The following is a 144,179-nucleotide window of genomic DNA, read 5'->3' on the forward strand; positions in this document are numbered from 1 at the left end:
TATTAAAAATTTCCAGTAAAATTTTTAAGAATCTAATTTCATCATAAATTTAGGCCAAAATGTATTCTGCTACATGTCTTTGCTAATCAAAGGGTTAACTGTGTGCCGTTTTACTATGGGGGCTGTGTGTGTGTGTACTTTACTGTAAGTACACTGCTTTGTATGGCTCTGCTATGCAGAGCCATACAAAGCAGTGTGCAGGAGCTGACAGGGGAGAGATCTGTGTTGTTTATATACCGGTCTCTCCCCATCGGTAATCCTTGGCGACAACTGGGTGCTGGCGAGTAATCACTGGCCAGGACGTGGTGATTGACAGCCGGGGCCACGAATGGCGCCGCGGATAGGCCCCCTACCTGGAAATGCAAAATCACTTATATATACAGTATCTCACAGAAGTGAGTACACCCCTCACATTTTTTGTAAATATTTTATTCTATCTTTTCATGTGACAACACTGAAGAAATGACACTTTGCTACAACGTAAAGTAGTGAGTGTACAGCTTGTATAACAGTGTAAGTTTGCTGTCCCCTCAAAATAACTCCACACAGCCATTAATGTCTACACCGCTGGCAACAAAAGTGAGTACACCCCTAAGTGAAAATGACCAAATTGGGCCCAAAGTGTCAATATTTTGTGTGGCCACCATTATTTTCCAGCACTGCCTTAACCCTCTTGGGCATGGAGTTCACCAGAGCTTCACAGGTTGCCACTGGAGTCCTCTTCCACTCCTCCATGATGACATCACGGAGCTGGTTAATGTTACAGACATTGCGCTCCTCCACCTTCCATTTGAGGATGCCCCACAGATGCTCAATAGGATTTAGGTCTGGAAACATGCTTGGCTAGTCCATCACCTTTACCCTCTGCTTCTTTAGTAAGGCAGTGGTCGTCTTGGAGGTGTGTTTGGGGTTGTTATGTTGGAATACTGCCCTGTGGCCCAGTCTCTGAAGGGAGGTATATCATGCCCTGCTTCAGTATGACACAGTATATGTTGGCATTCGTGGTTCTATCAATGAACTGTAACTCCCCAGTGCCGGCAGCACTCATGCAGCTCCAGACCATGACACTCCCACCACCATGCTTAACTGTAGGCAAGACTCACTTGTCTTTGTACTCCTCACCTGGTTGCCGCCACACACGCTTGACACCATCTGAACCAAATAAGTTTATAGTGGTCTCATCAGACCACAGGACATGGTTCCAGTAATCCATGTCCTTAGTCTGCTTGTCTTCAGCAAATTGTTTGCGGGCTTTCTTGTGCATCATTTTCAGAAGAGGCTTCCTTCTGAGATGACAGCCATACAGACCAATTTGATGCAGTGTGCAGCGTATGGACTGAGCACTGAGAGGCTGGCCCCACCCCTTAAACCTCTGCAGCAATGCTGGCAGCACTCATACGTCTATTTCCTAAAGACAGCCTCTGGATATGACGCTGAGCACGTGCACTCAACTTCTTTGGTCGGCCATGGCAAGACCTGTTCTGAGTGGAACCTGTCCTGTTAGACCGCTGTATGGTCTTGGCCACCATGCTGCAGCTCACTTTCATGGTCTTGGCAAACTTCTTATAGCCTAGGCAACAATTCTTTTTTCAGATCCTCAGAGAGTTCTTTGCCATGAGGTGCCATTTTGAACTTCCAGTGACCACTATGAGAAAGTGAGAGCGATAACACCAAATTTAACACACCTGCTCCCCATTCACACCTGAGACCTTGTAACACTAACGAGTCACATGACACCAGGGAGGGGAAATGGCTGATTGGGCCCAATTGAGTTGTTTTGAGGGGACAGCAAATTTACACTGTTATATAAGCTGCACACTCACTACTTTACATTGTAGCAAAGTGTCATTTCTTCAGTGTTGTCTCATGAAAAGATATAATAAAATAATTACAAAAATGTGAGGGGTGTACACAATTCTGTGAGATACTGTGTGTGTGTGTATATATATATATATATATATATATATATATACACATACATCCATATATACATACATACATACATACATATATATATATATACACACACACACAGTATTTTTTTATAAGGCGGATGGGAAGCAGTTAAAGTGTTTCTACGGGTAATTTTTTTTTTTTAAATCGCAAACATGTCATACTTATCTGCTCTATGCAGCTCTCCAAAAACCCACCCTTTGGCAACTTAAGTGCTCTCATTCGATGGGGGTAAAGGCTGGGAATTTAGCACCAAAGTCCAAGAAAGCCCTTAGTAGCAAAGTGAATGCAAGCTGCACACAGAAGAGGCGTTTATAGCTAATAGAGGTAAAAGTAGGTGCTTGGCAGCTTGCTCCTAAGATATAACTTCCACTTTTAAAAGTCTTTATGAGCTTACAAGATCATATCCCTTATTTTCTAGTGAATTGTTTTCCAGAAACTTGCAACTGTATGCCTATCCCTACTTTGTCAGAGTGAGAGAACAACAGATGGTGAGGCATCTTCCTGTGCTTAAATGTGCAACTGCAGCGAGGAGGAACAAAGGATGTAACCAGAGATCAAGCACAGGTGGTGATTGAAATAACGAAGGCAATTTAGAAACCAGAAAACAGCACTAGAAGCGGCAACCAGGTTTTGGCAGAAACTCTTTGCAATAATGGATACACACTGGGGAAATGACAAAGATGCTCAATGTGCACCTGTTCCCAGACTGTGGATATTGAAAATGAAAACTCTCCTTTAAAAATATTCAATAGCCACAAAAGGTATAAATCCATTTTGTGTGCACCAAACACCTATGCAAACCCAGATACCACCTTATAAAAGCAGTGAAGACATCATCCCTGCACTGTACATAACCTGTGCAGACAGCAGAGCTGGGAGAGGGACCCAACACACCCACCTACTACAGGCTGTTTGTAGAAAACTACAGGGAGGCGGATACAAGATCAGTCATCCTGCACAAGGAAAAAGAGATTGGCCTTTATCACAGGAAACTCAACAGAGGAAAAGTTTCATGCTGGATTACTGCACAGATCTGAAGGTAATACACAAAGGACACCAAGAATAAACATGTCTCTTGTATTAAACATTTGCTATTCCTGGAATTCAGCTTTAAAGTATTTATATATTTCTAAAAAGCTGTAAAAGAGCTCTAAATCAAGCCCTCAACACACTTAGGCCCCGTACACACAATGAAAATATTGGATGAATGATCATCCTTTTTTTTTTTGCATGCTGGTCTCATATCAAAAGTGAAAAAGTTACTAAAATTACGAAAATTCTTGTACGAAAAAGAAAATTCGGAAGAGATGTAATGTATTTGTATTGTATTTTTGGATGAAAATTCTACTGATTAAATGAAAATCGTATGATCTGGTATCGTACGAGAAAAATTTTCGTGCTTGTCCCTTCAAATAATTTCAGACAAAAGCTGTGTACTAATGATCAGATTGTCATATGATCACTTGGAAAGCTGTATTTTTCATAAAATTTTCTGATCATGTGTACTAGGCATTAGGCTAGCCATACATTATGTAATTTTCTTTTCCTTCGACCAAGGGTTGAAGGAAATATAATTGCTTGATTCCCCCATCAACACAGTCAGTGTTGATGGGGGAAAGCTTCCCACTACGCTATTGTATTCTGACAGTGGGAGGTCATCCCACGGTCAAAATACAATGATTACGGCTACCCATGATAGCCAGTAGCAGTGATGAAAAAATTTGAAAGAATAAAAAAAAACAAGACAGGCTGGTTGTATTACAGTCTATGGAAAGATCAACTTCAATTCAACCACCCTGCCCATAGATTGATTGAAATTCAGTCGGTTTCTGCTGAACCAGCCAAATTTAGATCTGTCTCTGGCCAGCTTTAGGCTCCATGCACACTAGTGTTTTTTAAGTTACAAAAATGCTGGATAAAAAAATGTTGGTAGTAGTGTTTTTACAGTACATGTAGAAAAAAAGCTGTTAGGAGCGTTTTGCGTTTTATTTTTGCTGGAAAAACGCTCTAAAATCTCTACAAAAACAATTTTGTTTTCTGCTTCTAGATGCTGAAGCTCATAAAACATAGGATAAGCCTTTTTATCTTCAAGGAGCAGAGAAAAAGCTAACACCAGCTTCTAGGAGCTTAAAAAAACACTAGTGTGCATTGGGCCTTAACCACCTTCGTTCACGAACCCTCCTCAGGGTTCAGCGAGAGCCTGTTTACTAGGAACATGTAAATACTTTGATGTCTGGTCACAGGTGAACAGGGGAGATCCAGTGCTAAATTAGATTTACTGTCAAGAGTCAGAAATACATAAAAAAAAACCCAACATGGTGGTGGCACTTGCAGTACTGCAAGCAACTCCTCATGCAATAAATAGAAAAAAAAAATATAAATATAAGGAGGTGTAAAAAAAAGAGAAAAAAAAACTATTTCAAACTGTACTACAGTGCTCCTCCCTTTGTAAAGTGCATAAATTAATAACATGCAATGTTTCAACAATAACTATCACTGTACAATAAAGGGCATGAAATCTGTAAATACTCTACTATAAATCCTGTGCTGAAATCTTCAGCAATCGATAATGTGCAATATGTTCGCAATAGCAATCACTGTGTAATAAAGTGAATGAAATTTGTAAAAAATATAAATCCTTTACAAAAAGTCGCAGTGTTAATGTGCATATATAATATATCCAGTAAACAATATTAAAATGTCAGTGTTCATAAAGTGCTCTTTAAAAGGTGTCTTGTGCCAAGAATACTCCAACAAAAAGACAGAAAATCCAGAGTCTTCACTTGCTGTGACCCCCACGTGCTCACCTCAGAGACCACACTCACCGGAAATCCTTGACCCCCTATAAATTATACAGTCATGGCCAAAAATATTGGCACCCCGGCATCTGTCAGATAAATCACCACTTCACCCAGAAAATTTTTGCCATTACAAATGTTCAGGTATTCTCATGTTTATTTCATTTGTCTGTATTGGTTTGACTCAAAAAAAAAGTGGAGAAACAAAAAGCCAAATCTTACACATTCCACGCATTACAAAAATGGACAAAATTATTGGTACCCTCAATGTAATATTTGTTAGTACACCCCTTGAAAAAAAATAACTGAAATCATTCACTTCCTGTAACCATCCATGAGTTTCTTACACCTCTCTATTGGAATTTTGGAACACTCTCCTTTTGCCGACTGCTCCAGGTCTCTCAGATTAAAAGGGATCTTTTTTCCAACTACTGTTTTGAGATCTCTCCACAGGTACGTTATGGGATTGAGATCTGGACTCATTGCTGGCCAGTGCAGTACTCTCCAGTGCTTTGTCCATTTCTGGGGGCTTTTTGATGTGTGCTTTGGGTCATTGTCCTTTCTCACACTGAGTCCTACACTGCACCCCAGAATTCTTTGCTAGTCTTCAGATTTCATAATGCCATGCACATGGTCAAGACATCCAGTGCCTGAAGCAGCAAAGCAGCCCCAAAAAATGAATGAATCTCCACCATGTTTGACTGTGGGGACTGTATTCTTTTCTTTAAAGGCCTCATTGCTTTTTCTGAAAACAGTAGAATGATGGACTTTACCAAAAAGCTGTAATTTTGTTTGTCTGACCACAGCACATTCTTCCAAAAGGATTTTGGCAGGTAAGTTTTGGCAAACTCCAATCTGGCTTTTGTATGTTTCTGTGTCAGCAATGGGGTCCTCCTGGGTCTCCTAACCATAGCATCCCTTTTTGTTTCAGATGGCGATGTATAGTGCAAGCTGACACAGTTGTACCCTGTGCCTGAAGGTCAGCTTGAATTTGTCTAGCAGTTGATTGATGTTCTTTATCCACCATTCGAACAATCCTTCGTTGCAATCTTTGATCAAGTGTTCTCTTTAGTCCACAATAAGCTACAGTGCCATGGGCTGTAAACATCTTGACAATGTTGCTCGCAGTGGACACAGGAACATTAAAATCTCTGGAGATGGCATTGTAACCTTGAGATTGTCCATGCTTTTCCACAATTTTTGTTCTCAAATCCTCAGACAATTCTTTGCTGCTCTTTCTTTTCTCCATGCGGCACACAGACACACACAACAGAAAGGCGAGTCAATTTTTAACTGGTTGCCGGTGTGATTTCTATATTGTCAGAACTTGTTAATTGATACAGGTGAGTTTAATTACAAATTACAGGAGCATCACAAACTTGGAATGCAATTATTTCTTACAATTTTGAGAAGGTGCCAATAATTTTGTTTAGTCCATTTTTGGAGTTTTACGTGGAATGTGTCAGATTTGGCTGTTTCTCCACTTTGTGTCATACCAATAAAAACAAAAGAAATAAACATAAGAATGATTAAACATTTGTAATTGCAATCATTTTCTGGGTGAAGTGGTGCATTCTCTGACAGAAATGCAGGGGTGCCAATATTTTTGGCCATGACTGTAAGTGGGTCTCTAGTGCTTTAAGGACATGTTTTTTCCCCATCAATTTAATCTGCATTCACTCTACAAGACCACTTCCTCCCAAACTCTCCACCAGTTTACATATGTAGAGGGAAAAAGACCAGGAGGCAGTCTCAAACAGTATAACTCAGCATTTGTTGACAGTTTAAAACAATAAAAATACACTTACTCAATAGCAATGCTTGTACATACACAAGCTACAGCGCATGTAAACCACTTCTTGGAGCCTCCTCTTCTCCAAGGACGTTATGTATGAAGGCGGAAGTGACTTAAGCTCTGCCCTATGCGTTTGATCACATATTATGTCAGATCTTGGGCATCCACTACTCATAGGATATAGGCATGGTAGTGGCAGCTGCACTTGGAGATAGATCTATAGCAGATTGGATTGACAAAGGTCAGAAATGCCACGGGAACATATTACATTTGCCTCAAATCATGTCTTAAAAAAAAAAAAAAAAAAAAAGTAGTTTCTGACAAGTAAAAATTTCCATGATGTACATCCATCGTCAATCACAATGCCCAACGACTGCTAGATCCAACTACCGAGCACGATGGCACCACTCACTGAACGACAACCTCCCAAGCACTCATCGGCAATATAAGGGAAGCGGCAGGGATAGTAGTGACAGGATTGCCCATTTTTTGCCAATAACATAGCCATATTTAGGAAATGATGTCACCTCCTATCCCTGCCCCTTTGTTTTTGTGGCTGGCAATTCCCACCCATGTGTGTGACTGGAACGGATGGTGTCATTTGTTGGTAAAGACAAAGTGGCTGCAAGACCTGCTTTCATAGCAACCACTGACAGAAGGAAACAGTCATGTTTGAACACCGTGTTCAGCTCATCTCTGGTTAGAGTGAAAATCAAGGGATTAGATGGTATTTTACATTTATTGATAGGTTGAGGATCTCCAGCCTTGGCCTGTCCATGCAGGTCAATAGGGACTCAGTGCAGGTGCATGAATTGAATTACCAAAGATGTAAAGACTGAGTCATGGCTGTAAGAAAGAGGTAATTAAGTGACTGGTGTGAGGAATGAATCCATTATATTTTAGGAGGGGTGGGGAGTATGGCTTGACATTAGTTTAGGTAAACCTGTATTTGTCTTTTAAGTGTTAAAAAGACCCTGTCGCCAATTTAAAATTGGTTTACATAAATCCTTTACATAAACACATTTTTAATTAATTATTTACAATATCTCTCTATACCTACCAGTAAATTTAACTTCTTCAGGAAGAGTCAATTCCCTAGCACAGTGCCTCCCTTCTTACACATCGTAGCCCTCTGCTCTTATGGAGGGTGCCCAATTACTCACTCTACTGGCCTAGCTCCATTGCCCTTCCCTTCCCTATATTATTATTATTATTATACAGTATTTATAAAGCGCCAATAGTTCGCTCAGCGCTGTACATTACAAAGGGGGACAGAACATGTGACAGAACAATACCAATACAATGTGATACACGAGGGGTTCGAGGGCCCTGCTCTTTCGAGCTTACAATCTAGGAGATAATCGTTTATGTAGCTTACTGGAAGAGAAGTAGAGATAATACTGTATAGTGTCACTTGAATGACAGCTCTGAGTCTGCTGACATTACATCCAAGATGCCGGCTCCCAGCAGCAGTTTCAGGGAGGATTTTTCAGGCACATACCATGCATGAAATACACTATATTGCCAAAAGTATTGGGACACCCCAGTCATCATTGGATTCAGGTGTTCCAATCACCTTCATGGCCAAAAGTGTATAAAATCAAACACCTAGGCATGCAGACTACTTCTACAAACATTTTTGAAAGAATGGATCGCTCTCAGGAGCTCACTGAATTCAAGCGTGGTACCGTGATAAATTGCCACCTGTGCAATAAGTCCATCCATGAAATTTCCTTGCTACTAAATATTCCACGGTCAACTGTTAGTGGTATTATAACAAAAAGTGGAAGCAACTGGGAACAACAGCAACTCAGCCACAAAATGGTAAGACACATAAAATGACAGAGTGGGGTCAGCGCATGCTGAAGCACACAGTGGGCAGAAGTCTCCAACTGTCTGCAGAGTCAATAGCTAGAGACCTCCAAACTTCCTGTGGCCTTTAGATTAGCACAAGAGTGCACAGAAAGCTTCATGGAATGGGTTTCCATGGCTGAGCAGCTGCATCCAAGCCTTACATCACCAAGTGCAATGCAAAGCATCAGATGCAGTGGTGTAAAGCACGTCGCCACTAAACTCTAGAGCAGTAGAGACGTGTTCTCTGGAGTGATGAATTACTGGAGTGTCGGGGATTGGTGGTTGCCAGGAGGATAGTACTTTTTTGACTGCATTGTGTAAAGTTAGGTGGAGGGGTGGAAGGGGGAATTATGGTGTGGGGTTTTTTCAGGGGTTGGGCTTGGCCCCTTAGCTCCAGTGAAGGGAACTCTTAAGGCATCAGCAAACCAAAACATTTTGGACAATTCCCTGCTCCCAACTTTGTGGGAACAGTTTGGGGATGGCCCCTTCCTGTTCCAATATGACTTCCCACCAGTGCACAAAACAAGGTCCATATAGACATGGATGAGCAAGTTTGGGGTGGAGGAACTTGACCAGCCTGCACAAAGACCTGACCTCAACCCGAAAGAACACCTTTGGGATGAATTAGAGCAGAGACTGCAAGCCAGGCCTTCTCGTCTGACATCAGTGCCTGACCTCACAAATGCGCTTCTGGAAGAATGGTCAAACATTCCCATAGACACACTCCTAAACCATGTGGCAGCCTTCCCAGAAGAGTTGAAGCTGTTATAGCTGCAAAGGGTGGGCCAACTCAGTATTAAACCCTACAGACTAAGACCCGGGATAATGTTAATGTGCGTGTAAAGGCAGGTGTCTCAATACGTTTAGCAACATAGTGTATATTAAATGCACAACCATGCATGAAATATATTAAGTACACAGAAAGTCTTATGGAAACATTGTTGAATTGATGGTGGGCCACATTGTCTCTTAATGGGTTACTCCATTTTTGTGGGGAAAAAATATAGCAAAAAAATATATAAAATATACAATTGTGATACTGTCATATTGTAATTGAATGTTATTAAAGATTACCTTTCTATTTCAATCTGCAGCACTGTACCTTTCTGTAAAATGCAACGCAATATGGCAACCTGGAGGTGTTGTCTACATAGATGGTGTAAATAATGGCTCCCAAACATGTAATTTCCTGCTTGTGATTGGCTCACTGAATTTCCCAGAAGACACCACTAAGATACACGTCAGACTTTGGGCATCCCCTACAACATAAATGTATTTTTTGGCGAGATACACCCAAAGGGAAACCATGTCTACAGAGATGCAGATCCTGCCACTCTTTTCATTAGAGCCCTGCAAATGCAGCAGCTAATTGATAATTATAAAGTCACTCCCATTCACATTCATTTTGCACATGGAAACAAATAAAAGTTTTTTGTTGTTGTTTTTTTAGACTAACAAAGGGTAGGAATCTGCAACAAAGTTTGTTAAAAACCCTGCAATGTACATAGATCAGCCAGAGGGGAATGTTTTTTTTTTCAGCTGGAGTGGAGTTACTCTTTAAGATAGGTGTCCTAGCTGCTTTTTTGATAATTTTGCAATGTTACTGCTTTTCATAACTCACTATATGCTTTTGCTATAGGGATAACAATTACAATACAGCAGACTGTAGAGTACATTCCTTCTATATTTTTTCAGGGGCTTGTGTGGAAAGTGTCAATTTCACCTCCTAAGCAATTCCATTTGCTTTAGTCCTCCAGGCAGGTTTTTCTTATGAAGCGGTCTGCCTAATTTCTTGTTATCAAGTTTGTACTATAAACATAATTAGCTTAGGTATTGCTTGTAAACACATGAATGTTTCCATGTAGTTTAATTGATTCCTGAGGCTGGTATGTGCTGGTCGAAGGTCTGCAGAAAAGGAATTACTAGGTAAGTGAAATTTACAGTCCTATGGGTTTGCAGGCACATTTGGCAAATGATTACTACATGTACAATAAACAGAGACGTGTAGCTGTACACCCTGAAGAAAACAAGTAACATTAAACTAATATTGGATATTGCTTTAATAATGTGATTTACACTGTGCACTACGCTTTTCCATAATCAGCTGCAAAAATATTTAATTTGAAATATTAGAAAGAGTGGTTGATCCATGCCACTATATCAAAATTGCTTTGAATCATTTGGTTCTAGTATGTTTTATAGGCATCCAAGTCTAATAGAAATGCAAACCTTTTATACCCTGCCAAGCACCTACACATAAGAAACAGCCTATGCTAAGTCCTGAGCAAGACAGTTAATGAATAACTTACTGATTTCTGTGAAAATGACCAAACAAGCAATCTAGAGAATAACCAGAGGCACAAGGGAAGGATAACACAACCCACCCAGTTTTATTACCCTGCTATGTTACTTCTAAATGCTTTATTTTTTTCTCCAAACAGAAATAAATTGCATTTTTTTAGGATACAGAAAAGCAGCTATGTTATGTTTGTAAATGTGACTGCATCACAATAAAACAAGGAAACGGCCAATGCTTACCTATTTTTAAAAGTGCAAACTCTGCGGCTGTCAACTATGTAATGCTGCCAGAATCAGGACAATTGGCGTAGGCTGCACCAATAGATTTCTCTCTTTGCAGGGTCCACTTAACGTTTTTCAGGGTTAGGATAAGGATTCATTTAGGGGTTAGTTTGGATTTTGAGTTTTAGGTGAGGGGTATGTTAGCTGTGGCCAAAAAGGTGGGAAAAGGACTGGACACCAGTAATGCCAATGGCCTCCCTTCTGTCTCCAGTACTGAGTTATTATGCTTTGTTTTGCAGTCTCTGTATATGGAGGCAACCATCTTGGTTGAGGCAGAACTTCACTCCATGGACCTTCTGATCAGGCCCGCCTGAAAAACTGACAGGCAGACCAAATCGGAATGCCCATGTGAAAGGGCCCAGCATAGAAAATGTCCACTTTCAACTTTAAAGTGGAACTTCACCCAAAAGGAGATGTTATGCTTGTTCTCCTCTTTCACCACTTTTGGACATTTTCATATTTTTTGGGAGGAGCGGGCTCCTAGTTTTGACAGGTACCCAATCCCACTTTCGTCTGGATCACCTAGGCGATCTTAGTGGAAATGTGGCCCCCTCTCGTGTCCCAGAAGGCTGTGGGCAAAATCACAGGTCCCAGAAGGCCTATTCACAGCACAGCGTGGCTCATGAATGCGCAGTGAGAAGCTGGCTGTGCAGTCACAACCTGAAGAACTGGCCCGTGTGAGGACAACACTGGATCCCTGGACAGGTAAATGTCCATTTATTAAAAATCAGCAGCTACTGTTTTTGTACTGTAACAATGGGTATAAGTGAGCGCTAAAAAACGAAGCCGCTGAACACAAAAGGCACCAAAAAAACCTCCAAAGATTCACATATAAAGAAAGTGCAGCGCTTGTACATTAAAACATGCAAAAATATCAAAGTGCAAGAATATGTCACTGCAAAACGCAGGTCGGGTATAGTTATACTGCCCCTTATGAGTCTCAATATGTCACACAAATATAGTTCACAATCTCCCAGTGAGTTAGGTGAGGTGAAGGATCAGATGGATCCCTGTTGACACGTAGTGAAAATCAAAAGGTGATATGTGGTGATATCCAAAACTGATAAAAGATTGTGCACTCACCAGATGCACAACCAATATGCGCATGTAAGAGATAACCCCTCTTAAGGTATGGTTCCAGGATTCATCAAGGACAAGATCTGGTCAAACTCTGCGTAGTAGACCCTCCGCTGTCATGCATGGCTCTGTCCCCTATTCCACTTTATTCTGCCGGTAATTGGAAGCTCACCAGAGAGCCCCAAAAAGAAACAAGGAGGCCAGAATAGCGTGATACCGCTTAAACATGCGTGCGTTTATTTCAGCAAAGAAGGGTATGGTAAAAACAATACTGACCAGACAAGAAAGTTGACCGCCGGGACCCCAATGGTGCTGCCGGTGGTAAACGTCACTGTGCCGCAGTTCCTCTCTGACACGTTTCGTGCAACCGCACTTACTCATAGGGGGTATGCTCTGGGCACAGGACGTTTGATAATGCGTATATATAAAGAAAAAAATGCGCTCGTTCAATAAACGCGCGCCATTTTGCAATAGACTTGTGTCTCCAAACATGCGCCATTTTGTTGAAGTCCGCATATGCGCGATCACAAAATATACGGGAACGCGTGAGCGTTGAATCCACCGCTTCGATCGCGCATGTGCGGGCGCCATTTTCCTAAAGTCCAGATATAATAGTGTCACCGCCAAACAAGGGAACCTGACAACAAAGAAAAACAAAAGATATTGAGTGAGATATCCTCACTACTAATAACCAGGGTAACATATATAGGCACCCAGATATGTTATCCCAGACTGGTCATATAAATGTTATAACAATTTACATGTAGGTGATAACAATGCCATGTGTCAAATCATGGCAATCGTATAATAATATATTCTATTAAAATAGAACAACCTCAGTACGTCTATAATATTGGGATTATCAGTAAGGATGCTAAATTCAAAGCCATCCCTACATATATGATATTTATAAAAAAATCTTGCCGCAACCCACCTTCAACATATAAACATACAAAAAGAGGTAGTCCTTGGTTGGAAAGGTGACACATAAATCAGAAAACATATACATTATATAATCATCATTATTAAAATTACGCTAAAACAAAATACAATGATAATAAAAATACCCATAAAAATAGATTATAAAATATAAAAATCTGAGGATCCAAAAATAATGAAGAATATTATGAAAAAATCGTGAGATAATATGCAATTAAAATTAGAATTCGCAATGGCCTAAAAGCAACCTAAAAAACCAATAAACAACAAGTTAGGGCGTTTATAAATCTATTTAGCCAAAAAATGGAGATATAGAAAAAATAATAATAAAAATAGATTTTTAGCTGAAAAGGATAAAATATTTAACTATTATCTATAAAACACTTTATATCCATTTCCACATTGAGTCCTTTGGGATGCATAGAACCAATTTCAAAGATCCATCTTAATTCCATCTGTGATACGGCCCGTTTTTTATTTGTCCCTCTCCAATTGGATTGTACAACTTCAACTCCCGTAAATGTTAAAGATGATGGTGACACCTACGGTAATGATTGGAGAGGGAATGTTCCTTATATCCGCGTTTGATGTTATAGACGTGTTCACGTAAACGATCCCTTAGGCGTCGTGTTGTACCGGCCTATATACTGCTTCTTGCATGGGCATTGGAGCAAATAAACCACGTACCTGCTGTTGCAGGTTATAAAGTTATCGATTTTATAATTTTTACCCGTGGTTGAGGACATGAAACTGTCCACTCTCCTTTTTCTATGCCCATTGCACGTGCAGATCACACACTTGTTACAAGGATAAAAACCAATTAAATTATTAAAAATTGAAATACTTCGGGGAGGATTAATCACATTAGGGGCAATTTTATTACGTAAGGAGGGTGCCCTCCTAAACGTGATTTCAGGTTTATCGGGCAGGATCTGTGCTAATACAGGCTCAGCCTTAAGAATCTTCCAATTATTCCTTATGATCCTGTTTACTGTTTTATGTTGGTTCGAATAGGTGGTTACAAACGGGCATATTTTGGACGGGCGTGATTTGGCCACTCCATTCAATAATAATCTCCTGTCAAGTTTAGCGACTTCTTCTAAAGTGCAATTTAGTGCGGACTCATCGTAACCTTTCTCCTTGAATCTGTATTTCAGAATACTGGCTTGTTGGTAATACGTATCCAGATTGGTACAATTCCTCCTTATTCTCTGGAATTGACCTTTCGGGATATTCGAAAGCCAGTTTGGATGGTGACAACTAAATGTGGGAATGTAACTATTCCTGTCCGTTTCTTTAAAGAAAGATTGTGTTGCCACCCCGCCGTTCTGGTTCATGAGCGTTAAATCCAGAAAATTAATACTGCTCTTACTATATTCATATGTTAATTTGATATTCAAATTATTATTATTCAAGGTTTTAAAAAAATTTATTAGTGCCTGCTCCTCACCCTTCCATATAAGCAAGATGTCATCAATATATCTCCTGTAAAAATATAGCTCTGGCCAATCTCTTGCATAAATTATGTCTTCCTCCCATCGTGCCATAAAGAGATTGGCCAGGCTAGGAGCAAACTTCGCTCCCATGGCCACGCCCTTGGTTTGTAGGTAAAACTTGCCGTCAAACCAAAAATAATTGTTGGTCATTGCGAATTCTAACAAACTTAAAATAAATTCTTTCTGTAAAATCGGCATTCCAATAAAATCGTTCAAATAAAATTCCACTGCATACATTCCATCCTGGTGTGCTATATTAGTGTAAAGGGACGAGACGTCAGCCGTGACCAGATATGTATCAGGTTCTATACTTAGATCTTTAATGTCTAAAAGGACCTGTTTTGTATCCCTAAGATATGATGGGGTCTTAGTCACCAAGGGCTGCAAAAAGTTATCTATGTATTCTCCTGCTCGTGAGCTCAAGGACCCTATCCCACTAATTATAGGTCTGCCTGGGGGATTTGTAGGGTCCTTATGTATTTTTGGAAGTATGTACATAATAGGTAGCCTAGGAGCTGCCGGACAAAGAAATGCTTTTTCTTTTTTATTTAAAACCTTATTTTGGTATCCTGTTTCAATAATGGTCTTTAATGATTTTTTGTATTTATGAAGGGGGTCTTTTGGTAATGAATGATACGTTTCAGTATCTCCCAAGATGTTATAGACTTCCTTAATATACTTAGTTTTATCCATCGCGACAACACCCCCACCCTTATCCGCAGGGCGAATGACTAAATCTTTCTTATTTAAAAGAGAATCAATGGCTTTATTCAAATGTTCATGGCTACGATCTTTCTTGACATTAACATTGTCAAGTTCTTTTAGGACGGTGTCTCTAAACACATTAATGTAACTATGTGACTGAGTGGGAGGGTTAAATAGGGAAGCGTTTTTTAAGTTCGAATGTATGGCATTGTCAGTGGCATTACGCACTATAGAATTATTATGAAAATATTTCTTAAGAGAAACCTGACGTACAAACTTGTGAATGTCTATGTACGTCTGGAATTTGTTCAACTTATTGTTTGGTGCAAATTTCAGCCCATTATCTAATAGGGCTAATTCATGGGATGACAACTCTATGCTACTCAAATTGAATATGCCTTTGCCTGCCACATTTTTCTCTTTTTTGGGTTTGTTAACTCTCTTGCCTCCCCTTTTTCCTCTACTCGGGCGCTTCTTTTGCGCGCCCACCCCTCCTCTAAAAAATGAATTGGAGCCTGGTTATTCAAATTAGGTCTCTCTCTGTATTGAGAATTTGGGTCAAATGGTGGCGGTGGGGCTTGATTATTGTTCCCCCTATACTGGTTAATTGGCCCCTGTCCTTGTCTTCTCCAATTATCATGCCTATAGGGCGTACCATTGTTATAATACATAGGCATGCGTTGTTGTGTGTGGGGCCTTGAATTTCCTTGATAGTTATTATAGGAGTTATTATAGGAATTGTAATGCCAATTATTATTTTGTCCATTGTATTGGTTCTTCCTGTATCCCTGTTGGGGATACCAATTGTAATTTCTTGAACCAATATTCTCATCATTATTAGTGTACTGTAGGGGTTCATAGCGATTATTCATCGGGGTTCTCCATTCTCCTCTATTTTTTGGTTTAGTGGATGTCTTATATTGATTAGATTTTCTGTTTTTTTTAGAACGTTTATGTGGTGGGTTATATGGTGGATTGTTCCTGTAGCTGTTGACTTAACTTTTTGGTGGGGACGTAAGCTCCTTTTTAAGGCCCAGCTCCAGTTTTCAAAGTAAAACAATTTTTAATTTCCCTAACCCCCTATAAAAAAAATAAAAAAAATAAATCCAGTTTTGTTTGGCTGTTATACACACCTCCACTGCGTTGTGCCCCACAAAACACTATCTCCAAGCTGCACTCCTCCTGGTCAGAGTTCATGTATGTGTTTAGGAAAAAACTTTTAAGTTAAGTAGACAGGATATTTGTAAAAACAAAAAAACACAGCCTTGTTCAGGGAATGGCAGAGAAAGAAGTTAGCTGTTTTTTTTAAATTAAATATATATAAAAAAGGAGGAAAGTCCTAAGGGTTAATATTAGTTATCAGGGGTTGTGAGGCTGGATTCACTATTTTTAAACTTTATTTTAAGCACTGAAACGCCAGTACTGAGTACAAGGTGGAGATTGGTTATTTATGCTGAAAACTGGTGTAAGACAAATGTCAATATTAAAGGTCATCAGAGGGGGCAGGTAGAATTCCTACTCCTTTCCTTTAGCTGCTGTATTGTACCGCATGTCTCTAAACCCCTGACCATATGAATTTTAGGGGAAGCTATAGTTTTTTTTTGTAAAGCTATACATACTGTAAGTTTTTTTTTAAAGGTAAGAAATATCAAAGAAGCACATAGCCAGCAGTATACAACCTATTTTTTAAAACTAGATAATCAGCAGGCTGGTTCTCACGGTGTATTGCCCCTGAGACTTTCCCACACTTCCTGCCCAGGTGAATCTCAGAAAGCAATAATACCATTTAGGGTAATGCAAAATCTATGTGGTGTTCGTTTTCATAATATGGCTGTCATCTATGAAAGAAAAAAAAAATATTGAAGACACACCACGCTCATAAAAAAAAGTACAGTATAGTCACTGCCTATCTATAAATGTGTTCATTTCTGTGCAGCTAGTCCTTGGTTCCAGTAGTTGCAGGCTGTCTACTTTATTTGCTGGAGACTCACATGTTTGGGGGCTAAGATAACGATGACTTCTCTGAACACCAATTAGATGTTAACTACACATATCCTCCACTCAACACCAGATGCAGTATAGTGTACTATAGCTGGAGATAGAAGAGACTGAAAATGTAAAAGCATACTAAGAGAGGCAGGAGTTAACTTATTTAAGCTCTGACAATAACAGGGTGTTCCTAGTGTGTTCTGGGCAATCAGGAGTTTGCAGGTTGGGGAAAAAAAAAACGAATGGGACTGTTGATCGCTGTGATGGTTTTTAGAGTGAAATGCATAACAGATGTTCTAAGAAGTACTTACCTTTTCTCCTGTGAAGCTAATCTCCAACAGCTAATGTGTATAAGACCTCCTCTCCCAGTATGAATCCCATGTGGCTGGTGTGATGCCTGGTGAGCATTACAAAGGGTTCAAAGTGTGCCTCTGGATATTTAGTGAAATTGGATGTTGCATGCAAACTGTAGAACAAATGCTACTAATATGATCAGTAAGTGCATACATTTTAGTTGACTGTGCTCCTGAATGAAAACAGTTGTTGAATCTAAAGAAAGATTCAGCTGACATTTCATGCAGATCCTGTCATTCTCACACCACAACCTGTGGGAGAGTGAATGGGAGACCTCTTTTCGTAAGGTGCCATTACCAACCATTGTCAGCCTGCGGCAAGAAGAAAAATTAGGCTTTTGTACTTTATATCCCAAACAATCCCGCGTTCGCCAATCAAAATATGTGAACATTGTGTTAAAAATCAAAATTACAAATAAATGTTGCTGCTGGTGACTGTCATGTATTTCCACATCAGTAATATATGATACCATAAAGTGCTGCGCTAACAAATGAATCTATAAATATGCAATAATACCACACATAAAGCATAAACATGCAAAAGGTAAATATACTTAACATAAAATATATTCAATGTTATGGAGAAAACTCAATGCATGTTAAAACCTAAACAACCCCCAGGGAGGCAGCTGGGAGAGGCCCAACACCAAACAATAAGACCAGATCCTATAGGGTGCCACAAAATATAAACCATAAAATAAAGAATTAAAACTGTTAAAAAAAAAAAAAAAAATATATCAGTTTTAGGTCTTTATATTACTGTTTATATCTTGTAGCGCCCTATGAGATCTATGCGTATGTTTTGGTGCTGGGCTACTCCCTCCTGCCTCCCTGGGGGGGATTCTTTTGTGGAATGCACTGCCTTCCTTGGTTTTAACATGCATCTACAGAACATAGTCTCCTTACTGAAAAATTTGATGTAACTTACCGTACAGGTTTAATACAAAATGGTGTAAATACTTCACTTATAGATCCTGTTATAGGATATCAAATGGCATTTGGTTGATGTAATTTATCTTCTCCTTTACCTTGAACAGTAAAGTCCATCTGGTTTGCCCTGAAGAGGACCAAGCCTCAAAACACGTTGGGTATTTGGGCAGAAGTCTGTTTTACACATTTATGTTACATCATCAATCCCGATTTGAGAGATTGTAGATCAGAAAATGTACCATGGTTAAGATTTATATTTTTTGTTAACTTTGTGTTTTGTGGGATACACTTCCAAAGCTATGGCTGATATTGTGGATTTTTAGCTGTATAGTTGTAAACAATAAAGTTTGTAAGGATTTTTACCCCCCCCCCCCCTTTTCTGTTTATTTGTGCTCCCCAAAATATCCCCACCACCTGCACTTTCCAGTTTGTATATCAGGGTTCAGGCCACAGTTTTATTCACTCAATATATCTGAAGAGATTAGGGCACACTAAGGGTCGTGTCAGAGCTCTAGGCCGAGAGGGCACCCTGCCGTTGCCTAACACAGCACACAGAGGTCTGGAGAGCACTATGATGCAGAGCTTCATGAAAAAAGTCACACACCAGAGTAGCCTGCAAAATACTAGTGCAGTGATGTGCAGGTAGGAATTTGAAAGCTAAACCGAGGAAATTCCCAAGTTTATCTTTGTTACAACCATAGGCTGACTGTCAGAGTGATTCTGCAGAAATTGGGTTACATCAGAAGCTGTGTTAAAGCTCTGGACCAGGAGATCCCTCTGCGGCTAACACAATACAGTAAGGTTTACAAAGAACCAAAGGCAAGTGCCCAAGTCACATTCCAGGCTAGCCCCACATTTTTAAGTTTTGTGGAATCCAGCCTCCAAAGCTATTGCTGAGGATATGCCAATCCAGATGCTATAAAGAAACCAGCTAAAACAGCATATTGGAGGTCTTGATTGAAGATACTGAAGAAAAATATCCACAGGGTAACAAATACCTTGACTGATGAGAAAAAACGGAGACATAAGCAGATTACTTTTATGCGATTACAGTGAAAGAAAAAAAATCTGAGGATTGTGCTGTGCTGGATACTTGCTTTGCATACTGTTTTTTATTTTGCCAGTATCCAAACATCAAGGAGGCAGCAGTATAACCCACATCATAGACAATTTTACAATATTGTGTCCCTCCATGGAGGATAAGGAAAATGTCCTGCTAGAGAAAACCTGAGGTAAGCAAGTCAAGGAGTGGTTAACTTGAAGACACAATGCTGAGAAACACTTACTTCACCCACCTTTCTCCAAGTTAGCAGTGGAAGGAGCAGCAATTGGTATTCAATAAACCTTCTCAGGTTCCTCAAGGAAATGTATTTGGTCTCTTTGAGAAAATACATAAATATACAAGGTACATCTAGCTTTTAAACACTTCATAACCAATGGATTTATTTATTTTGGTATGATCACTAGCCCATTAAGCAGAATTTGTGTTACATCCAGTTCTTTAGTTAGCAACGGTAGCATGTTCAAAGGGTAGTGCAAATAAGTCTTTGTTTCACAGAAAATATTCTTCATTAAAACTGAACACCTGGCAAACAGCACGCACGCACGCACGCACACACTATATATATGTGAGATTTAAATAGCACTGCCTTGCAGGGCAGAAAACCTCTTTTTTTTCTATGCTTCAGTTCAGGTCTTGTCCCTTCCCCATTCTCTGTGAATGGATACACAGCAGGGTAATGACTCTGTCTCTATGCACCTATCAGCTTGTTTCATGTTGGCAGATGAGCACTACTAAATGGCCCCCTGTGATGCTTCTACCTCACCCTATCTGTGCTTTGCTGTACAGGGTCTGCAGGAGGCCAATAGCAAGAAACGTAAAGTGGAACAATACTCATCTCAGCTCCAGCGATGCTGTGTCATTGAGCTCCCTGCTCAGCCACTGACATCTTTGGGAGGCTGGCTTCCAGGTCTTGATCACTGTCCGCTGTCGTTGGCCAGGTGGGGATGATATCACTGCAGCACTTGCGCGGGAGTTGATCAGATTCAGCATTGCTGAACTTGTACAGTGAGCTGCGCATGCACAAGGGCAGACAGGCAGGTAAGTAGCTTTAATGCAGAAGAGAAAGCATGTCTCTTCTGCATTAAAATCTGTCTGTCAATCTTAATTCCTTAGCCTAAAGTTCCACTTTAAACTGCTTGAATTTAAAAAGACATACATTTAATGATGTACAGTGGATATATAAAGTCTACACACCCGTTAAAATGTCAGGTTTCTGTGATGTAAAAAAAAATGAGGCAAAGCTAAATCATTTCAGAACTTTTTCCACCTTTAATGTGGCCTATAAACTGTACAACTCAATTAAAAAAACAAACTGAAATTTTTTAGGGGGGAGAGTAAACAAAGTAAAACAATGTCACTGCTTAAGCGTGCACACCCTCTTATAACTGGGGATGTAGCTGTGTTCAGAATTAAGCAATCACATTCAAAATCATGTTAAATAGGAGTCAGTACACACCTGCCATCATTTAAAGTGCCTCTGATTAACCCCAAATAAAGGTCAGCTGTTCTAGTAGGTCTTATCTGGCATCCGACAGCAAAAGCCATGGTCCGCAGAGAGCTTCCAAAGCATCAGAGGTTAAAAAGGTAACATTGTTAAAAGGTATCAGTCAGGAGAAGGGTACAAAAAAATTTCCAAGGTGTTAGATACACCATGGAACACAATGAAGACATTCATCATCAAGTGGATAAAATATGGCGCAACAGTGACATTACCAAGAACTGGAGGTCCCTCCAAAATTGATGAAAAGATGAGAAAAAAACTGGTCTGGGAGGCTGCCAAAAGGCCTACAGCAACATTATAGGAGCTTCAGGAATATCTGGCAAGCACTGGCTGTGTGATACATGTAACAACAATCTCCCGTATTCTTCATATGTCTGGGCTATGGGATAGAATGGCAAAACAGAAGCCTTTTCTTACGAAGAAAAACATCCAAGCCCGGCTAAGTCTGAAGTCTCCCAAAAGCACGTGGGAAAATGTGTTATGGTCTGATGAAACCAAGGTTGAACATTTTGGCCATAATTCCAAAAGATAGATTTGGTGCAAAAACAACACTGCACATCACCAAAAGAACACCATACCCACAGTGAAGCATTTTGGTGGCAACATCATGCTTTGGGGCTGTTTTTCTTCAGCTGGAACTGGGGCCTTAGTCAATGTAGAGGGAATTATGTTCCAAATACCAGTCAATATTGGCACAAAACCTTCAGGCTTCTGCTAGAAAGCTGAACATGAAGAGGGACTTTATCTTTCAGCATGACAACGACAGATTTGGAGTGTTTTTGCAAGTAAGAGTGGGTAAACATTGCCATGTCAAGATGTGCCATGCTGATAGTCTCATACCCTAAAAGACTGAGTGCTGGAATAAAATCAAAAGGTGCTTCAACACAGTATTAGTTAAGGGTATGCACACTTATGCAACCATATTATTTTAGTTTTTTAGTTTTACTTCCCTCCACCTAAAAGATTTCAATCTGTTGTTCAACTGAGTTGTGCAGTTTATAGGTTACATTAAAAGGTGAAAAAAGTTCTGAAATTATTTATCTTTGTCTCATATTTTTACATCACAGAAACATGACATTTTAACAGGGGCATATAGACTTTTTATATCCACTGTATTATTAAATATAGAACTGCATCAATGTGTGTATTTTATATCTTCCTGGAGTTCAGCTTTAATTTAGTAGTCAGGTTTGTTCACATTAAATAAATACAACATGCACAAGATTAGAGATTTTTTAAAGTGTGCGTTAGATGCAACAAGAACTATGCATGCTTCACAAAAGAGAAAGAAATTATGTGATAGTAGCTTTTGATTTAAACACTAAAAATCACTAGTAAAACTACATAATAATAAGGTAGCATAACTGCATAAACTACCTAGAGCAAGTAAAAATATCTTCTTTGTTGAGACAATGGCCCCAGTTTTCCAGAATACTGCACAATTCCAAAAGTCCATTCAAGTGGAAGTTCAGTGTTAAAATGTCATTAGTACATCACGCTCCTGCATACTTGTGTGAAAAGGTTTCCCAAAAATAAACGAGTGAAGTCCTGGTTTGATCTTTTCAGCTAAAGCCATAATTATGTTGAGATCGCCCTCTGCTGTCAGATCCAGATCAGTTTTCAAACTGCGCAGAGATTTGAACACTTTCTTCCCCTTTTGTCTAGAAAAAAAACAAAACAAAAAAATACACATCAGAACACGACTAACAAAATAGGAGCTAGGGCCTTGAGACATTTATGTTTTTAGCACTGCACCAAAGGTGTTCCATTAACAAAGACCTACACAATGTCAACATATATGACATTTTCTGTTAGGGTTGTCCCAATGTTATTTACAGCAATTATATATGCACATGACATTTTTAAAAATATAAGTAAAAAATATCATATTTCATAAGGGGTTTTAAGCATTAACATTTTTTTTTTACAATACATATTTATTAAAGAAATCGATATTGCACTGGATGCATATCAGTCTGCTGGTCAGTAAAGTACCACCTTGCCATGTCTACATATTATTTATCAGTTACAAAGAGGCAAGCAATCTTTTAAGATGCTCACCAGCCATATACACTTTGGCAGGACACCTTTTTTAATTTTGCACATTCTCTACTATCACTTTTAGTATCTACTGTGTTCCTCCTCTGCAGTGCACATCCTGGCTTCAGAGAGAGTGAATATCCAATCAAGCTGTCTCTCTCCAACGAAACACTATGGTAGCATACACATTGCAAGTACATGAGAAATTCCTGTGGCATCTCTGGGATTCCCTATGAGCTCAGATGGTCACCTTGTAGCATAGAAAAGCTGATCCAGATCTGCCTTGCCCACTCCTACACCAAAAATACCACTGCAATAATAATGTATTGTTTACTGATATCAGGGAACTATAGATCATTACTACAAATTACAGTAAATTTTGCTAAAGAGAAGCATGAAAAAAATAACAAAAACCACAAATATAAATAAAAAACAATTGCACCCATTTAACCCTTCCGATGTCCATGCAAAAATTAGCAGAATCTATGTGCTTTAGGTTGCTTAACTTTGTTTGATCAATTAGACTACCTAAAAAAAATTAGTTTTTTTTACAGGTACACAATGTTTATTTGGTACAGTTTTTTTTTAACTCTTTACTTATAGATTCATCTCCGGGATACACAGTTTGACAAGAATCAGCATGGTATATGATAAATTAACAAGAAATATCCTACTAGACATGCAACTGGAAGCTAAAGTTAGATATTCCAGAAATCGGAAAGTGCAGGTTGTTTTGATGAGGCCTCCCAGATTAGATATTGTAACATATTGTACATTAAAGTTGTTGTATACACCTACATCAGCGGTTCTCAACCTGGGGGTCGAACGACCATTTCACAGGGGTCGCCTAAGACCATCGGAAAACACATATTTCCGATGGTCTTAGGAACCGAGACACCGCTCCTGTCTCAGGCGATCTGCGGGCGGGATGATATGCTGCCCCTGTAACCTGGCCACACCTCCGGGATCACTCAACAGCTCCGCCTCCTCGCCGCTGATTGGCCACCGGAACTGTAGCTCAGGAGAGGCACACAGGTGGCCAATTACCGACGAGGAGGTGGAGCTTGGAGAGGAGGAGCCGAGCAGCAGCGCGCGGAGATCGGAGAAGATCGAGGGAGCTGCAGGAGCGAGTGAAGAGAGAGGCCAGAGAAGGAAGACAGCTGACAGGTAAGTGCAAATTTTGCTGCTGCAGCCAGGTATGCTGCCTGTAGATGGGAGAGGGAGAGAGCGAGCCCAGGCTGGAGCAGGAGTCAGCAAGGTAAGTATCATTGGTGTCAGTGGAAGGGATAGTGCCCCATCATTTGTGTCACTAATACCAACGATGGGGCACTATTCCTCCCCCCACTGACACCAACGATGGGGCACTATTCCTCCCCCCACTGACACCAACGATGGGGCACTATTCCTCCCACTGACACCAACGATGGGGCACTATTCCTCCCCCCACTGACACCAACGATGGGGCACTATTCCTCCCACTGACACCAACGATGGGGCACTATTCCTCCCCCCACTGACACCAACGATGGGGCACTATTCCTCCCACTGACACCAACGATGGGGCACTATTCCTCCCACTGACACCAACGATGGGGCACTATTCCTCCCACTGACACCAATGATGGGGCACTATTCCTCCCACTGACACCAATGATGGGGCACTATTCCTCCCAATGACACCCACGATGGGGCACTATTCCTCCCAATGACACCCACAATGGGGCACTATTCCTCCCACTGACACCCACGATGGGGCACTATTCCTCCCACTGACACCCACGATGGGGCACTATTCCTCCCACTGACACCCACGATGGGGCACTATTCCTCCCACTGACACCCACGATGGGGCGCTATTCCTCCCACTGACACCCACGATGGGGCGCTATTCCTCCCACTGACACCCACGATGGGGCACTATTCCTCCCACTGACACCCACGATGGGGCACTATTCCTCCCACTGACACCCACGATGGGGCACTATTCCTCCCACTGACACCAATGATGGGGCACTATTCCTCCCACTGACACCAATGATGGGGCACTATTCCTCCCACTGACGCCAATGATGGGGCACTATTCCCCCCACTGACGCCAATGATGGGGCACTATTCCTCCCACTGACGCCAATGATGGGGCACTATTCCTCCCACTGACACCAATGATGGGGCACTATTCCTCCCACTGACACCAATGATGGGGCACTATTCCTCCCACTGATACCAATGATGGGGCACTATTCCTCCCACTGATACCAACGATGGGGCACTATTCCTCCCACTGACACCAATGATGGGGCACTATTCCTCCCACTGATACCAACGATGGGGCACTATTCCTCCCACTGACACCAATGATGGAGCACTATTCATCCCACTGATACCAACGATGGGGCACTATTCATCCCACTGATACCAACGATGGGACACTATTCATCCCACTGACATCAGTGATGGGGCGCTAGTCCTCCCACTGCAAAATTACAGTTATGAAGTAGCAACAAAAATAATTTTATGGTTGGGGGTCACCACAACATGAGGAACTGTATTAAGGGGTCGCGGCATTAGAAAGGTTGAGAACCACTGACCTACATATACCCAGTGAAGTGACTGGCCTCAGGTGATACACAGAGATGAAACAAATCATCCCACATAAATTGTGCCCGTTTATCTGCAGTCTTCTCTTATCTACATCCAAAGAGCAGAATTTACATAGGATCACTCAGCCTTGAAAAGCAGGGGCAGGGAAAGTTACATTCAGCGAGGAGAGCTCTGAGAGCTGATTGGAAGGAAGGAAAACAACCCCCTTCACATAGCAAACAGGAACAGATCTGAGGCTGTCAATGAGCTGGAGCTCCATCCAAGATCACCATTTTTCCCTTGGTGTCAGGGAAACTCGTCATAAGAGAGTTATGCTGATAGCAGATGAAAGAGCCAACAGACAGAAATGACACTTAGTGCTCTGGATTGAGATAAGTACACGCTGCAGAGGAATATGTTTTGTTTTAATTTCATGTCTAACGTTTACAACCACTTTTATTAGAGTACCAGTGACAACTGCACTTAACATAAGGCTTAGTATGAGTCAGGGGCATGACTGAAGAGAAAGACTAAACTAGTTCAAACAGTTTCTTGCAGGAGGGATTTTCCATCAATCACGTAAATTCGTCAGAGAAAACCAGCTTATATATACTACAGTATTATAGAGGAGTATGGAGAAAAAGCTACCAAGGAAAAAGGGGGTAGGGAAAAGTGGTGTTAAGGAGCAGCTAAAAAAAAAATGGAGGGAAGGGAAGAAGGGGAATGGGAGGAGTGGTAGGGTACTAGGTGTGGCACATAGTTTTAAAAAATACCCTGTTAAGATGTTTTATAATAAAATTGACAAAAAAATACTTCTTAATTTTACTAGGAGCTAATAAAATCTATTTAATACTTGTCAAATTAATGTATTTTGTATTTTCTTTAATAACCTGAGCAGCCAACTGCTTCTGACAAAGTGCTTCCATCTCTCTGTGGGGACAATTCACAAAGCGCTATCTTACCGCATCCAAGTACTGTATGTGGCAAGGTACTGCACAAAAGTTTGTGGTCATTCACTAAAAAACGCTACTAAAATAGCGCATGAGTTATTTTATGAAGTCATGCAGTATTTTGGTAGTGAAAACATGCGGTAATGTAACTAGTCATCAGTTGTCAGCGAGTTCCCCGCTGACAGCTGAATGTAAAAAGAAAAAAAAATTGCCAGCAATTAAAAATTAAGAAAAAAAAATGGCGTGGGGTTCCCCAGGCTCCACCAATCCGTACCACGCCCATGTTGATGGGGACAAGGGCAAGGGCTTTACCAAAGGGGGCCCCCAGATCTCACCCCCCCCCCCATGTGAATGAGTATGGGGTACATGGTTTTCTCAGTTGTATATATTTTTTTCCTAATTACAATTTATAAATTAAAAACAAACATTCAATGACCTCACCAAACTCTGAAAAAGGCTGTGGAAGTCTTCCTAAATTTTGCCTTTGATGATGTTTGATAGAGATAAAACTTCTGTCAACTGTTAATTGCTATCTGAGTAACCCATTTGAAACATTTTTGCTTAGTTCTATATGACAAGCATCAGAGAGGCTAGAACGTAAGGGAGAGACTTCTACCTTCCTGTGTAGTTTTAGAATTGGAAAGGTAGGGAAATCCTGCATTGGGGACACAAGCAGAAATTAAATGCAGATTCCAGCCAACTATGGAAGGTTTAGAAATTCTGTCAGTATTTTTCCCCCCCCGTCTCCTTTTTAAGATTTCTCTTCACTTGTCCAGAACCATAAAAGAAATCAGATAACGACAGCATTTAAAATGACACTTACATTCTTTAGCCCTCTTCTCCAGACGCCTGCAATTGTGCCTGCATTTTAACAGCCTTCCACCCAGTGGAAATTTGGGGCATTGATAAGATCACAACCAGTCCCTACGGTCTTTGACTATGGCCCAGCCCCTACTACATCTCATACCTCACTATTGGTTGGTGAGGCTGCCCGTCAAAGTGATGAACCATACACTATACAATTACTGGCATCATTATTATAGTAACAATAACACACATGGAAAAAACTTACGTGTCATCTTCAATGTATTTTATTAGAGTAAGAGCTTTTCTATGAAGTATTAGCAAAAACTGTGCCAGAAATGTGCTTCTTAGAGATAGGTTTGGTTTCAAATGGAATACCTAGAAAATAAAGAGTGATTCTCCAGGTGAAATGCCTCTTTAACCATTTCAACTAATCAGGCAAAGATATCGAATATGTCTTTCTACACTAAAATCATACTAATAAATTAATTTTGTCATGAATCCAGACTATCACAATTGCAGAACTAAAGCTAATTAATAGGAAAAAAATAACTGCGAGCAGGCAGTTCTTTATTGCAAAAGAGACATGCAATATCTCGTTTGCAATACCAAACATGCAGTCTTCTATTGTATGTGCATCTCAGCAAGCATTCTCGATGAATGATGGCTCCCAATTACATGCGTAGGAAGACGTCATTCCGTCACTGGCCAATCAAGCGAAAACCTGGTACACGGAAATAGCCTGGGAGAAAATAATAAAGGCTGGCAAGAGTGAGGAGTGAGTAATTCTCTCAATGTAGTTCTGCTTTAAATGAATGGTGGAATTCAGACAGAAAAGTGGACTAAATATAATGTAGGCATGGATGAAAGTTAAAACAACCATGTCACAAACATGAAATGAAATGATGGAAAACCAGTTCTCTGTAAAAGGAAATATTCACCTTTCCTGCAGTACGTCCTGCTGAATACCACTCTGTTGAAGAGGAGGAACCATCCACTGAGAAACCAACGCTAGTGGGAATGTCAATCACAGTGATGAGGAGGTCAATGGGAAGAACCACTGTGCTCTCTGGGGGACCATGAGATCAACCGCACCACTGAGCGCAGTGGGCGACCAGGAAATCAATGCTCCTGGAAAAGTCAGTTCTCAGCAGACTTCTATGGACAATTTCTTTTTAATAATAGTATAGTTTGATGTCACAGGCAGTGGGGATAGGTGAATATTTACCATTTTCTTTTATGAGGAAAAGATTTTTGCAATTTCATTTTCGGGACAGGGATGATTAAACTCATAAAATGCATTGGAAATAACATTGGTAAAGAAAAGCCCATGACAACATTCAGTTTGAGAAGATAAATTAAATGAATTTTAATAACAGAAAGAGCTTTGGAGATAAAAGGAAGCTCTCTAGAATATACTAGTGAACTGCACAGAATAAAAGCATACCCAGTGATGCATTTTATTTATGAGGCACTGGAAACCAGCAAAAGAATAGGCTGCATTCTCATGTTAAAACAGCACAGATTAGACATATTAAGGAATTATTAAACTAGAGCACCAAAACCTCAAATAATCTTTAACATGTTAATGTGATTTTCTGCAGTTTTAATTAAGCTACCTTACGATTCTGCCATGAAGGTCCTTGTTTAGACACTTCTTAATATAGGATAACAATGCTCCATTCCTATCTCCTGTTTGAGCTCCTGTTTTCACCCTGTCACATGTGCTTCTGATGGAAACTACAAGTGGCCATTTTCAGCAAATGCTACGCAAACATGGTCCACTGTTGTCATCATCAGGAATACAGCCGTGAGAAAAGTCATTGCTGGACAGTATATACAAGAATTGGCTGCAAAAAGAGTTACAACACATTTTTATAGGCAATAGATATGATACACAATATTTTAGCAAACTAAATATTCAGTTAGGTTTTTAACTTGGCAAACAGAATATGCCATTTATTTTCAAGCTTTTCCTAGAAGTGGGTAACATCACCCCAGGTTCACATCTATAGTTTGTACTACAGCAAAAACACACATTAATTTGCACTGCACCAAGAGAGAGGACTGTGTTATACTGTATAAATAATTGGCATTACGAAACTCCCCCTCTTTCCAAACAGAGGTTTCTTATAAATATTACCTGCTCTAAGAAGTTTCTGACAAATGTGTCTCTGTGTAGGATGTCTTGGAAAATATTCCTGGATAAAGAAAAAAGTATTTAAAATGATTTCTAGAATGCATACATTCAGATCAAAGCCCATTTATGGTCTCTAAAATTAAGCCGATTCAGGTAAATTGGTATTAATGCAGAGCAGCTTCAAGATAGGATGTGCTGGCAGATTGTTTTGAGTTGGATTAATGTTGCTTTTACTTCAGTGGTGCTACCTGAGTGCAGCCTGTCATTTCTTGGATATTCACTGGCCATTTATGGAGAGATTTCAAAATAAAATGAGACCAGGCTTAACAATCCCTGATGGGCAGCTCATCATGGCAACTGAAGAAAAAAAAAACTCTCTGGAACAGGGGGCATTGCTTGGTGCCTCTGGTTCCAAAGCTACTGCTCATGTTTCTCTACTGCCTAGGGATGGAGCAGGAGTGAGTACTTGGTAGGAAGGAATGCTCCAAGAGAACTCCACAGGGAGGGTCAGCCTGTGTGTGTGGCTGAGAGGTTCCAGTTCCCGCACAACTATGGAGCTGCGGGCACTGTGTGTGAGCCTCTTCCCCGGGCGCTGCCCTTTATGGATTATTGTGATATGGACAGGGACCTCTTGCAGGAATTGGTAAGGCTGGAACCTAGGTGGTACAGTACATGTGCCAGAATTACGTCCAAATGAGGCATTTGGAGGCTTGTAAAAAAACTGCAGGACCAGAGAAGAAATCAGAGAATATGCTGTGGAGCCGGAAGAAACAGAGAAAATGCAGAGACCTTAAATTAAGGGGTCACAAAATGCAGAGAGACCTTAAATTAAGGGTTCACAAAGATTTGAGGAGTGTGAAGTGGCACTGTGAGATTTACAAGCACTGGTGGTTTTCCTAGGGCCCCTTTCACATGGATGATACGTTCGGGTCCAGCTGCCCATTTTTAAGGTGGACCTGATTGGAACCTTTATTCTACCCTATGGAGTGGCGGGTGTAAGTGGACATGTGTCCGTTTACACCCACCGACATCCAATCTGACTCACCAAAAAGACAGATGGGGATCCATTCCCCTTCCATCCATTGGGTTGGGTGGCAGTCAGATTGCAATGGACAGGCAGTCCGTTTCTATACGACCGCCCTTAGAAGACCGTGGGCTGCATAAGTAGAGCGGACATGGACCTGTCATCCACTTGCTCAGCAGACAGATCTCCCGCTGAGCAAGCGGATCCGCTGATGGGTCCACTCCATGTGACAGGGCCCTTACACATCAAATGTGTATATGGAACAAGATACACGTGAATCAAAGTTTGTGCTGAAAAGTGGAACAATTTGCATATGAATAATGTTGGACTATAGGGATTGGTTTGGATCACAATAATAATAGCACTGGGAGTTCTGTGAAGGACCTTTATGATTAAGTCACTTGCTAATATGTTATGCACAAAACAATGAACTATTGTTCTATATTTGTAATGGAATATCGTGGTAAAAGATGAGTGAAAGCTAAAGGGATTAAAGCACTGCACATCTTTTCTTTGTTTATTCAATAACCACTTCAAATCCGGACACTATTACCCCCTTCCTGTCCAGGCCAATTTTCAGCTTTCAGTGCTATCGCATTTTGAATGACAATTGCGCGGTCATGCAACACTGTACCCATATGAATTTTTTAGCATTTTTTTTGAGACAGATAAAGCTTTATTTTAGTAGTATTTATTCACCACTGGGATTTTTATTTTTTTTGCTATGTAAATGAAAAGGTCCAAAAATTTTTTAAAAAAGTGTTTTCTTATAAAATTTTTTTTACACATACTGTCACCCTAGCAGTACAGTGTCACCATGGTGACACTGTACTACTTGTGGGGGGTGATGAAGATTTTTTTTTTTACACGGACTGCTTTTACACCCATAAAGGCTGTAAAAGCAATCATTTCTCCTTCTCTCTGGCTGCATTCTTGCAGCCATTGAGAACTACTGTGTGAGCTGTGATTGGTCACAGCTTGTCACATGGTACAAGGCTGTTGTACCATGTGACCTCTGTGATCATTCATAGATTTCACACGTAGTAAGCAATGATGTCAGAAGTGACATCTTGCTTACTACTCTGCATGTGATCACTGATTGGCCAATCAGTGATCACATGATCGGGACCTCGCACAGAGGTCCCGTACGACGATCGGTGTTCCACTGTGCCTGTAGGTGCACAAGCAGGGGGCGGGGAGGCCGTTTATAAACGGCCACCCAACCCTGCACTGCCACCGTCCAGCCGTTTATATACAGCAGCTGCACGGGAGGTGGTTAAGAAGCAACTTGTTCACAAGCGGCAGCTGGCCAGTCACATGGTGAGGCGAGTGTGCCAGTAGATTATAGGGAAAGGAGGGAGGTGTGCAACATGTTTTTCCTCTAAATATCAGTCTTCCTTCTTCAAAACTCTTCGAGTTCCCATCCAACTTCTCCCTGCATTCTACGAGCAGCCAGTCCGTAGTCAATGCCTTCCTAAAGCAGGCCATGCATGATGCGATATTCTTTCCTGCAAACATGGGTTGCAGGAAAGAAAAATCGCTTTATTTCCCCATCAGCACAGTCCACTGAGCTATTGTGTTTTCCCAGCAGGGCGAGCCTCCCCCACTGGGAGAACACAGTGATTACTGATAGCTGCTCTAATAGCTGCTAGCAATAGTTGCATGTAAAATATGACATGCTGGTTGTACCCAAGACATACAGCAATGGACAAAGCCTGCTCATAGATGGTTTGAATCTTGGCCGGTTCCTGCTGAACTGGCTGAGACTCGAACCATCTATGTCTGGCTTAAGGAACCACTGAGAGTTACCTGAACCTCTATTCAAATTTATGGAAATTCCTCCTAAGTACAAACCCTGCTGTCAGACATTTTGTGAAAGAACTTGACCTCCTCAAACTTTTTTACATCCTGTCTTCACACTGCACCTGATTAAAAAGGGCTCTTGCTTCATGCTAAAGCCTTGTACACACAGACTTTAAAAGGGGTGCTCCACATGAATGCATCTTGGACACTGAGCTGGTAAAAGAGTACTGAGGCAAAATCCCACAAAAGTGGCTCAGTGATCTCTGCACTCACATTTTAAACACATACTTTGGTGAGGTATGCACAGCTGCATTTTTCTCCTCTGAGTGCTCAAGAGTGCCCCTAAATTTTTTCAAACCTTGGGTTGTCAGCTAGATTAATTATATTATAATTTGATAGAGGTGAACTACCCCAGGAAAAAAAATTATCCACACTTATGCTGCACAAGAATGTAGCAGCAAATATGACTGTATTGACTATTGGAGTAGTGCTGACTCGTAGTTTGTTTTTTTTTTTTTTAAGTTTAGCTATGGGTGAGATTCATCCAGGCCAGAAAAATAACATTTGCCCTACTTCTTAGGGCTGCTTGGCAAGATAATGCCAACCGATTTGCGTATTGTTTAGGGTGCTATGAACAATGCAAGTATTTGTTTGGAAAATGGATAGTGGCTGTAAATGTTTTCCAGTACACTGTAAAACGTTTTGACTGACCTTAAGTTTCTGATCAGTCACATTTTGCAATGTAATTGTCATAACTAATGCTTGAACCAGTCCTTGTTTTTAATTTGACCACGTGTGAAGAAGCCTAAAGAGCAAACATTATATGAGAGCCAAACGTTGCTACTTTTATAGCATTTGCTGGGCTCAATCCTTTATAGTTTTTCTATATTTAAACTGCTGCAAGCAATAAATGTGCAGCGCTTAAATCACCAAACCCCTTCTCAGCAGCTAGCCAAGCTAAGGTGGAGAGGTGACAACTTTCGCTCAGAGGAATTGGATGTTCTTTGCAGATAATCAAATTAGCATTTCACAAGACAATTTCTTACTGCCAGCAACCCTGCTGCACTCATCCATTCATCTGCTCAACTGAGCAGTTAACTGTAGTTTTCATACCTCTATTAATACTATTTTCCAGCCCTCTCTCACAAGATGTCCAAATTAGCTTTCATACACTTAAGTTGTCACTCAGCTAATGTATTCTAGACAACAAGAGAGATGTAGCTTTTTGACAATATGAGTTTTCACAGCAGGAACTCTTGTCTATTAAAAGGAAATTCTGGAGGAAGATTATTATTAATAGGAAAATTGACTTGAAACATCAGCTCTACTTACAAGTTAGGAGTGAAACTTTCATCTGTGTGAATGATTGAATCTGCCACCATTTCTTCATCTGACGTGGCCTTCCACAGAGCTGCCAACTCTGCCCTCATGTAGCGTCTCTGGTTGTAGGCATGTTCGTGACACGGAGGCATCTGTTTGACTGTGTTTACATCTACGTCAATGTGAGTTGCAGGGTAAGGAGCATACATCACCTGCCGGAATGGAAGCACAAAGCTTCCAGTTGCGTCCTAAAAAATTTGCAAAAATTGTATTATACATTCACAGCTACTTAAAGAGAACCCTACAAAAAAAACCCTCAATAATGGTGTGAAATGAGCTTAGGGAAATGTGATAATATGCCAACTGCCCAGATTAAAATGGCTGTATTTAAGACTTTTGAATGAGCTAGCTAAAGAGTCAAATTACCCATAAACTGGAGTCTCACACTGTTTTTTTTAGGGACAGAGGGAGAAAAAAGTTGACACTTTGAAAAGTTGATTTTTTAAAAAACATTTGGTTAGAGCTGGAAGGGATTAGCTGGTATATATAATAACTGTTGATCTTGCTAGAAATACAGTGCCCTTGTCACTTTCTTTGGACATGAACAAAGGCAGATATTTTGAAGTTCAGCCTGTGCAACAAACATGGCTGCCTTCATACTGTGCTTTGAAAAAGTATTTATACCCCTTGAAATTTTCCACGTTTTGTCATGTTACAACCAAAAACGTAAATGTATTTTATTGGGATTTTAGGTGATAGACCAACACAAAGTGGCACATACATTGTGAAGTGGAAGGAAAATGATAAATGGTTTTCAAAATTTAAAAAGGTTTAAAATTTTAAAAACTACAAATAAATATCTGAAAAGTGTAGCGTGCATTTGTATTCAGCCCCCAAGTCAATACTTTGTAGAACCACCTTTCGCTATAATTACAGCTGCAAGTCTTTTTGGGTATGTCTCTACCAGCTTTGCACATCTAGAGAGAGTGACACTTTTGCCCATTCTTCTTTGAAAAATAGTTCGAGCTCTGTCAGATTGGATGGAGAGCGTCTGTGAACAGCAATTTTCAAGTCTTGCCACAGATTCTCAATTGGATTAAAGTCTGGACTTTGACTAGGCTATTCTACCACATGAATATGCTTTGATTTAAACCATTCTATTGTAGCTCTGGTTGTATGTTTAGGGTAGTTGTCCAGCTGGAAGGTGAACCTCCACCCCAGTCTCAAGTCTTTTGCAGACTCTTAACAGGTTTTCTTCTAAGATTGCCCTGTATTTGGCTCCTTCCATCTTCCCATCAACTCTGACCAGCTCAACTGTCCCTGCTGAATAAAAGAATCCCTACAAGATGATGCTGCCACCACCATGTTTCACGGTGGAGATGGTGTGTTCAGGGTGATGTGCAGTGTTTTCCACCACACACTTTTAGGCCTTCTTCATCAGAGCTGCGTTTGGCAGATAGGAACTTCAGCATGGCAGATTTCCCATGGCAAGGAGATATTCAGCCACTGAGTGTCAGTATTACAGCAGTTCAGCCTGTTTAGTCACTATACTGCCATACTGAAGTTTCTATCTGCCAAACCCAGCTCTGATGAAGAAGGGAGTACCCTTCGAAACGCGTTAACCTTCACCCCCCTTTTTGATTTACCTGTAACCCTGTTTGGATTATGGTTACTTATGCCTGTTATACAATCATTTTGTGAGTATATTTCCTTATTAATAAAATTAGTCACTATTTATTGAGGTAATGCGCAAGGTTTGTGCGCTCTTTCTTTCATCTTCCTCTCTACTAGATTTTAGTTAGGGGTATCAGAGTAAAGGGGGCTGAATACAAATGCACACCACACTTTTCAGATATTTAATTGAAAACATTTTCCTTCCACTTCACAATTATATGCCATTTTGTGTTGGTCTATCACATAAAATTCCAATAAAATACATTTACGTTTTTGGCTGTAAAATTTCAAGGGGTATAAATACTTTGTCAAGGCACTGAAGGTGCAGTGGAAACGTTAGTGTAACCACCTTGGAAAAATAATTGCCTTTTCCTGCTTCTAGCTCTCCACCGCATGTTCAACTGGAATGGCAGTTCTGGGGGATAAGTAAAGGACCCAAAGACCTGGTGAAAGATCCATCACAGAAAGCACATGGCCATAATATTGCAGCTTCACCACATAGCAAGGCTGAGCTAGGATCTTCACAGCTATTCCCTGAAGCTACCGACACGTCTTCCTTGGACATCTTGCAGCACTTTCCAGGCGACCCAACTAGTACTGCCAGAGATATAGCCCTGCTGGTTAAATCCTGTACCATGCTTCAAACCAAGTCTAATATAGCCATTGATAAGCGGACAACCATTCTCACCTACAAAATCTGAAAGAACGGTACACGCATCAACAATGTCAAACACATAACAGGTTCACAAAAAAGAAAAAAAGCTGGACATGGTGATAAAGACATCTCCATTCCTAAATTAGAAATCACATGGATGATTTACTCTGTTCCCAATAAAATATATCGCAGTCACTGGTTGAATGCCGGCTTCTATTTTACAGTTGTTCATTCACGGGTTGTAGAAGTAACAGCTGAAGCACCAATCTTCCTCAAGGACCACCTGAGTTGAGTAGGGTGAGTTAGTTTTTTCCATTGCTAAATTAGAGGACTTTAAAAACTGAGCCAGGAACCAAAACCTGCATGTCAGAGTGCATCCTGGTTGTCGACCTTAAAAAGTAATACTAATGCTTCATTTTTTCACTAAAATAGAAAAAGAGGTTTATACTTACCTGCTCTGTGCAATAATGATGTGAACCTCCTGCGCTGCTAAAAAATATATATAGTCACATGATATTGTGACGCAACGCGTCGGCCTGACGTGGTGACGCACTTCCGGCGTGGTGGCCATCTTGGTGCACCTTTTTTGATTCCTGTACACCCATGCAGATTACACCCAAAAGCATAGGGTTGTAAAGCTGTCATCTTTGAGGACGGATGTGAGTCGTCTCCATATGTCTATGGTTTGTTTTTTCCATTAAATTTACCTGCTACACTATGGGAGATTGTGTTTATTTTTTTATGGCACATACCCATATCCCATAAGAGGAGCCACTGTTTGATTATCGACCCCTAAGAGAAGGATATCTATGGATGGGGAAAGTGGATCAGTGGATATCAGTTGATGCTGAGAGGATTTGAGGGTTTGATCCCACTATACGCTTTGACCTTCACGGGTCGAAGCCTGGAGGTGAGAGGCTAATCTAGCCGTGTGTTGGAGTTTCTGCACCTGGAGTCACTTTATGATCACGTGTGCTTGCAATTGCAGTAGTGGTGTCACCCACCCATTGGACATTTGCCTACACATTTTTTATTTTTCATTAGGGTTTTTAGTGTGATATTTTTTGCACCTTATTTGCATGATTGATCACAGTCTAATTATTATTATTGTCTATTGCTTTCATGTGTTAGAAATTGTCACAATTATTGTTACTACACAGTATTTATACATTATATTTTTTCTGATATTAGTTTATTATGTATTTTTGATCACTATGACCACTTGATTATTATTATATATATATTTTACTTCACAAGGTGTATTATATTTGTTATATATATTTTTTATATATATTTTAAAATAATTTTTTGATTTTTATGAGTAGCGCCACATTTTTTGATTTTTATTTCTGCTCTGTGCAATACCATTGCACAAAGCGGTCCCCTTCTGTCACTCTCCACTTCTACTCTTCTCTTGACAGAAAATGACCAACAAAAGCATAAAGTTTACTTAAAATAGTCATAAAATATGACTCTTTCACAAAGAATACAATAAGTTTTCATGTATACAATTATCCTGCTTAAGGCACAAAGGATCAACACATTTTGCAATTCACCCACTTCCTCAGGATCCAAGCCTAGTGTATACAAGTAAGATGATCAATCTCATTCATAACGTAGACAAAATTATGTGACCAGGTAGTACCAACTGTATGTAATCTTGAAAATCACTACTAAATGGGGGATAGAGAAAGGTCCTCCAAAGCCATATGGTTTTTACAGCCAGCCAAATCATCTATCTCTTAAGGGACTCCCATCCGCTTACCACCTACTCTGGTGCAAAATGGAAGCCTCAAATACGATAAAGCCCCAAAAATATTCTTGTAATAACCAGCTTCTGAATTAATCGAGGTCACTCATATGATTCCTCCAGGAAAAGAACATGCAGTCTGTTAGTATCAAGAGAGCACCACAACCTTTTATTAATGCGTTTGCAAATGACTCGCTTCCTCAGGATCCACGCCGCGCATATACATGTAAGATGATCAATTTATACAAGGTAGATATCTTATATGTAGATATACCAGCACATTTTTACCATGTTTTGCGATTGGCTAGCTTCCAAATACTAACTTACAAAGATATTTTAGGGGCTTTATCGCATTTGAGGCCATTTGTGCCAGAGCAGATGGAAAGTAGATGGGAGTACCTTTAAGACAAATACTTTGGCTGGCTGTTGACACCATACGGCCTAGGAAGACTTCTGTCTCTATCCCCCATTCATTGGTACCGCCTTGTCATATAATTTTGTCCACATTATGAACAAGACTGATCATCTTACATGTATGTGCTAAATATGGATCCTGTGGAAGAGCGTAGATCCTTTATGCATGAAAAAATATGACCAATCCTGTATGACAGAACACAATATTTTATGATGATTTTAAGTAAACGTTATACTTTTATTGGTAATTTTCCGTAATAAAGATATTACTTTTTATTTAAAAAAATGTATTGTATTTTCGTTGAAAGTCCCGTATATATTTCTTTCATCTGACAGATGTTGGATCGAAAGATGACGTGATGTTCAGTGAATATACACAACATCAACAAACATGGATACAAGAAAATTTTTGTGTCTTCGTGGTGCTGATCGTACAATTATTTATTGTTTTATTGTCAACTATTACCTTACGTACAATTTGCCTGTTATATATTACTTGTTACGCAATCACAAGTAAATGTATACTGTAACAGATTTTTTTTTTCTGCAATGGTTTCAATTGGAGAAAACCAATAAAATATTGAGAAAAAAAAAATTAAACAGGAAGAGCGGAACCCCTTTGTTATGGCCTCCACATCGGGCAGGCTCTGAAAACTCAGATGCAGACCAGTGGTGCAATCCCTCAGAAATAGAAACAAGTGAATGATTACATTTGCTGTCATCCAACTGAACCAGAAATCTGAGTTTGGGAAGGACAGCCCCTTTCATATCTTACTGAACATAATCATACTTCTGGTAAGAATCCTATAAACCATAATCTAGTGACCTCTTACAAAAAATAACATGGAGAGCAACTCTGCAAAACAGGAACATAATATAATTTGTGTCTCTGAACTTGAACTTTTGAGCTATCAGCAGATAAAAAGCCAGCAGATGTGAGAGATCAATGAATGACAACAGCACAAATCATGCCCCTTTGAAACAGTTATCCCTTCATATACTGACCTTCAGCAGGCCTTGCACAAAGAAGCCAGATTCATACTTGAAGGATGATTCAGACCTGCACAACCTGGAGCATTTACGCTCTGCAGGAGAAAGAAAAAGGCACAGCGTCCGCACCATCTGTAAGACAGAATAAAAATGAAAGGTAATGCGTAATGCATGAAAATATGCATATCTGTAATGTTTAAAAACAAAAAAAAACTTTATGTAATATTCATGAAATAGAACATGACAGCTCTTCATTAAGGAAAAAAAGGAAAGAAAATAATACGGCAGCAGGTGGGCTATATTGCAGATGGGAACCGCACTGTAACCAAAGTCAGGTTTTGACATGAATATTAATTAGGAACCCAATGCCATTTTACTGAAAGCCTAAACAAAATGATAAAAAACAAGCAAGAATCCTTAAAGGATATTTCCTGTTTAAACAAGCATGTTTGACCCTTGCCTTACTGACACATGAAAAGGTGAACTCTCCCACACATCAGCAAGCACACCCCTTCCCTACACACTTATTACTCAACTCTGACTGCTTTGAAGTAGAACTATACTGTAGGCAAAGCTTTTTTTTTCCATTTTGGATAGAGTAGAGGAGGGTTATAACCCGTCAGATCTTTTATTGCCTTCTGTGTCCCCTTGTGGAGATTTCCCTTTCACTGTCCCATAGCCAAAACAGGAAGTGAGAGGGAATCCCTGCAAATTAAGGACATTTCTTGGGGACCCCCAGGTCACCAGAACTGGTGAAATGGTGAAACCCCCAGGTCACCAGAACCCAAAATGTGAGATTTTTTTTTCCAACTTTAACTTTCAATAATAATAGTAAACAGGACAAAAAGAGGGTGAATCTCCCTAATGGGAGCACAGACAGCAAAAAAAGCTGACACATTCTAAGCCTGCTTTATCTAAAACAAAAAAAAAAAAAGGTTTTGCCTTTAGGGCTGCTATAAAACAAGTATAAGCCTTCTAGCTGTTTACTTATTTAAATGAGAAAATTAGGTCAAATTGAATGAACATAAATAATATTGTGAAATTTAATTTTAAAGTATTTCCCTTACAATGACCAATTGTGGAATACTTGCAAAAAAAAAAAACCAAAGCAACAAACAAAAAAAAAAACTCCATGTTTTAATGAACTTTAGAATGTTCATTTGCACCAAGCTGGGGACTTCATTTCCAGCTCTGGGAATAAACCTGAGTCAGGCTAAACACTGCTCAGCCATTTACAAGACACTTTATTTATTTCAGGTACTTATATAGCGCCGTCAATTTACGCAGCACTTTACATATATATTGTACATTCACATCAGTCCCTAACCCTCAAGGGGTGTACAATCTAAGGTCCCTAACTTACATTCATACATACACATACTAGGGCCAATTTAGACAGGACCCAATTAACCTACCAGCATGTCTTTGGAGTGTGGGAGGAAACCGGAGTTCCCGGAAGAAACCCACGCAGGCACAGGGAGAACATGCAAACTCCAGGCAGGTGGTGCCGTGGCTGGGATTCGAACCAACGACCCCAGTACTGCCAGGCGCAAGTGCTAACCATTTAGCCACTTTGAGGTGAATTTACTAAAACTGGAGTTTCAGTAAATCAGCCCCTTTGCATTTTATGAATGAGTACAAGGTTTTTATCTGAATGCTGAGGTGAAGATTGTGACATCATCCTCCCATCTCAGTCAAAGGAACATTTCATTTATACACTGATGCAGCCCTGTGTGCGCAGTGATTTATTTCAGGTACTTATATAGCGCCGTCAATTTACTCAGCACTATACATATATATAGTACATTCACATCAGTCCCTAACCCTCAAGGGGCGTACAATCTAAGGTCCCTAACTCACATTCATACATACACATACTAGGGCCAATTTAGACAGGAGCCAATTAACCTACCAGCATGTCTTTGGACTGTAGGAGGAAACTGGAGTACCTAGAGGAAACCCACGCAGGCACAGGGAGAACATGCAGACTCCAGGCAGGTGGTGCCTTGGTTGGGATTTGAACCAATGACCCTTGTACTGCCAGGCGGAAGTGGTAACTATTTAGCCACTGTGCTGCCCTGTGTGCGCAGTGATATACTATAGTAGCAACAGCTACATACAGTAAGCAGTGCTGTGTTCCAAAAGCAAAAGGAGCGACTTCTCATCTACTGCCAGAACCAAAGTCAGGCAAGCCTGACAAATAGCACAAGAAAACAACCGTAAGAACAGGCTGTGAAAGAACGGTTCTAGATAAACCCAGGCAGAGTAGTTCAATGCACAAAAAATCCTTTATTACAAATCTTACAAAAAGGTGAAACCTTGCAAAGTGAAGAAACACACACTACACAAACAAAAATTAGCAATCTGGATTGCAATATCAACAGGCTGTCAATAATTATGTGATGTAAATTGCCAATAACCACGGGTATGCTCTAATCAATATAAAAGAATACATAACCCTGTAAGGGAGTCAAAAGGTAATACAGCAGGTAGTTATATACGAAAGGCAAAAATTGACTGCTGACATAAAAATGACTATATTGAAGAAAACATTTTAGTAGGAGTCTGAGTGACAGAGGTTCCAGTCATCCTATGAGTAGGAAATACTAAGGATCATATCAATCAACCCAGTGTCCATATGGGTAAATCATTAAAGTCTGAAATGATGTTAAAGGACAGTCATTATCTAGCCAGCATTTGCTAAAGATCAGGGACTGCAGGAAAATAGATGACTGTTCCAGCAAAGCAGAAGTTGTCAACAGAATTAGGCTTCAGATGATATAAGGGTGTGAGCAGAACAGCATATTGGAAATATAGAAAAAGCTCCAGTTGAAATGGTACGTTGTGAGACCGTAATTTGCATCACTCACCAACAGTGTATCCAGCCCTTCATAACTTGGTGGTGGGTGTTTGATCTTGAATGTGTCTTCGTACATTTCTCACTGCTATACTGTTCCCCATACAGGCCTTACAGTCGCCCCTGGAATTACTTCTGTGCAGGGAAAGGTGTATTGTAGAGCTGTGTAGGGCATCACATATGTGTCTTCAAGTCCGATCTAAGATGCTCACATGTCTGTGAGGATGCCAGTGGACATTGCTTCTGGGTGTGATGACGTCATTACGTTGACGCATTTCATCCGCCAATCACCGCAGACTTCGTCAGAAGCCTGACAAATCCCATTCTGGAGAAGCCTTGTATTTTTGTCAATGAATACAAGGCTTCCCGTGACTGGCAGAGGTGGAAATCATGACGTAATCTACCCACCTCCTCGCTTTGGCCAATTAGTGGAATCTTTGTATTCACTGATAACAATATAAGGCTTAACCTGAACGGTGACGAAGCGCTCAGGCCGGCTCTATTTAATTCCAAAAGTGGACGGGAAGTCACCCATAATGCTACGGAACACAGCAGCACTTACTGTATGTACTGTAGCTTATGATACTACAGTACAACACAGAGCACACAGTGGCTGGATCCATGTGTAAATGAAATACTGTATTTGCTCTGATTGGCTGAGTTGGGATTATGATGTCACAATCATTACCTCAGCCATTCAGATGAAGCCCTGCATTCATTCATAACATACAAAGTTTCCTGTGAATGGCTCAGCAGTGCTACTGCAGTACATTGCAGCACGCACAGCAACGACATCACTGTAAAACTGAAAAAAAAAACCCCTTTATTTCAATTGTAAATTACTTTCAATGTTTTGTACCAGAATCACAATTGTATGGTGAAAAACATGCAGGCTCGATCTCACTCCATCACCAATGGATTTGATTGACAGCAGCAGGAGTCAATGGCTCCTGCTGTCCTCAGGTACAGCCCTGGATTGAGATCAGGCTCACGTAAGTATTTGGGGGGACTGGAGAAGCACTTACATGCAGAGAATGCATTAAGGTAAAAAACCTTCAGCCTTCACAACCACTTTAATCGCTTCCTCTCCGCCCTATAGCAATAATACTGCTACAGGGCGGCACGGGTGCGCAAAATCACATATACATGATTTTGCATCTCCGGGTAGAGGGTGCATGCGAGCCATGTGCGCACCCTACCCGTGCTGCTATTCACGGCCTCGGCTGTCAATCACCAGGTCCCGACCAGTGATTATTTACCGGCATCCGGCGAACGAGGAGGATTACCGACGGAGGGAGAAAACTGTAAGTAAACAATACAGTTCTCTTTCCTGTCAGCTCCTGCATACTGCTATGCATGGCTTTGCATAGCAGAGCCATGCATAGCAGTGTGCTTACAGTGAAGCACGCACACACAGCACACAGTTAACCCTCTGATAGACCCACGTGTTAACCCCTTCCTGCCCAGTGCCATTAGTACAGTGTCAGTGTTCTGTATTAGCACTGATCACTGTATTGGTGTCACTGGGGATGTCAGTGACACCAAGTCAGTTCCCCCCAGTGTCAGAATGCCAGCCGCAGTCTCGCTATAAGTTGCTGATCATCACCATTACTAGTAAAAATTAAAAAAAAAAAAAAACCCAGTATATACACCGCCATTTGTAAACACTATAACTTTCACGTAAACCAATTAAATTACATGCATTTGGATCTTTTTTGGCAAAGACATGTAGCAGAATACATTTTGGCCTAAATTTATGAAGAAATTAGATTTTTTTACTGGACATGTTTAATAGCAAAAAGTCAAAAATATTGTTTCTTTCTCTTGTCGGTCTTTTTTTTTATAGCGCAAAAAATAAAAAAACGCACAGGCGATCAAATACCACCGAAACAAAGCTCTATTCATGGGAAAAAAGGATGTAAATTTCATTTGGGTGCAGCATTGCATGACTGCGCAATTGTCAGTTAAAGTAACGCAGCGCCGTAACACAACAAAAAAAATGGCCTGGTCAGGAAGGGGGGTAAATCCTCTGAAGGGCAAGTGGTTAAGTTATGTTTTTTTTCTGTCATCTTACTGCACACTGCAAGGGCTAACAAACATTTATATCTCGGGGGACAAGGCAAAGGAGATCTACTTGACTGATCTTCCACTCCCGTAGGCCTTTTCATGATGAAAGACTGGTCTCTGCAGCCTCTATACCCCCTGCACTTCTGTAGCTGCATGCCTCTGACATCATTAAGATGAATGCAGGGACAACAGCCCTGCACTGGATGTGAGGACACCAAGTGAAAGACCAGTGCCAGAGCATAGGGGTGCGTTGTTTGTAAGGGGAGCAGAGGATCAGATATGTAAAAGTGCTATTAACACTCCATAGACTAAATAAGTATTTAACCCTTGGGAGGACTTTTACGTTTCCTGTAGTTGGGATTTAAATGACACAGATATTGCGGAATATACAGGTTCACTGAATTTTCTTGTGAAGGTCAAGCTGGATCACATTCCTTTCACTTTCTAAGCTTTTCCTTTTGTTCTTTTAATATGATGGGCAACCGTATTGTTTCATAGGGAGGATGGGCAGCAAACAGCCCCACTTTTACAGGAAAAGTCAAGGTCTGCATATAAATTCAATTGTACAGGTTTACACATCCAAGCAGCATTTGTAGGCATCATACATGTAAAAAATGGCTTCTCTGGCATCCTGTGAGTAATCAGCCAGAAGACAGATTAGTCTTCATAGGGATTGCATGTCTGCTCTGACTGGGGAAGAACACAACTAAATCACAAGTCGCACATCTATCCTGAGAGATAAAGCTGCACTGATAGAATTTAAAGAACAGTATATGTGCGCCCAGATTGGACACTGAAGGTTTTAAATGTTCCTAAATATTAGTAAAAGAAATTTAAAGCAAGCCATCGCTGGCTGCATATACTGTAAAGTAATTCATCATTAGACCTTCGTTTACGCATAAGTGATTTGAATCACATTTGCGGAAACGCTTCAACAGCACATTTCCAAGTTATTCTGTTGTGCCCGTTCACATCTGACCCATGTGCTGTCACAAATTCCAGAAGCTTCTTTGGGGCATGATTTGTTGTTTCTCCCCCCATAAACTTTAACAGGTGCCCTTGACCATAAAAACCATCTCTTCCTCCTAGTAACAAGGTTTCTATTGGCTAAATCAAAAATACTCATGCCTGAAAAACGCAAGAAGAAACAGCTACCAAAAGATAAAAGCAAGCTAATGCTCATATGCAAATCAGTTTGAGATCACAACAGAAACTATAAAGTCCCGATTCAGCCAGTTTCTAGACAAGCACTTGGTGTTTCTTTACGTTGGAAGACTGGCAGGTTGTCAACATTTTGCTCTCCTTAGAAAACAAGACTCCATTCACACATCTAGGTGTTTTTGAGGCTTTTTTTCGCATGTTTTTTGCAAAGCAATAAAGAAAGGCTTTTTTTCCCAGTAGGATTGTGCGTTTTGGGCTCCACAGACTGCAAATTATGAGAGCACATGAAAACACAAATAATCTGCTTTTAAGCAAATTTTCAAGCGCTCCCATTGATGTCAAAGGGGGCAAGAATGCACCATTTTGCTTGAAAAGTAGCTTAAAGCAGGGCTTCACCCAAAAGGGTAAGTTCCGCTTGCTTGCACACCCCCCCCCATCACTGCCACAGTTGGCTCTTTTTTTTGGGAGGGGGAGGAAGAGCAGGTACCTGGTTGTGACAGGTACCTGTTCCCAATTCTGGTCAGATTGACGCAGCAATGTTCCTTCCCCCCGGCACATCACAAGTCCCAGAAGACTGCAGGGACCATTCACAAAGGGCAGCGTGGCTCCCGCATTTGCAGTAGGAAACCGGATGTTAAACCAAAAGGCTTCAATTCCAGTTTGCCATACCTAAGATGCCGAAGCCTGCATCCAAAGCCAATTGAAGAATAGGCTCAGGTGATGACATCTCTGAATCCCTGGACAGGTAAGTGTCCTTATATTAAAAGTCAGCAGCTACAGTATTTGTAGCTGCTGACTTTTAATTTTTGTGAGAGACTGGAGCTCCTCTTTAAGTACCTTTTCAAGCTTCAGGCATTAAGCAACAGGTGCCTGAATGCTGAACAGGAACAACTTAAAAGCATGGGATGTGGCTTGTTAAGCATTTTAGAGCCTTGAGATTCAAGCTACAAAATGCTCAGGGGTGAATGGGGGCTAAAGGGGAAAGTAGTTGTGATTTTATTACTTCTGTTGCGAATGCTGAATACGAATTCCACCACAACACTTTTAGCTACAGGTGTGAATGAGGGCTTGTTTTAAAATGCTTTCATTGCTTGTTCAGAAAATGCAAACATTTGATTGATTTTTAAAATGAATCTGTGTCCAGATTATGCACAATTCCACCCAGAAATCATATCTTGACCACTATCTAGCTGACTGCTCTAGTAAAAAAAATTAAAAAACAAACAAAAAACAATACACACTAAGCTATATGCCAGAAGTTCCTAAACCCATGGTCAAACCCAAACTCATGTTCATAGTAAGGTTCCAAGTCCTCTTGTTTCTATGTGTGAGGTTCTTACCGCCTCCTGCAGTGGTATGATCCTTAAGTCTAGGGAGAGGATGTGTGGCCATTAGGTCTCTCTCTTCAGTCTGGTGTTGCAGCTGTCCCCCACCGACTTTAAGCTTGAGAACTGAGTGATCACATTGCTGCTGATCACCCAGTTCTTGCGTCTCCTCTAAGCAAAGAGTGGTGACTGTCAACACCTGGGTCAGGCTCTCAGTGGCAAGCTGAGCTAGCTGCCTGTAAGGCATCTGGGTGATTCCCAACATTATTGGTGGGATCCCTCTAGAGCAGGGGTGCAAACTGGTGGCCCTCCAGCTGTTGCGAAACTACAAGTCCCATCATTCCTCTGCCTTTGGGAGTCATGCTTTTAACTGTCAATCTTGCAATGCCTCATGGGACCTGTAGTTTGGCAACAGCTGGAGGGTCACCAGTTTGACACCCGTTGCTCTAGAGCATGGAGTGGCTCTGTGACGTCAGCTGACAGCAGGCTTTAGGCGATTCTGGGTCATAGGCTTCATAAGTGCACTCCTGTGTCCCACAAGAGAAGTATGACCAAAAGAGGTTTGGCCATACTTCTCTTTAAATTTCCCCATGGATGGGCTTTAAGAATGGAAATTCAAACTAAAAAAATTAAATTTTTTAAACTGGTTCTACTTGAAAAAAAAAAATAATAGAACAGTGTTTGCGAGAATGACAATATGTTTGCAAATTATAGATTGCAGTTATTGGTGACATTTATAAGTCAACCGGCATTTTAACCAAGATGGGTGAAGTAATTTGTTCCATGTAGTGCAGTATTTTGAGGATAAATGACAGAAATAGGAAATTTGATGCATGTTTTGCTTCTTTAGACCTTCCAGGTGACATGACAGCCAAACAAAAGGAGGCATATCCAAAATCCATGTCTACTGCTTTCTGTGAAATCTACCTAAAAGAATTATCCAATCACGTTCTATTAGTTCCAAAGGAAAAATAAATACAGAATAGCAATACACTTAAGCACAGTGTGCCAGAAAACAATAACAAAAATCTACAACAAATGTGTAATTGAAGTTTAAACAAAGTCTAGCCTGTCATGTCCCTATTTATCTGAATGGGTGCTGGCTGCTTCAAACTGCTATCATTTATTAGAACCATTTCTAAAATACAGTTGTCAAGAAGAGTCATTTCGCCTGTCTAGCAGACCTCAGCTTGTGTAGCTTTGATTGCTATGACAAATAAATCACTCTTTTGTGAGAACACTTGTAAATCGTTTCTTATAAACAGCACATTTCGCAGAGATCAAGTGCTGCGCTGCTGGTATACAACTTTACAAGCGATGTTGTCACAAGAAATGTGTTATTTACATGAACTTGTGCTCACGATAGAACAGAACAGCTCTATTCAGCTATGTCGATTTTTCTATTAAAGAGCAGACAACTCCAATAGCAAGTAAATGTGGCAACAACACACTGTTTCCTTCCAATCAAACGATTTTGACATTAGGTGCGTAGAGGGCTTTATATCACGAATCGGATTTGTGCACTTGGTAGTCACAAGTTTCTGCATACAGCCAGGGTCAGCATCTTTTACTAATCAATGACATGATGAAAGGTGCTGCGGATGTACGCCTGTACCTGCACATCCGAGTAACTACATGCGCTCACTGAGTGGGAGGGCAGCTGTTCAACCATCCTGTATGCATATAACTGCTTGTACATTTACATCCATACAGCCATGGCGTTTGTTAACATGCCATTGATTTGTATAGGCTATAAACTGGCTGATTGCAAACCCTTGTGACTGCAGGGCAAAGAAATATGCTACTTAAAGTGTAAAGTTGTAGTGATCTTTTTACCTCCTTATTTGGTAACATCATAGCAAAAATTGGATATTTTCTACACACTTACTTGTAAAATCCATTTCTTGGAGTACATCATGGGACACAGAACAGTCCTTTCATGACTATGTCATGAACATGAAACAGGAAGTCCTCCCCTATATAACCCCTCCAACACAGGAAGTACTTCAGTTTTTGTAGCAAGCAATAAAACTCCAGAAAGGGACCTGTGTCCCATGATGTAATCCATGAAATGGATTTTGCAGGTAAGTTTGTAGAAAAAAAATCCAATTTTCTTTATTAAACATCATGGGACACAGAGCAGGCTATTCATAACTATGTGGGGATGTCCTAAAGCAAAAGAAAAACTGAGGGGTGGGTGACACCATACTAACTACCACCTATCCATCCCAAAGGATTTACTCAGTCGTTTGTAATATGCTGCAGCCAAAAGCAGAATCCTCTGCAACTCTGACATCTACCTGGTAAAACCTTGTGAATGTATAAACTGAAGCCCATGTAGCAGCCTTGCAAACCTGAGCCATTGACGCCTGATGGTGGATAGCCCAAGATGCCCCCCACACTCCTGGTAGAGTGCACTTTCACCTGAAAGGGTGGGATCTTTTAGTTCAAACCATAGACTTGAAAAATTAACTGGTGGATCCAATGATAAATAGTTGCTGCCTGCTCTTCCTGGGCCCTTCTGGCAGAACAAACCAGGATTCTTAACCTGTGCCACCAAATTCAAATAAATCCTAACCACCTGAATTACATTCAAAATATGCAGTAATCTTTTCCCTGCCGACTGTGGACTAGGAAAAAAGCAAGGCAAGACACTGTCCTGATTCAAGTGAAAACTAGAAACCACTCTAGGCAAGAGGATGGATGAGGACACAACATCACATTATCATGATGCAAGACCAAGAACAGCTCCTTACATGAAAGAGCTGCCAGTTCTGACACTCTTCCCGTCGAAGTGATAGTATTTCAAGAAACCACCTTCCGAGTCAAAGGATTAAGTTTCTTGAATTGGTGCAAAAGGTGGTTTCTGCAAGGACAGCCAAGACCAAGTTCAGGTCCCAAGGACACAAGGGTGGCCTGACAGATGGGACCACCCGTGACACCCTGCAAGAAGTACGAATCGATAAACGTCTCTGGGAAAAAATTGAGATGAAATCAGACCCTTAATGGTACTTAAGGCCAATTTCATTTCCCCTCCCGACTGGAAAAAGGACAAAAACCTTTCGAGCACATGTCTGAAGGTTCCACTAACTGGCTTCACACCTGGCAAATATGATTTCCAGGTCCTGTAATGGAAGCTCCCGGAAACCAGCTTCCTGGGGCTCAAAAGTGCAGAAAAAACCGGACCCAAGACCTCCCCGATCCTTCCAGACCTGGGTTTCAATAGCCCTTCAGTCCTAGTGATTGTAAAGCAGGATACCTTATTGGACCCAGGATAATAGGTCTTGGCAGACCAGAAGTGTCCAGGGAGTGTCCCCTGCCAGATACAAAATGTCAGTGTACCAAGCTCTCTTGGGCTAGCACTATTCTGCGGTAGCCTCAGCAAGCCCAGCACCAGGGCTAGGAACTTTGTGAACACTTTGGGGGCTGTGGCCAGCCCAAAGGGCAGGATTCTAAATAAAAAAATTTAGCTTTTTTACTGCCAATCGCAGAAACCCTTGATTAGCCAGAAATTACTGGCAAACAAAGATACAGTCATAGCTAAAATATTGGCACCCCTGCATTTCTGTCAGATAATGCACCACTTTGCCCAGAGAACTGTTGGAATTACAAATGTTTAGGCATTCTCAGGTTTATTTCTTTTGTTCGACACAAAAAAAAATGGAGAAACATTTATAGTGTGAGCTGACACAGTTGTAACCCCTGCCTGAAGGTCAGTTTAAATTTGTCTGGCCGTTGATCAAGGTTCTTTATACACCATTCGAACAATCCTTCGTTGCAATCTTTGATCAAGTTTTTCTATTTCGTCCATGTTCTGGGAGATTAGCTACAGTGCCATGGGCTGTAAAATTCTTGAAAATGTTGTGCACAATGGATATAGGAACAGTTAATTGATATAGGGGAGTTTAAATTACAAATTACAGCAGCATCACAAACTTAGATTGCAATTATTTATTACAATTTTGTGAAGGGGGCAATTATTTTGTCCAGTCCATTTTTGGGGTTTTGCATGAAATGTGTCAGATTTGGCTTTTCTTTTCTCCACTTTTTTGTATCATACCAATACAAACAAAAGAAATAAACATAAGAATGCCTAAACATTTGTAATATAACAATTTTCTGGGCAAAGTGGTGCATTATCTGAGAGAAATGCAGGGGTGCCAATATTTTTGGCCATGACTGTATGTCTCATTGATGACTATAGACACTCAAAATCTATTTCTTGCAGAGAGGCCACCACTGATTGGACTGATCCCATCCGAAACAGAAGGATATCTAGACTTATGTATAGTGCCTTAAGATCGATGATAGATAGCACGTCCCTGTTTCCCTGCGCTAGCATCCTCTGCTCAAGATACTTCTCAAAACAGCCATCTCAGACTCTGGAGAGGAAAATCTTACAGCACCTGGTATTCCCAGGCAGTCTCCCCTCCAAGAAGTAACCAGGGCTGACCCTGCTTAGCTTCTGAGTTCAGACGAGATCAGGCACGTTCAGGATAAAGCGGATGCAGTCCATTGCAGCTTCGCCACCAGGAATAGCTGCAGTGCCAGAAAAACGCAATGGCCCAGCTACACCTGACACCACTGATCTACTGTGAAATGCGAACACAGGACTGAGAATAACAGTCTAACCTTCACCCATCAAGGAGGGCTCTGTCATAAAAGACCTTCAAAGACTCAGTTCCCCTTACATCTGGGGTCCATCCCCTTGGATCTGTATAGCACCCTACTGGAAAGCACCTTGGTCAGAACAAACACTGCACAGAGTTCCATTATGCAGGGTCCAGCTGCATTACAGGCAAACCTCGAGGCTTCTTCTCTGCTATCCAGCGAGGCTCAGGTATCATCTATTTTAGCCAATGGCTTTCCGAATGTATCCGATTCCAGTACTTGATTCACAGAAGAACTGTTTCAGACATCCAGGTATGCTTCAAGAGCACATGCAGCATATTAGTGTCCATTCTTCATTTTTGCACAGTGGGTGGAACTGTGCAAAGTTTTCTTTATACCCCTGAGCCAACTGTATCCAGAACTGCTGGTTCATAGCACAGAGAAAGCCTAGTATTATACAGTCATTTATTCCAAACTGCATACAGCGGTTTTACTCTTGTTAGCGAAAATCAGTGCATTACACTTCATGGAAACAATGCAGTATGCCTTGGGGAGCAACAAGACGGTATAATACAAAAAGGTTATGGTGAGGTGCGTGAAAAGAATCCAGAACGTTTCCAGTGAATCAGTGGAAAGCACAAAAGAGTCTTCTTAATACAGAAGGAAGTCTCACTGCCATCACAAAATTCCAAAAACAAAGGGTTTATTCTGAAGTATAATGGTCACACAAATGATACTTTAATGTCCCTGAGCCAAGCATGCATCCTGCTTTGTAGCATCTGTAAATTTCTGTTTCATTCAACCAACATTAAAGAAAATCATGCATTTCTTAAAAAGGCGTTTACAGTGAAATGATATTATTTGTCTAATTTAGGAAAATAAATCCTAAAAAGAATTCCTTTCTGAAGAAAATGCTGTCTTCGTGTTGGGCATATTTGAAGGCCTAGTCCCTAGTCATGTGATCTTTGCTGACGGTAAGGATCACAGTTCAGATCACCTTATTCCTTCTCTTTTAAGAGGATCACATGAACAAACCTTTTAGGCCCCATTCACACTATGACGCATGACATCAGGCATTGCGTATTTCCATTTTTGATGCACACTGTTGCGCTACATGCATAGGGCAACCTATGCTGCTCTCTGTTTGGAAAAGTAGCTCATACATCTTTTTGAACATCATGCTTAGTGCATTTTACTATATTTGTTGCATATTTTTTAATGCAAAAAATGCATGCATACTCGTCGCATTTGGGGTGTTATTAGAAATTAATGGCAACACAAGCGCGACAAGTGTTTTTGCACATTCACAAAACACTATAGTGTGAATGCATCTTTACTTACATCGCAAGCAATGAAAAAGATCTCTCAGTAAAGAGTACCTGTCACTGCCCATGCGTCCAAGGGATGCTGTTCATCTCTTGTAATAGCAATAAAGTTGTTCCCCCAAAAAATGTAAACACACAGTGTAAAAAAATACATTTAAATAAAAGATAAATTGAATTAAAAAATAAAAAAATGAAAGCATCCCTGTTCTCCTGTGCAAATGCAAACGCACATGTAGATCCCAGCAAATGTCAGAGTGAGAGCAATAATTCTAGTGCCAGAACCCCTGTTTAACTCCAAACTGGTAACTAGTAAAGACTTTTAAAGTGTCGCCTATGGATAATTTAATGTACCATACTTTGCTGCCATTCCTCAGGCTCACACAAATTTGAAACATAACATGTTAGGTATCTCTTTACTCAGTGTAACATTTTTTATATTTTACCAAAAAATTAGGTATTACAGCACCTTGAAAAAGTATTCACACTCCTTGAACTTTTCCACATTTTGTAATGTTACAACCAAAAACGTAAATTTTTTTAAAAATTATTTACAAATAAATATCTGAAAAGTGTGGCATGCATTTGTGTTCAGCCCCCATTACTCTGATACCCCTAACTAAAATCTAGTGGAACTAATTGCTTTCAGAAGTCACCTAATTAGTAAATAGATTCCACCTACAGTTGTGTTCAAAATAATAGCAGTCAGACATCACTAACCTGATCAATCACTGTTTTTGGTAGAAATGATATTTCTACATGGTAAATAATTTACTAGCAGGTGTAGTAGAGTAATAGAAATCCAACAGACCCAACAGTGATAACATGCATGCTGCTGATTCTGTGTAATTGAATCATTAATTCAAAGAGGCATGTTCAAAATAATAGCAGTGTGGCGTTCTATTAGTGAGGTCATTCATTCTTTGAAAAACAGGTGGCAATTATTGCCCTTATTTAAGGAAGAAAGGCAGCAAATGTTGTACATGCTGGTTACAGTGCATTTCTCTCTGAAATTCTGAGAAAAATGGGTTGTTCTAGACATTGTTCAGAAGAACAGCGTACCTTGATTAAAAAGTTGATTGGAGAGGGGAAAACATATAAAGAAGTGCAGAAAATGATAGGCTGCTCAGCTAAAATGATCGCAAATGCTTTAAAATGGCAACCAAAACCAGAAAGACGTGGAAGAAAGTGAAAAACTACCATTCGAATGGATAGAAGAATAGCCAAAATGGCAAGGACTCAGCCAACAATCAGCTCCAGGAAGATCAAAGAAGGTGTCAAGTTACCTGTGAGTACTGTTACAATTAGAAGACGCCTATGTGAAGCCAAGCTATCTGCAAGAAGCCCCCGCAAAGTCCCACTGTTGAAAAAAAGAAATGTGCTGAAAAGGTTACAATATGCCAAAGAGCACATTGACTGGCCTAAAGAGAAATGGCGCAACATTTTGTGGACTGATGAAAGTAAGATTGTTCTTTTTGGGTCTAGTGGCCGGAGACAGTTTGTCAGACGACCCCCAGACACTGAATTCAAGCCACAGTACACTGTGAAGACAGTGAAGGATGGTTGCGCAAGCATCATGATATGGGGATGTTTCTCATACTACGGTGTTGGGCCTATTTATCGCATACCAGGGATCATGGATCAGTTTGAATACATCAGAATACTTGAAGAGGTCATGCTGCCTTATTCTGAAGAGGAAATGCCCTTGAAATTGGTGTTCCAATAAGACAACGACCCCAAACACACCAGTAAACGTGCAACATCTTGGTTCCAGACCAACAAGATTGACATTATGGAGTGGCCAGCCCAATCCCCGGATCTTAATCCAATAGAAAACTTGTGGGGTGACATCAAAAATGCAGTTTGAGGCAAAACCAAGAAATAGAGAAGAACTGTGGAATGTAGCCCAATCATCCTGGGCTGGAATACCTGTTCACAGGTGCCAGAAGTTGGTTGACTCCATGCAACACAGATGTACAGCAGTTCTCAGAAACAGTGCTTATACAACTAAATATTAATTAAGTGATTCAAAGGAAAGCAAAATCTTCAAACATTTTTCAGTTTATATAGTGAATGTTTGAGTTTGTAAAGAAGAATACAAACACTGCTATTTTTTTGAACAGTCTAATATTCACTTTTCTTCAATTTTTTTAGAGGAACAACACAAATTTGATATATTTTTCTTCATGTTTTGATTTGGAATAGAATGTGTAGTGTTCCCAATGCATTTGTGTGTATGGAAATAAAAGCTATTAGGATTTTGAGCTTTATTCACTTTTTTCAACACACTGCTATTATTTTGAACACAACTGTATGTGTAATTTAAACTCAATATAAAGACAGCTGTTTTGTGAAGCCCTCAGGTTTGTTAGAGAACATTAGTGAACAAACAGCATCATGAAGGCCAAGGAACACATCAGACAGGTCAGGCAAAAAGTTGTGGAGAAGTTTAAAGCAGGGTTAGGTTATAAGGTTATAAAAAAAACATCCCAAGCTTTGAACATCTCAGGAAGCACTGTTCACTCCATCATCCAAAAATGTAAAGAGTATGGCACAACTGCCAACCTACCAAGACATGGCCATCCACCTAAACTGACAGGCCAGGCAAGGAGAGCATTAATTAGAGAAGCAGCCACGAGGCTCATGGTAACTCCGGAGGTGCTCCAGAAATCCACAGCTCATGTAGAAGAATCTGTCCACAGGAAAACTATTAGTTGTGCACTCCACAAATCTGGCCTTTATGGAAGAGTGGCAAGAAGAAAGCCATTGTTGAAAGAAAGCCATAAGAAGTCCCGTTTTCAATTTGCGAGAAGCCATGTGGGGGACACAGCAAACATGTGGAAGAAGGTGCTCTAGCCAGATGAGACCAAAATTGAACTTTTTGGCCTAAAAGCAAAACGCTATGTGTGGTGGAAAACTAACACTGCATATCACCCTGAACACCATCCCTACTGTGAAATGTGGTGGTTGCAGCATCATGGTGTGGGGATGCTTTTCTTCAGCAGGGACAGGGAAGCTGCTCAGAGTTGATGAGAAGATGGATGGAGCCAAATACAGGGCAATCTTAGAAGAAAACCTGTTAAGAGTCGGCAAAAGACTTGAGACTGGGGTGGAGGTTCACCTTCCAGCCAGACAACACCCCTAAATGTACAGCCAGAGCTACAATGGAACGGTTTTGATCAAAGCAAATTCATGTGTTAAAATGGCCCAGTCAAAGTCCAGACCTAATTCCAATTGAGAATCTGTGGCAAAACTTGAAAATAGACGCTCCCTATCCAATCTGACAGAGCTTGAGCTATTTTGCAAAGAATGGGCAAACGTTTCAATCTCTAGATGTGCAAAGCTGGTAGAGACATCCCCAAAAAGATTTGCAGCTGTAATTGTAGAGAAAGGTGGTTCTTCAAAGTATTGATTCAGGGGGGCTGAATACAAATGCACGACACACTTTTCAGATATTTGTAAAACATTTTGAAAACCATTTATCATTTTCCTTCCACTTTACAATTATGTGCCACTTTGTGTTGGTCTATCACATAAAATCCAATAAAATACATTTACGTTTTTGGTAGTAACATGACAAAATGTGGAAAATTGCAAGGGGTATGAATACTTTTTCAAGGCACTGTATATTTTGCATGTGTGAACTAAAATTTATTAAAGTGTATATTTTCCTGAAAATGTATATTTGAAAAACTGCTGCGTATATGTCATGTGACATAAAAAAAGTGCAACAGCCATTACATAATTCTCCAGAGGATTTGCTTTTATAAAATATATAATGTTTGCAGGTTCTAAGTAGTTTTCTAACAAAAACATTGCTGAATTTTACATATGAGAGACATATGATAAGTGTCAGAACTGGCCTTTAAGTTTGCATTTTTAAGAAGTTAAAGTCACAAGTCAGTATAAACACAAGATGACTGTTTTCCCACAATAAAATAACTGCAATGATCGATGTAAACACAAAAATGATCTGTGTAACTCAAGTTGTCTTCTTTTTATTCACAAACAACTAAAGAGATGGACATTAGGGCTTGGTTCACAATACTGCAACTTGATTCCAATACGACTTTCAGTGTGATCATGTAATGCAACCTTGATGCAATTTTGTATGTGGTTAACATATTCCATGGAGCCAAATCACAGTGAAACTGCTCTGGTAGCACAAAAACATCTTGATTGATTTTCTTGAATGCATTTTACATTCATTTATTTTATGTGATCATCTATAAGTCACTCAGTTAAGTTACCTTATTCACTTTTTCTGCGCTGCTACCCACCACCACAGAGCAGCCACATGTTTGCAAATGTGAGCTGATGGCACTGTTAAGAAAACAACACAAAACATACATCATTAAAAACATGCACATGAACTCCAGATTTGCTATGTTCTAGGAAACATCTAGAAATGTTTTTTGTGCCCAAGCAGTACCCAGAAAAATGAACATTTTGTCTTGAATTCCTCCTGAAATACAAGCTCAAAGCTGTATATCTAAGGTAAGAGATCTAAGGCACTGCTGCCTGTGACTTCTAGTACCAGGTGATTTGCAGTACAAATTACTGTGCAGCTCACCGTTCTCATTGATAGAGGCTCTGACAAGAAAAAGCAAAACTATGCTTCTACCAAGATGGCTACCTCAACAGTGGAGAACATACTGTAGTAAGTCAGTAATATGGAAAAGGAACACCATGGGTAATCATGGTGACAAGTTATTTGCCTCCTGCCTGCTTCCAAAATGCTATTTTCAGTTTTTACTCACACACTACCTGTTACGGGATGACTCAAATTCTGCTCCTGCCTTATCACCCTGTCCCATATGCCCCTGGTAGAAAACACAAGCAGCTGTGCAGACACACAAGTAGCTGCTGGAGCAAGTGCATGCAAACAAGATGTAGCTGAAAATTGCTGAATTGATAGGTGGGGGAACACAGGAAGGGTAAGAAAGCAAGCAATATAAGGCGTCAGCTTCCACACCGCGCATTTATTTTCTTTACTTGTGACTAGGTAAAGAATTACATTAAACACTTATTATTCACAGTGGCTCTGTAAGCACTACAAGATAACAGAAACCCTTGTGACTTCAGGTAGCAAAACATCTCAGAAAGCAGTGACCTTAAGTAGCTCATAGATATTAAATTGTCATCCAATCCAGTGATCTGTATATGCATCACGCTATGACCTGTTAGTTCAACAGTTAAAGGAGAACTTGACCCAAAAGGGCAAGTTCCACTTGTATGCCACCTCCCCCCTCCTCAAAATGACATTAAAAAGGTATTTACCAAAATGTGCCGTGCTTCACTTAAAATTGCTCAAAATAAATATAATTTTCCCTGATGAAACCGCGTGACCGTTAGTGTAACACGTAGGGGAGGGGCTTTGATGTCAGGCCGCTCGATGGTTCCATACTTACACAGCTGTCAATTTTAGGATTTTCACCACTGAAAAAAAATCTGGAGGACACATTTTGTGCACAAAGCGGTTTATATACAGAGTATATGTGAGTGCATTACTTTTATTAATAAAATGGTTTTAAAGGATAATACACTATACTTGATTCATTCCTCTATATCAACCACCATGGAAGGGGAGCCCATCGATTGAGTGGAGGAGGACCCCAAACAGCAAGATACCACCCCATCCATACTTTGCCCCATTTAAAGGGACACAAGCGTTATATGACCTTACTTAACAGTTTGGTTATATACTTGAGGTGAGAGCACAACAGGTGGGGGAGCACACTAATGCAAGTTTTTTTAAAACAAAAAATCAATTAAGAAGCACGGGATATTTTATTCCATAGTGAACTATGCAAGTTTGAAGACGTTCATATATGGACTGTTTTTGACAATTATATGGACATTGCTTTTGGAAATTGACATTCATTTATTTTAATATGCATTATAACTAGTAGCAATTGGATGCACATATTATTTATTTTGAGCAATTTCAAGTGAAGGGCGGCACATTTTGGTAAATAGTATTGGTTTGGCAAACTAGAATGAGTATGTGTTAGGTGCAGGCGTTTCACAATTAGCACTTAGTAGTATTCATCACTCACATAGCAGTTCACAAGCTTTCACTTTTCAATCGTCATAAAAAAGGTCATTTTTCTTTTAAAGAAAATAACAAACATGCTATACCTACCTGCTCTGTGCAGTGGTTTTGCACAAAGCAGCCCTGATCCTCCTCTTCTCTGGTCCCCTGCAGGTGCTCCTGGCTCCTCCCTCCTGTCTAGTGCCCCTAGAGCGAGCAGCTTGCTATTGGGGAATCCAAGCAGGCTGATTTCTGAGTCCATGCTCTACTTGTCCATTTAGACACAGAGACTCGGCCACGCCCCCTCTCTTTCATTAGCTCACTGGCTGTGATTGACAGCAGCGGAAGCCATTGGTATTGGGGGGGGGGGGGGGGGACTGCTACACACAGGTATTCTACCTTCATGCATAGAAAGCATGAAGGTAAAAAAAAACCTTGAGCCTTTACAACCACTTTGAGTTTTGGCGCTTTACCATTTTTTTGGTGGTAGCGGGTTCCTGGTCTTGACAGGTAACCACCACCGGTCAGATCGCCGCAGCGATCCAAGCGAACGTTGGCCCCTCCCCCTTCTCTTTCCCTCTAAGCCTTCTGAGGCATGTCACAGGTTCCAGAAAATTGTGGGACCATTCACAAAGCGCAGCATGGCTCGCACATGCGCAGTGGAAAGCCAGCTGTGAAGTCACAATCGGCTTCCCACACTAAAGATGCTGGTAACCAGATGAGTCGGCTCAGGTGAGATCCCTTGACAGGCAAGTGTCCTATTAATAAAAGTCAGCAGCTACAGTATTTGTAGCTGCTGACTTTAAATTTTTTTGTTTCTAGGGTGAAGAACCACTTTACTTATATACTTTAAAATAACAAGTTTAAATCATGAATAATTTTCAGACACAAAAAGTAACATTGCAACACAAGAAAACGATTATTAAACAATACACATGAAAGGGACTGTAAAACTTCGCAGAAATATAAGTTAAATGTTTGGTTGTATATATGTATCCAGCCGCAAAAAACAAAACAAAAAAACACCTAGTTATTTTGATAGAGAGGTTTTCAAGATGGTATTTTTAGAAAAGCCTAGGTGTGAAGGGAGCAAGCTACCATGCACAGCTGTACCAGATTTTGTACTCTTCAGTTTTAGTAAATCGACCACAATGTGCATGTATTCCAGAGATGTACTGTACATAATTATTTAAATCATATTGATTTTAAAGCGACCTTACCATAATTCCATCTCAGAACAAAGCTACAGTATCTGTGTAAAGCCCATTCATCAAACCTTTACACAGCTCTCCAGTGCTCCCCCGCTTTTCTTTCCTCCATCACAGCTGCCACCAAAATATTCAGTGCTAGAGCTTTGAGTGGTGATGTCACCCCTGCTATGTTGTAACGGTACTCAGGTCTAGCAGGTTGTTGCTAGGCCAGTGGGCTGCATCGTGGGATGAGATCACATGCTCCCCCATTTTGGAAGCACCGCAAGAGGCATCAATTATAAGGGTTTTGGGGGTGGGCTTTACACAGACACTGTCACTAAGCAAGGTGCCTGCATTTTATTTAAAGTAAAACTCCAGCCAAAAGTTTTGTAACGAGAAGAGCAAGTTTAGAAACTGCTTCTTTATTGCATTCTGTGTTCCTGCTAGGGAGATCTTCCATCATTTCCTGTCTTTTAAAGACAGCAGGAAATAAAGGGGAATTGTCACCTTTTACAGTTAACAGTAAAAGAGGCGTCTCCAGTGGGAGATTCCCTCTCATCTCCTGTTCCAGGAGCATTTCTAAAATGATTTGTTTGCTTTCACTTTTTGTTGCAGGAACAACAGTCACTAAGATGGAAAGTCAAATCCAATACCCTATGTAGGGACACAAACAGCAATAAAAACCTAACAGAGAATGAAACCTTTCTCAACTCATTTAAAGGGAATATCTGAGGATATGTCACAAGATAAAACCAAACAGTTGCAAGCAATAACTGCCAGCACAGGTTCTACACTTATAGCAATATTCTCCCTTAACCTGGCTGGTAGTATTTGGTAGCTGGAAAATGAAAAATACCCTGCTCCCGGTTTTGCATGAGTGATCAATGCTGACAGGTTCACCTAATCTTCCCCCAGCTGTTCATTTTCATCTTTTGAGTAAAAGGTGATTCACTCCTCTATGTCTCGTGTTGACTGGCCCAGAGCTGATGTACTGGTGCAAGGAGTGTCCTCAGTGATGTGTATGCTCAAACTAGAACAGCTTGAAACTTACAGTACACAGGACTCCTGATGGTTGAGTGAATTCAAGATGAATATGTACTGCTAAGGAGGATGTATTAAAATAAATCTCATAACTGGCAACAGCAGACTCTGTCACTGTCATTAGAATGAGATTCCACATCAGTGCTACTAAAAATGACACTAAGTAGAACAATGCTAACTGGAGATAATGTATTTACATACAGAAAAAAAGGTAAATAGATTTCAATAATGCTTGCAGCTAATTTCAAACTTTGTGGGTGCTCATTTTAAGAAACGAAAAGAAAAAAACTCTTGGTTCTGTCAAACAATCAAGTTTTGGTGTCATATTCTAACCTTCTAACATTCTAATCTTATAGCATTAGCAGTTATACTTTTCTTTTATTAGATGAACAAAGGAAGACCAATTTTGCAAAGTAAGCTAAATTTGTAAGCAGAAATATATTTAATATTACTTGCTGAGAAATCCTTCATGGCAGCTGTCACCTATGTCATCATCATTAAGGACAGTAGTAGCAATCTGAAAAAGAAAATGTAACATAAAATTGTGAGAAATTACCTTTTTTCTTACTATAGTGTCAAACAAAAAGGAGGTTAATTTTCTTTTAGCAACTGTAATGGCTGGAAAAAGGCCAAAGCTGAAGTGACTATTGTGGCAATCAATTAGAATAACACATGGAAAACTGTGCCATCTCTTCACTTCACAGCAGAGACCAGCAATATTCACATTATTATCGATTACAATACCATTAGTCCACAGTGGTCTAAAAAACATTATTCTGTATTGGTGAAAGCAGGATTCAATCCTCTGCAGATGCTGAAGTTCTCCTGTACGCTGCATAGGTTTCCCTACTGCTGTTACAGTACTCTTAAGGCAATGCTAGGATGGAAAAAGCTGAGTTCCAGGCAGATATAAAGGACACAATTGAATGTAGCTTGTTTTCATTAATGCATCACTGCCAGAGCCGTTTGTGCATTTTTTGCATCCATGTTTAAAGGTGAAGCTCAATTTTTGGGAAAAATAAAGACATAATTTTTGCAGAGAAAACTGTGCAAGTATTTTTGTACACTCCCTTCAGCTTTCTTCCTGTACCTCTGCAAAGGCTTTAAGTTAGAGAGCTGAAGGAAGAGTAAAAGAAATATAAGGGCAACTTCAGCACTGAGAACTACAAGTATGTCTGCCACAGTGGCAGACAGGAGTTGTAATGCATTTATTCACAGATCTCGGTCAATGGATGACACATCTCATGCACACAGAGCCCCAAACAGCTACAGTGATTTTAAATGTGACAGCGTCTGTAGGGAGAGAGGATTCCCCACCTACTGTCACAGGGAAAAGAGATCAGGGGTAGGGGTAGTGGAGCAGGAGCTGGAACATGTTACAGATTACACCCTAATATGGGTGTAACATGTTTCTTAAGGTGAACTTAATATAATTTTAGGCCTGAAGATTATGTAAACCCCCCTAATCATTATATATTGTATGAAAGCAGACACCCTAGAGAATAAAATATTTTTTTATGTCTCAGAATATTAGCACAACAGTTTATGAAATGCAAAATTTCAGTTGAAAATACACTATTGAATTTTAGTGTATACAAACGCAATATATTATCCAAGTTTTGGTAAACAAACTATGAAGCTGTGCCAAGTATATGGATACCCAACATGTCAAGCAGTAAAATTGTATGCAACAGTGAAACTTCAGTACACTAAATTTTCCACAGGTGACGCTTTTAAAACCCCAAACAGCTCATCAGTTTAGAGTTATCCATGAATAATTGGCCTAGAGTTATTGCTTTCTGGTGTGCACAGCGATATGTAGCATGTGTAGGAGCCTCCAATATGTGCATTGACGTTCAAACATTTTGTTTTTTACTAAACTTTTTTACTGTCACATAGGGGACAAAAAAATCCCCTATGTCAGGGCTTGAAAAAGCCGCTCGCCCAATGCGAGAAGTAATTCCTCTGTGGCGAGCGGCGAGCACAGATAAGGCATGGAGTGACTGCACCTGCGCTCCAAGCCTCATTGTGAAGCCGAGTTCCGGTTTACAACTTCCGGTTTCCGGCTTCTGCGGCACCGCCGCTGAAGGGACAGGCGCAGGAGAGGTCCGCTCTCCTCCACTAAGAGGAGACACTCTCTCAACCGCCGCGGGGGACTCTGAGGGACTAGGAGTAAGTACTGTATACATGTCTTATCACTACAATGGAGTACAGGGGAGCTGGGATATACATTACTCAGTAATGTATATCCCAGGGGAGCTCAGTAATAGATATCACAGCTCCACTGTACTCCATTATAGTGATATAACATGTATACAGTAATGTATATCCCCCCTCCCCTGTACTCCATTATAGTGATATGACATGTATACAGTAATGTATGTCCCAGCTCCCCTGTACTCCATTATAGTGATATAACATGTATACAGTAATGTATATCCCAGCTCCCCTGTACTCCATTATAGTGATGACATGTATACAGTAATGATTACTGTATACATGTCATATCACTATAATGGAGTACAGGGGAGCTGGGATATACATTACTGTATACATGTTATATCACTATAATGGAGTACAGGGGAGCTGGGCTATATATTACTGTATACATGTCATATCACTATAATGGAGTACAGGGGAGGGGGGATATACATTACTGTATACATGTCATCACTATAATGGAGTACAGGGGAGCTGGGATATACATTACTGTATACATGTCATATCACTATAATGGAGTACAGGGGAGCTGGGATATACATGTTATATCACTATAATGGAGTACAGGGGAGCTGGGATATATATTACTGTATACATGTCATATCACTATAATGGAGTACAGGGGAGGGGGGATATACATTACTGTATACATGTTATATCACTATAATGGAGTACAGGGGAGGGGGGATATACATTACTGTATACATGTCATATCACTATAATGGAGTACAGGGGAGCTGGGATATACATGTTATATCACTATAATGGAGTACAGGGGAGCTGGGATATATATTACTGTATACATGTCATATCACTATAATGGAGTACAGGGGAGGGGGGATATACATTACTGTATACATGTTATATCACTATAATGGAGTACAGGGGAGCTGGGATATACATTACTGTGTACAGTTTTATATTTTGTAATTTCATAAGCTTTAAGGGGGCGTGGTTGGGGGGGGGCGGACCTGGGCAAGGTTGGGTGGGGCAACTGGTGGAGAGTAAGTTTTGTGACCAGCTAGTAGGTCTGGACTTGAAATTTTAACCCCTGCTCTATGTGATGCATTTTTTGTTTATAGGCCATCTTTAAATGGGACAAAAGGGGTCTAAAAGACCCCTGATGGTTTGCCTGTCCTCCAATAAAGCTAATGAAGTGCAATCTGCACTCTCATTCACTTCTTCTCCAGCCAGTGACACCAAGACCTGGAGTGACAATTTACACACCGCTGCTTGGTCATTAGCATAAATGGGAGATCAGTGAATGGAAGTTCACTGATCTCCCTCCCCTGCTATGCTGTTCACAGTGGTGGCAGTAACCAGCACCTGAACCTGACTTGGTACTAGTCTCTTTCAGTCACCAATACAACACAGCTCAGTCTGAGAGAGGGAAGGGCAACACTGGGAATAAATTAGTTGTGCTAACAAGTAAAATGCTTATAGGAGGAGAGAGTATAATATCAGATAAGAACATCAGTATGCCACTTCCCCTTTTACTGTCCAGTCATTGGGAGGGGGTTGGGACATGACCTATAATTGCTGCTTAATTGCATCAGAGAAAAAAACAGGTTTTCTGCCCTGCCAGACAGGGCTGTGCGGTTTGTCAGAGCACTGCATATTTTAGGAATGTTTAGTACATGGACAACTTTGCCGTAGTGCCAGAACAGTCTCGCCCTTTCTTGGGATTTATGATGCCAACAGTGTTTATTTGCAATGTGTTTGGTTTTGGATGATTTACCCTGTACTGCTATTCAATCGGTAAAACGTACTGCAGCAGGGTTGTATGTCATTTTGGTAAGTGTTGTTTGTCAGTTCTACGTGTAACATGATAAAACCTTCAATAAAAAACAAAAACATAAAAAAAAAAGCAATGAATGAACAGAAATAGACACCCTTTGGTAGATAAAACAGCACCCTTATACCTATATACCTATTTTATCTATGTACTGCATTTCTGCCTGGAATTTAGCTATAGGACCGTCATCCGAAATGAAAACAGTATTCAGTTCTAAAGCTGAACTTCAGGCAAATAGATGAACACACCATTGAAATGCATATATTAAAGCCATATTACCTCCATTGGGATTTTGTATTTCTGTCCAACCAGTTCAGAGATTTATCCAGTCCTGCCAGTATGCATAGCTAGCCTGGTGATCTGACTTTTTTTCAAATGTAGCTAAGCAACACAAGTAAATCACCTTCTTGCCCCCAGCTTGTGATTTGACAGTTAAGGAACAGCAAAAGACTGATGAGCCAGTCCTTGTCAGCACATGTGCATGCAGGACATTAACTGGCCAGCTTCTTCCCCTCGCTCTCCCGGACTAAGTGCAGATGTGTCATTTTTTTTAAACACTATATTTAATGGGAGTTATTAGTTTTTCTAATTAATCTGCCTGGAGTTCAGCTTTATTCATCGTATTCTGCACAGATGTGTATGTACAGACACTATATATACACAGTATATATATATATATATATATATATATATACACACACATAATTTAGCCATACTGGCTCTCCTATTGACTTACCTGCAAATTGCTCATCCCTTGACAAAATTAGCACTAAACTCTTCAACTTTATGGGGGTATGGGCAATTTAATTTACCTTATTTGTACAGTAGAGGACACACACTGGATTTTCATAGACCTATAATCCCTCACCACTGTGTAAGTCCTTCTATTGTTATAGTAAACAGTAGTGACGGGTTGACTGAAGGAATCGAAATAAGTAAGAAACTAGTTAAAAGAGAAGTATGGGTTTAGCAAAAAAAATAAAATAAATTATATTCACCCAGGTGAATGCAGCATCTATCTGATGCTGCATCTATCCCCCGCTGCCTCTACACTGAGAACTGACCAATCAAAGACCGCTGATCGCTCAGTTCTCAGTATTCACAGAGCAGAGAGAGAGCCAGTGACTGTCACTGGAGTGCTGGACTGTGAATAGGGTAGGAGCGGCTGCTGGTAAACTTCTCAGGTTGATCCAGACCATAGGGTTGGGACTGTTCCATAGCCTGCAGCAGCTCTGCAACATCGGCCAACAGCAGGCTTTAGCCCTCTGTTAGCTGAAAATAGGCCACAAGAGTGCAGAACAAATTGCACTCCGGTAATCCATAGGAGAAGTAGGGCCAAAAGAACTTTGGCTATACTTCTCCTTTAAGTACAGAAAATTTCTCCATAAGAGACAATATGGTAATCACCAAAGGACACTAGAAGTGGGGTGGGATTATAGGAGAACGCCTAGGGGGCATGCTGAGCAAACTGCCAGTGTCCAATCACCTGGAAGCACCAGCCTATAACTCAGCATCCATGGATATCCAGCCTGTGTCCTGTACTGTATAATTAAGATAACTAAAATTGCCCTCCCCATGCTGCAAATTTTGTCTAGGGGATGAGCTAGCATACACCAATACCTTAACCCGCAGTCTCCATCTGCAGAATGTGAGTGGGCACTGAAGAAACTGGCAAGAAGAGCAGCTTCATGGGACCAGTCATTACAAGCAGAATGGATAGGAAGGATGATTGCAGGGCCATGGATTAAACTGTACATTAATGTGTGCCGTCTATTCCCTAGACAAAATAGGCAATAGACTCTTTAGGCCTCATGCACGCGGCGTTTTTGCAGACACTCTCAGGGGCATCAGGCGTTTTTTTTTTTTCTTTACAGCTTCTAAACTTCCCTTCATATTATCCTATGTGTCCATGCACACAGACTTTTAGAAGCTTTTAGTGGCAGGGGTCTTTAGAAGCTGTAACAAAAACCCACTGTCAGTGCATCCAGGAGTAGCAGCGTTTTAGCAGAAAAAAAAAACTGCCAAGAGGAGCAGCGTATTTATAACATCCTGTGTGCATGAGGCCTTAGGTTGGGAAAGAGGATAATTATTTTGCATTGCCTGGGGTTAGGCTTTACATAAAAGAAGCTCGTTTTTTTTATTAAGTCAGAATGCAACAAGCAAGTGATGCATTCATCTTGTTATCTGTATACTTGAATGTTGAACACAATGATCCTTCTACGTGACAAACATTCTAAATGAATTGTACTTGAACCTAAATTTTGCTTTTACTAGATTCTAGAATAGATTCCCAGTATCTGTGTTAGTTTTTGGGTGTAGTCTTAGGATATATACATACATAAACCCAAACGCGTGCATGTGTTATGTACTGTTTTGTACGAAGGCATACTATATTTGTTTTTTGCTGGCTCGGTTAAAACGGGAGTACAAAATGCAATGTTGATATGCACACTCATTATGCGCCTGCTAATTTAAAGCAGTTTGTGATTGGCTATGATTTGTTTCTGCAATTGGAAGTCTTTGCCATATTAACTAAGCTTGATCATGTCATAAATCTAAGTAACAGCACAAGAGTAAAACAAACCGAGCATGTAATTATTTCACTGTGAAAAATGATCAGAAAACCTACTTTCTTTAGTGATCATATCTCCAACATAAATATTCCTCTATATATCACAAGTGTCATTTAAGCATTGCTGCTTGTAGTACTAGTAACATTCAGTAGACAAAGTAGAGGGCAGCAGAGAGCCACATTTTTAGGATCTAGCCCCAGCTGTGATTTATGAGCAAGGTGACACAGAAATACATCAAACACTGTACTGCCAGACACCTGGAAATATTCTCTTCAAGCAAGTCTGATTTAAAAGCTTACATCTATGTCTTCAGGAACACCGTGTGACTTCATAGATGACAGTAGCTCCATTACAGGTATAACTTCTCCAGTCAGCATGGGAATTATACTCTGACCCTGTGGAAAAACAGAGCAGAGGTATCTGGAAGTGCAGCTCCACATTTTTGTTTTCAATATGACGTACAATTTATCAGGAAAAAGAAGTGTTTGTTCTGCTGTATAAGTTAAATAAGATTCTGCTACAAATAATGATGGAAAATCAAAAAAAGAGACTTCCTAGGCCTACGTGTCCACAGGCTTTCATCACATCTTCATTCTGTAACAAAACACTTCAAGACTGCAGTTTTGTTGAGAAAAACACAATCCCTTATTGGGGATCGATATACATTGCAAGGATTACAGCAGATTAATATCACCCTCTGCTCTGAAGAAATTGCTGTCTGATTCACCATGTTTTTTTCAGATTGTTTTCTGAATAAAAGGGTCACCATCTGAGTAATCAAAGGAGTTGATTTACTAAAACTGGGGAGCACAACATCTGGTGCAGCTGTGCATAGAAACCAATCAGCTTTCACAAGGGTGTGGAAATTTAAAAAAAAAAAAAAAAAAAAAAAAACTTGTCCAGGGACTAAATTGGGGCCCCAATCTACTTGTCCCTCATGACAATCTACTTGTCCAGATTAAAATTATAATGGTTTCTTTTTTTAACCAAAACTGTATTTAAATCGGTGGGGATAGGAATGTCTGGGGCTTTTAAAAACAAAAGGGGCGTTATGGCAACTTAAACGTGTAATATTTTTAACATTGCGCTGTATATCTCCTCCCCCTGCCTGTCTCCAGCAACACACCTGGGGACCAGCAGGGAGGAGAGAGACCTTGCAGTGTAATCAGCACCGATTGGCTGCTCCTCAGGAAAGGGTGGGTCAGGGCTCATCCTTTATCCCTTTCGCTGCCAGAGCCGTTTTTGCATTTTTTGCAGAAGTTTAAAAAAATAATTTTAGGCTTGAAGATTACATAAAACTCACTAACATTATATATCTTCTGAAAGCAGAGAACCTAGAGAAGTTCCAATTTTTTTATGTTGCATGATTTTACCGCAACATTTTAGTATAAAATACAAGTAAGTTAATTTTAGGGCACAAAAAAGCAATAAATACTCTTTTTTTTGTAAAATATAAGAGATGAGGGTGCAGCAAGTAAATAGCTATCCAACTTGTCAAACCTTAAATTTGTGCACACTCCTGAAATGGCAACGAACTTCAGTTCCCTATATTTTTTTAAAGCCCCTTATAGGTCACCGGTTTAGGGTTACGGAGGAGGTCTACTGCTCTCATTCTGGCGTGTGCGGCAATATGTGATGTGTGTTGCAATCAACGGTTTCATGCGAAGGAGCCCCAGCGTGTGCTTTTACGTTTGTATGTGCGTATATGTGGGGGTGGGGGGGGCCTCAATATGTTTTTTGGGGGGATGGTATGTGCCTGGGTGTAACTAATTTTTTACAATTAAAAAAAAACTTTTTTTTTCCGTCACATAGGGGACAAAGTCCCCCATGTGATGATTTTTTGGTGACAGATTCTCTTTGAGACATCCAGAGTCTAAAAGACCCTGCACGTTTCCCCTGTGCTTCACTGAATGTAATGCAGTGCACATCGCACCACATTACATTCGTTCCTGGGGATTGCATTACAATCTCTCAACAGGGACCTGAAAGTGACATCATAATGTCACTTCCGGGTCAGGACAAGGTGGGGAGAAGATGCTCTTCTCCCTCCCCTCTAGCCGAAGGCAAGCCAGTCCTCGGCCCGCAGATGGGCAAGCAAAGACCTCACGGGGGGGCGGGGGGGGGTGGAGAGCCTGGCACTGTGTGGAAGCAATCGGGCGGCAGCGCTGCCACCCGAATGCTTCCACCTGACAGCAGCAGGGCTAAAGGTAGAAAAAAAAAAAAAAACTACCTGCCCGGTGGTGAGCGATAGAAATCCAACATCCCTGTTTCAGATATTTTTTTTTGTCAAAGGTTAATTGAACAAGCTGAAGTTAGAAGCGCATTGGCTACCATGCACAGCTGCACCTGATCTGCACTCTTCAGTTTTAGTAAACAAACCCCTAAGGGTTCCAATGAGCAAAGCTGCAGGGTTGGAAACCATTGAGAAGTAGGCAAGCCTTTGGAAGCATCTAAACAAAATTCTTATTGCAGGGGATGCCTAATATTTGACTTGTATTTCAATGCAGACTTCTGAAAAAACCAGCAAGCCAATCACACAAGCATGAAATGACATTCTTGTGAGCAATTGTTAACGCCTCCAGGTTGCCATATTGGGAGAAAGTGTCATTTAAAATTTACAGTGGTTAAAAACTGAAACACAAAAAGATCATCTTTAAGAACATTAAATTACAAAATAGCTTATGACTACTATATAGGTTGTATGAACTATATTGCCAAAAGTATTGGGACACCCATCCAAATAATTGAATTCAGGTGTTCCAATCACCTCTGCGGCCACAGATGTATAAAATCAAGCACCTAGGCATGCAGGCTGCTTCTACAAACATTTGTGTACGAATGGATCATTCTCAGGAAATATGAAATTTCATTGCTACTAAATATTTCACGGTCAACTGTTATGGTATTATAACAAAGTGGAAGCAACTGGGAGCAACAGCAACTCAGGCACAAAGTGGTAGGCCACGTAAAATGACAGAGCAGGGTCAGCACATGCTGAAGTGCACAGTGCGCAGAAACTTTGTGTCCTTCAGATTAGCACAACAGTGCATAGAGAGCTTCAAGGAATGAGTTTCCATGGACGAGCAGATGAATCTGCATCCAACCATGAGGGAAAAAAACAGGCAATATGGTGGCTGAACTTGACTTTTGGGATGGGGAGGGGGTGAGATGACAGAATGCCAACTGGTTGTGGGTAGAGAGAGCATAATATGGCAGAACAGAAGCTGGCCAAAGCAGAGGGTAGAAGGAGAGGAGCAATAGCTGACCATGGAACATGGGCAAAGTAGGAGCTGAGCAGGGAGGATAGGGAGAGGAGGTAGGACATGTTCTATAGAGGGTGGGAAAGAAAGAGAGAAGGGAGAAAGAAAGTAATGATCAGGAACATGAGGAAAATAGAGACAGCAGAACATGGGCTTATCAAGAAAAAAGTAAAAGCAATAGCAGAGATGAAGCAGACCAAAAAAAGAAACCGGATACAGAAAAAGAACACTGAACATGGTTTGGGATAAATGGTGAGAAAGTTTTGGCTGAAGTCGTGGTAAACTGCCAATTCCCCCTTGGACAGCATTTCATACCCTTTCTTCTGATGTGTGCAGCTCTTTGTAGCAGCCTTAACACACCTCCATCAAGGACTAAGAAATAGTGGGAAGGGGCAGGGCTCCTGCAGGCTGAATTTAAAGTACTGTATATGTACAGTAAACCCTCACCTTGTAAAACAACCCATACAGTTTAAAATGTGTGTATAGATGTAAAAAAAACCAAAAACAATTCTCAGCTGCATAGAGAGATGAGGGTGGAGAAACAGCAGCACGCTGATCTTCCTAGTGAATGGTTGTGCAGGAGGGGCATGTGAGGAAAAGTCTGATCATTGGAGGAGAGCAGGCGTTCTCAGCAAAGCTAGAGACCTGACCACACAGTACTCTCATGCCTAGTGTGGTCAGTATTTGATAGGAAAGCAGAGTGACTGGCAGAAACACCAGGGATTTCACACAAAGGAAGCAATACAAAGAGAACAGGATACTTTTTCATACAAGTACATAGTACAGCAGGCACCCATCAGGAATATGAAATGTTAGGTTTACATGTTCTTTAATAATTAGTTTGGAGTTTATCTTCACTATACCAGCTAGGGAACAGTGGAGACAGTGGATTCAGTTTTAACTAGGGAGAAAGCTGCCAGACAGCAAAGTGTTAAATAGGGTAAGGGGTGGGCTTCCAAAAAAATGGCGACACTGTGTAGCAGACATTGGGGAAAGACGTGCAACACACAGGTGCAAGGAGTATTTACTGTGGTGGGGACAAGGATGATAAAAAGCATTCGTTATACTGAGTGAACAATGTGTGCACAGGGGATTTTTCAGTACTGCAATGAAAAAGTCTGGAAATTCTTAGATCTGAGATGTAGCGCATATGCTTCCCAAGCTCTTGTCAAAAAAAAAAATATACATATATTTGTTGAAGCACTCAATAGTAACTTCATCTGCCCTTACAGTTTTCTTTGCAATCCCCCTTCAAAGTCCTATATATACACACCTGTAGATCCTGCCAGTGAAGTCCATCCCCTGAATTCAGAGCACAGTTGTCAGTTCTATTTTGCAGAGGAATGTGGCTATCAACATTGTCTGGGGATTCACAGGCCTGAAGCACACCTAGCACCTTGCAACACCTAGTACTATCCACTGCCACTGCTTTCTGGACTAACAGAGCTGGCTCTGTTGCTGAAACCCTCCCACTGTGAGCTGCAGTGTCTGAGAAGGAAAGAATTTGAGATAAATGAAGGGTTTGGTTCAGTCAGGGAAGGTAGAGGAAGTTTACTTTATGAGGCTTGTGCATCACATGCAAATTAATTTGGTAAATGTTTAGATGGTCATAAAGGAACTTTTAGTCGTACTTTAATTTTCACCATCAGTGAGGGATTTTGCCAATAGCAAAAATAATGACTATATATCTTTGTATTATTTATGTTTTTAATGAGGAATTCTTCATGGCAAACTCTACTAAATGCATTTATAATAACTTCTGCAGCTTACATCATGGACCCTATGGCAAGGAAAATGCCTACAGATTAGTGAATGAACCCTATGGCAAAAAGAACAGCAGCCTAATAAATGGATTAGTGAATGGACCCTGGAAAAGAAAATCTTCTGCAGCTTAGTAAATAGACCCTATGGCAGGAAAAACTCCTGCAATTTAGTGAATGGATCCCTTGGCCAGAAACCGCTATGAATTATTTGCTTACACTGGCAGCATTATCACTCTGCAGGCTAATACCATATACCCTCTACGAGGCTGAATTAAATCTATGATTTTATTCCATTATTTCAAAAGCCAAGATAACACAAGCTTTATATTACACCAAATATCAAGAAGTCATAATTGCTTTCTTTAACCTTTTCAGAATTTACTGTGCATGTCCTGTTGTGTTTTGTTTTTAGAATCCATGAATAAGCTGAAAGCTCCTCTGCTAGCAACATTCAGTTTAAGGCTTAGTTCACACTAGCTTTGAAAGCAGGCGTTTGAGGGGCGTTGTTAACGCTCCTCAAACGCCTATGGAAATGATAGGATGGACAGAACACAGTGCTGTTCACATTAGCAAAACATTAAGCGTCGCGTCAAAATTGAAGCCTCATGTCAAGTCAGGACAAGTTGAAGCCTTTCATCGCCTCCCATTCAAGTCTATGGTGACGCTTCTCAAACACCTGCAGGTGTTTGCACCTCCTCTGAAACTATAGGTCAATTTATGTCAAATATATTGTAATAATGTGCGTATGTGTGTGTGTGTGTATATAAAGTTTTAGGAACACAATGAAAATTAGTTTGCAAGAAGTTATATTGCAATAAAATAATCATGTTGATAAACAATGCCAAATGTCACTCTTAAAAGGGTACAACATGCCAAATACATTATTTTAGGTTACGTTGTATAGCCAGGAGAAAAGAAAAGTAAGCCTGGAAGAAGGAGAAAGTCATTTTTATAGAGATTTTGCTGAAGTGCTCCGAGGAAGAGATGAACACTGAATGAACAGTAATTTCACCACTGCCATCTGTATGACTCACTTGTCTACATAGACTTCAATGACATATTCTCTCTTCTCTTACCTGTGACTGCTTTACGATATATAATTGCCAACAATTTCAGAATATGTAACTGTTCCCTGACAGGTTTGAAAACCCGTGGATATGATTAAAGTCCAAATCCTGCCAAAACTTTTAATACCTCCTCGGGTTATAGCCTCTGCCGGGTGTTTATAACTGCCTTTGTCCCTACTGATGTTTCTTTTAAATGCTGGCAATGTTTTCACTACTGTTTGTGCCTTCCAGTCCTGGTGGCAATCAAGCTTTCCATTTCTTTTTGGGGCATTACAGAGACAGAAGGTGAATAAATGTTCTGCAAAAGGGTCACAGGCAGAAATACAACTTGACAAAAAATGTACCGCTTTTCTACTTTGTCCAAATCAAACAAAAGAATTAAACACAGGCCTTTAATCTACCCTTAAATAACTTAAAGTGGATTCACGGCTATACACCTAACTAGCCTTAAATCTGTCCCCTCCCCACTCCTAGGTCCTATGCTAACTAACCTGTGTAAGAAAGATGTATATACTTACCAATTTAAGGCCACCCCAGTCCAGTCATGCTATCCTGTGTCAGCAGCTTCAGGGGAGAGGAAAGACATCAGACAGGCCATTGAAGTCTATAGGTGACATCACTATTCCAGGATTACTAGCCATTGTCAGAGCGTTTCTCCTCTCCCCTGCAGCAGCCACAGGCTGACGCAGGGGAGATTACATAACCAGGCTGCAGCTGCCTGAAAATAGGCAAGTATATACAGCTTTCTTACACAAGTTAGTTAGCATAGGTGTTAGGATGGGAGAGGGGACAGTTTTAAAGGGTAGTTAGGTGCATAGCCAGATTTCCACATTAATGGTAACCAAGTATAAAACTTTTAGGTGTAGACATACAAAAACACCCCATTAGGATTGCTCACCAAGGTGCCAGCGATGTCAGCTGTACTACTGCCTCCCAACAAAGTTGACAGTCCCAAATCTCATATGCCCAGCTTTCAGCATTCTTTCTAAAAAGCTTTCTTAAAACTAATTACGGTATATAGCTAAAGATCTTGTTTTTATGCACCTGGGTGCTTTAAGATACATAGTGTGAATGCCATTAGCATTCTGGTCCTTTAAAGTTCACATACAATAAGTATGAAAGAGTAAAAAAAATACCCATACCTTGTGCATCCATATCCTTCCTTTTCGGATGATGTGTGTGAGGCGAGCCACACAAACTCTGTGTAGAGGCAAGTAGAAGCTCAGCTCTGTTTGTGGCAAAATTACAGAGAGGCCATATGTGCTCCGATCTCCATTCCAGTTTCCATCGAATATAAGTGAAACAATGATTACTCCCTTTTCCGAAAGCACAAAAAATTTGACATCAATAGCCCCGCTCTCTGCATTTCTGAGGATCTCGCCGTTTAAAGTGTGATTTGCCAGGAAAGTAATCTCTCCATCGCTAAGCACCTCCTCATCACTCTTCGGGGCCCAGATGTGCCTTACTCTTGGGCCTAGGATGTTATCCCAGTAGGCAAATGTGGCAGCCAGCAGAGGAGAATAGCCATCTATACTTATCAACGTCTTGGCTACTGCTGGAGAGGGTGGAGGACAAAGGGCTGACATATTTACATCTCATTGACAGACAGCTTCATTCCTGCAGGAGGAAAACACAAACCTTTTTTTAATTAATGAATAAAAATATATATATTGTCAGTTACCGCTCTACCTGACCCATTCTATAGTATGAGTAAAAGTTCTATTGTCTTAGGTAATGTGATTTTCTTGAAGTGAGCTTAGACTGACCTGTTCTCTATTTTAAACTTCTGCCTACAGCAGAGACACTGTTCATTTTTATCAGTCGGATTTAGATTCACTTTGTTACTGAGATCTGATTTGTCCTTCCTTCAGCACCTAACAAGCTCCATTTCTACTGTCCAATAAGACTGCCTCAATGGCACTCTCATTAGACAAGAGCTATCTGATCTCTGTTGGAGAATACAGCATGAATGTGTGTGTTTTACACCTCATTTATAAAATGCAGGCTATAATGTGGAGCCTACAGTATACCATTGAGAGAACTCGCAATGTTATGAACTGTTACTGGAAGAGAGGCTGGATACATGACTGGCAGGTCACATAATCAGGATCTCCTTTTTCCAACCAGGGGTGGACTGACCATTGGGGAACTCGGGCACTGCCCGAGGGCCCGGGAACAGTAGGGGGCCCCATGAGATGTCCCTGGTACCTTTCATAGGCTTTTTTGGGTGTGGTTTGAGTGTGGGCGAGGACACAGGGGCCCCATGATCCCCTATTGCCTGGGGGCCCCATGAGTTGTCAGTCCGTCCCTGCTTCCAACCCAGCTTGCTTTGGAGTCCTGTAATGTAAAGGACATCACAAACTCACAAGTGTTAAAGCCTAATTAAACCCTCCTATTTGCCAAGGTTGGCACCATCTTAACCTCTATTTAGACCTGCATTTGCCACGGCGTTGTGATTAGATAAGACACAAGCCATCTGAGGGCTTGAAAAAGTTGACCTACGCGCACTGGCAGCAGTGACAGTTATTGCCATAGACATACCTCGAAGATCGCATACACTGCTCATGTGCTAGCAGGCAGAATGTAAATGAGAACACTTCAGAAAATAACATTAGTCTGTTTGAGTAAGCATTTAATAACATTTCCAACTTAAGCTTTCTTTTAGGGAAAAGTTACAGCTGATCTCCAGGATTTCCTCACCACAACAGATGCTTTGTCTCTGTGAATGAATCACAGCCACACCGCCAGCTTGTATGTAACTTAAGTTGGCCATAGATGGATTGAAAATTGGGTGGTTCAGCAGAACCACTGATCCATCTATGGCCATTCCCGTTCTAGTGATCCAACTCCTATCAAATGGGACGGCTGGAAAATTTGTGTTTGTTGCATGCCAGTTGGCTGCAAAATTGATCAGTGTATCATGGCAGTGGAGGAATCCCGGTGTCAGAATACAGTAGCACAATACAATGGATTCCTTCATCCACTTTGAATGACTGGATGGGGGAATCCGGTAGATTTTTAATTTTTTGGATCAGCCAGCTGGTTTATAAAAAAAAGATCTTGTGCATGTACTCTGATGTACTGTTATGTCTCTATACAATGCTTTCTTTCATAAATATATGAAAATCAAAACGTTAGCTGTTTGGGATGCTGCCTGTTTATTTATATAGTAATATTCCTTGAGGAAGCCCAGTCTATTATTTTGACACCCTTATTTATGTAATTATACCCCTAAGGCACTGATGCTGTAATTTGGGTGTGCATCAGCTTATCTTTGGTCTTATTAATTTTCTGGTCAATGCCACCCACTCACCCTGCTGTGCAGTGGCACCCACTTACCCTATCCTAGCTAAAAAAAAAAAAAATAATCTACAGCTCCCCTTCAGCCCTCCTAATACTTACCTGAGCCCAATCTTGATCCAGCGATGTGCACGAGATCTGTGGCTCTCCGTCATTAAGTGGGAACAGCAGCAGCAGGCGCTATTGACACCTGCTGCTGACAATCACAGCCAGTGAAGAGGGAGCTGAGGGCGGGACTGAGCCACACTCTGCGTGTCTCAAACACACAGAGGTGGCTCTGGAGCGAGCATGCACGAGTGCCCATAGAGCAAGCAACTTGCTTCGGGGGAACTCTGCAGGGGGGAGGAGCCAGGAGTACGGTGGGGACTCAAGAAGGGGAAGATCATGGCTGCTCTGTGCAAAACCACTGCAAAGAGCAGGTAAGTATGCCAGGTTTGTTATTTATAAAAATAAAAAACATGAACTTTTACTATCACTTTAAAAATCAACTTTTTGGTCAAAAGACAATATAAAAAGTATATAACGCAGGGCCACATCCAGGCTATTTGGTTGTCTCTGTCTGGCCCGAGAAGTCTCCACTGTCAGCATGCTTCTCTTAGCCTGTTAGCTTCCTCATGACAGGCTCAGATAGGCATGCTGACAACGTGTCAAAATTAAATCTATACAATGAAAGGATGAAGCACGTCCGGTGGAGACTTAGCAGTGACGTCATTGCGCCTGTCAGGGTGCTGGACACTTTTTTATATGATATACTTCATGAATTTATTCACTTGTGAGTATATCTGTGTTTTTAAATAAACATTTTTTTTATTTACAGTACCATGAGCGATCCCTTCTTTTTCACATGTGGGTGTGCTGATTGATCTGTCTCGAAGCAGTGGCCGGTGTTGTGAGCGGGGTCCACATTTATCATACCAAAGGCTGACTGCCACCAGAGTTCAAGTGCTGATCCATCCAGCTCTGATTGGGTTTTTCCCTAAAGCATGGTTAAACCTTTATTCAGGAGGTCTAAGCTTCTGGTAAGAGGCTTTTATTTCTCTGGGTGACACACAGGGCGACGAGGACTGCAAGCACCAGTCACTTTTGTTGTTATCTGAAGCATGTATTAAGCACGATTTCTCTACACAAATCTGGCTGTTGGACTTTATTATATACATATTTTTTATATACCCATTTATGTCACTATTTAATGTGGATCTTGTTATTTTAGTGAATTAGGCTCCATGCACACTGGGAGTTTTACTAGTAACATTAATATGTTAAAAACGTGAGTTTTTCAGAATTTATCGTTTTTGTATTAGCGTTTAGCGGGATTTTGCTGAGTTTTTCCGCGTTTGCAGTTTTTAGAGTTTTTTTTTTTACCAGAAAATAAAATTTTTTTTTGGGTCAAAAAAAAACTTCCAAAAACGCTGGTCTGCTGCGATTTACCGCGTTTTTACAGCTAAAAAACTCCTTTACAAACCCTCTAGTTCTGGGTTTTTTTTCCAGCCAAAAAATGTTGATTGTAGTCTATGTGTGCATGAACACATAGGATAACATGCTGGGGAGTTTACTGGCTGTAGAAAAAAAAAAACGCCAAAAGCCAAAAACAGCTGCTGTAAAATCCTCCAGTGTGCATGAGGACCTGTTATATTAATGCACTTTATTATTATTATTATTATACAGGATTTATATAGCACCAACAGTTTGCTCAGCGCTTTACAATATAAAGGGAGACAGTACAGCAACAATACAGTTCAATACAAGAGTTTATTGAATCTTCTTAACAGCGCAACACATTTTGTCTAATTCTATACAGCGCTCTAGTGCTCAAAATGTAAATTCTCTATGCCCTTATTTATCTGCCTCCCTGAAGACGTATGATGAAATGCATTGGGGCCAGAGCTATGGACCCGGACATAGTCCCGCAAGAACACCAAGTGCTCGCACCGAGAGAGCAGTAGAGTCAGAATCTGTGCAGTAGTAAGTGATTATACTTTAGTACAGGGAGTAGCACTTTTAAACGTGAGTGAATTTGACACTGTTTTAGGTGTTAATTATATAAAAGATTTTATACCATGTTGGCTTTCTTTTCTTCCCTATAAATTGGATATATGAGTGGTACTACGGAGGATTGTACAAGCGGCAAGTGGATATAACCCCTTAAAAGGGGAAGGTGCAATTGACCTCCTTTTATGTAAAGAGGTCAACTCCATCTGGTGAGTTCTTGTTGGAGTGGTCGGTGCAGGGAAGCACTGAATGAAGAACAAGCACTGTGATAGCTGATTTTAATGGACTGATTTAAGCACTGATTGCTCAAGAGATTTGAGAGAATGAGTTATTTTGCAAGCCAGAAAGAGCACTTTATTGGATGAGCACTGTCCATTTTATATTTTGATGCACTTTGTGATGGTTTGTTGGTATTTTTATTGCATGTATTGAAATTTGTGCAATATTGATTAGTAGGCATATAGATAAGGGGATAGACGATTTAAAACTACTAGCAATACAGCGCTGAGTAAAATTAACTGGTGATACATTGACACCATTGGGTGCCTGATACAGCTACTTGCTTAACCACTTCCCATCCGCCCTATAGCATCTTTACTGCTACAGGGTGGCTGCTCCACACACAACCTTCCAAATCATTGGATTCAGGTGTTCCAATCACCTCCATGGCCACAGGTGTATAAAATCAACACCTAGGCATGCAGACTGCTTCTACAGACATTTGTGAAAGAATGGGTCGCTCTCAGGAGCGCAGTGACTTCAAGCATGGTACCAAGATAGGTTGCCACCTGTGCAATATGTCCATACGTGAAATTTCCTTGCTACTAAATATTCCTCGGTCAACTGTTAGTGGTATTATAACAAAGTGGAAGCAACTGGGAATAACAGCAACTCAGCCATGAAGTAGTAGGCCACGTATTTTGACAGATCGGTGTCAGCGCATGCTGAAGCGCACAGTGCGCCATCTGACTGCAGAGTCAATAGCTAAAGACCTCCAAAATTGTGGCCTTCAGATTAGCAAAACAACAGTGCGTAGAGAACTTCATGGAATGGGTTTCCATGGCCGAGCAGCTATATCCAAGCCTTACATCACCAAGTGCAATACAAACCGTCGGATGCAGTGGTGTAAAGCATGCCACCACTGGACTCTAGAGCAGTGGAGACGTGGTCCCTGGAGTGATGAATCATGGGGCTCTGTCTGGCAATCCAATGGGAGAACGGTACTTGCCTGACTGCATTGTGCCAAGTGTAAAGTTTGGTGGAGGGGGGATTATGGTGTGGGGTTTTCAGGGGTTGGGCTTGGCCCCTTTGTTCCAGTGAAGGGAACTCTTAAGGCATCAGCATACCAAGACATTTTGAACAAAGACTGCGAACCAGGCCTTCTCGTCCAACACCAGTGCCTGACCTCACGACTGTGCTTCTTGAAGAATGGTCAAACATTCCCATAGACATACACCTAAACCTTGTGGATAGCCTTCCCAGAAGAGTTGAAGCTGTTACAGCTGCAAAGAGTGGGCAAATTCAATACTGAACCCAATGAACTAAGACTGGGATGCCATTAACGTTCATGTGCACATAAAGGCAGGCATCCCAATACTGTGTGTGTGTGTGTGTGTGTGGGTGTGTGTGTGTTTCTGTATTTTCAGGTAGGGGGTGCACACACGACTACCCATGCTGTCATTGGCTCTCTCTCCTGTCAGCGGTAATGTGATGGATTTTATCTCCCTGCAAAGCAGGGAATAAAAACCAGCACATCCCCTAGTAAAACAATACACAGTGCACAAATATCACACCTGCTAACACAGTTAACCTTTTGATCACCTCAGATATTAACCTCTTCCTGCCCAGTGTCATTAGTACAGCGACAGTGCTTTTTATTAGCACTGATCACTGTATTAGTGTCACTAGAAAGGTCAGTGTCATTTAGTCAGTTCCCACCCAGTGCCAGTTAGTGTCAGAATGCCTGCTGTACTATTACAGTCCCACTATAAGTTGCTGATCGCCGCCATTACTAGTACTAGTAACTACAACATTTTTGTAGATGCTATCATTTTCATGCAAACACATCCATACACATTTTGGCCTAAATTTTATGAAGAAAGTTTTTTAATTTTTTTATTGGATAGATTTTACAGCAAAAAGTAAAAAAAATAGTTTAAAAAAAAAATTTGTTTCGTTTTGGCGCAAGAAAACAAAAACAAAAAAAAACTCAGTGGTGATCAAATACCACCAAAAGAAAGCTCTATTGGTGTGAAAAACATGATATAAATTTCATTTGTGTACAGTGTTGCATGACCACGCAATTGTCAGTTAAAGTAGCGCAGTGCCGCATAGCAAAAAATAGCCTGGTCATGAAGAGGGGTAAATCTTCCGGAGGGCAAGTGGTTAATAGTATAAACACAAATTGTAAAATCTTTTATTTTTTATGTTGACAGATGTGTGTATGGAGAGCTGCAAGAACTGGAAGAAAAGAGCATGAGGAGCTAATTGGTACCATAGTGGAATTGAGGCATAAGGAACTGCCTCAAAAAGGAGGCTACTACCAAGCCCAGACCTCTCAAGAAAAGAAGAAAAGGTTGCATGGTCGGACATGGAAGCAGAGAGGCAGGAGCGGTCTTGTAGAAGAAAGAACTAAGGTCACAGCCATAGGGACCTAGAAACTCCAAGAGGAAGAAAAGTTTAAAACTGCGATTCCTGCAGGTTTAATATGTAAACACCTAAAGAGATTAAACAATTTAATATGTATCACCTGAAAAGGTTTGTGGCAAATGCTCCCTTAGAAGGAAGTCATCCAGTTATCCCACCATGGGGATGCCCTGTGAGCATAGCAAGGCTATCTCAGCGGCTAGTACCTCAAACATTTTGAGATTTAGTAGACAAACCAAAAGGAAGGGCAATAAATGAGCTACCTGTCCACAGCCAGGCAGACAGCATAGATGCACCAGATGGAAAGGAACTTGCATGCAGGCATCCCTGATGACCAAATACCAGATCTCTTCCAGATGCACGGAAGTGATGATGCAGAATCCATCTAGAAGTCCCTATCTGCAAAGGGAACTGTAAAAAAAAAGTCCAAGTAAACCACATTCAACCTTTTCCCATTGTGGGCTAAAGGCAATGTGGTAGATTTACTAAAACTAGTGCACTCAGAGTATGATGCAGCAGTGCATTGTAGCCAAACAGCTAGTTTAATTAAGCTTTGGCAATAAAAACCTGAAAGCTGATTGGAAACTATGCAGAGCTGCACCAGATTTTACACTCTCAAGCTTTAGTAAATAACCCCAATGCCTGCCATAAAGAGGACATATGCCAGAAAAACATGAAGGTCCCTAGCAGAGAAGATGGGAGGTCAGACAACCTGAAGCAGGGTGAAGATAAAGATTAAAAAAAAAAATTAGCTAGTTATTGGATACTACAGCATTTCCCCCAAACTGTTCAAATGTCTTGGGTGCGCAAGGCTGAAACTGCTAACAAACCCCTCCCCTGAGAAGAGAGGAGTCTGTACTTGGGGAGGAGGACCCACACAGGACTAAAGAAAAAGGGGGACCCTCTGATCCATGCAGAAGGCCCAGGCAAGACAAACCAGGTGGATATCTGCATCAATCTAAGGGACCAAGGGGATGGGAGGATTTTTACTGTTTTGCTTGTGTTTCCTGTGTAGAGGGAGGGAAAAAAATAATCATCTCTCAGATTGTCCCGGAAGATGACTGGGGGAAAATAGGGCACGGTGACATTGCTGTTTATTCTGAAGTGAAATCGCTTGCTATGTGGACAGGGTAGTCTAAAGCTGGCCATACACTAGTAGAATTTCGAATGAACGTCCGTACGGAAATTCTCAGTATATTTGATGACTGACAAATGTTGTTTGAAAGCACTTCTAAATTTGCTTTTACTATTAGATTTTGGAATGAATGGACTTTCCTGATCATTCAATTAGAAATTATTTTATCCATTAAATATTTTCCATCTTGCTCTTTCAAATTTATTTGCCATTGCGATTGAAAACAAACATCAATAATGAAATTTTAAGTGGACTTTAAGTAAGACAAATGATATCCTAACTTCACCTAAAACTTTAAAGCTGTTAAGGCAACAATTTTTTTTCTCTTTTGGAAAACAGAGGATTAAACCACAGGAATAAAAAGCAGGACATTGACAGTAGCCTATCAGTGTCATATGGTTTGCCTTGATCCTTGTAGGCTTGTTTACACAAGTTTCATCCTCTGAAGAGAAATCACTGGTGGATCACTTTTTTTTAGGACAATTGACAGGCCTGTTTTAACCCCTAAAACTCAGTGTACAAAAGCAGGAGAGGTGGGGAATGTACTACTGAACTAAACTGTTGAGCAGGGTACTACTGAGACAGCAAAAACAACAAAGTAAGAAACAAAAAACACACCAGATACCACACCAATATCTAATCACACCTCAAATCTGGTGACTTCCTTATCGTCACTTTCCATCTGACATCACTTCCCCTTTAAAAAAAATTAGAAAACCAACACACACAGGGCATTTGCCAAGCTTCAAAAAAGCATAAAAAAAAATACAGGTTAAAGCTGTAGACACTTTAATGTGTCATGAAGCAACTTAAGCGTAAACAAGCCCTTACGTGTGTGTTTAGCTGGACCTCCGCATTAACCCCTTCATGCCGGATCGTCCCGGCGTGAAGAGGAGTTCCTGCGCCAGGAGGTGGGCAGGAGGGGGCGGGGCTTAGTGTCATGTGGCCACCGTGACATCACGGCCGGTCACATGATCGGGAAAGGTCCCGATCGAAAGAGCAGACCAGGCCTTTCTGTGAGTACTGCACATGTGTGCTGGTAGCACGCAGGGCATATATTTTTGTTACATGAATGCAATTGTGCGGCCGCTTGGCATCTAGGCCCAGACGCCGGGAGGCTGCACTATAGCGTGCAGCCGGCGTGAAGGGGTTAACCATGTCTGATGCTCCAGTAAGCGCAAGAGGGGCAGAGCAGAGAGCCGGATACAGACAGTCACTGATCTCTGCTCAGAGTGGAGGGGAGAACTGAGTGATCAGCAGTGTCTGATCACTCAGTTCTTAGTTCTTAGCTGGGGAGGGGATAAATTCAGCATATATTTATATATTTTTTTAATTGCATAGCCCATATTTCTTTTAAAAGCACATTCACCCAGAGCTGTGGCAGTGTCAAAAGCAGAGAAAGCAGGGGCACCCTGGGCGGAGATTTCAAGAGCAGTGGTCTGGTCCCATAACCATGATTTTGTCAAGCATTATTGTGTGGAACTGCTTTCCAGCCAGGATTTGGCATTTGGGAGTAAAGCTCTGCAAGTAGTGGTCGTTCCCTAAGTTAGGAATGTTATTTATTTATCCTGTCATGGAGCTGTCCTGGAAGACGCTTTGTGAAAATCATGGTTAGTGTTACCGATAATGGTGTTTCCAGGAGTTTTGCAGGACAATGTCCTTTTTTCTCACCCTGGGACTTTTATCTTTACACTTATGGTGTGTGGTAATACTTACGGTGTGGTATTACAAACCTGAGTCCCATCGCAATCCAGCAATGTCCTCAAGAGCAGCAGCTTTCCCTCCTCATCGGCTGAGACAGTAGCTCCCACTACTCTCAAGCACTGCCAGTGAGCCAATGAGGATAAAACGGGGAGCGGGGCCGAGCCACACTCTATGTGTGAATACACACACAGAGCATCAGCTCAGGAGTGAGCCTGCTTGGGTGCCCCCATAGCAAGTTGATTGCTATTGGGGCACATGGCAGGAGAAAGGGGCCAGGATCACTAAAAGAGGGGCTGCTCTGTGCAAAACCACAGGATATAGCAGGTAAGTATAATATGTTTATTATTTAAAAAAAAAATGCCATCAATATCACTTTAAACGGTTTGTAAACCTCTTTAAATATTGTAATCTCTTTAAATATTCAAAATCTTTTTTTTTTTTCATATAACTACATTCATTTTTACTGATTTCCCTAATACCTGACTGAGCCTGCCAGCTCCCCTTCTTCTTGGTAGAGAACTGACACTGCTAGGCACAGAAGCCTATCTGTGCGATAATTTGGTCAGTTTTAAGTACTAATATACAATATATCAACCGACTTGAACAAACAAACTCAAAGTCCCAAAAGCAAAATGTCCAAAGTGATATCCAAATCTTGATGGATAGGTGCTCACTACTCCGAAGATGAAGATAAATCTCAGACATTCTTCATATACCTCAAAAAAAGCAAAATCTAGACAGTGTATTGTCTTAAGTACCACAAATATAGTGCCACACGTGCAGCATGCAAAACACTATAGTGTCACAGCATTCGTGTAAAAGATACTCAGTAGATATCACTGCAAACCATATAAAAAGTGCATAATTACCCTAAATAAAGTAATATCAGCATGTGATCAACCAGTGTGCATGGAATATCCTCAAACTGGCATCCTCTTGTTCCTTTGGACCTCACAAACAGACCAGGAATCAGTATGTGAATCAAAATAGTATATACATTTTATTGTAGCCACTTACATTAAAAACTGATAAAAACGGCTTCCTGCTCCTAGCAACAAGTGTATAACCACATTGTGGCATCAAATGGTCTCCCGATCACCGGGGAGTACACCGCCACACTCCTTCCCACCACTGTCACTTCAGCTCTGGAGGAGCATCAGGAGTACACCGCGAGTCCCAGGAACGTCAAAACACAAGCGCTCCAGAATCCAAAATGGCCGCCGCGGCACTTCTGGGAATGTCAATACGTCACGTGCCCTGGACGCGTTTCGTCACTTCTGGACTTTGTCAACAAGGACGTATTGACGTTCCCAGATTCCTGGGATATCACTTTGGACATTTTTGGGTTTTTATTTGAGATTTTGGACACTTTGCTTTTGGGACTTTGAGTTTGTTTAAGTCGGTTGATATATTGTATATTGGTACTTCAGGGGAAGGATATTGATACGACTTTAAGGGGTACTGTGTGTTATTTGTTTTTTGTGTGCGGACTTATAGTTATTTCAGTTTTAAGTACTGGTCAGACATTCCCAGCATTGTACAATGGTCCATGGGTACTCGAAGGCTGGCTTCACATATATGTGCATTACTGTAATGCACTGCAATACACATACCATTTATTCTAAACGGCACCCCACATACCAAACACTCAGCACACCTGCATTGCAGTGTGCAACAACGCATGCTAAATGGTGCACTGCAGCTGCAAAATTGTGGCAGTTTTTAGGTCTCTTTTTGTTGCATTGACAGTCCATTCAAATAATACGCTGTCTTAACGCAAGCATGTTAATACTCAACCATGAGGCCTAAGGTTGCTGACTATTCTGTAACTTTTTTTTTTTTGCTGTACTGTTAAAGCTTTCTACACTGCTTTACAACATTCTGCTGAAAACAAGCCTTACTCTGAAAATGTGTAATATGTGACATGATTTCTCAATAAAAAGAGTATATGAATAAGCTTTTGGTGTACTGAATTGTAGGTAATGGTGACCTTGCTGTAAAATGTCAGATGTCAGTGTCAGGTACAAAAACTGTTTTTGAAGTTATTTTGCAGCACTTTACTTCAAAATATATTACATAAAAGTACTCAGAAAATAACAAAAGGAATACAACCACAAAGCAGGACACAGTGCTAAACCTTTACAACCCCTCTGGTGTTGAACATAAATAACATTCTTGCAATAAATAAAGAAAAAGCAAATACAAGTGTTTATGTCTATGTTTAACCATTTGCCCTCCAGAGGATTTACCCCCCTTCCTGACCAGGCCATTTTTTGCAATACGGCGCTGCCAATTGTGCGGTCATGCAACACTGCACCCAAATGAAATTTATGTCCTTTTTTCCCACAAATGGAGCTTTCTTTTGGTGGTATTTGATTGACTGGTCGGTTTTTATTTTCTCCACTATAAACAAAAAAAGGCAAACAACTGAGAAAAAAAACAATATTTTTGACTTTTTGCTATTAAACATGTCCAGTAACATTTAAAAAAAAAAAAAAAAAAATGTATTCTGCGACATGTCTTTGCTAAAAAAAAAATACTAAATCCAAATAATTGGCTTACATGAAAGTTATAGCGTCTACAAATGCCGCTATAGATACTGGATTTTTCAAAAAATGTTTTCACTAGTAATGGCGACAATCAGTGACTTACAGCGGGACTGCGGCAGGCATTCTGACACTGGGGGGGAAATGACTTGGTGTCATGGACATCCCCAGTGACTCCAATACAGTGATCAGTGCTAATAAAATCACTGACACTGTACTAATGCCGCCCTGTAGCAGTATTACTGCTATAGGGTGGACGGGAAGCGGTAAAAGTATGCCTTTAGTTATGTTTTGTATAGAGTGGAGAAAGATTAGAACACTTGTCAGTTTTTAACGCCGTCTGTGCCCTCATTAGGAAGATTTACCATCTCTGTTTGTTCTGTTTACCATTATCATTGAAAGTAGAACAAAATCCCAAATTTTGGGTTGTCCCCAGAAGAGTAATGGAGGGGAAATCTTCCAATGAGGACACTAGTGCTGGTGACTTGGTGAACAGGCAAAACTGAAATACCTTTTTGTCAGCATTATACAACACAGACAGCCCATAGCCTCTGGTGTACAAACAAAACTACAGCTCTCTGCCAGCAACACTCATCCCTTAACAGGGTTTTGAAGTCCTACCAGTTCCAGGGGTCTGGAAAGGTTGCAAGAGCCTAGCAGGGTCTCAGCTGATCAACAGCCTCCACTCCTCTGGCAACTGTTGCTGTTCCATACTACACCTCACAAACACCTGCTGACTATTTCCTGTTCCCTCTCAGGCCTGTCCTGCAGGCAGGTTAAACTTTTTTAGGACCCTGGTCTTCGTAGTCAGCATTAGAAGCTCTTTTGCAGCCAAATCCTCTATGAGCCTCCGCATTCCAGGTCCCAAATGAACTTACCAGTCCTGAAAGAATTGTACCCCTCACTCTGCATGGCTGAGAATCCAAGTACTGCATCCACCTTAAAAAGGACTAAAACCCAAAAATTGGGGATACATTGTTTCCATCCAGGACCCATACCCATTTAAAGCCCAACTCTGGGGAGTTTCTTCTTATTTTTAACCACTTGCTGAACGCAGATAGCCGAATGACGGCTTCAGTGCGACCGGCCAGTTCCGGGAGGGTGTCATATGACGTCCTCCCAGAACACGCACTCCCGCACGCCCCCGGGGGCATGCATATGGTGATCTGGTGTCCAATGAGACAGCAGATCACCGATAAATGCAGTTGCCGGTAATTGACTGCACTTTCCTCACGCTGTCTGTCACAGCTTGAGGAAAGTACTGCCGATAACCGGCCATTGTCAGAGGAGGGATCGGCACCGATCATCAGGGCACTGATGATCAGTACCCTGATGATCGGTGCCCAGCAGTGCCACCCACCAGTGCTGCCCATCTGTGCCCAGCAGTGCCACCCACAAGTGCCTGTCAGTGCCACTCACCTGTGCCACCCAGCAGTGCCCATCATTGTTGCATATCAGTGCCGCCTCATCAGTGCTGCCTATCAGTGCCCATCATTGTTGCATATCAGTGCCAGCTCATTAGTGCCGCCTATCAGTGCCCATCCGTGCTGCCTATCAGTGCATCCTCATCAACGCACATCAGCGAAGGAGAAAAATTACCTGTTTGCAAAATTTTATAATAGAAACAAAGGAAAAAATTTTTTTTCAATATTTTTGCTATTTTTTTGTTTATAGCGCAAAAAATAAAAACACCCAGCGGCGAGTACATACCACCAAAAGAAAGCTCTATTTGTATAAAAAAAATTATAAAAATTTCATATGGGCGCAGTGTTGCATGACCGCACAATTGTCACTCAAAGTGCGACAGCGCTGAAAGCTGAAAATTGGCCTGGGCAGGAAGGAGGTATAAGTGCCTGGTAGGCAAGTTTAAAGTAGCTCAGGTTTCAATATCCACCCATACTTTGGAGCGTCCCCTCTACTCCAGAAGATATTCTCAGTCTGCAGGGTGATGACCGGCATTATTCAGCCACAAAGGAGTAGACTGTATGTGCAGTGCAAGGAATCATGGCTCTGTCTCAAGCTCGGTACCCCGTACTCAATGTACTGTTGTAGAGAGAGACTCACGTCAATTCACTAAAGGTTACAGTATGCGATATGAATGTCATGCGACTCATTTTTTGGAAATATTGCATACGATAATAAAAGTCAAAGTAAAATATTAAATGTGAGGTAAATACAGCACATTTGTTAAAATAGTGAGATAAATACTGTAAAAACCATGAGATAAAGTCAATTCACTAAAAAAGCACACACATTTGTTATCTATCACTTGGTGTTTGATGGCGGTATTTTAGAAATGTACAAATTACCAATTAGAGGAACTCTGCACTGGCCAGGAAGTGAAAAGTATACAATGTATCAGTGTGAACATTTTCTCCTTTGAGCTCAGGAATGAAATAAATTGTAATATTTCATCAGAGGGAGATCATTTAGAAAATGAAAGCACACTAGAATGTTTACATAGTTTCACATTATTGCTGTGTGCCTTCTGGTGCATCGTTATACTGCAAAAAAAAAAAAAAAAAAAAGTGAAAAAATGCCAAAAATAACTAATAACTAATTTAAGTGCTAAATATCGCAAAACAAACATTTAACACATTCGGTATAAACAAATATTTAACACTTTTTTTGTGTGAATTGACTACTTTTGAGATTATTACAGCATAAGTTATTTTAACTCAAAAATGAATGCGGTGTTTATCTCTTATTGAATTGACCCCATCCTGTCAGTGCAGCTCTTTGCATCATCTAAGACCACTCACCTTTAGGAGAAGATTGAAGAGCTCAACATCGATATGAGGAGTCAGCCCAAAAAAACAGTCAGTGGCCCGACAGGCAGACGCCTCTTTGGGCTTTTTTGAGAACCCCACAGAGCTGCGAAGATGGGAACCCTTAAAGTATACAAAGTGACCATACTGACCATGTGTGGAGACAGGTTTTCTCCACCGGCACACTTGGAAGGCCGCTTGTTCCTCTCTTGCTAAGAGACTGTAGCCTCAACAGTTGTAAGTCCACTTTGACTTTTTCACCTCTTATTTGTGGAAGAATTCTTCCTGTTTCTGAATTAGTCTACTACAATAGAAGGGCTCTAGTGTCTCCCCCCCTTTTTTTTTTCTTTGGTGGACGTTCTGAGCTTTACCAGAGACACATGGTCAGCTCTTCAAGGTCCTTTTCTCCACAACCTACCACCACACCCTAGGCCGTATTGAAAAGCACAACATGTGACTATCCAGAAGACATCAGAAAAAGGTAGGTATTAACACAACATACTGCTGGCTGGGGCACAAAATCTGGAATTGGGCTTTGAAAACCAGTGTGCACAACAAGCTTTTACATTTGCTTTAGTTTAGGTTCCCACCTATGTTTTTTCAGTTGCGTTTTGCAGAAACGCACAGCAGTCCATTTAACATGATTTCCTATGGGACAGGTTCCCATCTCTGTGTTTTCACCCAGTGTGTTTTTTGGAAAGGGTCAAGGACTTTTTTAAACTCAAAAACGTTGAATTTTTGGTTCAATAGACTTCAATGGAGATGCTGCAGAAAAGCATGTAGTGCGTTTTTGATGCATTTTGTGTTTTAATCTGCTCAGCAACAAGTTGGAAAAAAAAAATGCAAACCATAAAACGCATCAAAAACACATGTACAAAAATGCAAATTGCACAGCAAAAAGCACTGCAGAAACGGATCAAACGCAAACTGCATGGGTGTGAACCTAGCCTTAAGGAAGCTTCAAACCAATATTCTTGGAGCCCTTCAGATGGAGATTACAGAAACAATAAGTGAAAACAAAATGGTTCGCTAATGGAAGGTGAGATAAAGGGTTTGCTGTGGAGAGCAATGAAAGTCAGTTAACAGAAAGCATGATATAGCATGAAGAGAATGCTCCATGATGTGCAGAGGTATATTGAGCCATTTGACTAAATAAACTCTTTTGACCTCAAGTCAAGGGGAATGCAACAGGCAAAAGTATTATACAAATGCCCCCTTTTACAATCTGTGCAACTGAGGCTTTAAACTGCCAGAGTAAGTGTTTCTATTAACAACCACAGGAAAGGCCCAGAATCATTGGGCATGAGCTTTGTTTTAGGTGGATAACCTGTCTGTCTGTCTCCTGTTAAATATACATTCCCAACAAAGGGTTTCCTTGAGCCCCATACACACAATGAGAATAATCGGACGAATGATTCTCCATTTTTTTTTGCATGCTAATATCCATATCGAAATTGAAGAGGTTACTAAAGTTACATACATTCTTGTAAGACAGAATAAAAATTCAGAAGTGATGTAATGTATTGGATTGTAGTTTTGGATGAAAACAAAAATCACGAGAAACATTTGCGTGCTTGTCCCTTCGAATAATTTTGGACGAAAGCTTTGTACGAATGATAAGATTATCGTGCAATTGCTTTGAAAGAGGTACTTTTTGTACAATTGTCTGATAGTGTGTCCTAGGCTTTAGACAGGCTTGTCACTGGATGTTTGCTAGATATTAAGTCTTCAAAAGAAACACAATGTACCATGTCCTAAATCTGACAATTACAGTAGTAGTAACACAAGGAAAGCGTTACATTTTTCCAACAAGAAACATTGGTCAAATAAAAGTTTTCATAGTATGTAAAAAAAAACCTTGGCATGCTCAGGACATCCGATATACGGGCAGGCTATTAATATGGCCAAAACACTAAATCCATACATGGATTGAAATTTGACTGGTTCAGCAGTAACCGGCCGATCACGCATGGGCAGGATGGTTATTTATTTTTTAAAGGTGGACTTAGCCTTTAGTAAAGTAAACCATGCTCTGCTGTTTCAGTGCCAAGTGCCACTGTCCAGAACTGATACTTTCTGCTAGGTAAAACGCTGCATTTTACCTTATAGGAATTTTGAACCAGTCCTCATATACAGTGGGGAAAATAATTTTTTGATCCCCTGCAGATTTTGTAAGTTTGCCCACTTACAAAGAAGTTCAGGGTCTATGATTTTCATCATAGGTGTATTTTAAATGATCGAGACAGAATGTCAACCAAAAATCCAGAAAAAATACATGATACAAATGTTATAAATTGAGTTGCAGTTCAGTGAGTAAAATAAGTATTTGATCCCCTACCAACCAACAATACTTCTGGCTCCCACAGACTGGCTATGTGCTTATGTGGTATACAGATTAGTCCTGACAATTTAATAAGGTGCTCCTAACGACAACTTATTATGTGTATAAAAGATACCTGTCCACAGAATTGTTTTCTTCCATTTAAACCTCACCACCACGGGCAAGACCAAAGAGCTGTCAAAGGACATCAGGGACAAGATTGTAGACCTGCACAAGGTTGGAATGGGCTACAAGACCATCAGCAAGAAACCTGGTGAGGAGACAACTGTTGGAGTGATTATTTGCAAATGAAAGAAATACAAAATAACCATCAATCACCCTCGGTCTGGAGCTCCATGCAAGATTTCGCCTCATGGGGCAAGGATAATCATGAGAAAAGTGAGGGATCAGCCCAGAACTACATAGGAGGAGCGTGTTAATGACCTCAAGGCAGTTGGGACCACAGTCACCTAACAAACCATTGCCAACACAATACACAATATGCCGCCATGGTCCCCCTCCTCAAGAAGGCACATGTACAGGCCTGTCTGAAGTTTGTCAATGAACATCTAAATGATTCAGAGAAGGATTGGGATAACGTTCTGTGCTCAGATGAGACCAAAATTGAGCTCTTTGGCATTAACTTGACTCCTCGTGTTTGGAGGAAGAAAAATGCTGACTATGGCCCTAAGACCACCATCCCTACAGTCAAGCACAGGAGGTGGAAACATTATGCTTTGGGGCTGTTACTCTGCTGAAGGTACAGGCTGACTTTGTCACACTGAGGGGCAATGGACCGGGCCATGTATTGTAAAATCTTGGATGAGAACCTTCTTCCCTCAGTCAAAACACTGAAGATGGGTCATGGATGGGTGTTCCAGCATGACAATGACCCAAAACATAGTCCCAAGGCAACAAAGGAGTGGCTCAAGAAGAACATTAAGGTCATGGAGTGGCCTAGCCATTCTCCAGACCTTAATCCTATATAAAATTTATGGATGGAGCTGAAACGTCGAGTTGCCAAGTTACACCCAAGAAACCTTAAGGATTTAGAGAAGATCTGTAAAGAAGAGTGGACCAAAATCCCTCTTGAAATGTGTGCAAACCTGGTAACAAACGACAAGAAACGTCTTGCCTCTGTGCTTGCCAACAAGAGTTTTTGCACCAAGTACTGGTCATGTTTTGCTTGGGAATCAAACATTTATTTTACTCACTGAACAGCAACTCCATTTATAACATTTGTATTATGTGTTTTTTTCTGGATTTTTGGTTGATATTGTTTCTCATTTAAAATACACGTATGATAAAAATTAGACCATTTGTTTCTTGGTAAGTGAGCAAACTTACAAAATCTGCAGGGGATCAAATACTTATTTTCCCCACTGTATGTGGTTAGCCTAATTTGTTTTTCTTTTCTATCATGTACATTTATCAAACAAAGGTACCAAATACATTTTAGCTCACAAATTTGATCACCTGTAAAAGGAGTACTACAACTATGGGGTCAATTCCCTAGGAGTTAAATAGCGACTGAGAAAATTCAGTAAAATAACATGTGATAAATCTTTTGCAAATGTGCAATTCACTAAGAATTTTGTGGTAAATAACTTTTGTGGTAAAATATCAGTATTGCGGTAATTAATGCATATTTTCAAGTGGTAATTTATCACACAGTAGCTAGTTGTTAAGGAAGGCAGGCGCCGTGGTTGACAACTGAATGTAAACAAAACATGCCGGCAATTAAATATTCTGAAAAAAAAACCCAGCATGGTGGTATCCCCCACCCATACCAGGTCCTTCAGGTCTGGTTTGGATTTTAAGGAAAATCCCACACCAAAATAAAAAAAATGGCCCTTAGGTCTGGTATGGATTAATTAAAATGAACATTTATAAAGGTTTCCTTGTTGAAATTTCTTGATAAGGGTGAAGTTCCTTACTTGCTATACTGGCGCTGGGAACCTGGAGGCTAGTGAAGAACTAGGCTGGGTGGAGACGGCGCAGGACTCCTGGACAGGTGAGTGACGTTATATTAAAAGTCAGAAGCTACAGTATTTGTAGGTGCTCACAATTTTTTTCGAGAAGCCTGGAGCTCCTTTTTAAGTAAAAAAAAGGATAACTAGAATAACCGCACCTGCAGAAACAAGTTAGCAATGAGAACTCCAATATTTCTGTACTAGAAAACTGAGGTGTAGGTAAAATCCAAGCAACCCCATGTTCAAGAACTCTTCAGGGGGCTTCATAGACTGGTATGTCCTGTCTGCTCTGTAGATGTAGGATAAAGGAGAGATGCTTTTGGCGCTGGCTTATCAGCGGTGAATGGAGATTGGGGCAAGTTTTCTAACCTGTCTGATATCAGTAGGTCGGCAGTGCAAGTGTCCCCTCAAAAACAAAAAATAATCTCCCCTGGAAACTATTGACCTCTCATGTCTATAAATACCATTGGCACCGGTGATGCAGCATGCATAGAAATCTCAGTACTCCAGCTGATTCAAGGTTTGGCAGCATCCAATGAGAGATGATCTTAACTCCTGCACAGAAGCACTCACATATTGATACATGAACCCTGTTCTTTGCAGTAGTACTGCGAGTCAGGCCAGTGTGATAACAGGAAGTAGGTTGAATGACACCAGGTGTCACCCAACCCAGAAGAGGGGTGACAGCAGAAAGTGGTAGTGGACTTTGGGAGATGAAGAGCATCATGAAGGAGGTGTTTATTGCACCAAAATCTGTATATTTTATGAAAATCTACTTCTTTTTTTAAACTTTAGGTATTAACCCTTTTACCACCCCTGCTGTAAAATCTACAGCACCTATGCTCTGTTAGAAGCAAACTGAGAGGCTCTAAAAGCCATCCATTCACTTTTATTGCCGGTGGAAGTGTGTCTCCCCTACAATGTTACCATTTGATAAGGCAGCATACGGTGGAGGCAACAGGGGGCTGACAGACCCCTGAAGTCTCCATAAAGAGTACCTGTTACATTTTCAATATACTATTACAAAGAAGGTTTATTAATCTGCTTGTGGTAGTAATAAAGGAAAGTAAAACAAATACTCCATTTGTGTCTCGCATGCTCCCCATCCAAGACATTGTAGATCGGTTTCAGCAGCACAGTGAGTTCTATCAATCCAGAAAGCAGTGGGAAGGCCTAGGCATTGTCCGCTGTTCACTGACAATCTACAGGCTTGCTAAGCAGCAGTGAAGATGCAGATAATCATGCCACCTGCAAAATCTTCCCATACTAATGCGTGAACAATGGAAAAAAAAATTGTCTAGCAACGGAAAGGATAAAGAACTGAAAAAAAAAAAACACTGCTAGTAAAGCATTTTGTCTCTTCTTCCAAAAATCTTTTTAATGGCACACGCACAGTGCAGTGCACACACTTAGGATCTGTAAGATGTCAAAGAGCAGAGCCTAATGCTGGAATTCTGCTACAGTATCATGCAGATGTACCGCTACCTGTGCTGAATAAAGAATACACAGGTAACGGTTTTGTAACAGAGATTGCAGAACTGTCATCTCTGGAACATGGCAAATTTGGATAATGCCCCAGAACGTGCGAACTATGTTCATATGAACATTCACCACTGATAAGCCAGCGCCAAAAGCATCCTTCCTTCTCTCTCCATCTCAACCCACATTTCCACTAAAAAGCCCAACTCCAGAAAGCAAAAAATCAGTCCCTTGCAGTGGGGCTGTGCCAACACTGCAGGAGTTAGGTGACTTCTCCATCTAGGGTGGTAACTGCAGGACCACCCATAGTTTAAATTTCAGCCAATTAGGCAGGAATCAGCTGAAATTTTAGCCACCTACAGGGACCTCAGCTTTCTGTTGCATCAGATACTTGCCAGCGTGCCAGCTATCTTACGTAAATCAACAGCAGGTATTATTTAAGCCTAGTACATATAAGAAAAATCGACAAAAAAAAAGCATTTGCAGCAATCATGCGATAATCTGTTAGTAGACAGCTTTCAAGAACTGATCATGATAGTTCATGCAAAAATATCCGGAGTTACAAGCACAGGAATTGTTCTTGTAATTTAACTGTAATTGCTTTTTTTTCGCTCAAATACTAAAACACGAGTGACCAAGGCTGCTCATGCTTGGAAACAAAATAATTCATTACAATACGGTGCATCCAGAAAGTATTCACAGCGCCTAACTTTTGCCACATTTTGTTATGTTACAGCCTTATTCCAAAATGGTTTAAATTCATTTTTTTACTCAACATTCTACAACCAATACCCCATAATGTCAACGTGAAAGAAATTTGTTTTGAAATCTTTGCAATTTATTAAAAAAACAAAACAAAACACACACACAGGTACATAAGTATTCACAGCCTTTGCTCAATACTTTGTTGAAGCACCAATTACAGCCTCAAGTAATTTTGAGTATGAAGCTACAAGCTTGGCAGTCCTATTTTTGGGCAATTTCTCCCATTCTTCTTTGCAGTACTTCTCAAGCCTCATCAGGTTGGATGGGGAACATCGGTGCACAGCCATTTTCAGATCTCTCCAGAGGTGTTCAATCGGGTTCAAGTCTGGGGTCTGGCTGGGCCACTCCAGGACATTCAAAGAGTTGGCCCATAGCCACTCCTTTGATATGTAGGTTGTGTACTTAGGGTCATTGTCCTGTTGAAAGATGAACCGTCGCCCCAGTCTATGGTCCAGAGCGCTCTGGAACAGGTTTTCATCAAGGATGTCTCTGTACATGGCTGCATTCATCTTTCCTTCGATCCTGACTAGTTTCCCAGTTCCTGCCACTGAAAAACATCCCCATAGCATGATGCTGCCACGACCATGCTTCACTGTAGGGATGGTATTGGTCAGGTGGTGAGCGGTGCCTGGTTTCCTCCAGACATGACACTTGGCATTCAGGCCAAAAAGTTAAATTTTTGTTTCATCAGACCATAGAGTTTTGTTTCCCCATTTTCTGAAAGTCCCTCAGGTGCCTTATGGCAAACTCCAGGTGGGCTGCCATTTGCCTTTTACTGAGGAGTGGCTTCTGTCTGGCCACTCAACCATACAGGTCTGATTGGTGGAGTGCTGCAGAGATGGTTGTTCTTCTGGAAGGTTCTCCTCTCTCCATAGAGAAATGCTGGAGCTCTTTCAGAGTGACTATCGGGTGCTTGGTTAAGGCCCTTCTCCCTCAATCGCTAATTTTGGCCAGGCGGCCCGCTCTAGGAAGATTCTTGGTGGTTCCAAACTTCTTCCATTTACAGATGATGGAGGCCACTGTGCTCATTGGGACCTTCAATGCTGCAGAAATTTATCTGTATCCTTCCCCAGATCTGTGCCTTGATACAATCCTGTCTCTGAGGTCTACGGACAATTCCTTGGACTTCATGGCATGGTTTGTGCTCTGACATGCACTGTTAACTGTGGGACTTTACATAGACAGGTTTGTGCCTTTCCTAATCATGTCCAATCAACTGAATTTCCCACAGGTGTACTCCAATCACGTTGTGGGAACATCTCAAGGATGATCAGTGGTAACAGGATGCAGCAGAGCTCAATTTTGAGTGTCATAGCAAAGGCTATGAATACTTATGGACACTTTTTTTTTTCATTTTTAATAAATTGCAAAGATTTCAAAACAAACTTCTTTCAGGTTGTCATTATGGGGTATTGTTTGTAGAATGTTGAGGGAAAAAATTAATTTAATCCATTTTGGAATAAGGCTGTAACAGAACAAAATGTGGCAAAAGTTAAGTGCTCTGAATACTTTTTGGATGCACTGTATAACACATCACTTCCGAAGTTGTATTCTGCCTTACGAGAATTTTCATAAAATTATTCATTTTCGAGACTGGCATGCAAAAAATGGATGATCATTCGTCTGTTATTCTCATCATGTGTACCAGGTTTTAGGCTCAATGCAAACTGGGCACTTAGCCTCCGCTCCCCCCCGCGTTAACCACTCACTGTCTCCTGGGCTCCGCTTGCCCATCTGCTGGCCCGGGACCGGCTCACGGGGAGGGAGGAGACGGACACATCCACTCCCCTCCTTGTCCTGACATTATGATGTCACTTCCGGGTCCCCGTTCAAAGATTTCCCAGCCATCGAGGCTGGGAAAGAATATAATGCAGTGCGATGTGCACTGCATTACATTCAGGGGAGGCATCCAGGGTGTTTTAGACCCTGGATGTCTCAATAAAGAGAACCTGTCACCAAAAATGACCACATAGGGGACTTTGTCCCCTATGTGATGAAAAAAAAATTAAGTTAAAAAAAAAAAAAAAGTGGGCAGGACTGCAGCTATAGGAACATGCTACATGTTTCCACAGGTGAACTTATCCTTTAACCTCACCACACGTTACAATCTGATTGTACAATCTCCTTAAGGTCCCTCTCACATGGGGCAGACTCCAATTTGATTAGCAGGCGATCTGTCTGCTGATCAGAGAAAAGCAGGTGGATGACAGGTCCGTGTCCTCAGTTTATACAGAATGGACATTGACAGAGCCTGTTCTGCTGTATGGATGGCTGGGCATAAATGGATTCCACTGTCTGTTTACACCCAACTACCCTCTGATCGGATATGTCTAGACAGAGGGGGATGGTTCCCCTTCCATCTTTTTTGTTAGCAGGCCGGATTGGATTGTAGGTAGGCAGGTGTAAAAAGATACAAGTCCATTTACACCAGTCTATCCATAGAGGAAAATGGAGGGTCCGAATTGGTCTGCCTAAAAACAGGTGAACCTGACTTGACCGCCCATGTGAAATGGGGCCTTAGACCTACCAACACCTATGTAGCACAAGGGCCTACCTGACTGGATAGACTAGGTAGGTCTTCACATTACGTAGTTCAGGTAAATCTAAAGTTGATCATAAGATTGTATGGTCAGATTATGACACATACAGTGACCTCTACAGCTGCTTAAACACTTGCAGTCATCAATGTCACACCTTCTGAAAAGTGACCAACTGTGGATTGCTTTTCAGAGGAATTTGACATGCAGCTCTGAGGCAAAATGTCACCTGGGTGCCCGTTTTAACCCTTGAAAGCCTGCAGTACTGTACCATAACTGTGTGCATTACACAGCAGCATGGCCTTGTTCACATGATGGGTCAAGCTTGATGCCAGTACTACTTATCGAATGCGCCCTACAGTACAATATTTGCTGTGCCGCAATGCAAACTGTATGTACGAACGTGATTGGTGGCCATTAGGGATGAACTTGGGAGTGTTTGGACTAGGATCTGAACCCATGTGTGCAAACCTGCCAGGAAGCGTTCACCTATAAGAGCCAATCATCTACGATCGAGGCATTCCCTGCCCCGCAGTTACACATTTGTATATGTGGGGCTGCGGGGGGGGGGGTGCCTTGGTCACAGATGATCGGTGTATACAGGCACACTCATGTCAGTTCAGATCCTAGTATGAACGTGCCTGAGCATATCACGGGTCACCATGTTATCTTGCAGCGGGGCGGTCATCAAAACCCTCTTTTTTTCACTACTCTGCGTGTACCATTGATGCAACTTGCACATGCAATTTAGTCACACAGTAAGGAGGAGCAGGAAGACACAGTTATCAGAATAGGAAATCAATTCCTTCCTGTAAAGCAGGGGTCTCCAAACTGTCTATACAAACAGCCAGTTTACTACCTTTCAGACTTTATGGGGGGCCGGACTGTGGCCAGTGGGAATAGAAAATATTTTGGTATTAGTGGGACTAAACAATGTCCCATCTTTGGTATTAGGGAGATGAATAGTGCCCCATCGTTGGTGTCAGTGGGAGGAATAGTACCCCAGTGTTGGCATCAATAGGAGGAATAGTGCACCATCATTGGTGTCAGTAGGAGGAATAATGGCCCATTGTTGGTGTCAGTGGGAGGAATAATGGCGCATTGTTGGTGTCAGTGGCAGAAATTAGGTTTCATTGTTGGGTCATAGGGAGGAATAGTCCCTCATCATTGGTGTCATTGGGAGGAATAAAGTTCCATCATTGGGAGGAATAAAGTTCCGTCATTGGTGTCACTGGGAGGAATAAAGTTCCGTCATTGGTGTCACTGGGAGGAATAGTGCCCCGTCATTGGTGTCACTGGGAGGAAGAGTGCCCGTCATTGGTGTCACTGGGAGGAAGAGTGCCCGTCATTGGTGTCACTGGGAGGAATAGTGCTCCATCATTGGTGTCACTGGGAGGAATAACGGACCATCATTGGTGTCACTGGAAAGAATAGTGCCCCATCATTGGTGTCACTGGGAGGAATAGTGCTCCATCATTGGTGTCACTGGGAGGAATAACGGACCATCATTAGTGTCACTGGGAGGAATAACGGACCATCATTAGTGTCACTGGGAGGAATAGTGCTCCATCATTGGTGTCCAGGGTGGATAAAAATCAATGATTTTTTTGATTTAAATCGGATTTTTTTAAATAAAATGCTTTTTTGAGGAAAATATATTACCATCCAAAGGGTATTCCATCATGAAATAAAGATTAGTTTTTTAATTATGTAGAATAAGGCTGTATATGTTTAATTTTTTTGGTAAATAAATTCCATGAATCCATTCACAATGTCCTGCTCTTCCAGAGGTTTTTGTAAGATTATTGGGCAGTTTCTCTGCCTACAAGATATTATCACAGATGCTTGGTTTACTTTTGCAGTTCTCAAAACTGAATTTGACTCAGCGGAGATCACATGCCTCTTCTTCACAGCAAAAATGTTATAACATGAACAGAGTTAAGAAAAAGACCTTAATCCTAACTTCTACAAACCTATGAATACAGAATCAACCCCTTCAGTGCTAAGTTTCAAGAAGTTCAGTGAATAGAATAGAAACAATATTTTTCTGATTATTTGGAGTGGAATAGATCTGCACAAGAAGAAAGTGAAACTAAGTGTGAGGAGGAAGGGGCTGACAGTCTAAGTTTCTTAAAATATATATATTTTGTTTAGCCAAATTAGTTAACAAACATGGATGTTTAAGCAAATAACACATGCTGGAATGTTATTGTTTCAGTTGAATAAATCTATTTAAATTGTTATTATTAAGGTAATGATTATTTTTCTCCTTCCTAAGTACAACAGAAAAGTTGTCCAAATATGAATGATTAACCTATTAAACTGGGGATAAAAAAAACTAATATGAAAGGTTGTTATTCTAAAAATCTTCATCTACTTGCATATTAAAGTTATACCAGCAAGAATTAGTCTATGTAGAAAACTAGGATTTAAATCAAGCCTTACTGACTAGGGATTTAAATCAGTGTGATTTAAATCAAATCCACCCTGTTGGTGTCACTGGGAGGAATAACGGACCACCATTAGTGTCACTGGGAGGAATAGTGACTTTTATCAGGTTGAAGACTAGCACCCCAAGGGCCACATAAAGATAAGCAAAGGGCCACATTTTGAAGACCCCTGCTCTAAAGTATCAATAAAAGCATCATCTGACCACTTGCAAAGAGTACATGTGTTGTGTGCACCAGTACAGCCACAAACATACCAGCACATGCCTACCTGATTACATGGAATATGCTGTGCTGTTTGTATACACAGCCCCCCACTGTGAAGGAATGAGGGGAATTCATGACACCAGCCTGTTTCAGTGATACACACAGGTGATTTCTTCCTCCCCTCAAGACTGGCTTTTCTATTTCTATTATAAAATAAACATGCAATCAATCACACCTACCGAACACCCATCCGAAGCTGTGTACTACAATTCCTCTTCCTTCTATACCCAAGCCTCACTTCCAGAGTCCCCCGTGCGCCCCAAGCCTCTCTATCACACTAGTATCATGTGTTACAAGCCTCGCTTTCAGTTTGGTGTGAGCCAAGACGCCTCTTCATGCATTCCAAGCCTCGTTCTCAGTTCAGTACCTAGTTATCTGAGATTCAATTACAAACACTAGGGAATAACATGCCTCCTAGCTTTGTGACATTACAAAGAGAGACATTTTACTAATAAGTATGTATGAAAAGGATCCACTCCTGACATACCACAAAATGCAGACCACATGAAAAAGGTCACCTCATTCTGTCCCCCGCCATATACACACATACTGCAGTGACCTATGGTTTTACCACATTGGAAGAATGCAGGCCACAGCAAGGACACACCAAAACAACTGCTGGTGTTGGTGCAATGCATGGTGTTAAAATATTTGGATTTTAATACAATGCAACAAATGTAGCTGTATATAAATGCACATCAATACAATGCAAGTCTATTGAGGAAAAACAAAGCTTTTTAATGTTTTGTCCCTTAACCACTTGACTTCCAGAAGGTTTTACCCCTTCATGACCAGGGCATTTTTTTTGTTGTTTTGCAATATTTGCTTTTGGTGGTATTGGATCACCACTGGGGTTTATATTTGCTATTAGGGATGCACCAATACCATTTTTTTAAGACCAAGTACAAGTACAAATACTTTTGCTTGAGTATGCACTGATACAAAACATGCATAAAAACCAATGGGGAAAACTGCACAGATTTCACTTGCGGAGACATCAGTTTCATGTCAGTTTCACATTAGTATTACATTAGTTTTACATTAGCATCACATCAATGTCACATCAGTTTTACATCAATATCACATCAGCATCACATCAGTTTTACATCAGCATCACATCAATGTCACATCAGTATCACATCAGTTTTACATCAGTATCACATCAGCATCACATCAGTTTTACATCAGCATCACATCAATGTCACATCAGTATCACATCAGCATCACATCAGCATCACATCAGTTTTACATCAGCATCACATCAATGTCACATCAGCATCACATCAGTTTTACATTAGCATCACATCAATGTCACATCAGTATCACATCAGCATCACATCAGTTTTACATCAGCATCACATCAATGTCACATCAGTATCACATCAGTTTTACATCAGTATCACATCAGCATCACATCAGTTTTACATCAGCATCACATCAATGTCACATCAGTATCACATCAGCATCACATCAGCATCACATCAGTTTTACATCAGCATCACATCAGCATCACATCAATGTCACATCAGTATCACATCAGCATCACATCAGTTTTACATCAGCATCACATCAGCATCACATCAATGTCACATCAGTATCACATCAGCATCACTTCAGCATCACATCAGTTTTACATCAGTTTTACATCAGTATCACATCAGCATTACATCAGCATCAAATCAGTTTTACATCAATATCACATCAGTATCACCTCAGCATCAAATCGGCATCACATCAGTTTTACATCAATATCACATCAGTATCACCTCAGCATCACATTAGTTTCACATCAGTATCACATCAATATTACATCAGTTTCACATCGGTTTTACATCAATATCACATCAGTATCACATCAGTTTTACATCAATATCATATCGGTTTTTTACATCAATATCACATCAGTGTCACATCAGTTTTACATCAATATCACATCAGTTTTACACCAATATCACATCAGTATCACATCAGTATCACATCAGGTTCACATCAATATCACATCAGTGTCACATCAGTTTTACATCAATATCACATCAGTTTTACACCAATATCAGTATCACATCAGTTTCACATCAGTTTCACATCAATATCACATCAGTTTTACACCAATATCAGTATCACATCAGTATCACATCAGTTTCACATCAGTTTCACATCAATATCACATCGGTTTTTTACATCAATATCACATCAGTATTACATCAGTAGCACATCAATATCACATCAGTTTTACATCAATATCACATCAGTATCACATCAATTTTACATCAGTGTCACATCAGTGTCACAACAGTATCACATTAATATCACATCAATATCACATCAGTTTTACATCAATATCACATCAGTACCGTATCAATATCACATTATTATGACATCGGGTTTAAATCAGTGGCACACCAGTTTTACATCAATTTCGCATCAGTATCACATCAGTATCACAACAGTATTACATTAGTTTTACATCAGTATCACATCAGTTTTGCTTCAATATCACATCAGTTTCACATCAGTATCACATCAGTTTTGCTTCAATATCACATCCGTATCACATCAGTTTCACATCAGTATTACATCAATGTCACATCAGTATCACATCAGTACCACATCAGTTTCACATCAATTTCACATCAGTACCACATCAATATCACATTATTATGACATCGGGTTCAAATCAGTGGCACATCAGTTTCACATCAGTATCACATCCATTTCACATCAGCTTCACATCCAGATCAGGAAGGATATTTTTCCCCTGCAGGAGGAAATTGAACCATGCTTTGCTGGGTTTTTTTTTTTTGCCTTCCTCTGGATCAACTGTGGGTATAAATTTATAACCTTTTTTTTTTCATGGTTGAACTAGATGGAATTTTGTCTTTTTTCAGCCAGACTAACTATGTAAATAACTATGTAACTATATATCACACCAATCTCACATCGGGTTGACATCAGTACCACATCAGTACCACTTCAGTATCCCTTCAGTATCACATCGGTTTCACATTAATATTTATACACTTCTGGAGAATTTTATTTCCCAGATCCGGTGGTGAGAGAAACGAGGACAGGTCAGGCTACATAGACAGAAATTGATCCTATCAATTAGTATATCACATCAGTTTCACATCAATATCACATCAGTTTCACATCAATATCACATTAGTTTCACATCAGTTTCACATCAGTATCACATCAATATTACATCAGTTTCACATCAATATCACATCAGTTTCACATCAATATCACATCAGTTTCAGATCAGTGTCATATCAGTATCACATCAGGGTCACATGAGTATCACATCAGTTTTCATCTAGGTTTCAGTGAGTTTTCACAGCCTGCTCATATATATGCTGGCTTGCCACAGTGTAATTTGAAAAAATCCTGTGTGATTTGAGTCTGGTTCAGATGTGATTTCTAATCACATGCACTACAATTTGCATTGGAATCGCACCTGAATGGATTGGACATTGAAATCGCACTGCAACTCGGCCCACACAAGGTATCAGGAGAATACAAGTACTCGTGCAAATGCATAGTATGGGCACCAATACCGGTATCGGCACCGGTGCAAACCTCTTTGTTATTATACTGATGAAAAAATGCAAAAAACCCTTTCTGTTATAAAACATATCCAATAAAATTAAATTTCTTCATAAATTTAGGCCAAAATTTAATCAGCTACATGTCTTTGGTAAAAAGTCAAACTGTGTTTCTGGGGACACTATACTATTGGGGACACTAGTATACAGTGTTGCCAATCTCTCAAAGTGAAATTTACCCACAGGACACTAACAATGTACTGACAGCATCAATTTTTTACTGACAAATCTCATGAAATTTACTGACAGTCAAATTTTTTGCTGACACTTCAAAAAAGTACATAAAATGACAGCGCAAATATCAATATTTAAGCTACAAACATGTAGCTAGTGCTATTAGCAATGTGTTTAACCGCTTGCCTACAGGGCACTTATACCCCCTTCCTGCCCAGGCCAATTTCCAGCTCTCAGCGCTGTCACACTTTGAATGACAATTGTGCGGTCATGCAACACTGTACCCGTATGAAAGTTTTATAATTTTTTTGTGACAGATAGAGCTTTATTTTGGTGGTAATCACCTCTGGGTTTTTTCTTTTTTCTTAAACAAACCAAAAACCTCTGAAAATTTTGAAAAAAAAATGTTTTTTCTTAGTTTTTGTTTTAAAATTTTGTAAATAATTGATTTTTCTCCTTCACTGATGTGCGCTAATGAGGCTGCAGTGATGGGCACTGATAGGCTGCACTGATGGACACTGATAGCTGGCACTGGTAGGTGGCACTGATGGGCATTCACAGGCATCACTGATGGGCACTGAAAGGCAGCACTGATAGGTGGCACTGATAGGCGGCACTGACTGGCACTGACAGGCGGCTCAGATGGGCACTGATGTGGCATTGATGTGCACTGGTAGGCACTGATATGTGGCATTGATGTGGCACTGGCACGTGGCACTGTTCAGCACTGGCAGCTGGCACTGATGAACACTGACAGGTGGCACTTCTGGGGCCACACTGATCATCAGGACACACTGATCATCAGTGCCCTGATGATCCATGTACATGTCCCCTCCGCGAAATGCCGATTACCGACTCTCCTCTCCTCACGAGCTGTCAGCGTGACAGCTCGTGAGGAGAGAAATGCCGATAAGTGGCATTTCCCTGTTTACATGTGATCAGCTGTGATTGGACACAACTGATCACATGACCAAGCCGACATCTTCGGCTCTTTCCGTAGATCGGTGATGCGCTGCGTCCGAGGGACACAGCGCACTGCCGATCGCCGCGCTGCACGCTCCCTGAGCCGCGTATGCGCAGTGAGAATGGGAGGACGTCATATGACGTCCTCCCAGAACGAGAGAACCACCTTGTGCCCGTCATTGGACTATATGGCGGGCGGGAGGTGGTTAAGGGATAAAAAAAAAACACAAAAACATATCTCTTGGTTTACATGAAGGTCAGGTTAATATAACCCAGCAAAGAGCGACCCCTTACATCATATTCTGCAGGGTTCCCCCTTACAGTGCAAGGGAGAACTTTGCGAACCTTGATGTAAAAGTGAACTGTGAGGACCCGATGTAAAGGAGAACTCTGAGGACTCTGATGTAAGGAGGAATGCTGCAGCCTCTGATCTCCACTCCATCCTCTGTATTCTACCATCAGCTCTACTCCATCCTCTGTATTCTACCATCATCTCCATTATCTGTTTGTATTCTGCCGTCATCTCCATTCTCTGTGTGTATTTTACCATCATCTCCACTCTACACTTTGTATTTCCAACCAATCAGCTTCCAGGTTTTATTGTTAAAGCTTAAGTGAACAAGCTGAAGTTAGAAGCTTGGCCACTATGGCCACTATGCACAGCTGCACCAGATTCTTAGTGCTCCAGTTTTAGTAAAACCTTCCCCTATCTGTCCATGCACACATAGGTGTTTACAGGGATTTAGATGCAGAAAAAAAACACCACTTGTGTGTTCAAGAGAGGAGTGTTTTGCCTGAAAACACACCAAAATGTGCCTAAACGCATCTAAATGTGCATAATGTAATAGTATGAGCTCCCAAGCATTTGACAAGCCTAAATGTTTTAGAAGCTGCTTTTCTCCTGCCTGGAGAAAACTGTTTAGAAGAGTTCCTGTGTGCATGAGGCCAAAAACTCAACAGTAGTCTAACCTTTTAATGTATATGACCTATGACATTTATGGTACTATGCTGCCATCTAGAGCTTATACACAGAAATGCATCCCTCATAGAAATCAATGTAGGAAGCTGATTTGAAGGGCCCCTGTGCAAATGGTTGCCAAACTTTCCAAGATAAAAGTATAGCAGCACAAGGTTAAAGGAGAACTATGCCAAGTGAAACACTTAGGCTACGTTCACACTAGCCTTGTGTGCAGGCGGCAGAGAGGCGTTTGGGAAGCGTTTTTACTGCTTCCCAAACGCCTCTGCCAATTCTGCACATTACAGCACATGGTGCTGTTCTAACGGGAGTGTTTGCGTCGCGTCGCGTTGCGTCGCGGCAAAACGGACGCCTCTGGACGAGTCAGGAGGCTTTGAAGCCTCCTATTCTTGTCTATGGTGCCGCTCCGCAAACGCCCGGCCGGCGTTTGCGGTGCGGTTGCGATGCGGTTGCGGGGCGTTTGCGGAGCGGTAACACCACTCAAACTGCATTATAGGCATTTGTGGGGCGTTATTAACGCTCGGCAAACGCCTAGCAACCGCCGCTAAACCGCGCATGCGGCGTTTGTGGAGCGTTTGCCGAGCGTTAAAAAACGCTCCGCAAACGCCGGACCAACGCTTGCCAAACGCTATAGGGGCGTTTGGCAAGCATTGGCAAAACAGCCTAGTGTGAACGAGCCCTAAAAGCCACATTACAAGAGACAGAAAAAATGCCAAGACCAAGATTCCCTTTTCTTGCAATCTCTTGAAATGTCTGGAGTCCTGCTTGCTACAGAAATCTCAGACCAGTTATAAAAAAAAGCTAAGTGACATTTAGGACTTTCCTATTGCATACACACTAGTGCATTTGCAAGTAAATGTTAGGTAATTTGGTAAAAATATGTATACATACACCTATGCACACTCTGTATGTCATGTATTGTAGTCCTGTAACAAAAATAGCTTGCATAAGCAGTATACTTGTTTAGTGAAGACACATTAATGTACTACTGGGTCATTTCCTTGGGTTTACTGCAAGAGTTAGACAAACAGTCAGAAAAACAGCAATGCACACACATGCTGGAATTTCACAATAGCTATGCTTCAGTGGCTGCGCCAGTAGTACCAAACCATCATCATGTCAGTGACTTCTGAATCAGGACAAATGTAGCTGAGCTGCGGTGAGGCAGGAATAAGCGCAAGATCGCTCTGGTGTGCTGGAGCACATATTGGGGTTATTTAACCGCTAGCCTAAAGGGCACTTGTACCCCCTTCCTGCCCAGGCCAATTTCCAGCTTTCAGCGCTGTCACACTTTGAATGACAATTGCACGGTCATGCAACATTGTACCCATATGAAATTTTTATAATTTTTTTGAGATGGATAGAGCTTTCTTTTGGTGGTATTTAATCACCTCTGGGATTTTTATTTTTTCTTAAACAAACCAAAAACCACTGAAAATTTTGAAAAAAAAAAGTTTTTTCTTAGTTTTTGTTATACAATTTTGTAAATAAGTGATTTTTCTCCTTCACTGATGTGCGCTAATGAGGCTGCAGTGATGGGCACTGATAGGCTGAACTTATGGACACTGATAGGTGGCACTGATGGGCACTGATGAGGGGGCACTGGTAGGTTGCACTGATAGGCATTGACAGGCATCACTGATGGGCACTGAAAGGCAGCACTGATACATGACACTGATAGGCGGCACTGTTAGGCGGCACTGTTAGGCGGCACTGACTGGCACTGATAGGCGGCACTGGCTGGCACTGATAGGCGGCACTGATAGGCGGCACTGATTGGTAGCACTGATTGGCATTGATAGGTGGCACTGACTGGCACTGATGGGTGACATTGAAAGGCAGCTCAGATGGGCACTGATATGTGACATTGATGTGCACTGGTATGCACTGATATGTGGCATTGATGTGGCACTGATGGGCACTGGCACGTGGCACTGACTATTGGCACTGATGGACACTGACAGGTGGCACTTCTGGGGCCACACTGATCATCAGGGCACACTGACCATCCATGCCCTGATGATCAGTGTACATGTCCCCTCCGCGAAAAGCCGATTACCGGCTCTCCTCTCCTCTCGAGCTGTCAGCGTGACAGCTCGAGAGGAGAGAAATGCCGATAATCGGCATTTCCGTGTTTACACGCGATCAGCTGTGATTGGACACAGCTGATCACATGACCGAGCCGACATGTTCAGCTCTTTCCGCTGTGCGCTCCCTGAGCCGTGCATGCGCAGTGAGAATGGAAGGACGTCATATGACGTCCTATCAGAATGAGAGAACCACCTTGTGCCCGCCATTGTACTATATGGCGGGCAGAAGGTGGTTAAAAAAAATATAGAAACCAATCAGCTTCCAGGTTCTATTGTCAGAGCATAAAGTGGTAGTAAAGTTTCTTTTTAAAAAAATTGCTGACAGACAGGATATTTATGTCAGAAGAAGCTCTATTGGTTTCTTCTGTCATAAATGCTTCCTCCTACCTGTCAGCTGTCATGTAAACTGAGCTGCACATGCGCAACTCATTGAACGTTTACTGTCCCAATCTGTGCTGCTGCAATGTGACTCCCGTATGCATGAGCAGGAATGACATCATCATGGCAGGGCCATTCAAGCGGCCAAAGGCATGGAATCTGGAAAGAAGACTGGGTGAAGATGGAAGCGCCCGGCACCTGCCGGATCCATCAGAGCTCAGCGCTGGAGGGCTCGGTTTGACAGGTAAGTCTGTCATAATGTGCTAATATGTGGTGCATAGTAGCACATTATAGCATAACCCACCTCTGGGCCCTGAAAATGAAGAAACAAAAGCAGACTTTACTTCCACTTTAATTGAACAAGCTGAAATTAGAAGCTGATTGGCCACCATGCTCAGCTGCACCAGATTCTGATTGCACCAGCCTTAGTAAATCTCCCCCATTATGTCACACAATAGACCGTAACTAGAAACACAGCAGCAGGAGGAAAAGGAGGACTTCCTGCTCTCATTTGCCTACTGCTTCCATTCCCATGAGGCAGAGGCAGCAAAGGCAGAGGAGCAGGGCCGATGCTAGACTATTTTGCACCCTAGGCAAGACCAGCTACTTGTGCCCCCCCAAAAAATAAAAACAGTCGAAAATATTAAATCAACAAAACATGAAACTGCTAAATTTCTTTTAATTTGCAAAAATTTGTGCCATAAGATGCAATTTTAATTTTTATAAACGGTATTAACCAATCAGACAGAGAAACAAACAAAAAAAAAAGAGAGTTACAAAACTCCACAGTGATCAGCAGCCACCTGCCGCTTGCAGTAAGGGACTGGGTCTGAGAGGACCACTGGAAGGACCAGCAGCTCAGATGCTACACTGGCCCCAGACACCTGGCACCTTCCTCTGTCCTTTCTTCCTCCCCCTCTGCTCAGCTGAAGGATCATTCATGACGTGGAGCGTCCCACACGATCAATCAGTATCCGCTCCCCTCATCCCGATCATTGTCCCTCCTCCTCCTGTCACCTCCATGTCCCGAAATCCTAATAGACTTGGCTCACCTCTGATGGCTCCTGCCGGGCTGCGGCTCTAAGTGAGGCCTCCCAGCACTACATTGCTTCCATCTCATACATATCGAGCCCTGATCATCCTACTCATGAAGGGGTAACCCTGCAACCAGAACACACCCCCACCTATTGATTGGCTCTAGCTGTGTAGAAGAAGTCAGAGCCAGTGCTGGACATTCAGTCACTAGTCAGCTCCCTGTTACACCTGGAGGATCGTGTGTGCCAATGTGTGTACCGGAGATGAACGGACCGATCCTCCGATCAGAGACTGCGGACCACCCAGGGTCCTGGGCTAATGTCATCACTTCTTGTCCTATGGGGAGCTAACACTTCACTGCCACATGGAATACTGCCACGTATTCAGACAATTCAGACTATTGTGCAAAGTAAAGATACCATCGTTCCCTCATCATTCCCTGTGTATGAGGAGAGGGGAACTCTGCAGAGAAATTAAGAATTCATACAAGAGGTCCATAGGCCATGCAGAGAGAGCGCCGGCCTGTGCTGTGCCCAGGTGCCCCTAGGTGGCAGTGCGCCCTAGGCGGATGCCTAGTTTGCCTAGTGGAAGCAGAGGAGGAGTAAAGCTGTGGTGCTGGCTGTGAAAAGGAGGATGAAGACAATTCTGATGGCTTTAAGAGAAATGTTTCACCCCTCCCCAACCGAAGGGAAGAATCATGCAAGGATTTATGGCACAGTCTAAGAGGGAGCACAAAGTGCCCCACTCTAAGGTAGTGCAGAAAAAATCTTATGTTCAGCATTTTCTGATGGTGACTGGATCCACTGGCCTGTAGGCATTGGTGAAGGGGGAACACTACATTTGAAAAGGCCTTCCCAGGAAAGTGACTTTGGTTTTGCACATGTTACTGCACAACAGAGGTAGACTCCAAACCACCCCATTTTCACCACCCTCCTCATTTTCTACAGCTACCACTACATTTATTTTAATCTGGTGGCTTTATTCCACCACACTGGAGACATAGGTGCATTCATTTATCTACATCCATTATGAAAAATAGTTTGGGATATTTTTTCTTTGTTAGGCCATGCTCAGGTAAATCAAAAGATGCCAGGCAGTGATGGCAAAGCTGCAAATAAAGCACTTACAAGTGATCACATTCATCATTGTTTGCGTGTCCTGGCTGAAGCTCTGGTGGCTCTACATGTGCTTCAGGTACCATTCTGCCCTGCTGCACATGTCATCTCATTTGAAGAGTGAATCATAAGATTTAAGCACATTTTTTCATTTGATGATGCAGAACCATTCTGACCTGTACTAGCTGCATGTGCATAACCTTTGCTTCATGCACAGTGCATAAGCAGTAATCACTTGTACTAGGCCCTATTTTAAAAAAGACCCACAACATCCATATTTAAATCTAGAAATCAACATTATGACATCATTTGAAAGCCCCCCCCCCAAAAAAAAAAATAGTTGTTCTTACGTGCACGGTATAAAATTATTTGCACTAGGCCTCAAAATGATCAGGACCACCCAACACCCCACAGATTATATTGCCTGCATGTGCAGTATTTAATTTTTGCACTAAGTGCCATTTTGAAAAGGATCTCCATCAGCTAATTTTTAATCTAGAAAACAACATTAGTGTAATTTACTTGCAGAAAAAAAAACCCTTTTAATTTGATGTGCCTAGGTGGGCAATATTCAGTTATTTGCGTTAGGCTTCAATTTGAATAGGACCCCAACAGCCATATTTAAATCTAGACATCAACATTAGAATGTAATTTATTTGTAAAAAAAATGCCGATATGTGTAGTATAGAATGATTTACACTAGGACCTATATTGAACAGGACACCCAATATCCATTTTTAATTTTAGAAAGCAACATTAAAGTCCCTATATAAAAAAAGTGCCTATAGCTACATGTGCAGTATTACATTATTTGCACTAAGCCCCAGTTTGAACAGGGCCCCCAATAACCATTTTTAAATCTAGAAAATCAACAGTAGAGTGTAATTAATTTTGTAAAGCGCTGCTCAAACTGTTGGAGCTATATAAATCCTGTGTAATAATGTGATGGATATGGTAAAATGCCTATTTCGTTTCCTATTGAATATATATATATATATATATATATATATATATATACACGTTTTTCTACACATTTTTCTACATATTTACTTTTATACTTTTTTATATTTCTAAATGTTTTATATATATATATATATATATATATATATATATATATATATATATATATGTTGTGTGAATATTTTCTGCCTGCTGGGCTTTGTGGTACTTTTAGAAATCCTTGCTTAAGAAATGTCTGCTCACACGCACCGACCCCCTCCCATCATGTCAACTTGAGACAAAGGAATGTTTTTCTTTCTATAGATAAGACCTGGAAGAAGATCACACCTATACCATGACAGAGATTGTTTTCATGTGGAAATGACCAATCAAAGACTAATATAATGCTTATGCTGTTCTTACATGACTCTTGCATCATTTTGCATATATAAGCTCACTTTCTCATTATAATAAACTAGTGTTCATAGACTGAACTTGTGTATCAGCGTGAGTCTCTTCCAGTGTGCGCACATTCCAAAGCTAGAATTATTCATTTGGACAGGAGTAGATAAGCACTGGACTATTTAGTCCTCAACTAAATCAGCAATAATAATAATAATAAAAACACCCCAGAAAGATTTTAGTGCCTACAGTATTCACTTATTTGATCTTGTTTCTAATTCCAATGGGACCTGCACAGCAATTTAAAAATGTAGAAATCAACATTACAGTGTCATTAAAAAGGGTCCTAAAAGATTGTTGTGCCTACATTTTGAACAGGACCTACAGGTAGAGACCAGAAAGGTTTTTGTGAAATAAAAATGACAGAGTACTATTCCAGCTATGTGTGGCTAGGTGCTGGCTATGTTATAATGGAAACCAAAAGACACTGACAAGTGGAACTATGGATTAAGCTTTCCCCCCTAGTGCCCAAATAATTGTGGGAGAGCATATACAGTATATTTGACTGCAATTGGCGGGCTTGCTCTCTTGGCCCAGGATGTCACACAGAGAGTTAATGCTGCCATTCTGCACCCTCAGGGACGACATGCCTTTGTGGCATGGATCTGCATTGCTGGGTGCAGCTTGTGAGGGTTGAGTGTTCAAGCCCTTTTTCCTCATCCAAAGAACTGCCAAATAAACCCTATGCTGGTCGCCAACTTCACTACAGAGTCTGTCAGCCAAGTGCTTATCTGCCATATCAGCGTGCCTGCAGAGCCTTCACTGACTGGGCTGTTCCCATGGAGGTTGCCTTTAGTGGACGGTTGCCAAAATCTCTACTTTCTGCCACTTTCCTATCTAGAGACACTGTATGCAGATACTACACCTTTGCCGCATTAAACTACCACTATAATTATTTACGGGCCTCAACGTGCTAGAGTAAACACCACCTTACACCTAGATTCTGAACTGCTCTTATTTCACTGAAAACTTAGGGCTCGTGTACACTGCAGCTGATAAACTCATGTTTAGGAGCTGTTCAGCATATTTTTCAGCAGTCCCTGAACTCTCCCTAATGTTTTCCTATGTGTCCATGTACACATCATCGTTTACAGTTGTTTACAGGCAGTTGAGTTTCCAGTCGTTTTTTTGAACACACCAAACTTGCAGCAGTAGATTTTATCAGCGTTTCAAACACAAAACACATGTAAACTTGTGTAAACGCGGCTAACTGCGTGTAAATGCGGCTAACCGCGTTTATAAGCGTTTGCGTTTAGAAGCGCTTTTTAACTGTTTAATTTCCATATGCTGTTCAGATCCTTTTTTCTTCATGAAAAATGCATGCAAATCGTTTTCAAGGTGCTCAGATGGACAAAACACTGAACACAGGATGTTCCTACCAAACTTGTTACACATTGTAATGACTAATTCAGACCTCTCCCACCCTTGGAAACAAAAGATATGTTAATGACCATTCACACCTCAAATTCCTCATGAAGACCCCCTGCCAGGTGGCCTTAATGGCTCACTCCACCAGACACCTTTCCCACCCTTGGAACCAAAAGAAATGTTAATGAGCAACTCACACCTAATTATCTCAACACATACTGCTGTCTCTGCTTCTACTCTGTATTTTTCTGAAACAGTCTGAAATAGTTAATAATTTACCACTTTTCAGTGCATACTGGGCATTTGGGATGTTCTCCTGTGCTTATCTTTAAAAAACTCTTCTAAACACAAACATGCATAAACGCGTTATGCAAACACAGCTAAACAGACGTTTTTTAACCTACGTTTTCCAGCAGTCAGTTTCCATCGTTCAGAAGTGTCATGGGGCCTAAGTTTTCCTAGTACTTAGTTATCCATTTAAGTTTCTTTTTTTACTATTGCAGTACTGTTTGCTAATCTGGTGCTGTCATACCAGAGTAATTTCGGAGGTTAATCTGTGAATTGTTTAACTTTCACCCTAAGCATTTATTCAATACAGTGATTTGCTTTTGTAATTCTGAATTGTGTCTTCTTGCTTAGTTTAAAATGTTACTAAACCCACAACAGAAAAATCAGTCTGTAGATGCAGTAAAACATGCTTGTTATACTCACTGTGGAACCTAAGGGGTTAATCCTCTGCATTGTGTAAAAAAGCTGTTTGGTTCTGACTTCTCTGATTCTCTCCTTCTTAAGAAGGGGAATAAGACAGTGTGTGGAGTCACTCTGAACATGCTCGGTTTGGTGTGCATTGCTAGAGAGGTTTTTTTTTTCCTTGGGAGAGTGCATGTGATCGGCACAGAGCCAATCGGCACTGTACAGACAGAGGTCAGGGGTTCCTGAAACCTCCTAGAGCAGAAAGAAAACTCCTCATGCTGTAACATGTGCTCTGCTAGACACTGATAGAAGTCACAAGACTGCTAATGAGAAAAGGTATTTAGCAGTTTATATTTACTAAAATAATTGCATTTCCATGTTGTGTGTACTGTGGGAGATCAGATAGAGTGAATGTAGGGTCCTGGGTTTAGTAACACTTTAAAGGGTGTTGTTGTCTGCATTAAATATGTACGAACCTAGAGTGTCAGAAGGGTTGAGGCGCTTGCAGCAAGGTCAAGGCAACAACTGGGGACAAGCATCAACTAGTGGCCCTCATGGTGGGTAGTTCTACATATGGTCAGTGGGTGGACTGGACACCGAATAGTCCCAGGGGTCTACTCATAAATTTGAAAAAAAAAAAGTGAATCATGTGATTTAAGCACATTTTCATTTGTAGACAAAGAATTTGCTTGGCCCCTAATAGCTGCGCGTGATAAGCCTGTGCCTTTTACACAGCATGTACACAATGTTTAATCAGAATTACTAGACCTGCATTTGAGCACAAACCCCAACGGCTATTTTAAAATCTAGAAATGAACATTAGAATTTAATTTATGCATAGAAAAAAGCCCCATAAAGATCGATGCAACTACCTGTGAAGTATTTAACCACTTTCCTACTGGGCACTTTTACCCCCAATTTTCAGCTTTCAGCGCTGTCACTCATTGAATGACAATTGCGCAGTCATGAAACACTGTACCCATATGACATTTTTATCATTTTTTCACACACAGAACTTTCTTTTGGTGGTATTTAATCACCGCTGGGTGTTTTATTTTTTGCACTATAAACTAAAAAAGAGCAAAAAATTTTAAAAAATTTTTTTGTTTCTATTATAAAGTTTTGAAAACAGGTAATTTTTCTCCTTCACTGATGTGTGTTGATGAGGCTTCACTGATAGGCAGCACTAATGGGCACTGATGAGGTCGCACAGATAGGCTGCACTGATGAGGTGGCACTGGTGGGTATTGATGAGGAGGCACTGATGATGCACTGATATGCAGCAATGATGGTCACTGATAGGCAGCACTAATGGGCACTGATAGGCGGCACTGATGGGCAACACTGCTGGGCTGCGCTGACTGATGGCACTGACTGACAGCACTGACTGGTGGCACTGACTGGCAGCACTGCTGGGCACTGATGGGTACAACTGCTTGTACATCACTGATGGGTGGCGGTGCTGGGCACTGATGGGTGGCACTGATGGGCACGGATCATCACTGCTGATCTGTTCTGTCACTTTTGCCAGTTATTGGCAGTACGTTCCTCACACTGTGACAGTGTGAGGAAAGTGCTGCCAAAAACTGGCAACTGTATTTACTCAGTGATCTGCTGTGTCATTGGACACAGCTGATCACGTGGTAAAAGGCCACTGTGATTGGCCTTTTATCTCATCACATGATCAGCTATGTCCATAGGACACAGCGATCATGGAGATTGCCGGGGGCACGCAGGAGGGCGCGTTCTGGGAGGACATCATATGACGCCCTCACAAAACTGGACAACCGTGCTGTAGCCGGCATTCGGCTATAGAGCGGTTATCAAGTGGTTAATTATTTGCATTAGGAAACAATTTGTACAAGAGCCCAAACAGCCATTCTTAATATTCAAAATATTGTATGTAATTGTATTAATGTTATGCATATATTGGTTGTAAGTGCATGTAAGGTCTTCAAAGCGGAGCTCCACCCAAAAGAGGAAGTTCCGCTCTAAGGACTGGTCCCACGCTCTTTGTGAGGAATTGACAACTTTGGTGAGCGAGTACCTGATTTTGACAGGTACCTGTTCCCACTTGTGCTGTGACGGCATAGGTGATTGGAAGTAGAAGTTGCCCCCCCCCCGTAGTCTTCTGGGACACGTGACAGGTCCCAGAAGACTACGAGACCATTCACAATGTGCAGTGCTGCTTGTGCATGTGCAGTGGGCACCCTGCAGTGACAGCTTGCCACCAGCTGTCACGGCTGGGTAGCCACACTTAAAATGCTGGTACTGGGGTGAGAGAGGTGAAACCGGCTGGTGTGAACACACAGCTGGATCGTAAGATGGGTGAGTGGCTGTTTTTAAAGTCAGCAGCTACATTTTTTTTTAAGTGAGACTGGAGCTCCGATTAAAACACTTTTACTAGGCTGCTTTGTCAATAGGAACCACAGCAGCCAGCTTATATAAAAAAAGTTAATAAAAAAACAAAAAATTCAGCATTAACCCCTTCGCTGCCAGAGCCTTTTTTGCATTTTTTTGCACACATGTTTAAAAAATTATTTTAGGCCTGAAGATTACACAAAATCCCTCAAAAGGTTTTTTTACTTAACTTTTTTTTCCCATCAAATAGGGAACACAAAGTCCCCTATGTGATACTTTTTAGTTGATAGATTCTCTTTATTGAGGCATGCAGGGTCTAAAAGACCCTGCCTGCCTCCTCTGGCCTTCACTCAATGTACTGCAATGCAGACCGCTTTGCAATACATTACTTCTTGACAGTGCTAGACAAGAAAGTGACAGTGGTGACCCAGAAGTGACGTCACACATGTCACCTTCTGGGCCACAGAAAGAAGGGGAGGAGAGCCATGGTGTTCCCCGGTCCAGCAGATGGACAAGCAGGACCCACATACATGGCAGGAGCGTGCATGCATGGGGGGGGGGACGACCGGTATCAAGGCCTGTGGAAGTGATCGGGCAGCTGCGCTTCTGCCCACTGCTTCCACCTGACAGGCAGGAGTCTGCCTGTCAGTTTTATACACAATCCTGATGGCTGCAGCTACCGGTTTGTGTATAAAACCCCCCACTGTCAGGTCCGTATGACGTACGGATCTGGCAGCAAAAGGATAAAGATGTAATTATTTCACTGTAAACAACCCCCCCCCCAAAAAAAAAAATATTCTAGTGAGTACTAGTCACTTTACCATGACCCACACCAGCCAGCTTTTAAGAGCAAAAAAAAAAATCAGCATTACAGTACATTACATATATGCAGCAGAAGCATATACCTTTATAATGCGTACTTGTCTCAGTCTAGAGCACTAAGCGGTGATTTACTAAAACTGGAGAGTGCAAAATCTGGTGCAGCTTTGCTTGATAGCCAATCAGCTTTCAGCTTCAGCTTGCTCAATTAAAAAAAATGGAAGTTGATTGGTTTCTATGCAGAGCTGCACCAGATTCTGCAACCTCAAGTTTTAGTAAATAAACCTCTAAGTGTCATTTCTGTTTGCTGCCTTGTTCCTCTGCTATCTGCATGAGTCACGCCTGACACATTTTCCTGACATCAAGAGATAAAAAGGTGGCAGGGGAGGAGCTCCAGCACACAGCCTGGGAATGATGACCTCGGCTCTGTTCCTGTGAGCTGTGTGGAGGGGAGTGTGTCCTTCCCTCCAATCAGCTCTCAGAGCTCTCCTCACTGAGCTCTGCAGTGTGTATTTTCAGCACTCAGATAGCATCCATTGTCTTGTTCCAAAAGAATCTATGGCTTTGGCTATAAAACCCCTTACCTTATGTTGGGTATATGATGATAGCACATACTGTCTCCTACCTGCTGTAACTTTTTTGTCCGTTAATATTTACCACAGGTTCACTTCAGGGGTCTATTTACAAATGTTGTCACCTAAGAATAACACTACTTTCACCGAGGATTCATACATTTTCCCAATTGAATCCGATTAGAACAATATGTGAATCTTGGATTAAAGTTGTATAAATCTTGTGTGAAAACATTTATAAATAGACCTCTAAGCGCCAGTGTAATAATTGATTTTCCTATTGGAATCCAAAAGGATTTGCTGATCATAAACCTGCTTGTGTTTAACCATCTACCAACACTAATTGGTCATTCATGCAAAACTGGCAGTATGCTGCAAGCATACAAAAGGCTGTAATCCTTCCTTTTATTTACTTACATAAAGTAACAGCGCCAGCAGTGTTTACAGAAAACCCCTGTAGAATGTACCTGATTGATGATTGTGAATGACAAGAAGATAATCAAACCCTAAAGTCGAGGTGAAATTGCCTTTTATTTTTAAACATTTTTCCCACTCCAGAATCTATATTTATTTGTCTTTTTAACTATCATTTAAATCCCTGCTGTAATGGATGCAGGGTCCACAGGGTACAAAGGCAGTAATTCAATTTTAAATCCCATAATACCAATTCTAAATCCTATAATTCACACATCAAATCCTGTAATTCAAATCGCAGTCTGTACTATTAACCCACTACCTTGCTTGAGATTTTTTTTTTGTTTTATTAGTAGAAATATTTAATGTTGTGTAATGATGCTTTATATTATTACTGTTTTGTCATACAATACATTACAATTATATTCCGGTGATAGACATAAGTGCATCCTCCTTTTCAAGTGGTTTTCTCTTCTCCAATGTTATTTGCAGGACATATTATTGGACATGCACTAAAAAGCAGGTAAAGGGATTTAAAACCCTAGCAAGCAGTTACTGAAATAGAATGTACTGAAGGGCACAATTGTGTGTGCTTGCTTGTAGGTAATTTTGTGTTTTTCTTTTATTTGCAATGAAAAATAGTAGTGTGGACATAAGTGTAATGATTTTTTAATATAAGTTTAACTGAAAACTGGAATCTACTATTTTTTGCATGACCAGTAATACAGTGGTGATAACATTTCAATATGGCAGCTTAAAGTGATCCAGGACTATAGAGCCTGTGGCCAAAAAAGGCAAGTGGGGGGCAAAGAATTAGTTATCAGTATTATCTAGTGTTGTCACCTCATCCCTTTAAGTCCTCATGCACACTGGACGGTTTTACAGTTGCTGTTTTTGGCTTTTGACATTTTTCTCTACAGCTAGTAAACTCCCCAGCATGTTATCCTATGTGTCCATGCATACATAGACTGTAATCAACATATTTGGCTGGAAAACAAACCCAGGAATAGTGGGTTTCTAGAGGAGTTTTTTAGCTGTAAAAATGCTCTAATGCTGAAAAACGTGGTAAAACGCCGCACATTTTTAACGTGACTTTACACAGCTAATGTTACCAGCGTTATCAAAATGTCCAGCGTGCATGACTAAAACCAAACCCATATTGATTACACAGGTTCTGTAGTTGATTAAGGTGGTAATTAAACTCACTTAGTGCCTTATCTGCATTAAATTAGCCTCAGAACTTGTGTAATTAATATGGGTTCGGTTTTAAAGGGATAAGGTGGCAACTCTGATGTAATGCAAGTGTATAGTCCAAACGCACACGTTCCTGCGCTAAAAATGGCTGTGTGTATAAGTGGGTGCTGCAGCGACCGTCAGCTGGAACCAAACAAAATCAGCAAGGAAAAATGTCACCAGCACACCAAGGATCACCAATATGGGTCCAAAGGTTTTAATGAACTATCACACAGTTACAGCAAGGCAACGTTTCTGAGTCTCGCAGGACGCCTTCTCGTGAGGAAGGGGTCCTGCGAGACTCCGAAACATTGATAAATCTAAAGGTAAATTGTACAAGAAAATTGTACAATGTATGGCCAGCCTAAAGCTGAATTATGTGCAGATTTAACAGATTAGGTAATCGGCTGAATGATCAAACCAAGATCATCTGTAACTTGCGGTTTACTAAGCAGGCCCAAAGTTAGAAGCAAAAATGCAAAACAGGTTCAGATGGCAATAACACACATTCATTGCAGAATAATGAAAGCTGCACAACCATATGAAAGCTGTATAAACATGGACTCTTCACAGCAAAGTCTTTGTGACTCTATTAGGGTATCATTTGCCTGCATAGCATAGACTTTGACCGCTTCCCATCTGCCCATAGTCTATAGACGGCAGACGGGGAGCTGTGCTGATGCGGGCTAATGTACCTGTATGCCAGCCCGCATCAGCGACTTCTGCGCGGCTCACAGAGCCCGCCCCCAAGAGCCCAGCGATCAGTATGTCGCCCAGGCACAGTGGATCACATTACTGATGTGTCCGGTCGATCACATGGTGTTTTACCATGTGGTTGCTGTGTCCAATTACAGCTTTCATATAGTAATCACTAGAAAGTGAAAGTAAAGATCGGTTCTCTCTGTGAGAGAGTGAGAACCGATGCAGCAGCCTGTGAGTGTACAGGAGCCTGAAAAGCAGTAAAATAGATCCTCTGCAGCCAGCAACAATAGACCCTCCCCAGCAACAATAGACCCTCCAGTGACAATAGATCCTCCAGCGACAATAGATCCCCCAGCAACAATAGATTCATTCTAACAACAATATACCCCTGCCTGCAACAATAGATCCCCCATCACACCCAACTACCCCTTTTCACTATATATATTCAGTGTTGGAGGTGCCGGAACTGCGTTCACCCACGTTCCTGCTGAAAAAAAAGTGTACTCATAATAAATAATGCAGTCAGCCACTGTCACCTGTCCCAGCACTCACAATAACACTGCCATACACCATACCAATGTCCTGATCACTGTCAAACCAGTGTCCTGATCACCGCCATACCCCATACCAGCGCCCTGATCACCGCTATATGCCATACCAGCACCCTGAACAATGCCATATGCCATATCAGCACCCTGATCACCGCCATAAGCCTACCAGCACCCTGATCATCGCCATACACCATACCAGCACTCTGATCACTGCCGTACCCCATACTAGCATCCTGATCACCACCATACCTCATACTAGCATCCTGATCACCGCCATAAGTCATACCAGCATCCTGATCATCACCATACCAGCATTATGATCACCCTATACGCCATACCAGCATCCTGATCACCGCCATGCCCTATACCAGCAACCTGATCACCCCATATGCCATACCACCGTGCTGATCACCGTCATACCCCATACCAGTGTCCTGTTCAATGCCATACCCCATACCAGTGTCCTGATCATCACCATACTTCATACCAGCGTTCTCATCACCACCATACACCATACTAGCATTCTGATCACCTCATATGGCATATCAGCATCCTGATCACCGCCATACTTCATGCTAACATCCTGATATATGCTGTACTCCATACCAGCGAGCTGATCACTGCTATCCGTCCAGCATTTTAGGGTCTCAACTGATCAATTTTCAGATATATATCCCATAGTTTGTAGACTCTATAGCTTTCACACATCAAATAATATACATTGTTTTGGTTTGTTTTTAGCAAGAAAATGTAGCAGAATACATTTTGGCAAAATTATGTATTTGCTAAATTTTGTAACAAAAACTAAGCAAAAAAAAATTTTTTTTTCAGTTTTACATATTTTTTCATTTTGTATAGCAAAAAATATGAAATTATAAAAATGTCATATGGGTTGCATGACTGAGTAATTGTCACTCAAAGTGTGATAGTGCTGAAAACTGATAAATTGGCCTGGACTGGAAGGGGGTGAAAGTGTCCAGACTTGAGGTGGTTAAAATACTCTTTTGCCTCAGAGAGTGCCTAGCTCAGAATCACTACTTCAGTGAACAGCACAGAACACAGCCACTTAGCTCCATTATCTGATTGATTAATTGAGTGATTATCTTCATAAATAGCATACCTCTCAGTGAAGTGCACGGTAACTCTGGTAAATCAACTAAACGGCTAGAGGGAAATGATTTGTTTTAAACATATGGCTGGATAGGAAAGTGGTAAAGATGTGCAGGAGAGGAATAATGAGAGCATATAGCATTAAGAAAATATATGGTTATAGTCATACTGGTAAATGGCAGCCATAGGAAAATGAGCCTCATAATGCATTTAGCACCCATTCTCAAAATTGAGTAAATTTAAAGTAACAGTATAGACAAAGAACTCTTCATGAAGAGTTCACAAGTGGCTCCACCCCACCACGTCGCCATTACAGTACACGCACAAATGTCCCGCCAGGGTGAGTCCAGCCTTTGGGTCCTCGTAGAGCCTGTTGGCACAGGTAGTCCGTTAAACCCAGTGCATGTGAAGATGTGCTGCAGGCTCTCTCAGGACCTGAAGCCCTGTGGCACATTTGCGCACATGCAGGGAGTGCGAAGAAAAAAAATCATAATTCTCACGTAGCACAAACAAATGACTTAGTAAAAAATAATATCCAATTTGAGCAGGAGTGGGAGAAGGCAGGGCAGCATGACATGACCTTTAGGGTGAAGGTTCACTTTAATAACAGACTATAATTGTGGAGGTACAGCTGTGGAGTCAGTGGATGAGGAAGGCTTTTGTTGCCAGGGGATGTTTGAGCAGGACATACTGTATACTGTGTAGCAGGGGCGGACTGACAACTCATGGGGCCCCCGGGCAATAGGGGATCATGGGGCCCCTGTGTCCTTGCCCAAACTCAAAAAAGCTATGAAAAAGGTACCAGGGGCATCTCATGGGGCCCCCTACTGACCCTGGGCCCTCGGGCAGTGCCCTAGTTTCCAAATGGTCAGTCCGCCCCTGCTGTGTAGGGATTGAGCTGGGTACTGAAGGGATGGGCTGAGGTCTGGGAGTTTGAGGGTTATGACATATGAAGTGAGGAATATGTGCTGAGGTGTTAATGCACATGGACTGGGTACTAAGCGAGTAATGGTCATACAGTGGGGATAGGTCACTGAGGGGTTATACACACACTGTATACTCATCCCTGAGTGGTAATGCTCATGCTTGTGAAGCAGATCCCCAAGGGGAAAATGCACATGCACTGCAGATAGGCAACAGGAGAAAGACCAATGTGTGTTCCTGAGGCAGTTTCTCATTTGATAAAGACCAATATGTGCAGGATTTATATATATGCACAACAGTTTGTGCAGCAGTTTACAAAAAAAGGGAGACATTACAGTTGCAATGCAATTCAATACAAAAGGGTTAGGAGGGCCCTGCTCATGAGAGCTTACAATGTAAAGGGAGAGGCAAGTGATATAAAATATAATAACTGTTAAGGGATGAGTTGATGGAGAAAGTAAAAGTTCATTTGCTGGGTAGAAGTGGGAAAGTCTTCCCTAAAGAGATGAGTTTTCAAGGTAGACAGAGTATCAGATAGCCAGATGAATGGGGGTAGGGAATTCCAGAGGAAAGGGGAGGTTCTGGGGAAGGCCTAAAGATGAAAATGGTATGAAGTTGGTCCATTGGGAGGAGCAAAGAGGATAGTTTGGTGATATTTTGGGACAAGGCTGGTGATGATCTGATGAAAGTGACCCATGTACAGTTTTTGGTAGAGGTGGCGTAGGCTTCCCTAATCAAATGAGTTTTCAAGGATTGCCTAAAGGTTGACAGGGTGGAAGCTAACTGGACATACTGGAGTAAAGAGTTTCAGAGGATAGGAGAGGCTCTGGAAATGTCCTGAAAGTGAGCATGGGAGGAGGTATCAAGGGAGCTAGAGAGCAAGATGTCTTGGTGTGGTGGTGGTGGGGGGAGTAGCTAAGTGGACAATCTAGGTTGGATAGATGAATACGTCTGGTAGCAGCATTTATGATAGACTGAAGGGAGGATTGCATAGTGGTGGGCCAACATTGAGGGAATTGTAATAGTAGAAGCAGGAGATAAAAAGGAAGTAAAACAGTTTTGTTACATAGTTAGTCTGACTGAAAAAAGACAAAAGTCCATCCAGTTCAACCATTACAAAATTTAAAAAAAGATATAATTATTATTATTATACAGTATTTATAAAGCGCCAACAGTTCGCTCAGCGCTGTACATTACAATGGGAGACAGAACATGCGACAGTACTATAACAATACAATGTGATACACGAGGGGTTTGAGGGCCCTGCTCTTTCGAGCACCCACAGTTGATCCAGAGAAAGGCAACTCCCCCCAAAGCAAAGTATGATCCATATTGCTCCTGCAGGGGAAAAAGTTGCTTCCTGATACTCAGAGGCAATCGGATATTCCCTGGATCAACTTTCCCTATAAATGTTAGTATCCAGTTATATTCTGTGTATCCAGGAAAGAATCCAGGCCTTTTTTAAAGCAATCCACTGAGCTGGCCAGAACCAACTCTGGAGGGAGTCTATTCAACATTTTCACAGCTCTCACTGTAAAGAAACCTTTCCATATTTTCTGATTAAATTTCTTTTCCTCCAGATGTAAAGAGTGCCGCCTTGTCCTCTGTGATGACCTCAGGGTGAATAGCTCTACACCGAGTTTACTCAATGAACCACTGATGTATTTATACATGTTGATCATATCCCCCCTTAATCTCCTCTTCTCAAGAGAGAATAAATTCAGTTCCTCTAATCTTTCTTCATAGCTGAACTCCTCCATGCCTCTTATCAGTTTGGTTGCTCTTCTCTGTACTTTCTCCAGTTCCCCAATGTTCTTTTTGTGAATTGGTGTCCAAAACTGAACTGCATATTCCAGATTAGGTGTTACTAATGATTTGTACAGGGGTAAAATGATATCTCTCTCTCTGGAGTCTATACCTCTTTTAATACAAGAGAAGATTTTGCTTGCTTTAGAAACTGCAGCTTGGCATTGCATGCCATTATTAAGCTTGTGATCTACCAGAACTTCCAGATTCTTCTCCACCATTGATTCCCCCAGTTGTACCCCCCTAGTATGTATGGTGCATGCATATTCTTAGCCCCCAAGTGCATAACCTTACATTTATCAACATTAAACCTCATTTGCCACATAGTTGCCCAATTAAACAGTGCATTGAGGTCAGCTTGTAGGTTGAAGATATCCTGTAAGGACGTTATTCCACTGCACAGCTTGGTGTCATCTGCAAAGACTGAAATGGTATTTTTAATCCCAGACCCTATATCGTTTATAAACATATTATAAAGTAAGGGTCCCAACACTGCACCTTGGGGTACATCACTGACAACCCTAGACCATTCAGAGTATGAATCATTAACCACTACTCTTGAATACGATCTTTTAGCCAGTTTTCTATCCATTTACATACGGATTTTTCCAAGCCCGTAGACTTTACCTTACACATTAGCCGTGTGTGGGGAACTGTGTCAAATGCTTTTGCAAAATCCATGTATACCACGTCCACTGCCACCCCTCTGTCCAAGGTTTTGCTCACCTCCTCATAAAAAGATATCTGATTTGTTTGACAACTTCTGTCTTTCATGAATCCATGCTGTCTGTTGCTTAAAATATTTTTTTCCAGCAAGAACTCATCTATGTGGTCTTTTATTAAACTCTCCAGTATCTTTTCAACTATAGAAGTTAAACTAACAGGTCTATAATTACTTGGCAAAGATTTTGACCCCTTTTTAAATATTGGCACCACATTGGCCTTATGCAAATCCAGTGGTGTTATGCCAGTCATTAAAGAGTCCCTAAAAATTAGAAACTATGGCATTGAAATGACAGAGCTTCTTTAACGACCCGTGGGTGTATGCCATCCGGTCCAGGTGCTTTATTCACCTTTATTCTGTTTAAATATTTTTGGATCATATCAATTGTGAGCCAATGTAGATCATCTGGGGCTGCGTCAATACCATGCCCATTATGGACAAGAGCTCCCCCATGCTCCTTTGTATACATAGAGCTGAAGAAGGTATTTAATAAATGTGCCTCCTCTTTGTCCCCAGTCACCCACTCTAGATTATTTTGTAAAGGGCCTACATGCTCAGACCAAACCTATTTACTATTAATATATTTGAAGAATTTTTGGGGGTTTGGTCTTGCTACCTTTTGCAATCTGTTATTCGTTTTCAATTTTTGCGGCCTTTATTTCCTTTTTGCATATTCTGTTATATTCTTTGTAATGTTTAATCACTTAAGGAGCACCCTCTAGCAGATATACTGCTACAGGGCGGCACCTGTGCGCAGAATCACGTATATATACTTTATTCTGCATTTCTGGGTAGGGGGCGCACGCGAGCCTTACCTGCTCCGCCAATCGCAGCCAGCGGATGTCAATCACCAGGTCCCGGATGATTATTACCTGCTGGGGCCTGGTGATTACCGAGCATCTTCGACAGGAAGGAAGATTGTTTTGTTTACAAACAATCTCCCTCCCTGTCAGCTTGAGTACACTGCTCGGGATGGCTGTGCACAGTACAGCCATCCCGAACAGTGTGCTTACAGTGAAGAACACACTCCCCGCCCCCTAGTAAAACACTCCCAGCACACAGTTAACCCTTTGATCGCCCCTCACATTAACCCCTTCCTGCCCAGTGTCATTAGTAAAGTGTCAGTGCTTTTTTTTTTAGCACTGATCACTGTATAGGTGTCACTGAGGTGTCAGTGACACAAAGTTAGTTCCCCCCCAGTGGCAGTCCCGCAGTCCCACTAAAATCCACTGATCGCGGCTATTACTAGTAGGAAAAAAAAAATCCCATTATCTATGCCACCATTTGTAAATGCTATAACTTTCACGTAAACCAATTAATTTACACGTATTGGGATTTTTTGTAGCAAAGACATGTAGCAAAATAAATTTTGGCCTAAATTTATGACAAAATTTGATTTTTGAAATTTTTTTACTGGACATGTTTAATAGCAAAAAGTCCAAAATATAGTTTTTTTGCGCAAAATTGTTAGTCTTTTTTTGCTTATAGCGCAAAAAATAAAAAATGCACAGGCCATCAAATACCACCAAAATAAAGCTCAATTTATGGCAAAAAAGTACATAAATTTCATTTGGGTGCATTTCATGACCGCACAATTGTCAGTTAAAGTAACACAGCGCCATAACGCAAGGGGGCGAGATGTTAAACGAAGATAGCGTTCCTTCATTTTTATACTTAATAAAAGCTCTTTTCTTATTATTTATAGCTTTTTTAACTTTGGCCGTAAGCCACATAGGTTTGATTTTTAGCCTTTTAAATCTGTTGCCCATGGGAATATATTTTGCAGTGTGTTCACATACAGTCTTTCTGAAAAACTCCCATTTCTGTGTTGTGTTCATTCATGTCAATAGTCCCTCCCAGTCTAAGTCTTGGAGAGCAGCTCTCAGCCTTGGAAACTTAGCTCTCTTAAAATTGAGCCTTTTTATTTTTTCCATATGTGCTTGCTGTTTACAGCTAACAATAAATGAAATCATGTTATGGTCACTGCTACCCAGATGTTCTTTTATATGGACATTCGTAATAACCTCTGCATGGTTTGAGATTACCAGGTGTAGCAGAGCATCATTCCTAGTAGGGGCCTCTATGAACTGTAACATAAAATTGTCCTGTAGTAGGTTTAAAAATTTTTGCCCTTTAACTGTACCTGCAGTACCATTACTCCAGTCAATTTCTGGGTAGTTAAAATCTCCCATTATTATCACTGTCCCAGCCTTTGCAGCCCTTTCAATCTGTGCAAGGAGTCTCCACCTCCTCATTAACACTGGGAGGTCTATAACAAACTCCAATGATTACCTGTGTAGTACGCACCCCAATCTAGAGTTCCACCCATAATGCTTCAGCCTCATCATACTTTCCATCAACTAGATCCTCTTTCACATCCACTCTGAGATCACTTCTCACATAGAGACAGACACCACCACCTTTCCTATTTACCCAGTCTCTCCGAAAGAGAACATAGCCAGGAATATTAATGGCCTAGTCATGTGAAGAATGAAGCCAAGATTCAGCAATAGCAATTAAATCATAATTCTATTCATGCATCAAAGCTTCCAACTCACCTATTTTTCTTGGCAGACTTCTGGCATTGGTGAACAAGCACTTTAATTCATTGACACCTTGTGCACACGTATTTTTCATATTTTTTATTTTCATACAAATGGTACCAATTTCACTGGTTCTTTGTAACATGGGAACCTTGTCATCTGCCATAGCCCTCCCCCCATCTTTCCCCATTCTACCCACAAATAAGTACTGACCCCTGTCTAATCTGTCTACCCTTCTATAATCTAATTCTCTATCCCCCCTTGATCCGAGTTAATACTCCTCCAGACTTCCCAAAAACCTCTCCCCCAGCACAGCAGGCTCCCTTCCATTTAGGTGCAAACCATCTCTAGCATATAGGCTACACCCAAATGAAAAGTCGGCCCAGTGCTCTAGAAACCCAAATCCTTCCCTCTCACACCAGGTCTTTAGCCATGTTCTATAATCTCCCCCTGTCTTTCCTGAGTTGCATATGGCACAGGTAATATTTCAGAGAATCCTTCCCTTCAACTTGCAGCCTAGTTCTTTAAATTGATTCTTAAGGAGCCTCCACCTTCCATGTATTCTGTCATTGGTTCTAACATGGACCAAGACAGCTGGGTCATGCCCAGCCCCTCTCAGTAATTTATCAACCTGGTCCACCACATGCCGAACCCTGGCACCAGGGAGACAGCAAACCATTCGGTTGAGGCGATCCTGGCAACAAAATATTCTATTTGTCCTTCCGATTATAGAATCCCCTACTACCACCAGCTGTCTAGGCCTTCCTGCACTACTCTCACCACCCCTCCCAGATGGTCTTCCCTCCCAGCTGCTACGGATAGCAGTGACATCCAGGGCTGTTACCCCTGAGCTTGCCACCTCCACATCTTCACCCAACTTGGCAAATTTGTTTGAGTGAACAAACTCAGGGCTGGCCTTTCTGTGAGCCCCTACCACTCCCTCTCATTCCAGTAACCCATCTTCCTACCTGATAATCCTGATAAGCCCCTCCGCCCTCCACATCAATCCCATTAGCAATCTGCTCAGAGAGCAGAAGACCCCTTTCAAGGTTGTCGGTTCTGCCCAGTGTTGCAACTTGCTCCTCCAGTTCTCTAACACGAGTTTCCAGAAGGGCAACCCCCTCACATCTGTCGTAACAGTATCCATCCTGGAGCTGTTGCTCCATTCTTGCATACATGCGGCACACTGTGCACTGTGCTCTGCACAAAACCTTCCACCCTGCTAGTGTAAGCCATGTACCGGGGTGGGCTCCCCAGGATACAGTGAAGTCACGAACGAGGAAAGCAACCCCAACACCAGCTTTTGCTACAACAGAATTTTACTTAGATGTGGTAAATAAACACAACCACAATAGCTGGAAACATACAATAAATTTACATACACCCAGCCCAAAGGTTGAGACCCTTGTGCTGCACAGCACGGCGCCTTCTGATGGATGAAGGTAGAAAGTGAAGTAATTTACCTACTGGCGGGCACAACTAAGCTGCCACACATTACCTGTTATTAACTTAAAAGAGCAGGAATCAGTGTATGGGTGTATGGTATGGGCTAGCCTGCGGTGCAGCACAACAGCTTACAATCTTACACAAATCTACAGTATTCCCTCTCCCATAACTGGTCCTGTAGCACAGGTCTGAGTATTCCTTCTGAGCAAAACGCCAGTCTGGCTTGAGTTTGTAAGATTTTATCAGCTCTCCAATGTGAAATGTCACTTTAAGTTGTGGAGTCTTTCCAATAATCAGTAACAACACTTGTGGCCTGACACAGAGACCCTAACTAACTAACTAGAGGCCTGAACTCAGTCTCAAGGCGCCAACACTGAAATGAGGTGCGTGCACGATCTTACCGACCCGGGTCTGCTTTGCATCCGCTGGTGACTCTGAACAGAACAAATGTCTCTCCAACAAGCATGCGATCTTGCCGTATATGTTGCTTAGTTCCTCTGGTCTCATCAGCTTCCTGGCAGCAAACTCATCAGCTTCACTCAGCTGCAGGTCTGGTTACTGAGGGACGCATGCACACATGAATGTCATCGGATTCTCAGCTTACACGGCCCCTTCATTCAGCATCGTCCAAAACATGGCTGCAGTCTCCTCTTCCTGTTCACTAAACTCCAAACTCTGTGTGCAAAACCCCACCTCTTCATGAATATACAAATATCTATGCAGTCTGAAGCTGTGTTAAAAAAACAGTGACATCTTGTGGCTAAACCGCAGAATGTCAGTCAAAACATTAATTTACTTCCACACAGTGTTCGAACAATGAGAGCTGTTTCCCCATCTCACACTAGCACACATTATCCCAGTTACAATATTAAAAGGAAATATCAGATGTCACTTACAGGTTAGTAGACTCCTGTTATAATCTCCTGTTTTCCACTTATCAATTGTCCACTTAGTCAAAGGTCCAGCAAGCAAAATACAGGCAAGCTCAAGAATGAGCAAGCTCAGAGTGAGCTCTACAGCAAGTTACATAGGACCTGTATCACTTGTGACCAATTAACCCCTCCCCTTAATTAGCAGACTGAAGGAAGACAAGGAAAGGAAAAAAAATGCTATTTAAAAAGTGACAGAAAAAGTGATTTAAAAACGTAAACGCTTTTAGAAAGACCCAAAGAAGAAAATAAAACAACTACAAGCACCAGCAATCACCAGCCATCAAAAGTAAACCTTTTTCACTCTCCACTCTTTTTAGCTATCAGCCAGCACAAAATGCCAGATGTCAGTTGTTGAGGAGGGGTGAATTTTAGAATGTTGCAGAAATAAAAGTGTTAGGTTTTGGATAGAAATTGATTATAGGACTGAAAGGAGAGGCCGAGTCTAAGATTACACCTAACATTCTGGCATAAGGGGAGTGGTTGGTCTCACTGGAGAAAGACCAGAAGGAGGAAGATTCCCCCAGTGACAAATTAAACGAAGATTTTACACATTATATTATCTAGAATAGCATAAATAAAAAAGTAAATATTGTATAAAAACTAAAAAGCAGATTGTATACATAATAGGTGAGATATAAGAAAATAAGGAGGAAAATAACTGATTTAAGACTCGCAGTAACTAAACTTGATATGTGTGAATAAGCCAGATTGCAAGCCAAAAGAATATTAGATACATATTTCTAGAGAAGAATGCGTTTTCATGGTATATTGATTAAAAAGATAAACTATTTCCAAGGACAGACAACCAGACTGCTAAATCACAGTCTTCTACATTGCTTATTATGAAGATTCAGTGCTCATTCACTGAACATTCATTGAACATTATATTGCAGATCTGCAAAAATGCTGCTGCATTAAACATTCATGGGCTTGAACATTGCTGACAAAATATTTGTTCTGAATTTAGTAAATATGAAATGAAAGTATCACTTTAAGCGATAATAAACATACATTTTTTATTTACTTTTTGTAAATTAACAAACATGTTATACTTACCTGCTGTGTGCAGTGGTTTTGCACAGCCTGGATCCTCCTCTTCTCGGGTCCCCCGAAGGCTCTCCTGGCTCCTCCTTTCTGTCGGGTGCTATGGGTGCACCAGCTGCTCCGTGTATCCATTCACACATGGAGCAGCAACACCCTCTCTTTCCTCATTGGCTTACTGGCTGTGATTGATATTGAGCCAATGGCTCCCATTTGCTGTTTCAGCCAATGAAGAGGCAGAGACCCAGGACAGCCGAGGCTGTCATTCACATTGCTGGATCTCGATGGGGCTCAGGTGAGTATTGAGGTGGCTGCGGGCACTGCTCCACACAGAGGGTTTTTTTACCTTCATATACAAAATGCATGAAGGTAAAAAAGCTTGAGCCTTTACAAGCACTTTAACCTTATGAGGGTATCACCTAACCTGACCTGCTTTACATTGCTTGAGTTAACGTGGCTATTGTTGTACACAGATACAGGAGATTGTAAGCAGGGTTAATGTTAAAGAGTAATTCCAAAGACATCTTTAAAAATTCTTAAAAGCCTAGTCCACCTTTTTGACCATTTTTCATGTTAGACCCAGTATTTAGGGTTTAGGATGAAACCTGGTCACATTTCCAAGGCCCTCCACCCTCAAACTGCATCTTCATATCTCAGTCACTGGGTTCTTCTTCCTACACACAACTGTTTTGTCTTGAATTTCGCATGCCAGCAAAGCTGCATCATCCATTCGCAGATTCATTTACAGGGATCTGTGGATGGAATTATTACAAGTCCCATCTGTCTCCACAGCTGAGGACAATCATCAACACACTTGTGATAGGTCATGTCCCAGGCTACATTTCATCTTCATCTTTCGCATCTGTTAATTTTAGGTGTGGTGTGCTAAAAAAAAGTCCTGCATGCAGCATCTGTGATGCGATTTCATCAAAACATGTGCTGTATAGAGTTTAATGTTAGTTCACCTAAAATACATGTAAAATGTGCCTAAAATACCATGCCAAAAATGCAATGCACAGATGTGAACCAGCCCTTAGTGGTGGCTCCCCAGTCATAACTCAGTGCAGTATAGTATTGGCATGAAGTGCCATTGGTGTCTACTGCTACTGATTTACTTAAAGCCCAACTCTGGGTTAACCCCCACACCTCTTACATCCCTCTTACCCATCCCCCTCTAAATAATTGCCACATTACAAAAAATATAGCCCTGCTTAAAAGCCCTTTTTACATACCTGTAGTTGTGGTCATGTGATGATCTTGCCCTGAGTCTTCTTCTTTTCTACTTACTTTCTGGTTTTCGATTTTTCATCTGTGCCATTATGTCATTGCCTGCCTGACATGGATACTTCCTATTAGATGGGCTGCAGCAGAGTCCTCTCAGGATCCAGAAGAGGACAGAGTCATCAGAAGAAAATGGCAGGGGACTGACAATCTCAGGAGGGGCATCACAGTGCTGGATCAGCATTCCCACTACCTGGAAACAGAGACGGTGTGGGACCTGGATGGAGGATTTAGATGAGTATATCTCACTTCACAAGCTAAGAGGGGAAGGAAGACTTACAACAAGGGTCACAGGGTGGTGGTAGGAAGGGAGCTGCAAGGGTTAAGAAGCTTTCTTCTCATGACCCCTGTCTGTCTTTGACCCTTGTTGGAAGAATGTTTGATAACACTGTTACAAGGAGCCCATATCCTGTCAAACAGATATTGTTGGCCCAATGGTGTTAAAAAAAAGCAGTTTTGGGTTTAGCAAATAATTTTTTGCACATGTAGCACCAGCTTGGGCTCTTTAACCACTTGCCAACTGCCAGTAGTACATTTCAAGTGGACACAGTGGATCACAGTGCTCTGTACCTGGGCATTGTGAGTGGCTTGGGTATCATGTAATCACAGCAACAACATATAAGCAAAACTGTCATGACTGGTTTAAATTCATGAAAGCTTGCTTACTATTGTGACGTAGTCATTGGCCCACAGCTATCACATGGTACCTGGGCTGATCACAGCACCCTGCACCATGTGATTAGCTGTAGCCAATGACAGTTAAAACAAGTGCTTATAACACATAGCAACTTATAACAATCATCATTGTAATGAGCAATCACAGTGTAAAAAAAAATCCCTGATCACCCCCCAAAGTAGTATAGTGTCACTATGGTGACACTGAACTACTCTGATGACAGCATATAAAGAAAAAATAGTAAAAAGAGAAAAAAATAGTAAAAAAAATAAAAGAAAACAAAAAGTAAAAATGGAACAAAAATGTATTAAAGAAACCTTTTTTTTTACATACTGTCACCAGTCAGTGTCCCTGATCACCACCACACCAGTCATATGATGATGCTGTACTGAACTGGTGACAATATTTAAAAAACAATTGTTAAAGAAAATGTATTTAATTTCTTTATTTTCCAGAAAATTGTGACAAAAAATTACAAAAAAAACTTGCTATGCCTCTTATTAAATACCTGTCTACTTTCAAAAAAAGGGGTAATTTGGGGGATATTTGTACTGTACTTGCATTTTAGGGCCTCAAGAAATGAGATAGTATAGGTATAGATAGTATAGTATAGGTAGTCTGCACATCAGGGCTGGTTAAGTTTCAAATATATATATATATATATATATATATATATACCATAGGTTGTACACTCTATAATTTTCAAGCAGACTAAATAATATACATTGATTTCTGTTATTTTGTACCAAAGAAATGTAGCCGAATGCATTTTGGTCTACAAAATGAAGAAAAATTGTTTGCAAAATTTTTTAACAGAAACTAAGAAAAACTTGTTTTTTTTCAAAATGTTTGCTTTTTTTTTTATATAGAAAAGCACTACAAACCAAGTGGTGATTAAATACCACCAAAAGAAAACTTTATTTGTGTGAAAAGAATGATATAAATTTAATTTGGGTAAAGTGTTACATGATTGAGCAATTGCCAGTTAAATTAGTGTAAGCAGCCTGTAATGCTTGGTTAGTAGGCCCAAACTAGGGGGAGGGGTTAAGTTATATGTGTTCATTTCCCGGGCTTTTGGGTCTCAGCCAGGGGTGCATGTTGGTTCTGGCTTATCTAAAGAACCAGGGTCTTTAAAGCACAAAAGGAGTATGAAGTAACACTACACAAATGGGGGTTTACTCGGCAAGTCAAATAAGAGTAAGGCCATTGCTGCGATAAACCAATCACAAGTTCAAGCAAGAAGCAATGAGTAGTAGGCATGGGTAAGGTGGCAGGTCTTCTGGTAGTGAGGGGGTCCCTGCTTGGCTCCCTCATGAGTGGTCAGTCTTCCATAGCAACTGGCAGCAGACCAGCATTACGGAGATCCATGACCTGGCCACAGGGTATGAGAAGCAAAGGAGTTAATAGTGAGCACGCATGAGGATCACGCTAGAAGTACACTAGATTGGTGGAGCGGGTGCTGGCTCATCCCATCCCTCTCAGTGCAAGAGAGGGCAAGAGTGTGTAGACATGCTCAGGGGCAGACTGACAACTCATGGGGCCCCCGGGCAATAGGGGATCATGGGGCCCCTGTGTCCTTGCCCAAACTCAAAAAAGCCTATGAAAAAGGTACCAGGGGCATCTCATGGGGCCCCCTACTGACCCCAGGCTCTCGGGCAGTGCCCGAGTTTCTAAATGGTCAGTCCGCCCCTAGAGATGCTACATTTTTGGCTGGAGATATGCTGTAAAAGACAATATGAATGTAACACTGTACATTGGTACTGTGAATGCATATTAATATTTAACCACAAGATGGCAGTGTCTGGCATTAATGTTCATTACAGCCTTAAAGTGTTACTAAACCCACAACAGTAAGATCAGTCTGTATATGCAGTAAAGCATGCTTGTTATACTCACTGTGGAACCTAAGGGGTTAATCATCTGCATTGTGTAAAAAGGCTGTTTGATCCTTACTTCTGTGATCCTCCCATTCTTCCAGTGCATCCCCTCCCTTATCTCATGATAAGACATATGGTGTGGAGACACTCTGCACATGCTCAGTTTGGTGAGTATTACTAGAGAGTTTTTTTTTTTCTTGGGAGAGCGCATGTGATCAGCACAGGGCCAATCAGCACTGTCCAGACAGAGGTCAGGGGTTCTGCATCCTTCTACAGCAGAAAGAAAACTAGTCCTACAAGCTTTAACCAGTGCTCTGCTGAACACTGATAGAAGTCACAAGACTGTTCTAATTGCTGATGAGAAAAGGTATTTAGCAGTTTATATTTTCTAAAATAATTGCATTTCCATGTTCTGTGTACTGTGGGAGACCAGATATAGTGAATACAGGGTCCTGGGTTTAGTAATACTTTAATATAGGTATTCAGAGACTGCTGGGGATTTTTATGCTGAAAGCAGAACTTCACAGTCAAGTTGTAACTAAATTACACAAGCCATGAACACTCATCAGGGGGCGGGATTATATAAAAGTAAAAGCCTAGGAAAACAGAATGAAGTTGGAGAGACTTTGCTGGTGTAAGGAGTGTGTGGGTGAGGGCTGTGTTGAGCCACATGGGCTTGGTCCAGACCAGGGTATGCAGAGAAACCACAGAGAACAAGGTTTAAGTGGAGCATTGAGTGGAAGAAGCAGACTTGTGGAGACCTCTTTGCTGTAGAAGGGCTAGAGTCTCTGCCAATCACAGTCTCATCTTCAAGAGAAAAATGTGGCCCCCTGTCGCTGGAGGTCATTGCTTTGCTTATCATCACATAAGGACTGGGTGAGAGGGTCCCTGACCCACTGAACGTTATATTCAGTTACTAACAGTTGCTGCCATTCAGGTTCTTCAAGTTCAAAGTCAGTTTTCAGCATAGGCCTCTATTAGTGATATAGGTGCCAGTACCCCTTACTGCTGCAGACTGCCATCCTTGAACTGCTATCATGGTCGCTGTCTGCAGTATACTGGACTAGGTAAACCCCTTGACTCTATGCTAGGCAGAGTTCTGTAGCTGTGTCCATTTACGTTCAAGCTATCTAAGGAGGAAATTTTGCCGCTTAAAGCAGAGTTCCAGTTGCACTGTGAAAAAAATAAAAGCCAGTAGCTACAAAAACTGTAGCTGCTGACTTTTAAACAATAGCTACTCACCTGTCCCATGATCCAGAGGTGTTTTCCCCGCAACCCATTTCGCCAGCCATCTGGTGTCCCAGGCACCTGCATCTTCAGTGTGGGCACCCGGCTATGACAGCTTGGGGCTTCACAGCCGGGTGCCCACTGCGCATGCGTGAGTAGCGCTGCGCTTCCTGAATGGGACCTGTCACGTGTCCCAGAAGACTACAGGGAGGGTAGAAGGACAACATCTGCTTCCGATCGCCTATGTGATCGCAGCAGAAGTGTGTACCTGTCAATTTTTGGTACCCGCTCCCCAAAGGTTCCAATCCTTAATGGGGAGTGGGGGAATAGCCTTTAAAGCGGAACTTCCCCTTTTTGGGTGGAGCTCCACTTTAAGTTCAGTTTCATCCTTTAAAGGGAAATACACCAGCCAATCCCCCCCTTCTTCTAAAGTGGGCGAAGCCCACAATTCAACTGTTAAAGAGACTTTTTTTTCTACAATTCAATGTCTTAAAGTGGCCACTACTCACAATTCAACCATGAAAGAGACTCTTTTCTACAATTCAATATCTTAGTGACCCTCCCCACCAATTTTGCATATATTAAGGAGAACGGTACTAACCACATTGTCTCTCAAAGGGAATCAACTTGTTCCTCTCATCTAAAAGGGGTTTCACCTTTCACCATGTACCAATATAAGGGCCCCAACTAAGCCAGCAGAAGAATCAACCTTTCAGTTTGATTGTGCTCAGGGACTATCCACTAGTACTTGTATGCAGGAGGTTTACCAGATTTCCTAGAACCTAAACCTAGACTTTTCTGACTGAGAAACTACAAGTGAGTTAGCCCTAATTCCTTGTTAATCATACATGTCTCACTTAGGAAGTAATCCCAATTGTGGGCTATAGTTCATATCCTCAGTCCTGCAGAACAGTTAGCCACGCTTTAAAGGATATTTGACTGTATTGTATTTCTTTTGCTGATTCACCTTACTTACTGTTAACCCCCTTTTAACTGTTGAATTATCTGCCATCCTTTTTATTGCTATTAATACAACCTGATCATTTATTTTATAACAGTGTGTGCATATTTTTCTTGTGTGACTCCTGGGAGACTCCCTGACCAAGGTAATTTAAAGGTGTCAGTAAGGTTGACCATACATTATACAATTTTCTTGAGATTTTTGGTTTTGATTTACCAAAAACCATATAATAGAAGGTCAAACCTAACAACACATTCAATTGTATCCAATTAGGCAAGCTCTTGCACTATATAGTTGAAGGTAAATCTAAAGAAAATTGGGCAGAAATTGGACAGAAAATTGTATAGTATATGGCCACCCTTAGAGTGGGGTTCCGTTTAGGACCAGGTAAAGAATAGAGGACCCAAATATACCAGCAGCTCCTTTAGGAGTAGCTCTACATGAAACTGGGAACATGCTACATGAGGCTAGTAGAGATCAATGTACCCTAATAATAATAATAACAATGCAACCCTAATCTATTACCCTAATCTATGTTCTCACTACAGGCTACTGAGGTATGAGGTCTGAGTGCCGCACATCCTATACCAAAGGCCGCAGGTTGGGCACCAGGGCTCTACATCGTCTTACTGGCTAGTGGTTAGGCAGGACATCTCTGCAATAGTTGGGCTGTATTTGTATTGCAAATGCTTTTTGTATTACTGTGCTGTGTTGGATTGTTTATCTGCATTACAAGCAAGTATCACTCTCTTGCATCTGCCTAGTGGATGTTTTTGCACCCATTGCTCAACAAGCAATCGTGAGGAGTGATCAGTGTCACGCTGTACTGCACAGCTACCTGCATTGCTTTGATATTGTAGACTAGTTGAGTAACTAACTCGTTCCTTTTTAGGTCATTGTCTTTAAAGAATAAGTTCACTTTTCATAACATGTTACAGTTGCAAGAAAAAGTATGTGAACCCCTTGGGATTACGTGGAGTTTTACATGAATTGGGCATAAAATGTGCTCTGAACGTCATCTAAGTCACAACAATAGAAGAACACAGTCTGATGAACATAATACTACACAAACATTAGATGTTGCCATGGTTTAATTGCACATAACATGTAAACATTCACAGTGCAGGGAGGAAAAAGTATGTGAGGCCCTAGCTTAATGACTTCTCCCAGAGCTAATTGGAGCCAGGAGTGAGCCAACCTTGACTCCAATCAGTGTGATGATATTGGATGTGTTGCTGACAGCTGTCCTGCCCTTAAAAAACACACACCTGTTTTGGGTTTACTGGTTTCAAGAAGCACTGTCTGATGTGAACCATGCCTCGCAGAAAACAGCTCTCAGAAGACCTACGATCAAGAATTGTTGACTTGCATGAAGCTGGAAAGGGTTACAAAAGTATCTCCAAAAGCCTTGATGTTCATGTGTCCATGGTAAGACAGACTGTCTACAAATGGAGAAAGTTTAGCACTGTTGCTACTCTCCCTAGGCGTGGTCGTCCTGTAAAAATGACTGCAAGAGCACAGCGCAGAATGCTGCATGAGGTAAAGAAGAATCCCAGAGTGTCAGCTAAAGACCTACAGAAATCTCTGGCACATGCTAACATTTTTGTTGACACATCTACAATAAGGAAAACATTAAACAAGAATGGAGTACATGGGAGGACACCATGGAGGAAGCCACTGCTGTCCAAAAAGAATATTGCAGCACGTTTGAAGTTTGCAAAAGAGCACCTGGATGTTCCACAGCACTACTGGCAAATTATACTGTGGACAGATGAAACCAAGATTGAGTTGTTTGGGAAGAACACACAGCACTATGTGTGGAGAAAAAAAGGCACAGCACACCAACATCAAAACCTCATCCCCGCTGTAAAACATGGCGGAGGGAGCATCATGGTTTGGGGCTGCTTTGCTGCCTCAGGGAGTGGACGGATTGTTGTCATTGATGGGAAAATGAATTCCAGAGTTTATCAAGACATTTTGCAGGAAAACGTACGACCATCTGTCTGTCAACTGAAGCACCGCAGAGGATGGGTGATGCAACAGGACAATGACCCAAAGCATACAAGTAATTCAACAAAACAATGGCTGCAACAGCACAGAATACGCCTTCTGGAGAGTCCTGACCTCAACCCGATTGAAATGCTGTGGCATGACCTTAAGAGAGCGATTCACACCAGACATCCCAAGAATATTGCTACACTGAAACAGTTTTGTGAAGAGGAGTGGTCCAAAATTACTCCAGATCGTTGTGCAGGTCTGATCTGCAACTACAGGAAACGTTTGGTTGAGGTTATTGCTGCCAAAGGAGGGTCAACCAGTTATTAAGTCCAAAGGTTCACATACTTTTTCCTCCCTGCACTGTGAATATTTACATGTTATGTGCAATTAAACCATGGCAACATCTAATGTTTGTGTAGTATTATTTCAGCAGACTGTGTTCTTCTACTGTTGTGACTTAGATGACGTTCAGAGCACATTTTATGCCCAATTCATGCAAAACTCCACGTAATCCCAAGGGGTTCACATACTTTTTCTTGCAACTGTATATGTTACACCCATATTCAGGGTGTAACATATTACAAAAGGAGTGCCCCCCCCTCCTCTCGGCTCCCCGTTGTGACAGTTGTTCTGTGACTGATTGAACTACAAGTCCCAACAGCTTTTGCGCTGCTGGCTTGTAATTCTCAATGAACTACCACGGCGCTGTGCCGTGGTAGTTCATCGATTCTTTCTGTCATTATATCTGCTTGCCCATACATCCTGAAGATATACTGACAGGTCTGCAGGAGACCTGCATGACACCAGCGATCTGCTAATCGCCGGTGCAATGCTTTAGAGCAGGGGTGGCCAACCTGCGGCTCTCCAGATGCTGCAGGACTACAAGTTCCATCATGCCTCTGCAAGTCAGTAACTTCCCATCTTTGCAATGCCTCATGGGAAATGTAGTTCCACAACAGCTGGAGAGCCTGCTTTAGAGGCTCCAAACAAAATATGATAAATGCACATTTTTTTACTTGCAAAAAAATGTGCATTTGTTATTTTTTGCAAAAAGATGAACTTATCCTTAACGTAAACCCCACTTAAACTGTGTAAGGTGTGTCGGTATTCTTGAGCCCAGGTAATGGAGGGTCATCACAAGTGCAGAGCAGAAGAGACTCATTACAATTCAGTGGTTCTACGGGGGTGAGAGTTACAAGAATGAGGCAGTGTAGCCCAATTGCCCACAAATTATTGCATTCCTGTGTCCCTCAATGAATTTCAGAAGGAAAAAGAAAGACAAAATGAAAGAAAATGAATTTATGTGTATATATGTACAAAGATCTTATTTTGCCAGGTAAAAATCTGGCAAACAGCACTGTGGAAGCAGAAAGAGCAAATTGCTGGCAGATAGGATTATTTATAATTCTCTTATCAGTAGTCAGATGTCTGCCTGTCCTTGAAAGTATTGATGCTCTGCCAAGACCTGGTACAATCTTCTCATTGGTTGTGTTGAGGGCATTGGTGATGCTGTATATGCAGTAAAATAATTTTGTTTCCCATTCCCTTGAAAAGTAGAATAAATGACCTCTGCAATGGGTTGAAAATCTTAATGTGGAGCAATTAGCACATCTGATAGCTGGCTTAATATCACCTCTTAGAAAACTCCTACACAGTTCTATCCTCACTCACCTGCCCTGATCGGCACTTGAAAATGTGTATGACTCACAAAGTGATCCTTAGATGTTAAATTAATTTTTACAATTGTCAGCCTTGAAAGGGTTTATCCTAATCTTGAAGGTTTATCTGCGTTCAGATCCTGCCCTCCTAACAGGATTGTAAAAGATCAGCAATTAAGCACTGAAAGCTTGTACGGATTATTATAAAAACTCTGACCCTTGAGAACCAGGGCAGATATCATTCAACTCTTGGGAGGTAAGGATGAATATTTAACATGAACAAGTGGCTTAAACATCAGCCGAAAAACACTTTTGATTTTAAATGGTTGATCTCCTAGGATCAAAGAATGTTAACTATTCCAGCATGCTTAATAGGTTAAATACAGGTGACTGACTAAGCTGATAATCAAATCAGACAAGCAGAAACTTTTTCTGTACATTTGATGTCTCTGTAGTGACTTAATGCTTTACCTGATCTTTTTATGAGAATCCTTGTAAAGTGATATGTGAGTCCTTGAGGATTTTAAATAGGACAGGTGTTCTTTAATTGCCTCCAAGTTAGCGGTACATTTGGCATCACCTGAGCTTTGGTCAGTTCTGTATATAGTATAAAGTTGGTGATATACACTTTAAAGTGGACCTCTGAGTAACTTTACGTCTAAATGAGTATATTCCTGAGATGTGACATAATACAGCATGAGTATAAAGCTGGTCATAGATGGAACAAAATTTGGTTGGTTCAACAGGGACCAGGTAAATTTCGATCTGAGCTCAAATACTGAGCTACTGTGTCAGTGGAGAGAAAACACATGTGAGGAGTTTCAAATCAGAGAAAGAGCTCACCCCTATGAATTACTTATCAATGTCCTAGCAACAAGGCAGGTAGGGATGATGCAATCTCTGGGAGTTTTCCAGTCAGGCTTTAGGAGATATGTAAATGCCTTATAGTAAGGGCATTATTCAACTTTGGTCAAAGCTGCACATTTTTTTTATCTACAGATGCTCTTTATCTGCAAAAGCAGTTTTTTGGTAAAGGCAAAGTATGCCTTTAAAGCTTTTTCTAAATGAAAACAACTGTCACTGCAACTGCTTAATTTTTTTTTGTCTTTTATTTAGGTTCATATTTAAAAAGCAGTGAATATGACATTCAAAGAGATCATAGTAGTATACAATGAAAGACTATGAATGAAAGCCATTGTGTACTAATGACATGTGATAACTGTGACTGGACACAACAATCATATGGTACTGGGACCGGCCTGGTACAACTATCTGTCTTCTGCTGTGTCTAGTGGACAAATCAGAGGACACAGTGTGTGCCAGATTGCATTATTACGAGGCCCCTAGAGCATACATGAGGCTTGCTACTGGAGGATGTCATATGATGTCCACCTAGGATTAGGGAGCTCCTGCCCAGTCACAGAGCCAGAATTAGGGGGGTGCTCGGGTGGGCTATGCCCTCCCCAGATTTCAGTCATACCCCCCAGGCTGCTATTGATACCGTGCTTGGTGCTCTGTGCTCCTCCTCCCTGCACTGCTACACAGGGCTCCCTAGGTCCTCCCAGATCCAACCTTCTCAAACTTCTCCCAAACCCCAAGGGCAAAGCCGGCTGCTACAATTGCACCACACCAAAATTCATGGGGCTGTGGCTCGGCATGATTTTGAAAGAGGGTTAGGGACTTTATTTAGCGCATTTCTAGCGCATAGAGCAACCCACTGAAACGAATAGGCTGCCCTACATGTGACGTACATCTTTATCCACCCCGTTCACTGGAAGGGTTATGGTCCGGAGGAATGCTCTTGGGTCTCATCTTCGGACGTACATGTTCCTGCCCTCCTCCATGCTTTTCATTTACGTTTTCCCATCAAGCCTGGTGCCCCTTCAAGGGGAGGGGTCGTTAAGAAGGGGGTAATGTCAGTGCAGGTCTCTTGCTACTTAACGAGCAGCTCTTTTCTTTCTGTGCTCAGAAGCTGCTCAACTGTCAGTTAATTACCAGCCACTCGTCTCCACACTGACTCACCTGGATCCCATCACCTGCCTTATTAGTCCATTCTACAGCCATCCCTTTTTGCTATTTTAGCAACTTAGCTCATTTCCTCCTTGCCCTTGTGTGGTCTGTTGTATGATCTCCAGTGTTTTTCCACCTGTGTTCCTGTATGCTACTTGGTCTGACTGCCTCTTCCA

At 41.2% G+C, this 144,179-nt stretch overlaps 1 protein-coding gene across 4 annotated transcripts; it reads right to left on the minus strand.

The window, feature by feature from the left end:
- Positions 1-19,884: 19,884 nt before the first annotated feature.
- On the minus strand, positions 19,885-101,620 carry C9orf72 (C9orf72-SMCR8 complex subunit). Of its 4 annotated transcripts, none has more exons than XM_089678052.1 (10): positions 101,522-101,620; positions 74,609-75,083; positions 67,676-67,771; positions 61,241-61,305; positions 56,774-56,846; positions 39,196-39,312; positions 33,710-33,945; positions 29,554-29,611; positions 27,679-27,788; positions 19,885-22,697 (listed from the first exon to the last, which is right to left on the minus strand). In XM_089678052.1, the coding sequence occupies exons 2-10, from the start codon at positions 75,050-75,052 to the stop codon at positions 22,511-22,513; spliced, it is 1,386 nt and encodes a 461-aa protein (XP_089534178.1). In that variant the 5' UTR covers positions 75,053-75,083; positions 101,522-101,620; the 3' UTR covers positions 19,885-22,510. The 4 variants fall into 4 exon arrangements, with proteins under 4 accessions (XP_089534178.1, XP_089534181.1, XP_089534180.1 ...); XM_089678055.1 differs by lacking the exon at positions 101,522-101,620 and adding an exon at positions 101,347-101,366; XM_089678054.1 differs by lacking the exon at positions 101,522-101,620 and adding an exon at positions 81,665-81,734.
- Between the last annotated feature and the right edge of the window lie 42,559 nt (positions 101,621-144,179).

This window comes from Staurois parvus, unplaced genomic scaffold (genome assembly GCF_062004578.1).
Source record: "Staurois parvus isolate SC_StPar_1 unplaced genomic scaffold, SC_StPar_1.0 ptg000198l, whole genome shotgun sequence".
NCBI lineage: Eukaryota > Metazoa > Chordata > Amphibia > Anura > Ranidae > Staurois > Staurois parvus.

Excerpts from the sequence above, each read along its gene's own strand:
- C9orf72 (XM_089678052.1), bottom strand. The coding sequence starts at position 75,052 with ATGTCAGCCCTTTGTCCTCCACCCTCTCCAGCAGTAGCCAAGACGTTG. Across the intron at positions 67,772-74,608 it reads GAAGGATATGGATGCACAAG|GGTCAGAGTATAATTCCCAT; the intron begins GTATGGGTATTT and ends GTTTTTCCACAG. Across the intron at positions 27,789-29,553 it reads TCAGAAACTTCTTAGAGCAG|GTATTCCATTTGAAACCAAA; the intron begins GTAATATTTATA and ends TTTATTTTCTAG.